Source organism: Emydura macquarii, unplaced genomic scaffold (assembly GCF_026122565.2).
Source record: "Emydura macquarii macquarii isolate MOO-44397 ecotype Brisbane River unplaced genomic scaffold, CSIRO-AGI_Emac_v2 contig_2988, whole genome shotgun sequence".
In the NCBI taxonomy this organism is placed as follows: domain Eukaryota; kingdom Metazoa; phylum Chordata; order Testudines; family Chelidae; genus Emydura; species Emydura macquarii.
This window is the reverse complement of record NW_027133125.1, coordinates 126,946-271,124: the sequence shown is the minus strand read 5'-3', so window position 1 is coordinate 271,124 and position 144,179 is coordinate 126,946. Positions and strand designations below refer to the sequence as shown.

The following is a 144,179-nucleotide window of genomic DNA, read 5'->3' as shown; positions in this document are numbered from 1 at the left end:
TAAGTCTGGTGGGGATGAAAAAGGGAAGAAAGTTCATGAATTCCTTTTAAATTTCCTCCTCCCTCTTTTATTTTTTAATTTCAAAATTCAGAATATCTTAACCTACTTGCTTTGTGCCAGGTCGAAAAGGAGAAGGGAAAGTTTGTCAACATTCTCTCCTCCTCTTTTAATTTCAAAATTTCATTGAAAATGATTTGCCATTCTAGTTGGATAGTTTTGACCAATGAATACATTTGTAGAAATCATGTTCTGCTTGCAGATGATCTGCAACAGGAGTTAACAGGGGGTCTCAAACTTTTTTGCTGGGACCCCCTTAAAAATACTTCAGGCTGTGATGACCCCCTCCTCCCCCGGAAAAGTGATGACCTCCCCACATGCCAGGCCACTTTTACTCCTGTGCTGCTGCTGGCGGCGGTGCTGCCTTCAAAGCTGAGCACCCGGCCAGCAGCCGCTGCTCTTCAGCCACCCAGCTCTGAAGGGCTCAGGCTGACAGCCAGAGCACCGGCATGCATGGGGGCTGCAGCTCGCGACCCCCCCCATAATAACCTCACAACCCCCTGAGGGGTCCCAGCCCACAGTTTGAGAATCCCTGAGTTAAATGAATCAGATCGTCTGCTCTGTGTAGGTTGATCTGCTTTTGTATTTTTATGAGTATCCAAACTTTTTCTAACCTCTGGAAAGGCTTGGACATAGCTGTGTGTAAGTCTTACCTAGTCTATATTCCAAAAAACAACCTACTTATTTACCAACTTGTTTCTATTGGCTGGTTTCCACCTCTCCCCTCCTAAATTAATTGTCTTTTATACAGTCTATCATGCTGTCCTTGTGGTCTGACAACTTTTTTTTTTCAGCCAGGGACTAGATTTCCATGCCAATTTATAATTCTACTTAATCCATTTTTTTTTTCTTTTCACTTTCACTTTTATTTCATCTTCTCAATTTCATCTGCCTTTGATTGCATGAAACAACCCAGTTTTAGCTTGGTGGAGTTTTATGGTTTTTAAAATTTTATCCCCCCCTCCCTATTATTATTATTGTGGTTCATTAAATTAAGCTCTACTTAAAATTCATCTCTCTTTCTCTCACCCTCACAGAGACAACTACTGAAAAGCAGCCTCCTGTGATATGTCTTTGCTGGCTGTTGAAGGTCAGTTTATAAAAGCTCCGTTGCTTTTCTCTGATTATTCAAAGTTGAACAATTCAAGGTGTATGGATTGTCTAATCCCCTCCACCCTTTCTTTTTTTGTTGTTGTTAATGATAAAGAGTTGGACGTGCTGTGTTGGGAGCTCTAATTATTTCTGATTCATGCAGTGGTATACCCATGTGCCATGGCAAAACACCCGTGTGTTCTGACAACTATGACATTTCTAGCTTCCCAGATTGTCATTAAAAAGGAAACTTTCATGCATAGGCGTCCAAAGAAATGTAGCAGAGGTTAAAAGGGATTTTCATGAAACAGAAAGCAAACACCATTAAAAGGTGTAATTTTTGCTCTTAAGAAACTATGCATATTTAAAAAGATGTCTTTGAACTCGCACCACCTAAGTAGAAAAACAAACAGCTTTTGGAGAGTTTGGGGATTATTTTACATGAGAATTTAATGTGTTTAAATGGAAATTAATATGGATGAGGGCATCTGAATAAATTCAATGTGTTCATCAGTTTTAGCTGCCAACGAGAGACAATCCTGCTGATTTGTGATAAAAACAGCATAGGGCAGTGATGAAAAGGAGCTTGTACCCAAGATGTTCCCTGATTGGCAGCTTATCACTCTTGAAGGCTCAGATGTCAAACACCACATGCTAATATCCAATAAGGAGCAATGCTTTGGTTTACATTCAAAGATGCCCCATTGGCTGCATTGTTGAAGAATAGCAGTGCAGCACTACAATAGTGCTACAGTTCGCGTGGGACCTCCTCATCAACCTCCTCCTAGCCCTGGCCAAAATGGCCATCTACAAGACCAGGGAGAGGAGGTTGGAAGGGGAGGCACTCTGCGACTGTGGGGCCTACTTCCGTTCTCTTGTGCAGTCACGCATCCAGGCAGAGTTCCTCTGGGCAGCATCCTCTGGCTCCCTTGACACCTTCCGGGGGCAGTGGGCGCTGTCCAGGGTTCTCTGCTTGGTGTCCCCTTCTGGTTCCCTTTGTTTAAACCTGTGATCCCCACATCCCTTCCTGGTTTTTTTTCATTAGTTGTCCTCCGTAATCAGTTGTATCCCAGGCTCAGTGACTCCTCCCCTTAGGCTTGCGCCCACCCACTTCCCAGGTTACAAATAGTACAGTTCGGCAGAAATCTGTCAGCAGAAAAGAGGAGAGGAAGGCAGGACTCTTCAGTTCTGTTCTGAGCTCTGCGACTCTCTCCTTTGATCCTACCATCTTGCTCAAGGAAACTAGCCGCAATATTTTACCTAAATCACATTTCATAAGGTTATTTAGACTGTAAGCTCTTTGGGGCAAGCATCATTTTTTTTTGTTCTCTGTTTGTACAGCACCTAGCACCAGGGGGCCTTGGTCCACGACTGGAGCTCCTAAATACTACTTTAATAAAAATAAGTGATGGGGATGATGATGATGATGATGCAAAAATAAATTATGTAAAAAGTAAATAAGGTGCAAAAACACCTGCAGATTTTAATGATTGTTTAAAGGGAGTTCCTAGCTGGTTCAAGGAGGAAGAATTCAGATCAAGTTGGGCGCAGGCGTGGTATTAATAGTGAAGTGTGTCATTACAGGAGGAGTTCATTCCAGAAGCCTCAAGTCGCAGCCAAGCAAACACCACACACAACTCAGTCTCAGTTTTACTTGGACAAAGACACTGGGCCAAATCCTCCTGCAGTGACACCTTGCAGCCCCAGTGACATCAGCAGGGTTGTGTCTGTATGAATGAAAGCAGCATTAGTTCCACTATCTTAAATGGCTTTCCACACTACAGGTGGCATTCATGGGCACCCTTGTGGGAAATCTCTGGAGGAAGGCCAGTGACCGAATGGGCCAAAGGTTGTGTCTGCACTGCAACGCAAGACCCACAGCACGGCTGTGGCTGGCGTGCGTCACCTGACTTGGGCTCACGGGGCTTGGGCTGTATGGCTATAAAACTGCAGTGTAAGTTCAGGCTGAGGCTGGAGCCCAGGCTCTGAGATCCCGCTGGGGGGGTGGGTTTCGGAGCCCAGGCTCCAGCCTGAGCCCAAACGTCTACACTGCAATTTTTATACCCCCCACAGCCCAAGCCCCGTGACCTCAAGTCAGCTGACCTGGGCCCTGAGACATGGGGCTGCAGGTTTTTTGTCACAGTGTGAATGTACCTAAAAAGACCAAACTCAGCTCTTCCCACCTCCTGGTGCAGTATGGAGGGAGCATCTATTGCCACTGCTGCTGTTGTAGCTGTTCTGGGGATAAATAGAGGATCTCAATCTCCAGGGCCTTCATCCGCCAGCAACACACTCACCCAGTAAGCGGCTACTAAAGGCAAGCCCGCTCTGCAATTTACTGTTGCAATTTCCCTGAAAGGATTGTGACGTTTCAAGTGCGTCTCTTTTTTTTTTCTTTCAACAGTTTGCCAAAGAAAAATATAAAACTCTATCCTCTTTCATAGATCACACAGGCTGAATTGGATCCACCAAAGCTGCTCTTAAAGGTTGCTATCCACATTTTACATCCTGCTTTCTTGTGCAGAGACTAAGATCAGCTCAGTTTCTTCCCAGTGTAATTTCAGCTGCAATTGCATCTGTGGCTGTTATACAAATGGGGAGCATCTCTTTGATTCTTGTCTGTTCCAGACACGCTTTGATGCAGACCAGAAATAAAATTCCTACTGAGAAAGATCACAGGAGTTCTTTTCATTATGGCAACTGCTCAGGTTTCCATGCTTTGGAAGAAGTTTGAATTTAAAACCTGCTTTGGATGCCTGATTTCAGGGGTTAGATTAAAACATGCTTTTTAAACTCATGATAAAAGAGGCTGAAATTACAGCCCTGGAAAATGAAGAGCTGCTGGTGCCCCAGAACACAAATGGCATGCCTATGGCCAGAGCAAGTTTCCCAGCTGCCATAGCATTCTGCCAATGCGCTTGAGCCTCCACTGGCTATCTGGAGTGCTTATTACCATGGTAGCATTATTGTCGTATCTAAGCACCTCACGGTCATTTAACATATTTATTCTCACATCCAGATGTGTAGGGAAGTGCCATTACCGCCATTGTACAGAAACAGAACTGGGGCACAGAGATGCTAAGAGACTTGCCCAAGGTCACACAGGAAATCTGTGGCAGAGCAAGGAATTGACTCCAGGCCTCCCAATTCCTGGGCTAGAATCCTAACCCCAGGCCATTCTCCTTCTGACTTGGAGGGCCCCTCTCGGTGAGAGAGTAGGTTTGTTCAGTTCTTGCAAACCTTGGCTTCTCTCCTGAGACTGCCAACAGTGGTGGTTGAGGTGTGGTGGGGGCTTTGCAATGTGGACACCTGTCCGCTAGCAGATGAACTGCAACCCACCAACTCAGTCAGATGATCTCTGACTGGAACTAAATGTCTCACTTAGGGATGATATTGTTGCGCCTTTTTTACCTGTGTCTAGTCAAATTTCAGGGCCCTGTGGGAGTAGAAATTGGTGATATTCAGTTATTTTTATACAGGTTTGTTTATTTTTAAAGATTGCACAAAGTTCTGTGCACCTGAATGAAGAGGCAGCCAAGAACACAAGGAGCAGTTTCTTAGCTTATATCCCCAATCTTCATTAGCCTTGAGACCTAAAAGCTTTCTCTAGCTTTTTCCAGGGTCACAGTGTGGTCACTGGATTCTGCTTGGGTTTTCTAGCTTTTTGCCTCTGTCTCTCTCTCTCTGGTTTTGTCTGTTTGCTGTTCTGCGTGCTTTTTCTTCCTCCAGCGTGCTTTTTTCCTCCTGCATGCTTTTTATTCCTCCAGTTTTTCCCCTCCATTCTTTTGTGTGGGCCCCTTACAGAATGGGGGAGGCAACCTAGTGACAGAGGATGTGGAGAAAGCTGAGGTACTCAATGCCTTTTTTGCCCCTGTCTTCACAGACAAGGTCAGCTCCCAGACTACTGCAGTGGGCAGCACAGAATGGGGAGGAGGTGAACATCCTGCAGTGCTGAAGGAACAGGTCCAGGACTATTTAGAAAGATTGGACATACACAAGTCCATGGGGCCAGATGCAATGCACCAGAGGGTGCTGAGGGAGTTGGCTGATGTGATTTCAGAGCCATTGGCTATTATCTTTGAAAGCTCGTGGCAACTGGGGGAGGTCCCTGATGATTGGAAAAAGGCAAATATAGTGCCCATCTTCAAGAAAGGGAGGAAAGAGGATCCAGGGAACTACAGACCAGTCAGCCTCACCTCAATCCCTGGAAAAATCATGGAGCAGGTCCTCAAGGAATCCATTTTAAGGCACTTGAAAGAGAGCAAGGTGATCAAGAACAGTCAACACGGATTCACCAAGGGCAAGACATGCCTGACCAACCTGATTGCCTTCTATGAAGATGTGACTGGTTCTGTGGATGTGTGGAAAGCGGTGGACGTGATATACCTTGACTTTAGCCAAGCTTTAGCAGTATTCTTTTCAGCAAGTTGAAGTATGGGTTGGATGAATGGACTATAAAATGGATAGAGAACTGGCTAGAGCATAGGGCTCAACGAGTAGTGATCAATGGCTCCATGTCTAGCTGGCAGCCGGTAACAAGCAGAGTGCCCCAGGGGTCGGTCCTGGGGCCGGTTTTGTTCAACAACTTCATTAATGATCTGGAGGATGGGGTAGATTGCACCCTCGGCAAGTTTGCAGATGACACTAAGCTGGGGGGAATGGTAGATACCCTGGAAGGGAGGGATAGGTACGGCGTAACCTAGACAAATTGGAGGATTGGGCCAAAAGAAATCTGATGAGGTTTAACAAGAACAAGTGCAGAGTCCTGCACTTAGGACAGAAGAATCCCATGCACAGCTATAGACTGGGGACCAACTGGCTAGGCAGCAGTTCTGCAGAAAAGGATCTGGGGGTAACAGTGGACAAGAAGCTGGATATGAGTCAGCAGTGTGCCCTGGTTGTCAAGAAGGCTAATAGCATATTGGGCTGCAGTAGTAGGAGCATTGCCAGCAGGACGCGGGAAGTGATCATTCCCCTCTATTCGGTATTGGTGAGGCTTCATTTGGAGTATTGTGTCCAGTTTTGGGCCCCCCACTACAAAAAGGATGTGGACAAGTTGGAGAGAGTCCAGCGGAGGGCAACAAAAATGATTAAGGGTCTGGAGCACAGGACTTATGAGGAGAGGCTGAAGGAACTAGGTTTGTTTAGTCTGCAAAAGAGAAGAATGAGGAGAGATTTTTAGCAGCCTTTAACTACCTGAAAGGGGATTCCAGGGAGGATGGGGCTAGGCTGTTCTCGGTGGTGGTAGATGACAGAACAAGGAGCAACGGTCTCAAGTTGCAATTGGGGAGGTCTAGGTTAGATATTAGGAAAAAGTGTTTCACTAGGAGGGTGGTGAAGCACTGGAATGGGTTACCTAGGGAGGTGGTGGAATCTCCATCTTTAGAGGTTTTTAAGCTGCGGCTTGACAAAGCCCTGGCTCGGATGATTTAGCTGAGGTTAGTCCTGCTTTGAGCAGAGGGTTGAACTTCCAGCTCTAATATTCTATGATTCCTGAGGGAGGGGTGTGTGTGTGTGTGTGTGTGTGTGTGTGTGTGTGTGTGTATAGAGGTTTATGGGCCAGGGCTGCTCAGGCTGTTGAGGGGAAGAGAAAGGTCCCACTGGTTGGAGGGTGGGGAGTGAGGGGGGCCGGCAACAGAGAGGGGAAGAAGAGGATCAGGCTTGTGGGGGAGGGCCATGGGCAGTGGCCATGTTTTCTGCAGCTCAGAGGTGGCAACCCAACGTGAGGAAGGCGGAAAACAAAAACCAATGACATATTGACAATTTTTAAATACCAATGCAGTTTGGGAACTGAAGCTTCCCTCACAGTATCACTGGCCCAATTTAAATTAGATTTGAAGCCTGTGCTGAACTCAGACTGGTTCTGGTCACACATCTTTTATACATAATTCTTTTGCTTTTCTTCATTTTCTCCTCAAATATCCCCAAGCGGCTTACACAAAAACATCCCTAGTTTTAGTTCAGATTTAACTGGTCTCCCAGCATTCTTCTGACCTTCCGCTTGTCCATTGTGTTGTCCTTACATGCGCATACTCAGAGGTTGGACCTAAAACAGTTTGAATAGTACCAGCACAATTAAAATAAAGTGAGTGTAATATAAACACTGAACATATGAATGGATCTCAGAACCCTTTTTTAAAGTCTTTGGAGCACTTTGGACTGACACTGATCATTCAATGCAAGAAAGAGATTTTTCAATTGCCACAGCTATACAGATAAATCCTGGCTTGTGCTTTGTAAAACAAGAAATAAAGCCGTCTGCATACCGTGACAATTTGCCACAGTTAAGAAACGTAGCTTCTCTAAATGCAGAGACGATGCACTTATTTGATTGGCATGAATAATTGGAAGGCCTGTCCCAGAAAACTAGGTGTACATGAGAAATCAAATTACCACAGGGAATGTGTTTATAAAGTGCACGCTTATACCAGCCAAGTGAATGTAGATGTTCAGCTACAAAAAAATGAATTTGAGCAAGCTACAAATCAGCTTTTTTTGTAGAGCAACTCAGGTGCATCCAGTATCTCATGAGACAAGGGTTGGTGTAAGGCAGTATATAGATGATGAAAGCAATTTTCGTAAGTTTTTTTAACTTGTTTTAACAAACGGACTCGACAAAGAAAATTAATCAGGGGTTGAAAAAGAAATGCCAGTATACCTCGCACAACATTATCAACGAACAAATTAAAGAATTGTACCATCTGGCATTTTTGAACCTGACAATGTTAAGCAGTGGAAGTATTTTTTCGTATTTATTAAAACAGGAGTGTAAGTGGGCATGAACAGCTGGTTTTTTGCTATATGCAGAGTTGATAATTATGAGCTCATAGAAAAGTTCATGCATTGTATGGTTGAGCAAAGATGGATGCAATGTCTCTACTGAATACAATTGAAGATGTATTGTTGTGAATTCGATTAGACCTCAAAATCATCTGTGACCAGATTTAGAATGGTGTAACTGTACAAGGAAAGACTTCTGATGGGCAACCCTGTTGAAGAAAGGAAAAAGTCATGTTGATTCATTGCTTAAATCACAGTCTCAACCTTGTTTTGTTAGAAGCACACTAGGAACAGTTCATGAAGTCCACAACATAATCCATGCCTCTGCAAAAAGGCTAACATATTTGAAACCATGCAAGCATCAGTCACATTAGACAGCCCTAAGTCATTAAAACCCTTGTTGCAAACATGGTGGACTACAGGAATACCAGAGCTACCAAATCAATGCTGGGCAATTATCAAGCAATCACTGACACACTGGATGCAGTTGTCACTGAAAGTGGTGATACCTAAGTAGTGAAAAAGCCCCAGGACTGATTTCTTTCATGGAAAAACACATACATTCTTTTTGATTGGAAGCTTGCTTTGGTATTTTTTCAGTTTGTAAGAAAGTAATTTGAGTATTGCAGTCAAAGACTGTATATGCCAAGACTTCCCTGACTTGCACTGCTACCCTTCTTAAATAATTTGCATTCAGACACGTGCTTTGCTGAACTTGATGCAGGAGCTGTGGATGCTTCAAAAAAATGCAGTTAACCTACCTTCACTGCCAAAATGGATTCGATAACTGCCAAGATTCATTGATGATGGAAGTGCACCATTTGTGTTTAAAACTCCCAAAGAATATTTTGGGAAACAGTTCTTTCAACTGCTTGCCATTTTAACATGTGAGCTGGATCCATGGTGTAATCAGCAAACTCTGAAATTACTTCACCAAACAGAATCTTGTAATTTCAGCAGCCAATCTTTGAAATTCCAAATTAAATCTGTACGTTATATGTACGTTGATTTTGACCCTCCGATATCCAGTGCAACTGCAGAATGAAGCTTTTCTGCAATTTGAAGAATAAAATCTTACCTCTGATCTACAAGAATTAACCATCTAGTGTTTCTTTATGTACACAAGGACATCACAGATATTTTGGATCTTCTTGAGATTGGCAGGTCATTTTGTGAAATTAGTGATACCAGGAAAGACATTTTGGCAAATGGGATTAATTAGCACTATTTCCTACCATGGGAGACTGAAAAAGACAAATTTGAACTGTTTGTTAATTCTATATAATTCCCATTAGTTCTACAAGTATAAGTTATTGAGCATTGAAGCTATGGAGAATTTTCCCACTTCTGAAAAGACCAAAGACTACATTGATTAAACAATGGAACTCCTAGATGTTCACATTACTGTAAGTTGCTTTTAATACTAATAGGCAAATGACAATGCATATCATGATGCAAAAAAATAGCCTATATTGATATAATAATGTTATATGGGTGTATTCTAGAATGTTTTCTCATGACAGATGTAAAATAAATAATTGGAAGTTATTTTACATTGTGGCTGTAACTAATACTGTAGCTTTGTGCAGTGATAAGGGATTATTTCCATGTGATAAGGCTGAAAGTGTTCAGGTTTTGTAAAATTCCCCTTTAAGCTAACAGCTCTGGTAAAACTGTTTAAATTGATCCCATGGAGACTTCTGGGCTTTCCTTCATTTTCTTTTTAATCACTTTTCCATAATGGCTATAGCAATAAAGATTTGAATACAGTTTTTAAAAAGCCACATGTTTCACCAATGCATATTCTTTACTGCTCTTTCAGCTTGTGTTCATTTTTGTGTGTCGTGTCTTATGTGGAATTAGCACTAAAATGTTTATAGCTTAAAGAACCAGACATGGAGTTGCTCAGTAGGTTTTCAGGATGTTTTGCTTGCTTCCCACCCCCACCTCCCGCCCTACTTTTGCAGTTCTTCCCATGTATTAACCTCATTTTCAGTATAACTTGATAGAGCTCATTTAAGCTTGCACTGAAGGAGTCTGGGCTGTGACTCACCAGGTTTTGAAAGGCTTCTTGGCTGCAGGTGTAATTTTAATTGCTCATGTCTTTAATTAGTGAGCATGTATCATCCAAGGGGCCAATTGCCTCTCAGCTCTTCTCAGCTCTTGTTCTCTTCCTGTACAGACAGCCTTAATGATAATAGATAAGTACATTCAGAGTGCTGTGTGCCATTCTGGAGCATTAATTAGCTGGTACTGCTGGTGCATGTGCCAGCAGAAAGTCCAGAGTGTTGGTTGGCTTTCAAATGACTTACGGGCTAGTCTACCCAGGATGTTACTGAGCGGCCAGCCAGGGGGTGAATCGACAGTACACTAGCTTGCCACACAGTACCATCCCATGTGGACACATAGAACACTTTGACACTGCTGTCTGAAAAGGGAGCAAACTAGTGTGCTGTCGATTCACCCCCTGGCTGGCCTGTGTAGACAAGCCTATAGTCTCAGTTTCCCTTTACTCTCTCCTAACCTCGCCAACATTGCTCCCAATCCTGCAGGAAGCTGGGCACCCTCAGCGCCAATTGAAGCTATTAATCCTTTCCATGAGGAAAGATGTCCATGTGATTAAGGTATAGGGTGGGGCTTGAGACCTGGATTCAATCCCTGGCTTTTCCCCAGACTGTGACCTGGGGCCAGTCATTTAATTTCTCTGTGCTTCAGTTCATCTCTGTAAAATAAGGAAAATAAAGTTTCCTTTGTCTGTCTTGTCTGTTTAGACAGTAAGTTATTTGGGAACAGGCCTGTCTCTTATTTCAGGTTTGTACAGTACTTAGCACAATGGGGTCTATAATGGCAAATTGTTCATCTTTCTCCTGTCCTACCAGAAATTCCTGAGCCGAACTAATCACATTACATTCTGTAGAGACCAAATCCTCTGAGGTGCTGAGAACACCTTGGATCCCATCAGAATAAGCTCCTGGTGAAGGTCCCAAACACTGCACTTTACATTGTTGCTTCTAACATACGTGGGATCCCTACGATAGAATTTTGTAGGGTATGGAGGTTATAGAGGAAAGCAAGGTAAAATAAAAACGCTGTTGACAGCTCTTCTGGAAAAGTTCTACTGAAGCAAATATGGATGAAACTAATAGGGCTTGATAGAAAGTAAATAGGGTTCTATAGACACTACTCTAAAAACCTGTGGAATATTGTTAAGAATAATCTGCTTCCTGTAGTATATTTAATCCAGCCTATAAAATTATGTTCCTGCTATAGGATTCTACAGAATGGGTTTATGATCCTTATTAACTGGCTGTTGCCCTCTGTTAAATTCTGTAAGCCCTCCTGGATGAGGACAGGAAATAACTTCTGCTTCAATACAGATTGAAGTTCCTCTTATAAAGAAGAAATTAGGCTTTCTGTTTCCCTTAAATTACAACTAGAATGTGACACAGACTACCTATGGATTTATGTAGGAATGTAAGGGAGTGAGGGGTTCCGGGCATCTTACCCCCTTAGACTCCTTTGAAAATGTGAGTTAAAAATACTTAGAATGATGTCACTGATTAGCGTCATCAGTCTCTGCAAAGAAGCCAAGAACTGAACAGGCCATGGAGACTGATGGAGAGCCCCCAGGAGACATGGGCATACTCTTTCCATGGTGGGATTGAAGCATATCAGTGGAGACAATGTGGGTAAACTTGCACTGCCTCCAGGGATGTTAGTAGCTCAGGTTACCTATACTCCTGATGTTGGTTGGATTTAATCTTTCCTTTATAGAAACTCTTGAGGCTTGAAATGGATTGAGGAGACAGACTTTTGAGTTCTGTGTAAACACCTTGCAGTAATCTAAAGGATTTCACTAATAACACTTAATCATCTGTAAACACCACCGAAAAGTCCTATCTTTGATTTCTATCAGGGATTTGTTAGAGGCTAATCTTTGTACCTGCATTTGCCTTTTCAATTTCTTGGTATTTTTGTTTGTTCTTTGTCTGAAATGTCAGAATGAGGTAAAAGAGAGATGCGGTCTTATACAGGCTAAAAAAAATGCAGTAAAAAGAACCTACCCTGTTTCTTTCCATTGAACATTTGGATATGTTAATTCCTGAGTATATTAGAAATGCACAATACACTGTGAGCTACAACAGGGATGGGTGTGGTTCTTTGTGACAGAAAGGATCTGCCCTGCTGATGTCTTCTATTGTTCAATCAAATTCTGGGCCCTGCATAATAAGACGTATTGTGGCATGTAGGCAATCCAGAGTCCTGCCCTGGGGCTGTGTTAAAGGCCACTGGGCTATGGTACTTATACCATTGCAAATTCCATACACATTCTCTCACCTGAGAAAGTCAGGGTCAGCATGGTGAATACTGAAAAGTCCTTTGAGCTGCAGAGACAAATCCCTTGAATAGGGATTGATGTGGTTTGTTTGACAGTCACTCAGGACATGGATGGGAAATCATGATGACACTTGTTCTTTTATGGGGAAGAACAAAATCATGACTCTTGCAATGTGCTGATTTACTATGGACTGTAATCAGCGGTGCTGGTCAGAGAGTGGTGTCTATTCCCTGGCCCTAGTCACGTCACATGGATTACAATTACAAAAGCAGGTGGCCTTGTGACACAGCCAGGATCTGTATCCACTGAAAGCGGAGGCTATTGTTAAACAGAAAGCTTAGCGGTTTATTGCTGCTGCTTCTGTAGATTGAATCCCTTAATACTGAAATTCAGACATGAGGAATTGGGCTTGGTTTCTATGAACAAGTTCTTCCACTGTTTTTTGTGTTTAGGACAGGTACCATGTGGATTGCCATCCCTCTGGGTTTTGTGGTTTTGGGGTTTTTTTTTTTTACGTTTGGGTGTGGAACATTTATTGAATACCCATTGATGGAGATCACTATGTACACAGAACAGCCACAGACGTTTACTTCTTGGTTTCAGGGAAGGCAGGACAAATCCATGCTGCTCAAAGGTGTCCCTGCAAGTCAGTCTCTTAGTGGCTTATGTAAGGATCTTAGTTCTTTTCCTGGAAATGTTTATCAGGGCATTGGCCTCGTTTGTCATTGTTTTATTAATTGTACTATGGTGGCACCTGAGATCTAGCTGAGATTGGGATGCCCTTGTGCCTGAATAGACTGAACTGAATAGAATTGATTGAAAAATGGGATTTCTGCCTCCTCAGCAAATTCTGATATTTCAACATTTGTTGTCATCCCAATTTGGGACAGAAAGTAAAAATGTTGAAACTTTTCCTGGAGTGAGACGGTTTGAAACATTTCAAATTGGAAATGTCAAAATGTTTCATTTCCTGTCGGTTCAACATTAATTGCGTCCATCTGAGCCACTACGGTGCCTCATGGGAATTATAGGTTAGGTCCCTCATCTCCCCATTCTTACCGATGGGTCAGACTCCTTGCCCAGACGCCATGTCCCATGATGCACTGTGGTAGCTCTGCCAAAGGGGAGATCACAGTGCATCATGGGAGATACAGTCAAGTCATAGTATGTTTATTTCCTTGATTGGGGTGAGCATAATGCTTAGAATAAAGTTTCCAGAACAAATACAAATGTTGAAATTTGCTTTCCCTTAAATATTCTGCAACCTTCTCATAAAATATGCTGCTTTGGAATGACATGAGACAGATGCTGACATGTCCTTATATGCACGACTACTGGAAGGTGCTCTGATATGGTGATGGGCACAGCTTAAGACCCAGAATACTACTGAATTCTACCAATAAATTCATTGACTAGAATAGTCAAGGAAAGTGAACACAAAACGGATGCTGTCACACTTGAAGGAAATTTATTTTAAAACTCAAACAAATATTTGCAGAGCATTTCCTGCAATATTTGTCTAGCTCCAGTCATCAAATGGATTCTTATCTTGTGAGTGGATTGACTGACTATGAGCTGAATAGAGGTCTTTTATCTTGTATCTTGTACTTCCTTTGTTTCTCTTTGTGTCTCAGGGTAAGAAAGATTTCGTAATATCACCCGTTATTTATTTATTGTATTTATTTATATGTCAGCAGGCGAGTGCAATTCTACAAGGATGATCCTCTTAAAGTCCCCCTACTTATTGAAGAGAATGTGCGTCAAAGTCAAGACCTGGCTCAGTGAAGCGCAGCTAGCTTTCAGGTTACAATTTGCCTGTCTAAGCAGCTCTTTTGTGCCCTCCATAATGCTCCACAAATGTCATGGTTGAAAACCATGACCTGAATAGCCAATTTCATCTCCAAGCAATTTCCTTCCCCAAGTAATAAGGTGACATTAATCTCTTGAGACACCCTTGGATCAGAGGCTACTGAGGAGTAGAGTTCTCAGCCTTCACAGCATGTCGATATTTACTTCTACAGCCTTGATGGAATAATGAAAATTTGTCACCCGACAACACTACTTCGGGGTCATGGAGTCCGAGCTGCAATGATAATAGCCAGTGACAAAAACAAAAACAGGGCCTACATAAATCAATGGCAGCATGTAAGTGCTCAGAACTTTTGAATATCAGGCCAGTTATTTAGGTGCCAAAGCAGGGATTTAGGGGCAGATTTTCCAAGGTATTTAGGCACCTAGAGGGTGCCTAGTGGGAAGCAAATTAGGTGCCTAACCTGTACCAGTGTAAATCTGGAGTAACTCCAATGACTTCTGGATTTACACCTGGGTGATGGAATCAGACTTCATGAATGGTCATCCTGGCACCATTTTATCCTGTCTTCTTTCTCTGAATCTCCTTTTATTCTCAGTCACTGTAGAGAAAATCTCATTGACTTCAGTGGGACCAGGATTTCACCCACTGCAAGTAAAATACATGGGGACTGATTCTCCACTGCCTGCATCTTTAGTCATTTACACCCATGGAAAATGGTTTACCAGCATCGTATGTTCACCTTGCACTGGTGTAAATGACTGAACAAGGTGCAAGACAGTGGAAATCAGGCCCATTTATTCTAATAGCTAGGAAAGGACCAGTATGGCTTGGTGCATGCAAGCTCTGAAGTGTCTGTAACGTCGGGGGATTTAGTTGTGAAAAGGAACTGTGGCTTGAAGGCATGAAACAGAATTAAAGGGAAGGGAAACATGAGACCAAAAGGTGGAGAAACAAACGAGGGAAAAGAATTGAAACAACTTGGTGGTCCATGGGAAAAAAAATAGGCAGGGACAAATGTACAAAGAGAACAGGAAAATGGGAAACATGGCAGGTGAAAGGATAGAAGAAGACAGAGGGGACATCTACACTGCAATTTAAAACATGCAGCTGGCCCATGCCAGCTGTCTTAGGCTTGCGGGGCGCGGCAGGAGAAATTCACTGAGGTTCAGGAAATGAGGCCTGGGAAAGAATGGTTCAAAGGAATAAAATCTCTTACTGCACCTCTACTGCACATTAAATTGTGGTAGCATTGGCTATTCCTTTCCTGTCTCATTGGAAAATACCACTGTCAGAAGACTTAGGTAGATCTCCACACAGCTGGTTCTAATTTACATCAGGACTTCAACTTTGGAGCCAAACAGTTCTGCAGTGGTAATACCAGCTAGCATTTAACATGTATACATTCTGTAACTAGAGCTTCCTCTTTGTACAAGCAAGATGGGTCCAATTTTTAAAGGTACTAAGATGCAGACAGGCAGCCAAATGGAATTTTTCAAAAGCACCTAGGTGCCTAACTCCCATTGAAATCAATGGGTGTTAGGAACTTTTGAAAATCACACTAGGTGCCCACCTGTGCCTTTAGGTGTCTAATATCCTTTTAAAATATAGTGCAAGATTCCTAGTCATTCTGTGCCAGAATAGATCTAATGTATGTTAGACTCTCAAGACTTCATCCAGGCGTTGCTTCACCATAGCACCCGCCCACTGGAGTCCTCTGGGGAGGATTGCAATGGGATACATAGGACCTCTACAAGCATAGGGTAGCCTGGTTCAACAGATGTATGAAGGAGGCTCCTCAGCCTCTTTCCTCTTCCCCACTTTCTGCCTCCCATATACATAGAAGTACTTCTGGATGTTCCACAGAAGCTAGGCTCTGCTGGCTGAGAGCAGATGGGAAGGTTCAGAGGAATATCCCACTGTGGAGATTTTTTTGGCATCAGTTAATAAACTGGACTTTGGTGGCTGAAGTCCTGGTTAGTTCCTTCTGTCCTCAGCTACTGGCAGAAGAATACAGAGCGGAAACCCATGTCTGGGTAGCATCAGATTTGATTAGCCTGCTAATTCTTTCATGGTGATCTTCTCAATCAGGGTGGAATTCATCTTTTGTGCTGAGGGGCCAGCATGAGGCCTGTGCACCATTTAAGTCCTAATCTGGCCTTGTTTTGAAAGTTTAAGTGGCACATGGGTCTTGTGCTGGCATTTGTCCATGGCTGAATTTCACTAGCAGTTTATGTTTTATACACAGGCCCTTCTTTATCACGTGCACCCATCTATTACATCTGGGAGTCAGGCTCCTTTGACAAGCCCAGCCTAGAACTGTATTCAGAAGAGTTATTTTATGCAACTCCTAGCACGATTTACTTTTTGTTGGTTGCCTTCTGAATTTATGTTAAACAATAAAATCCTACCTAAGTGATGAGGGGAGATTTTCCCTTGCAATGGAACAATGACATCTTCAGGAGTGTTAAAGACAATGTAATGTCTCTCAGACATCCAGCATAGAATACACATTTATAAAAACCTTTTAAATCAGCTGCTTTTCAACCAGTTCAATTAGAAAAAACACATAAACTAGAGAAGAGAACAGTCTGAACTATGTTTGCGAACTGCATTATTCTAATAACATAGAAACGCTAAGATAACAGAGAGCAAGGAAGGAACATACTCAGTCCAAAAAAACACTCAGTGGAATGTTAAGGATGAGATTTACAACCAAAACCCCAATGTGGGGATTCCTGGGAGTCATCACGCCCCAATCCTCCACCCAACAGCTCACAGTAGTTGGAACCAATGTACATGAAGCCCTACACGTAGCCCACCCCTTGCTCTCTGATTGGGAGAGCTCCAAGGCTCCTGATTGGGCCAGAGCCCCTATTTGAGCCAGAGGAGGCAACAGGAAGTTGTCTGTACAACTGGGCTTCATCCTGTAGTGGACTGCGTGTCTGCTGTTTACCTGTTCTTGCATTCTGGTATCCTGGATCAGCCTAATTCTTGGTAACCGACTCTTCAGCCCTGCTCTCTGATTTGGCTCTTGATTCTGGTCTCCTGGAGTTCCAGCCTGGCCTGATTCCTTGTGATTGGTCCCTGGACCCTCAGCTCACACCCCTGCGTGGACATATTGTACCTCTCCCCTCCCTGTCATCCTTATGTCTATGCTTCCCTTTCATATACATAGTACGTGGTTCTTCACTGCAAAGTCCCCACCATCAGATTGACTTCTCTGGATCAGCTGAGCGGTCAGTGAAGACCCGCTCGGTCGATCCAGAAATCGACGTATTAAGACCACCTTCTCAAGTGGCGTAGCGCTGCGTCGACAGGAACGCGGTTCCCGTCAGCGCAGTGCAGTGAAGACGGCGTGCAGAACAGAAGCAGAGAAGTCGATAGGAGTTATGTACGTTTTTTTGCGTAGCTTGCGTAACTCCGGTTGACTGCTGCCAAGTCTCGGAGGTAAGTGTAGACAAGCCCGTAGTGAACCATGCTTTCAAGATATTGTGTGAATTTGCATGCCTAACTTGTGCACACACATTACCGGGATTGCCCAATGAAAGTGCAACTGGTCATTTGAGCACCCAGCTGCATCTGCTGTTACAATTGTTGCCCAAAGAGATTAGCCATGAAATAGTGCCTTTTTTTTTTTTTTTTTTCATAATGTGTATTCAAATTTCTGAGTCTGTCCCACTGTTTGGGAAAACATTCTTGTGCAAGTTATTTTCAATTGGGATGAAAGTATTCTAGCAGATTAAACAGGTATAAAATCAAATGCTGAGAGGTTCCCTCTGTAGTTACTACTTTAGGAAAAGTCATCACTGGGATAAGATCAGAAAAATGAGAACATCTAGGCATATACTTGGTGGAGTTTCACTTGTTACTTACAGGGAATGAATACCTGAACATTGACTCTTATGATCGAGATTCTCTCGCCTTCTTTCTTAGAGCCTGGCTTTAACATATCCCTGTTGAGAATTAATAGACTTTTTTGTGCATTTGCATCATGCAGTTTATAATGTTGGAAACAGGATCCTGATGCCTTAATGAATATGCTGGTGGGGCTGAAAATGTGACCTAATTTGCCAGTGATGGAAAGAAGCCCAGTGAGTTGAGAAATGCACTGCACTGAATGAGCTTTGCCAAGTTCCCTGCATAGTTCCTTGATTCTGAAAGCAGGAACCCTCTGCACAATCCAACATAACCCCACTACATTCGTACGTATTGTACTATTTGCAAGATTAAAAACCTGAAAACGTCCTCTAATGGGAAACCATTGTGGAATGAAAAGTGATATACAAATGGAAGATATTAATAGTTGATGATTAGCAATACTAGTGGTGGATCCTATTAAAACTAAAATCACAGGCTGCACCAGTGCTGGTCTTCCTGTCCCTTTCTAATCTCCTGATGACATCTCCTCTTCCCCGAGGGCATCAGCAAAGCCTCAATGAGTGCCAAGATTGGGGGATCCTGTATCAGACAATGATGCAGCAAGAAAGGAAGGAGAGAGCAGAGAAACAAGCTTGCTGCATGTGTCTTTGGAGAGTAGTGTCTCTTGACTGGACATCTAAGGTTAAGATAAACCTCTGGGGTGAAACTCACTCCTGTGCAGAGGGACACTGCAGAGCCTTTGCACCATTTAAATCTCACTTGATCCCTGAGGTTCCTTTCATCCCCATCTCCGCTCTGTAGTGCCCCTGCCCAACAGGAAGTCATAACTTAGCTACAGGCCCAGGGAGAGCAAATCAGGTGCTGGCTGCGCTTTCATGGCTCCAGAAGGGATTGGGAAGGGGCCACGGGAAGTCAACAAGCCCAGGTCAGAGAGCGCAGCATTGGGTACACAAAAATTAGCAAGCCCCGCAGCTCAGCATGCTGCCCACAGGGCCCTTTCCACGTTCTGAGTGCGAGGTCTGGGGATTAATCAACTAGTATAATTATTAATTAAGGATGACCTTTTAAAAAATGCCTGAATTCCTTCTTGTTTTCACACGTGACATAGGTGCTTAGAAGCCATTGACTTTCAGTGAGATTTAAGCTCCTAAAGGATGGATTTTGTTTAAGGGCATTTACATGGCTAAAGATGCAGCCAGACACCCAATGCAATTTTCAAAAGTGCCTAGGCAAAGGCAAGTACCTTTGAAATGCTGGCCTTCAGGAGCCCCGATCACTCGGAAATGGGACTTAGGCTCCTAAATCATTTGACACTTTTGAAAATGTGACTCTAAGTCCTTTCTTTCTTAGGTTTTATCAGCTAAACTGAGTAATCCCAATATCCAAATGATCATTTTACGGCTTGGTCTACAAAACCAGACTAGTAGTTCCTTTGTCACTGGGTTTTTCTCTTGGCTTGAGAGAACATTGCAGGCCCCATTATCTCCCTGATGCATCAGTGAAGCAGTTGCATGTGCACACACCATGATGATGGAGAAAAAGCTGAAAGCGGCCAACGAAGATGACTGGAATTGGACGGGGAGACTGAATAAATGGGCAAGTGAGCAAGGAGCAGGGCATTTTGGAGACACACACGCCGCTGCGGCTGCGCTTTCATTTTTAGCATGCTAGCTCAATCAAAGCCAACATGTGTATGTCTACCTGATCTGGAAATGAGACCTACAAACTCCAAAGCAAACATACCCCGAGAAAGCCAAAGGGCCAGATAAATCAGCACAAGTCCACTGAAGACAGAGCACCTCTGCCAATACATCCCGCTGAAGATCTGCCCCAAGAGTGGCAAAAAGCTGGCGATCTCACCAAAAATGGAGCTTTAAGCTGGACTACACATAAAACAGATGAATAGAAAGTACAGAAGACGAGAGAAACTGGTAGCAATGTGTCCAGGGTGTTTGTACAACAGTGAGCTCTCACACCAGAAGTGAAGAACTTCCCTACAGCTGCTAGTCGGTTTAGGCTCCAATGCAGCATGCTGCAGACAGGTCTTTTGCTTCAGGGTTTGTCTTTGTTCCATAAATCTTTGGATTCAGCTTTGATTCCAGACTGTGAACTCCCTTGGAAAGCTTTCCTGGCCTTTGCCTGCTAACATCCCAGCTACCTCAGAAGTCGACTTTTGTCCCCTTCCCCTTGCAAGTGCTGTCTGTATGCAGACTGATAATGCTTAGAAGGATGTGTGTGCATACATTGCATGTAGTCCTGTAGAAGCTGTTGATATTGAACAAATGCAGAGCTAGCATATAGGTTAGCCAGTCCCTAAAGGATTAATACTATCCCAGCCTATAGCATGCTTGTCTCCATGTTCTCCCCTCAACTTTCTCTTATCTTGTCCCCTGACTCTCTCAGATGCTTTCCCACTACTCCTGCCCATCTATTCTGCTCACATTTCATCCTCCTTCTTCTGTAACTTTCCTACCCCCTGCTAAAGTTTGTCTGGACAGCTCAGGGCTCAGTCCCTGAAGGGAGAGGTGATTTTTTTAAAATCCAGATTCCATCTAATTTAAACCAGACTGCTTCTATCCAACCTGCAACTTGAATAAGCTTGAAGTTGAGGCATGTCCACATCAGGTGGCGCTAAACTCCAATAAATGCAAACTCAGTGATTACTGAGGTTGGCGTCTCTGTACTGTTTGCCTTATATGGCAGTGCTGACAGCTCATCTTAATGCAATGAATATATCCCTGTGGTGCTTGCAACCCTACTAAAGATCACTTAGCCAGCTCAGAGGCCTGCCAGTCTGTGCTTAACACACTGTAAAATAAATGTAGACACATTAAAGTGATAAACTTCCAGCCTGTTTATTTTTTGAACATCATGGCCAATATTATCAAACTTGAGAACCTGAAATTAGGCTCCTGGGCCGAGATGTTCTGAAGTGACTCGGCAATCTCAGTGCCTCAATTCTGGGTTACTCACCTTGAAACACATTAAAGGGGCTTATTTCTCAGTGGGTGCGTTCTCAGCCTTTCAGAAAATCAGGCCCTTTTTAAGTGACTGAAGTTGGACAACTCAAAAAATTACTAGAAATCACTCGTCATTTCTAAAAATCTTGGCCCTTGAGTGAGATTTGCAGCAGTGCTCAGCACATAGACTCTGCCATTTGGCCACTTCAGAGGTGTATAAATGGGAGTTGAACTCTTTGGAAAATCCAGCTCCAGCAGTGAGTGCAGAACACTTTTGCAAATTTGGCCCCTAAATAGAGATTTAGGAACTGGAATAAACGGCCTGGTTCTTTTTTTAACAGCACCTGCAACTCCCAGAAGCATTGGGATTATATATGGGTTGATATGAATTGTAGGTGTCTAACTTTGGTCAGTGAAACTTGAAAATCCTGACTGATAGCCTAATTCAACTATGCATAGCTGGGTAATGGGGCAAAGAACCTGGGTAAAATGCAAAAGGAACCTAGAGATGTATTTCTGAGAATGTAAAGTTCTGTGCATATTTTTCACTTCAGTATCCATGCTTGCTAGACTTTGGATTGGTTTGGATTCCATATGCCAGTTTTAATAACTAAACATCAAAAAAAAATTTACGAATGGAACCCTGGATTTAAAAGTACCCACCAATTTAGATGCATATCTGAAATTTCTTTACCCTGCAAAGCTGAGCTGGAAACCTAATGAGAATAAGCCTTTTCATGATCTTTTAGCCACTGCTGCTTCTGGGCTCTGCAGGAAATAATATAAGAATACAGTTTAGGCATGCATATATCGTTAACCTGTGGAACTCACTGCCAGCAGATATTATTTAGGCAAAGATCTATGACTAACCAAGATAGCTATTTATAAGGAATTGCTGCAAGACAAAAACCCATTAACTGCCTGAGGATGGAAGAAAGTTCTTCCATGCACATCTTGTTGCATAATTCTCCATTCTGCTTTTTATAACAGCTGAGGAGAACCAGTAGTGAAAAGAAAGGTTATGCTTATTTAACATCACTTACATGGGGGGGAGGGGAAGAGTAATTCACTCCAATGCAGGAATTACAGGGTGAAATTATATGGACTGGGTCATTCAGGTCAGGCTAGGTAATTAGAATGGCCCCTTCTGCTCTTAACATTTTTGAGCTAGGTTTAGCAACCCTTTTGCCTGGTGAGTGCTTCCTTCTAATTGTTCACCAATCTGACCAAGAGCCTCACAGCCTAGCCCCTGCACAACTATCATTAAAGAAGGACGATCCTATCTGAGCTCAGTTCTCGGCATGGTCTAAGCTGCATGCGGAGGGAAGGCAGGTTCTGATCTGCCGTGGATGGTGACGGAGGTTTAGGCCATGAAGAGAACGTTAGAAATGGAGCAGGGTAGAATGGCAGTCTCCCGCAGATGTCTACGGCTAGGCCTTAAAGCAAGCTGCTGAGTAATGAAAAATCACAGGGCGTCCAGATGAGAAGGATAACAGCACTGTAGTCCCTGCTTCTATTTCTTCAGGCAAGCTATGTTTGTGCAATTGGAAAGGCTATTCTTTTTTCTTCCAGAACAAAATTAAATCATTCAATGGGACCCCTGGAAAATAGTTTGAAGCTCAGTAAGCGAAGAGAATTCTGCTGATGTTTGAAGTGCATATTCCTTAGCACGGTTCCAATAAAACATGAAACTCATTCAATTCACCGAAATGTAATTTAAGCTTCAACACCCACCCACGCCCAGCCCAATTATCCCTAGTGTAACTCCATTGAAGGAATTAGTGTAACTGCACTACAGCTGGACCAGCCCATGACCAGGACTCCTACAATCTATGGTAATACAAATAATAGCCCCATTTTACAGATGGAGAACTGAGGTATAGTAGATTAAGAAGTCTTTGGATGAGCCACAAATTGAACCCATGTTTCCCAAGTCCCTATCCATTAACTACCAACCCATCCTCCCTGAACGTGCACAGTCCACCGCCTCGTTCTCCTCCTTCATATCCTGCGCCAAGTCTTTCATTTAGTCTTTGAAAGGGCGCAGCATGCACTTCTAACCCAGCTGCCCCCTGCACCTGCTTCCCCACCACTGTGCAGGGGTTAGCACCATTGACACAAGTAGCCTGGAACCGTCCTTCTACACAGGGGTGCAAGAGAAGACTCCTTCTGCCTGCGTCCCCTCATCCCCTCCCAACTGTGCTCTGACCTGAAGCCAGGCTCCCTGTGGTCCTTACATTTTAGTATCCCCGGGGCATGTTCGATCATGTTGTTCACTGTGCCAGAAGGGCCCTGCTACTGCCAGTCCCCTTCAACAATTATTTGTTTCTAACAAATGCATGGGTTTGGTTCAGCAGAGCGTGATGTGCTGCCTCTCTGTCTCAGCTCAGCCAGAAGCTGGGGGGAAAAGGAGTTAAACAGCAAAATACAAAGCTATGCATTTTAGCGTATGGTGAAGAAACACACTGTCTGTTTTATATTCTGGGAGCACAAAGTGCACGCAGTGTGACACGAATGCTGCGTAAATGTTTCATGAGCCAGGGTCTCAGTGGGCTTTATTCTTGCTATGCACATGCTGTAGTGACAGCGATGGTTCGAGTGCCTTGAAGATCTTCCCATGGAACCTTTCTGATAGCGAAGGTAGCCGTCAAGAGAACTCTGTCTTCCTCTCCCTTGGAGTTCGCAGGCATCTTTTAAACGACCCTCTGCCCGGATCTGGCCCTGCAGGCAAAAATCAGAGTGTTACTTTTAGAAGAATGCAAGATGTTCCCTATGGCTCAGACATAGTCCGGGGATATCCAGCTACCACCTCTCCTGCAGGATGGTAATGTCCTTTTCAGACCAAAACTCAGTGCTCTCCAGTGAAATTCAGCCTGGAGACCCTGCCTCGGTGGGCGTGCTGCAGGTATGTAGATGGGCAGACTATGCGCAGGGCTTGGCAACCGTTTGGAAGGGGGATGCCGAGTCTTCCCCGTGCTGTGGGCCCAGCGCCCTGGCTAGGGTGTTCGGTGGCGGCGGGGGGGTCTGCGAGCCCATTTCCTGCTCTCCCCCCCACTGTGGCAGTGGCGTACCTGGGGGGGCGGGCGCCGGCCAGGCCCTCCTCTGAGGAGCTGTCCCCCCGCTGACATCCCCGGCGGCCGCCCCTCTCCCAAGTGGGCCCAGCGGTGCCCTGCTGGCCAGAGCCACGCTGCTCCCGGCCCCGGGCAGGGCCACGCAGCAGCCGCTCTCCCCTTCCAGCCCCGACCCTCTCCCACGGGCCCAGCAGTGCCCTGGCCGAAGTCAGCACAAAGCAGGCTGGGACCAGGGGGCGGGGACTCCTGGCCAGTGCCAGTGGTGCACCGACCCGGCCCCTCAGCCTCCATTCTCCCAGCCCCACGCTGGGCACAGCTAGGGAGCAACAGGAACCCCGGGCACGCAGGGGCCAGGCAGCCTTCCTTGCCAGCTTTGCACCGGCTCCAGCCAGGACAGGGCAGCGCTGGGGCCACATGGAGAGGGGCGGGGCCGGAAAGGGGGAGCGGCCGCTGCACTGCTTGCCAGTCAAAAGCTGGCACACGGGCCACGGGTTGCCGACACCTGGACTGTGGGTTTGTTTACCCTGGAAATGCTACACTGGCAGGGCTGCAGCGCTTCGGTGTAGACACTTGCCATGGGTTCTCCCGCCAGTGTAGGTAATCCACCGCCCAAAGAGGCGGCAGTTGGATTGACAGAAGAATTCTTCCATTAACCCAGTGCTGTCTGCAGCGGGGGTTGGATCATTTGAACTACAGCACTCAGGGGGTGTGGGTTTTGTTCACCCCTGAGCAACGTAGCAGGGTTGACCTGTTTAATGTAGACCAGGCCTGTGACTTGCACTGTAAATGTCATTTTTGTGACATTAACAAACTAGTTCAGTGGCAGGTCTGAATCATCATCAGGCAGGCACATAGATGAGATCTATCCCATGCTCGCAAACACGTGAATGATTTAAAGGTTCTGTGCGGCAGACTGTTGTTTTCAGTAGCTTCATTGCAAACACATGGGCCTTACGTACAGCAGTGATTGCTCCTGAGAGTTCTCAACCCTTTGTTTTCCATCCAGACCTAAAGTGGCGGTTAGTACAGTTTGCAAACAAGATAATGGACGTGGACGGTTTGGTTTGCATGAGGCAAAGGGGAAGGGCCTTTGCTGTAGTGTTTCAGGTAGCATAAAGATCAAATACAGAGCATGATTTCATCTGAAGCCTCAGAGACGCACAGCAGAACAAAAGACACATCAAACCTCCTGAGGTTCCACATTTCAGTGGAAACACTCTTGTCATTCTGTTGGCTTACAATGGAGCTGGAAGGAATCAGTGCAAACTGTGCAGGTGAAGAGGAAGAATGTCAACGTTAATTATTTTTTTGTTGTGCTTGGGTGATGGAAGGGGTTATATAAATGGATAGTGGTAAGGATTATTAGAATGCTATGTATTTTAGGGCTAGGGTTTCAAAAGAGATCAGGATTAGGTTTTCAAGTGCTCAGAACCTATATCTAGGCCAGATTTTCAAAAGAGTTCAGCACCCAGTGTGCTTGGCTCTTCGGAAATCTGCCCCTTAACAATGAAGGCAATGGGAGCCTTTCCACTGACATCAATGAGAACTGAATCAAGCCCTTTTATAGCATCTTTTAACCATGGATCTGAATGAACTTTCATGCCCTATATTCCATTTAAGCCTCACAATGCTCCTCCAAGAGAGAAAAGTTGTTAGCATTAATGATAACAGCACACACAAAAGCGTGCTAGGCGCCTTGCAGAAAACAGTGAAAGACTGAGCCCAAAATAGCTTATAATCTAAAATTAAGATGCAGCATGACATACAGGTTTGGAGTGCAGAAAGACAAGGGTTATAATATATATATATTACTTAGACTGTAAGCTTTCCAGCACAGGAGCAACCCTTTCTGTTCTGTGTTTGTACAACGCCTACTACAATGGTGTCCTGGTCCATCTCTCCTAGGTGCTACTGGAATACTACTACTACTAATAATAATAATAATAAATTATAACACTGACTGTAACTAGCCTGTTTAGGCATATGAAACACATAGTGATTCTATGTAGAGAGAGAGAACTGCCTGCAATTTGTGAATGCCATTGTTAATCAAAAATGGCCTTTTTTCTAAATGAAAATTCAGTGGAAAACCTGTCCATTTTCTAAATGTGTTGTTGTCAATATCATGTTTTGCGGTTTCTCTTATCATTTGTTTCAATTTTTCCTTTTCTTTTTTCCAATTCCCCTATTTTCTTTCTTTTAATTCCCTAGTCAATTTAAAAAAAAACATTTTTTTTAAGTGCCTGGGGAAAAAAAAAAGAAAGGAACAGGGGAAAGGGACAAAGGGGGAGGAGGGAAAGAAAAATAGCAAAAAGTACATCAAAACTTTAATTAAAAATTAATTTATTTCAAAGTCTGCAAAATGAAAACAACTTCAAAATATCACCATTTTCCTATTAGATCATATACATAGAAGGAAAAGAAACTGTTCATTTTACAGGAAAACCAAGGCAGAGAAAGATTAAGTAACCTTCCCAAGAGCAACTAGATATGCAGTGATGGGGCCAGCATTCGACCCTAGCTCCTAGTACCCTACTCCATCCATTAGACTGTTTATTCTGTGACTCCAGAGACCATCTAATTCATTGCTCTTGGTATGTTGGAAAAAGATTTTAAGTGAGGATTGTTACTTTGCATTGATAAGAGACTTACACAGGATTTCAGTTAAGACAGTCTTTAACAGCGTTTATTTTGCAGAAGGTCAATTTTTAAGCCTACAAGTGGACAGTGGAAAAAGACTTTGAACAAAGGATTACAGACAGTTTTATATTTTATTGCTATTTAAATATTTATGATAAGACTATATATATATTTTTATAAGGGCTTAAATTTATTTTTTTATTTACTATTGGCTTATATTATTTTTATTTTTATTTATAAAGGTATATATTATTTATAAGGTGTTTTTGCTGATGCTTTATAGTTAGCGACATTTTATTTATTAAGGCTACATAGCTTGCTTAATTTGGCCGAGGCTTATTTCCTTCTGCATTTTTTTCCTTATGCATTCCAGCAAACTTTTTATGATTCTTGCACAGAGTGGAACGGCCTGGCCTGTCTTTAAAAACAAAGGGGCTAGCTAAAATGGAGTAACTGTGGTCAAGCAACTAAAAATCAGCTTACAGTATCAAGACAAACTCCCTTATCCACTATGATCCCAGGAAACAACTGAAATACCTTGGCAAGCACCAGGGTGTTATTACATGACTCTCCACGTAGTGTCCTCATTTGCTTGCTTTTCAACAAGTTGAAAAAAAAATGCATATTATGTTCGTTAGAGGCAACCCCTGAATATCCACCCAAATGTATAATCTCAGTCTCTGTTCTGTTCACCAAGGAACATGTATTCCTCCACTCCATCCATTTAACTCTTTGTTGAAGATACAGGATCTAAGGGTCTTAGGAGTTTAAGCTTATACTTGGGCTCTAATCATGGCCACATTGGTCCACCTATGTTCTGTAAATGGCACAATTGAGGCCTAAACACTCAATCCAACTCCTTCCAAAGCAAAGGGAGCCTTAACCTTGACCTTAACAAGAACCAAATCCAAGAATAAGATCCTGATCCAAAGCCCATTTAAAATCAGTGGAAAAACTCCCAATGACTTCAGTGGGTGTTGGATCAAGACCTTAGACAACAAGAAATGGAGCCTCCTCATAATCTAAATAAATATTTTAGTATCATATATATAATGCAAAATTTTACTGGACTCACGATAATAAGTTGAGCACATACTGTAGGCCCAGATTCTGTAAAACACTTTGCCATGTGCTTAGACACACCTCTCAGACAGGGTCCCCACACTGGGGGGGGGGGGGGGGAGGTAGACTTTACCGGGGCCCGGAGGGCCCGGGCCAGGCTGCAATCCCCATGGGTATGTGTGTGGGAGGGGGCCCATGCTACAAGTTTATACTGAGCCTGAAAAAATTATGCGTGGGCCCTGCTCTCAGATAGCATTTCTGTTGCTCCAGACACATCCTCATTATGTGATTTATTTTATTTTTCTAATTTATTTTTAAAACATTTTCACAAACACTGAAAATAATAAAAACAACCAGAATTCAACAGCTAAGTACAAATTTCCCTCGCCTCAACACTTTCTTCTCTTCAAACGGCTCAAGGAGAAGATAAATGATAAGCCTTTTTTTGTATGGACAGCTCCAGACAGATTTTTCAGCCAGTAATTCCTCACCAATGTTGGCAGTATAATCAGAGGATTAGCTCCCTCCATGTCTTTTTTTCAACCTTATTCCTTGTGGAAATCAAGGCCCTTGATTTATTTCAGGCTTATGTCCAATAGAGCAATATCTTGTACACGTGTATTTGATAACATTTTAAAGATATTTAAATCCAGTTTAACTTTATCTTGATCCTTTTGTCATGCTGGCTAGATTGGGAGGGGGGGGACAACACATTTATTATGTTATTTAACATCAATACGTAAGAATCATAATAATTCATGTGAGATATGCCGTGTCAGGTACTGTTAGAAAGGCTATAATGTGCTAAGTAAGATGATAATACTTATGTTCATGTGTTATATGTGTAATGGAAGTTATGGATATGTTTGATGTATCTGTATTTCAAATTGTGCTGTGTCTAGGCAACACCCCAGACAGGATGGCTGCAGCACTAGCCTGCTTAATGGCCCATTCAGGAAATTCACAGGTACGATGGGCCCAGGAGGAGAAGCCAGGGATATACCTGATGAGTCACCAGGACTTACTCGTGTGACTCTGGACTCCAACTTATTCCTGTAAAATTCCACAAGCAGCATGGCAAAGACCAAAGGACATAAAAAGCAGCTGTCCAAGATCCATTTTGTCTTTAGTCTGTCTTTGTCTTCAGTCTTCACCTACCTCTGGATCAACTCATCTACTACTGAACTGAAGCTGTGAAACAAAGGACTGAGACCCATCCAGGTACTGGATGTATACCAGAGGGACTATACAAGCCTGCAAACTCCACAATTCTTCTAGAAACCTGATATATATGGACTTTCCAATCATTTGTATGTATCTGATTGCTTTAATCCTTTAACATTTCTCTTATAGTTTGTTTCTTTATTTTTATAATACACCTTTAGTTTTAGTTACTAAAGGATTGGCTGGAAGCGTGGTATTCTGGGTAAGAACTAAACTGATATTGATCTGGTGCTGTGGCTGACCCTTTGGGGTCAGGAGAAACCTTTTTGGTAAAGAGCAGAGATTTTTAAATAACGGGTCTCTTTACTGGACCTAGTGGCTGATTGGGAGCCAGAGACTGAAATGCAGTAAAGGGAGCTGTGTGTATTTTTATTTTGGCTTCTTGATAACCAGTGTGGGGAATCAGAAGCACTGTTTGTGGCTGGTTGGGAAGTCTGACTTCAGTGTCACCCACCAGTATTGGGAGAATCTGCTCTCCTTTTACAGCCTGCCCTGACCTTGGCATTTTCAGGTGGCTACCCTAGGCACGGACGGGTCACACCTTTGCTAGATGATCTTAGTTGTTTTCTGTCTACTCTACTGAAGTTACAGATTTCTGAATCTTAGGGCATGTGGCACTGTGAGGTGTTCTCCCCCACCCCAGCACTGACGGGCTTAAGGCGGCCTAGAATAAGTCTCCTAACTTCACAGTTGCAGCTGAAGGGAAGCCCAGGGATTTATGAATACTAATTGCTGATGGAGCCCAGCTGGGGGAGAAGCTGGGTAAGGAATATAAAGAAAGGAAGTGTATGGCTGCAGTAGGTGAGTCTGCAGTCACTTGCTGGGAACAGTGAAGTAGGAAACCCAGGGGGAAGAGAATAAGCCCTAGAAGAGGGGTCAACCCCACATGAGCTGTGAAGAAAAAAAGAAAGCCTGAAAAGGCCGGGTAACATAAAGCCCAGGGAAACAGCAGCAAGGAAAGGAATTATGTATACCTTGGCTGCTGGTTATAGGCTCCCTGACTGGAACCCAGTGTGGCAGGAGGGCCTGGGTTCTCCTACCAGCTGCTGGGAAGTGGTGCAGGACTGTTTAGAGGTGCAATCTAGACAGCTGGTTCAGTGAGACTTTAATACCCCAGAAGGGGGGAAACCATGTAGTGATCTAGCCAGAGGGCTGAGATGTGAAAAGGGAGCACTATGAATCATAGAAAGGAAAGCCACAACAGCGACAGAGTGATCATCAGCATGGGACGCCATATGGATTGGAAGCTGCTATGCCATGCCTGGCCCGGAGGAGGTGCTCTTGTGGTGAGTGAGACCTATTAGAGGCTTTTTTTTTTTTTTTTTTTTGGCTAATTTGATAGCTGCTAACAAGCTACATGGCTGTATCTAGCAGACGCTCCTGGTACAATCATGAAAACTGAGTCTTGGGCTGGGGACAGAGACAGGACTGTGGAGGAAGGTGAAAGGCTCATAGAAGCTACTCCATCTCGGTAAGCTGGAGTGGCCATAAGGCAGTTCTCTTATTCTTCAAGCGTGTTCTGCAGTAGGAATAGGTGGGTTATTCCACCCTCCCCTATCCTGAAGAGATCCCTAGTAGCAAGTCAAGTTACTCAAGCTGGATACTGAGAGTAGGATTTGTGCTGAAGTACAAACTGACTGTACAACCCAAAATCTCCCCATGCTTTTCTCTAGCAGAAAAGATCTAACAACAAAACTGATTATATCTGCGACTCTTGTGTATAAGAATGTTGCTATTTTATAAATAAAGATTGCTTTTGATTTGATCTGAAATACAATGAATTGTGAGTCTGAATTATGCAATAGCTATTGTAATTCTTGAGAAAACCCAGCAAGGAATGATTTGTAACAGCTAATGCAGTCACTTCAAGAATCATTTTAATTTTGCACTTACAAAATGTTGCTCTTTCAGTGCTGATTGCAATAATTTTTTAATCAAGAAAACGGTGTGTAGAGATTTTACTCCTTGGGAGAAACAGTGAGGTTCATTCTGTGATTTTTAACTTGAAAAAAGGAATATTTTGGAACAAAATGTTAATGCTGGCAAAGCAAAGAGAAATGAACTTCTCATATAAAAGGCCAAAAGTATTTTTGGGGGGGAAAGGTAGAATGTGACTTTGAGCCCACTCCTAAAGCAGAGTGGTGCTTGTATTGCACCATCCCGGGAATACCTCTGGAAGGCACTGTGAGATAGATGCCCCTTTCAGGAACAATTAATTAACTCATAGATAATGCCAGATGGGACCATTCATTGTGATCATCAAGTCCAGTGGTTCTGAACCATGGGTATCCCTAGGTCTTCTAGGGAGTACATCAACTCTTCTAGATATTTGCCTAGTTTTACAACAGGTTATATAAAAAGCAGTAGTGAAGTAAGTACAAACTAAAATTTCATACAGACAATGACTTATTTATACTGTTCTATATGCTATACACTGAAATGTAAGTGCAATCTTGATATTCCAATTTTAGAATGGTAAAAATGAGAAAGTAAGCAATTTTTCAACAATAATGCGCTGTGACACTTTTTTGTCTTTTTATGTCTGATTTTTGTAAGCAAGTAGGTTTTAGTGAGGTGAAACTTGGAGTATGCAAGACAAAGACTCCTGAAAGGGGTATAGTAATCTGGAAAGGTTGAGAGTTACTAATCTAGTCACATTTCCTGCATAACACTGGCCACAGGACCTCCTTGATTTAATTCCTATATGAACTAGAGCATCTCTTTTAGAAAAATAGCCACTCTTGATTTAAAAGTTTCCAGTAATGGAGAATCTACACTGTCCTTAGTAAATTGTTCCAATATTTAATTACCCTCCTTGTGTAAAAATATCTGCATCTTATTTCTAGTCTCAATTTATCAAGCTTCAACTTCCACCCATTGGATCTTGATACATCTTTCTCTGCTAGACTGAAAGCCTTATATCGTTCAATTTCTGTTCCCCTTGTAGGTACTTAATTCATCATCTGCTTTTCCCTTGCTCTCCCTGTGCATGAGGTGGGAATAAGCTACCGATGACCTATGCCAGTAGCAATTTATGATCCAATCACCATACCAGCCAGCATGTAGGGAAGTTGAAGGCAGCTCCTCTCCACCCACCTTCTCCATAAGTTGCCGGCTTGCTCTTGTGTGCTTGAATCCAAGGTCTGAGTGACCTAGGGTACAAAGGAGGTTCTTACAGATTCCTTATTCTTCCGTGAGTGTGGAGTCCCTACTCACAGTCCAGCTCAAACAAACACAAAGTAAAGTATGTAGCGTCACATCTGGCCCCAGAGCGTGTAACCAACTCCCCTACAGAGAAAGTGGGAGATGCTAGATATGGAATTGACTTACTGATTACCTTTCCCAGTCCCCACTGTCATCACAGGTTATTCCCCACTACAGCTGGTTGTGAAACCTTTTTTTTTCCCCCCCATGACAGTTAATAAAAATGAAAATGTTTCTTCAAGTTTTCTGGGGAGGTTGTCAAAATCACAAGCCAAAACGTATAGATTTGTACTTTGCTGCTTAACTCCTTCTTCCCCCGGCTTCTGGCTGAACTGAGACAAAGAAGCAGCACATCACACTCCACTGAACCAAACACATGCATAGTATCATAGAAGAATAAGGATGGAAGGGACTTCAGGAGGCCATCTAGTCCCACCCCCTGCTCAAAGCAGGACCAACCCCAACAAAATCATCCCAGCCAGGGCTTTGGCAAGCCGAGCCTTGAAAACCTCTAAGGATGGAGATTCCACCACCTCCCTAGGTAACCCATTCCAGTGCTTCACCAGCCTCCTAATGAAAAAGTTTCTCCTAATATCCAACCTAGACCTTCCCCACCAGTCAATTATCCACTGGTCTGAATTATCAAGTTTTGAAATATAAGGCCAAGTATGTGCAATAGATGAGCCACACTCTGATGTCTGCTCTGATTTTACACTAATGTAAATCCCAGTAACTTCATTGGATCAGACCACATTTCCCTGAACTTCAGTAGTTACTCTGGATTTACAAAGGTGTAATTAGATGATCACTTGTCTTTCCCCCCCTCCCATGTAAACTCCTGTTAACTTCAGTTGGAGTTTTGCCTGACTAAGGATTCTGGCCCATTATCGTTACTGCAACAAAAGCCAATGAGAAATCACTATTTCAGGCTCATTACTAGCTGTTTCAGTGGCTTATTCTTAACACAACTACATAGCCATGATGGAGGACAATCCTATGAAAAGTTGCTAGGGACTGGTGTAGCCTTTGGGTGGCCTACAGTTTACTTCATTACTCTTCTCCAGTGCTGTTTAAACAAAAAAACAAGCTCCCATAGAAAAGCACCTGGAGAGCCAGAATTTAGTCACTGAGACTTTTCAGCAAGAATTCCACAGGGTCAACCTCCACACAATCCAGTCCAAAAGGAATTAACTTAATTCTTAAGTGCCAACTTTATAGAATCTTCTAATGAAGGAACATAATGAATAATAGTAATAACTACAACTTAATTTCTACAACATAACATGGCTACTTCATAATCCGCATACATTATCTTCAGAGTTATACATAAATAAAAATACAAATTAAATATAAACAGGTCAGTCCACACAGAAACACAGTGAAAAGAAACTGAGTTCCCAAAAATTGAGATTGAGTTCACCTGAGTCTCAGTCAGTCTTTGATTAGCAAATCTACATAGACTGAGTCAAAAGCAACATCTTCCCTCCACTTGCTTGTAGAAATCTTCAATTGGAATCCATACAGACTTTCCTCCTCCTCCTTCTGCTGAAATCACTGTGAGCTAGTCAGCTAACCAATTAACCAAATATTCAGTTAAATGTATAGATTAAAAAAAAATCCATCACAAGAAAATAGAAAACTGAGACTAGCAAAATATAAATGACTTCCCCATTATCACATTTAAAGAGAAAAGATGGTGCATCACACTAGTTGACACAATTTAACTAAAACAGTTTGGCTAAAAACAAACAGCATTCAAAGTATAGAATTAAAATGAAATATTTTTCCCTCCTAATTTTCCCTTTCTGTAATTAACACTGCCAGGCCTTCTCTGTTGGAGGGTTAAGAATATCACTAACCCAGTGCAAAATGCTTCAGTGTTACGGAAAAGAGCCTGCCTTCTGCTCCTGTGCTCGACTTCTCCCAGCCTACACAGTGCACTGCACATGGACTTCTGCAAAGCACCTAACCTGGCTACTCATCCTCATGAAGTCTACATCCAGCAACAGGGAACCTATTGAGCAGTTCCAAAATCACCACAACCAGTTCCACAAACTTCTGGGTGTGGAGCGCTAATTGTGCATCTGCCTAATAACAATGACCCAGACACAACTCATTCCTACCCATCTCCCAATAGATCTTTTAAAGAGATGCCTCTCTATTAGGCAGATGGGTTTCACTGGCAGATAAAGACGTTCAGAACTGATCCTGACAAACACAGGTTAGTAAATGCAAGAGGATTGTCTATAAAGGTAAAATATTTTGCCTTGTGTAGCTGCCCAAATCTGTAGGGCATGATCCACTCCCACTATCCCATATTTTCTGCACAAAGAGAAAGTGAAACTGACATATGTAATATAGCTATATATTCCTTCCCTTTTTAATGATGTCCAACTAGACCTGTAAATCCTCTATGGAAATTCCCAATACAAAGATGAAGCTAAAAAACATAAACCCCCTTGGAAACTTAGTTATCTATAGGGCCCTCCCAATTTCATGGCTGTGAAAAACAAGCCACGGACTGTGAAATTTGCCCTTACCCATGAAATCTGATCTCCCTTGTGCTTCTGGGAGTACCCCATCAGGGGCATCTGGCTGCTAGTCACAGCCAGGCTGGGGCGCTCCAGCAGCACAGGAGAGATCAGACTCCCCTTCCTGCTGCCTTCAGAGAAGTGAGGGTGGCAATCCCGCCACTTCCCCACAATGGGTTTGTGAGACCCCCTTCACCATGACCCCATTTTGGGTCAGGCCCCCCACAGTTACAACACCATACAATTTAAGCTGAAAACATGAAAATTTCAGATGCTGGGTTTCTAAGAACCTTTCCTGCAAGTGAAGCTTTTAAGAGTGCTGCTTCAGAGTTCAAAAGCAGGGCTAGAGATTTGAGAACAATGCTTTTCTATGCTCCCATAGCTGGTATTCACCCAGGCCTTTACAATCTCAGCCTTTGAGCCTGACTCCTGTGGATTTACAGTATGCATGTGTGAGCACTTGCACAGATTTCTACATGCAAATGTGGAGAGTTTAGGTATTTAATCTAAAAGCAAAGAAGCTTGTCCTTTTTGCCCTCACATCCAAGTCCCTTGTTAGTTTAATTGCTTGAGAGGGGAACAAACTCAGTTTTCCTTTCATATAACTCCCAAAAGGAGATTCCAATCTGTTTTTCTGTTTCACTTCTGACCTCCATTAGAAGATGACATTTATTTTCATATGTAGCCTTTTTTCCAATCACAGAATTAGGTGAGCAGCACCTACATTTCTTGAACCCCCTTCTTTAGCTGTTTGAATCACCATAGTTTTCAAACCTAATTTTTCAGTTCTCTACTTTCTTCCAATTTTATTTTCTCTTATTTTGGAGTCAATATTTACAATGCTAAACCCAGGAGTTGTCACCAGGATGGATCATTGGTTTCCTGAGATCCTGATTCTTCCATCTCCTATTGATCAATGGACCACCTCCTCCATCCAATCCCATAATGCACTTGGTCAAGTCTGCAATGCTGCATAAGAAACTCCAGCCTGATCCCACAGGTCTCCAATTTATGCCCTGAAGCATGACACTTGATTTCTCTTCCATCTTTTTGACATGGCTTATGAATCTGGCAAATGCTGTTTGTGCTCAGAAAATGACTGGTTTTGAACCTTCTAAATTATAGGAGTTTGATTTTGGAGGCCAAGGACTGAGTAGGGTTGGAGCCTGAATTACTGTCTCCTCTCTTAAGTCTTGTCTATACAACACTATTTTACCTAGAGTTCTTGATTGCCAGTTAGCTCAAGGTAGTTAATGTTTGTAAAAGCTAGCATGGACTCTCTCTACAAGAGACTTAACCATCAGAATGTTACTTTGCATGTAAACAGCCTTTTCCACCAAATGGATCCCAAAGTGTTTTATAGACTGAACCAAATTATAGTCCTGATCCCACAATGAGCTGTGGGTGAGCAAACCCGTGTATCTACATGGTGCTACAATGGCATCACATCAACACAAGGGTGCAGACCCTTGCAGAATTGGGTAGTTAATGAAGGGAATTTTAGTTAGGCAGGTCATTGACCAAACTGGAGTATGACCCGGGCTTTAGGACCAATACCTGCAGTCTTCTGGAAAGCTCAGTGAGATCCTTAGTGCCCACAAGTGCTGCAGATTTCAGGTTTATGAGCCATCCCGGGGAAGGATTTGTGAAAGAAATGGGGCAGCACCTTATCAGCATAGGTCACGAAGAAACCTGTCTTTAAAAGGCGGTTGATTTTCCCATAACTCCAGCTGTAACATGCGTTCTGAAAAAATGACAACAAACACTTTTTTAGACAATATGGTATTACCCTCTGGAATTCTCCAGATTCTGGGAGAGATGTCAGCTGGTGGGACAGGGTGAGTGTTTGCCCCTGAACTGTGCAAAAATCAAACATTAGCCTTCTGATAAGCAACAAAAAGTTGGCAAGATGCACCTAGAAAGGAGTCTGCTGGAGCGGCCCATCAGCCCCTGCAAGCGAGGCATAGCCCAGCCAAGAATTCCCAAAAGCTTCAAAATGCATTTTGCATAGTCTTCTTGAAGTGATACATTGCTACAGATTGAAGGACCGATTGTGCCTTGATTTAAATGTCAAAACTTGCTCTCTCCGGGCGCGAAATGCAACGCCAGAAAGTTAGAAGAATGTAGTGCTGCACGAGGCTCAAATCTTGGGTCGCTAGTAGTACCTCAAGAAGCTGCCTTGTTACCATGGCAATTTGCCACATCCAGGAGTAGGGGGACCATACGTCCTGTTTTGGCCCGTATTTTAAGCCCTGTCCTGGCCGTCCTGACTTTTGGGGGGGGCAAAATTGGGCATTTGTCCCGTTGGCTCTTGCCGGAAAAGTGCAGTGCGACCCCTAGCTAGGAGCGAAGAAACAAGCGGGGGGACGAGTGACCATTCCAGCCCCGACTGGAGAGCAGGCCTCAGGCAAGCGGCAATGCCAGCCCTGAGGAGGGAGGGCGGACAGGGCTCAGGCAAATGCCCTGAGGGCTCAGTTCAGCCCATGTGGTGTCCCATTTTCCTTTTGGGAAATATGGTCACTCTACCCAGGAGTCACCTTTTAGGGTGTTGCTGTGGTAACCACGGTTTGGTGAGGCCAGGGTAGGATTGTAAGAGTTAAGCCCAGACTGCAAGGGGCTTTCAGGGAGTGAGGAAAAGGGTCTGCGTCCTGCGCCTCCCTGGCCCCTTCCCCCACAGGTGTGCTCACAAGGAGCAACCACCCAGCCCGGGCCTGCCATGTGCCGGGCCTGCCGTGTGCTCTGGCCCTTATGCCAGCCCAGGCAGCTGCAGTGACAGCTCCAGCTCACAAGTCCACCTGCTGCTGCTTCACTATAAATAAGGTAAGCTTTTAATAGTCATTTCCACCCCCGTTCAGTGTATAGCTATCTTGTGATTTGTGCCTCACCTGTCAAACTCACGCGCTGCTACTGGAAGTCGGCATGTGATTTTTTTTTTCTTTTCTTTTTTTTTTTCTGAAAGATCTGAAAAAATGCAAGTTTTTTGACTAGTTAAAGACCATATCATTAAAATACACATCAGCTTAACTCTTGTTGGCACTTCAGTTTCTTTAGTGAATTAAGAGCTGGTGAAAGTTGCTAGACTGACAGCACCTGGGACTGCAGACCTCTACTGTTTATGGTAGGAATCACCAGGTGCTGCTGTTAGACATAGTCTTACGTGTTCCCTTACTTCACGTGCGAGCAGCATACAGTCGTTGAAGAAATTCTCGGTTTTGTGATGTGAATTTTCTGGGGAGCGGTTGCAAATAGCAAGGAAGTTTGCTGTCTGCCTTAATCTCTCTAAGGACGATCAATTCTTGAGGCTGAATTGCTTCTTGGCAACTGGGCATTGGTGTTTGGGTGGTGATTGCCTGCACATTGTTTGACTACCTTTGCTCAAGGACTGATTTACGGAGTGTAAATAAACAAGTGGCACTAAGGATATATCCAGACCCTGTGTCACTGATATCTCCTCTGATGGGAAAACTGATCTACAAGGCCCCAAGATCTGCTACAACTTGGCAGAGCAGCAAAATGATCTGCAGAGCAATTACAGCCCAAGTGGCAGCGGAGCAAATATCCCCACACTGTGCCCTGACCCTGTATCGCAGTGACTACCTTCAGGGTGAGTGTGGTGTTTCATCTTTATGACCCTTTGAATGGTAGGTCTGCACTCCAAGTGAAGGCATGACTGTAGCACAGATAGACATACCCATGCTAGTTTTAATTTAACTACCACAGGTAACAGTAGTAGTTTAGAAGCGGTGGCATGGGCTGTGCTCCAATAATCTGCTCCTTTTCTCATGCTCTTGGAAAAGAGACCAGCCTGAGTTTTCCCTATATGTAACTCTGAGACAGCAATCCTTACAAGAGACCTATTGTGAGGCTTGATTGCTAAATGTTTGTAAAACATTAAGAGATCAGTGGATGAGAAGTTTAAGGGCCAGATTCTTAATGGATATGAATCCATTGACTTCAATGAAGCTATACTGATTTGCACCAGATGAGAATCTGTCCTATTGTAATTGCAGCTACTGGCACTATAAATAACTCCTTTCACAGTAGGCCACCAGGGCCAGATTTGAATTAGGAACATCATGTTTGAAAGACTCCCTGTTCTGTAATTAATTCTGTGAGCCACACTGTACCCATTCCCAGAGCCCCTTAAATTTTTCTTACTTTTGGAATGATTGCCTCTTTACTGATGCCATAACATTATTCTCTAGCCCTTCATTTTAACCTTCCTTGAGGTTTTTATTTTAAAATTAAAATGTGAATTAGAAGTAGCAGAGTCAGGGGTGCTGTCATTCCTTATTAAATCTTTCCATTGCTTTATTAAATGTCCCTCAATGACAATAGTAGATAATATAATGATCCTGCTCTGATGCATATCAATGTGTACCAATGGTTTAAGGAGCTTTTATCTGTGTGTGTCTGGCCATTCCCTTTCTTGTGTGAAGGAAACACTAAGCATGTCTTTCCAGCTGACACAATGATTGGCGATTTATAAATGCGAATGAAGTGTGAGAGCCTGTGTAATCTAGTCTAGTCAGGACTCTTGGTTCTTCTCCTGTCACTGACCTTTAGTAAGCCACTTGTCCTCTCTGGGTACGTCTACACTGCAATAAAAGCCCAGCGGCATGGCTGTGGCTTTCTTGGGTCAGCTGACTTGGGCTTGCTGGCCTTGAGCTGAGGGGTTAAAAATTGCAGTGTAGATTTTTTTTGGGGGGGCCCTCAGGCTGGAGCCCAGGGTCTGAGACCAACCCCCTTGCAGGGATTCAGAGTCCAGGCTGCAGCCTAAGCCCAAGTGTCTACACTGCAATTCTTAGCCCCACAGCTTGATCCCCATGAACCTCTGAGCATCGGTGCTGCAGGTTTTTATTGCAGTGTAGACGCACCTTCGATGTCTTCACTGTCCCATCAATACACTGATTGTAGCAATAGTTACTTCCTCACAATCAAGACAAGATGGACAAAGGGTTGGAGGGAAGGGATGTAACATGCAAGAAGAGTGAACAATGGGCTGCAAATGGAACGGCAGTACTGCCTTTTTTGTGAGGGTGGTGGTTCTTTCTCCATTTCAATCTTTTGGATGGATGTTTTGTTGGCAGAGAATTGGCTAACCAGAAAGATTCATAGACTTTATGGTTAGAAGGGACTGTCTTGATCATCTCATCTGACCTCCTGCCCATTGCAGGCCCTGTAACCTCACCCACCCACTACTGTAATAGACCCTTGACAGCTGGTTGAGTTACTGAATTTTTCAAATCGTGATTTAAAGGCTTCAAGTTAGAGAGAATCCACCGTTTACACTTGTTTAAACTTGGAAGTGACGCATACCCCATGCTGCAGAGGAAGGAGGAAATAAAACATGGGCTCTATGCCAATTTGATCTGGGGGGAAATTCCTTCCTGACCCCCAAAACATTGTTCAGTTAGACCCTGAGCATGTGGGCAGGACCTACCAGCCAGACACCTGGGAAAGAACTCTCTAGAAAAACTCAGAACCTTCCCCTCCAGTATCCCCTCCCAGACATTCCCAACCCATAGAAACCCTAGCCCTAGGGCAGGAAGCCCTGCCCATAGGAAACCTAACCCTAGCTCCAACTGCCTTATCCAGAGGAACCCTAAACCTAGGTCAGGGAGCCGTACCCATCAGAGCCCTTGCTCCGAGAAAACTACCCATCAGAACACTCACTCTAGTTCAATGTACCATATCCATAAGTAACCTCGTCCATAAGTAACCTCACCCATAGCAACCCTAACCCAAGTGCCAAGTTCCCTACCCATGGGAACCCTAATCCTAGGTTGGGAGTCCTACCCATATGAGCCCTAACCCTAGCTTCATGTACCGTACCCTACCCATAGTAACATTCACCATAAGGCAGGGAGCACCACACATAGAAACCCTAACCGTAACTCCATGTACCATTCCCATAAATATCCTAACCCTAGCTACAATTAACCTACCCATAGGAATCCTCACTCTAGCTCCCCAGTACCCTACCCAGCAGACTTTTAACCACAGCTCAAAGCACTATATCCATAGGCGCCTGAAACCTAGGGTGCGGAGACCTATCTATAGAGAACCGAAACCTAGGGCGGGGAGCCCTATCCATAGGAACCCTCACCCTACTTCCATGTATCCTGCCTACATGAACCCTAACGCTAGGACAGGGAGCACTGCCTATAGGAACCCTCATCCTATCTCCAAATGCCCTACCCAAAGAAATCCTAACCCTAGGTCGGGGACCTGTATTACATAGGAACCCTAACTCTTGCTCTCTGTACTCTACCCATAGGAACTCTAACCCTAATTCCAAGTGCCCTACCCATAGGACCCCTAATCCTAGGGCATGGAGCCCTACAAAAAGACAAATGGAGCGAGAGGCAATATCGAAGAGAGAGGAAGTTAGAACATGGAGAGCGGGTGGCGGGAGGCTGAGTTAAGAGACAATGAAGAAGCAGAAGTGATAGTGTTGGAGCAAACACCCAATCAGCAAAAGGGAGTGAATGTCTAGAGTATTGCTTCTCTGAAAAGGAAATGGAAAACATTGACTTGTTTCTTCAAAAGACCAAAAACTCAAAACCCATATCTTTGGTTTTCAGGTGTTTAGTTTTCCAACTAAAATGTTAATGTTCACTGGAGGCTGGTTTAAAAAGCTGATAGAATCACTTCCCTTCATTTCTATAGAACAGTTCCAGAAGGGTAGCCGTCTTAGTCTGTATACAGCAAAAACAACGAGAGTTCTGTGGCACTTTAAAGACTAACAAATTTAATTTTTGTAGGCATAAGCTTTCGTGAGACTCAGCTCACTTCGTCAGATGCAGAGGTAGAATGATACAGTAAATAGTAAACATAGATATACAAGTGCATAGAGAACAATGGGGGAGGTGGATGAAAGGCGGGTACTTGAGGGCTAATGACAGTCATTGAGTAGGAGGTGAGAATGGGTGAGCAAAGCAATTACCTCTTGTAATTACCTCTATAGAACTGGACATGGGGAGGGACAGGATACTAGTTTCCACATATCTGGAGCGAGCTAAGGCCAGATGTTGCCATACTAATGCTGGCAAAGAGAGTTCTGTCTGTCTAAGGATCTGGGTCCTGTTGTATTAATCTAGGTAAAATATACAGGCCAAAGGTGATAACATAACCCAGTCACTGTTCAACACTAAATGATTTCAAAGAAGGTTGGGCTTTGGTATACAGAGACCTTAGTACTGTAAACACACAATTAAACATCATTTTAACCTTTTATTAAAGATGCGGAAAGGAAGGAAAAGCAGCTAAACCATTTGAAATATAAAGTACTAAGCCTTTCAGTTTAATAACATCCTTTGTTCCCTTTAGCTGGAGAGACACTTTCATACCGTCTTAGCTGGTATTAAAGATGGTAATAGCGATCCTCTTTGCGGAAAAGAGAAGTTAGTTCTAGCCATTTCCTAGAAGACAGAATAAGACGAACACCCACAAAAAAGGAGAGGAAAAGAACAGGAAAAGATAGAAACAGCTTCTGTCTCTGGTGGTGACTTTCCTTGCAACCTCAGGGCTGGAAAACGCAAGCATGGCATGTGGTCTTATCAGCTGCTCCATGACCTGGGAAACTTGTGCCAGCATCAGGCTGCTTAGAGCCTTGCTTTTGGCTGCCTCTCTGGTCACAGACTTACAGCAGTGTTGCAAAATATGCAGCCTTGGCTGGCTCAGCCAGACTCTTATTAGATAGAAGGAAAAAGGAGAGAGAGAAGAAATAAGGTACAGAAGGAAAAGGACACGAGAGACAGAGAGAGAGACAAAGTCTCACATCGCAGGTGGTGGTGGTTGGGATTTAGCTGGAGCTGGTGGAGGTGGCAATGTCATCTGGCTCCCTCTCTTTGGCCCAGCCTGGTCAGGTCAGGAAATATTTTAGGATTAGGCTAAAGAAGATCCAGGGTCCCAGGAGACAGTGCGGGTGGCACTCATGATGGTGAAGTTTGCTCCAAAAGTCTCTGTCTTTAAGGACCTAAAAAGGGAGTGATCAATGGAATAGCACGTCCCCTCATTATTTTGTCCAGTAATTAGGCCGTGTTTCCAACACACCAATTTTGGCTCCTTGATTTTTGTTCCCACACTTTTCTTGTTTACCAAGCATGATCGTCCCACAGTCCTTGAGTTATAGCAATAGTCCCTTGGTGTTTAGACTGTCAGTCTTTCTGTCTCACTTTTGCACCTTTTCCCACCATTTCTTGTTATAGGTTACTGGGACATCTTACGAACTTACACTCATTGAGCTCACCCCCAAAGTAAATTGAGGCCCAATTATTACAACAGCCCTAAATGTGCTTAAAGAGTAAAGGCTTGTGCAAAGAGCAGCAATGGGGACCAGCTGGGGCTTGCACGTGGTAAGGATCCATGGGAACCATGAAGCAGTTGCAAATGCTTCCTCCATCCCATAGGCTCACAGGGTGGGTGGCCCACTGGGCGTGGGGAGCTGCAGCTGGTAGGCTAGCCCAAAGACAGGGGGTTGGATATCCCCTCTCCATTCCACCCACCCTTCTCCTGCACACAGCCTGCTAGTTTGACCTTGGTGCCGGTAAAGTGAATTTCATGTGGAAAGAATCAGCCCTGACACTCATATAAAGGAGTGCTCCCTAATGCAACTTGCCCTTGCATGGAAATGTACATGCCTCTTAATTATGCCTGCCTCCTGTGCTCCAACAGGCATTTCCAAGCTCTGGATCCAACAGGTTCTGAATCACTTCTAGCCAGGGGCTGGCTGTGGAGAACCATCTGATCTATCTCTTCTTTTGTGCCTTATCCTCTGCCTGGGCCCTGCACAATCTGGCAGCATTTCATAATGCCCTCATCCCAGCTGCAGGGGCTCTCAAAGAGCTGTAGTACTTTAGAAGAGAAAACTTTCAGGGGACTGAATTTTAAGCTTCTTTCTCTGTATTTATCTGTAAGAGCCAGATAGAAGTTATTGCACAGATTCATATATTTTAAGCCAGAGGGGACCATTGTGACTATCTCCATTGACCTCCTCCAAAACACAGGCCATGGGGTTTCATCCAGTGATTATTTATAGCTCTGTTAGTGTATATAGCAGAATGCAATAGGCAAATGGTGCCAAGCAGATACCAGAGTCCCTGCCCCAAAGAAAGAAGGCTCTTGATGGACATTACAGTTGATCTATGAAGGTACTGCCCCTTAGTAAATGGTGGCGCCATCACGCTGCCCTGGGGAGATCATTCCTCAGAGCTCCCCAGTCTGCATATCATCTTCCCTTGGGAATCCCTCTCCACAATCAGTCCATTCCCTAACCTCAATAGGGTGAGTAACACTTAGGCAAGAGCATTCCTCTGTGCTCAGGGTTGCCCAGGAACCACAAATGCGACTGGCCTTTGTTTGGTGGGCTCAGGGGGGACGGTGAAGGCTCTTTGCAACCTAAGCCTCTTCGACACCCATGCAAGGGCCATTCACAATCCACTCATTTGGGTGGCTGCTCTGAAAGGCCATAAAGGCACGAGTAGATGAAGGAAGAAAAGGATGCATCAGCTGAGATGCTTGGATGGAGCACAGGGTACAATGTGTGCCTGCTGGTAGAAGGAGGCGGAGACAGAGCCAAGAGTGCTTCTAAAATGTAAAGCTGATCAAAAATAGGAAATTTCCCTTCCCTGAGAAATTCCGATACCTCTGCACGTCTTTTCAACCCAAATCGAGGCTGTGATGGGGTTTACCAAGCCCATGCTAAACCAGAGCAAGGCCAAAGCATCAATGGGCATGGGAAACCCCTTCTTCCCCCCCCCCCCCCCCCCCATGGCATGTGCCAGGTGAAGGACCCCCGTAGCCCAGGGGAAGGAATTACAGGCTCTGCCAAGAAGTGAGGCTGCTGCCTGGAGGTGCAAGAGGAATAGCTAGTGCTTTTTATGTAGTCTGTTGTAAAACTAGGCAAACATCTAGATGAGTTGACGTACCCCCTGGAAGACCTCCGCGTACTCCTGGTTGAGAACCCACTGCTCTAGAATGACCAAGCAGGAAAGAAACGTGGGGGCTCCTGCCTGACCACTAGGCCAGCTGGCCCTCAGATTGACCTACTACAGAGACAAAACATCAGAGAATGAAACCTTTTCATGGAGCAAAAACATCTGAAAAAATTTGGTTTGAAAACAGTGAAATGTTTCGTGCTGGATTATTCTGTGTCTGTCAGAGCCCACGCAGTGCCTCATGGGAGTTGTAGCTCCAGGTTTCGCATCTGTTCTCTCCTACGTGCCCTACTCCTGGCCAGACTGCATCTCCCATGATGCTTCAAGGTTTCTTCCTATGGTTGAGCAACACGGTGACTCTTTGAGCCACCACGTCATTTCAGGCAGAAGCAGAGAGTACTGTTGACCTGGAGTGGAAGCCCCTTTCTAAAGCAGTTCTTACAGCTCTAACCAATGTCATATTTTTCAGTGTTTTGGTAACTCCCTTAAAATGTTCTTCTTTTGGAATTTTTATGCAAAATAAACTGCTCCATCTTTAGTACCTTGGAATTGCACTGTAGGTAGGATGGGGGCAAGGGGGGGGGGTAATTGGCCAGGGGCACAGTGATTTAAAAGAGCTCGGGAGGATAGATACATATTCTCCATACTCCGATGCCCCCGCCACTCGCGTGCACTGCCCCTCCCCTGAGCCGAGCTTATTTATTATGCGCCCTGCAGATTCCCAGGCAGGCTGAGAAAGCGGAGTCTGCTACTCAGCTTCCTGGGGTCATCCGTAATCTCTCGGGGAGTCCAAGGGACTCAGGAAGCTGAGTAGCAGATACTGCCTCCTCAGCAGCCTGGGAACCTGTATGGCATATAATAAGTAAAAACTTCAGGCAGATGACTATTCGGACGTGAGCCCTCCCTTTCTAGGGAGGCCATTGACTGTTCTGCCGTGGGGCCTAGAATTGCTGTAACTAGACTAGTCTGTTTCACTTCCTGTTTCTAGTCCATGTCCCTTGTACTAGCCCAGTACCATTATGTCTGGATTGCCAAGGTAATCGGGAAATGTTTCCATGTAAGGAACCCTTTTTCATAACTTAAATATTTCTTGTGAGATGATGTAAAAATCCTATTTTAGCAGAAGTTCAATTTTGGACCTATTCTGCTTAGCAGTGTCCCTTCAAGTTTAAATCCGTGTTTTTTATCCATGAATATCTGTAAAAATGAACATTTCACTGATTGCAATGTCCCTGGTGGTGGTTGTAAATTCCTAAGAGGAAAACTAAGTGCCTCTTATGCTCAGAAATGTTAAATTCAGCTGGAGCTAATTCCTCAATAGTTAAGTGAATCAGTCATTAAGATTTCTGCATGGAAGCAGCACAACCACAGCGACCCTTGCAACAATGTATCACACAATCTCGCTCTTGGGCGAAATATATGCAGTCATCTTTAATCTGTTCCATCTCTCCACGTGCGGCTCATTGAACAGAGTATGAACAAACTGCCTGGAAAAGTCATCAATGGGCTTCATCTGGCATTATCTCCCTCTCTCTCTGGGTCATTGATTTCCTTATCTCCTTTGCCTTAAAACCCACATCGTACATAAATTCATGACTCTTTAACACTCCACGCTACATGTGGAACTGAAGCAGCTGCATTGTGCCTTCGGTGCTTAACGTTTGGGAGCTTTCAGCAACCGAAGTGTCCTTTATTGCTGCTCGCATGAAGACCTCCTGGATGCATCTCAGGTGTCTTTATTGCCTCAGCCCACTAAATAACAGCATTCACTGCAACATTTGTTTCACCATGAGAAAGAGGCTAGAACTGTTCTGCTTTTGAAATTAGGCACAATTCAAACTCCTTCCTACAATGACTCAATACACTGGAAAAAGGGCCTCAGATCTTTATGTACAACTATAGCATCTTACAAGACTACTACAGCTAAACTGTACCGGCCTATAATGGCCACCACCTCCCATCCACTTAGGGGTGCTTTCACACACGATGGAGTTAAGGCTACTCCAAGGCCTAGTCTTGTGATTGCTAAATAGGGGTTTGGAGAAGCCCAAGATACCCTGGCAGTTCAAATGAATATGGGGCGGGCTGAATCATGCAAGTCCTCTGTGCATGGAATTCATTATTTGAATAAGAATCCCAACCGCAAGGACTTCCAGGATCAGGCCTTCAAAGTGTGATTCTACTCTGAGAATTAAGTCTGTAAAAATTACATTGTGGGGTTTCCAGTGGAGGGCTCAGTAGCTCAACTCTTCTGTTGGTCAGCACTTACTCGCATTGACAGCCCCTGGTGATCACTGTATTGCTAGATTCTCTTCTATTTTATGTGTCAACAGACTTGTTTGCTAAGCTGCAAATGTATTGCCTTCAGTGGGTTTGCACAGCTGATCCTGCAGAAACTTTATTCCTAGTTACGAAGTGTGAGAAGGAAAGAGCCCAGCTTGACTTTCAGATCCCAGGTTGAGTTTGCAGGACTAGGGAGTTAGAAAAAGTATAATTACTTGTAAACTGAGCACATCTGATGTGGAAATCATTGTCAGACAATAACACCCCAGTTGTGCAACTGGTGAAGACTCACTGTGAAATTGTGACAGGGACTACTTGTGTAACTGCACCTGTGGTCCAGTCCAGCAATTCTCTCAAGTCCCCAGTCATCACCTGTCTCTGGGCAGAGATTTGTAGCCCACAGGGCTAGCTTTCCTTCATGATATTCACTGCCTTGCCTTCATGATATTCTGCTTTTATTTTAATCATCAATAATGCAAGGAATCTACAGGCCTGTATCCTGTAAGACATTAGCTTTAGCAGCTAGCATAAGGTTGAGGCCTATGGACCTTGGCACAGATAAATGATCTAATGGTCACCCCTCCATTTTGGGGAACTGGAAATAGTGTGAATGGGGAAGTTTGTCCATAACGACACTAACCAACCACAGAAACATGAGCTAACACCAAACCTTTGGAAACTTTTGGAAAGAACATCTCTGTCAATATCTGACCACAAGAGTGCCATGGCAAAGAACTCACCTATACGATACTAAGTTGAGATCATTAAGATACTCCCCTATCAGAGAAAGGCACCTCAACATTCGCAGAATGAGGAAATAAGGAAGAGGGGAAATATCCCGACTGAATATGCATTACACACAGTGGCATCAATGTAACACATTATAAAAGTTAAATCCCAGCCTGTGGGCAGTAGGGGGGAGAGATGTAGCCTTTGGAAGATGCCAGAATGATGGCCACAGTGATGAGAAGGAAGGTAATGGTGATGATAATAATAGCTAACATTTCAGGTTGTCCTGGCAAGTGTATATATGTGAGTATATAGATGTTCAGATCAATACCTTGTGTAGTCTCTCCATCTACCGTACTGAGATAGTTTATTAATACATTTAGCAAAGTCACACACTATTTCTGAATATAGAAGAGTTCATATAGTGTGAGTGTGGCAACCATGCACAGTGGGGTTCCCAACTACATAGTAATTTTTAATACAGGGTCTGATCTTGGGACAAGAGCCTGTCTACCCTCAATGTGATAACTGGCAATTCTTAAATAATTAATACATAATCTAGAGCTCAGGCTACAGACCCTTCTACCAGTCCTTTGTGGTCAGATGTTTTAAGGCTGCAGAGCCCCCTGCCATCCACTGGCTTGATGGGGAGATCACAATCTGCCTAAAGACCTGCCCCTGCATGTTGCTTTCTCTCAGAGCACAGTGACAGTGTTTTTACCAATGACCACATCTTCCAAGCTATCACATTTATTCATAGGGTGAAAGCATTAAAGAGAAAACCTATTAAAAACCAATAAACAAATTTAAATCCACTCTAAACGTATCGGACATCACTCATCGTCTATCTGGGATATTGGCCTGCCAGATTCCTCTTGTAACCCTCCCCCTTGGAGTAGAACAGAAACATACATAAAGCATGCATGGATGTAATACAGAGGTCCCCAGAGAGAACGTGTGGGGTTGCAATATCTGTCACAGTCCCATTGAGTTCTAGTGCCAGGTAAGATGAGTAGCTACATTCCCAGAGAACACAGCACAACTCAGAATCCTTTCTGGTCCTTATCTTCCAGCCACCTAGCCTGCAGCCATGCTTCTCATTCAGGCTCTGGTGGATGATGTACTGAGGTATGTAAACTAATGGGCAGTATCGAGAAGGTACATTTGAAAGGGAGTTATCCTATTTCACCTTTCTTGTAAAACAAGAAGGGGTATTCCTTGAAAGTGAAAGGAAGCATGGTCCCTTTTTTTAATTTTTCATACAAGACGCATCTGGGCCCAGCTTCATTGGGCTTGAAGTCCATAGAGGTGTCAATTTACACCAACTGATGTTCTGGCCCAGAATTCAATTTGTCCCATTTCCAGACTGGTTCAACTGAAATAGAAGATGGTGCCCTGGTCAGCACTGGGTGTCAGGAGTTAAGTACCATTCCTGGGTCTGTGTGACCTCAGTAAATTTGTATAATCGCTCTGTGCCTCACTTTCCCGATCTGTAAAATGGGGTTACACTAGCTACTTTACAAAGATCCTGTGAGCCTTAGTTTATTGTTTGTGAACCACAAAGAGACTGTCATGTGGAAGAGGCAATGGAAGGGCAAATCAACCTAAATCAGGATAATAATAGAGGCCCAAAAGAAATCCTTTGATTTCACTTTCGAGTCCCTGCTTACAGACTGCTTCCTCTTAAAATGAGAACACTGTGCTTCTTCTTAGTATCTCACTTCTGGAGAGTGAGATGTGCCCCATCTCTCCCTGCAGTGCATGAAGGAATATAGGCCAAAAGGGCAAACTGCTTCTCTATGACCATTGCATAAATTTGATATGTAAGTTAGTAGCCAAATCAGTCACATGGGCAGTTTCTTCTTTCCTTCTTGATCCGCTTAAAAGAATCCTCCTCGATCAGCTTGTCATAAAGTTCTTGTAAATGTTACAATCAGCCCATACCCCGTTATGAACAACAAATTCTATCTGATTTCTTTAGCAGTCCCATGTAAACTTCTATAGGCATATTCAGCTATATCTGAATACCACTAGGTGTCCTCTATTACTAACTAGCGCTCAGTGTCAGGCATTAAAGATAGGTCGGGGGGCTGTTTAAGCTGTCATTTTTATAGCCTGCCTGCACAGTTCCCATGCCATCTAAACAATGATTGTTCTTCGGTTCTATGAACGAAGGACCATTGTAAGCTGAAAGTTGAACTATTTTCACAGTGGCAATAGTTATAACTTCAGGAAAGCCCTTCCCCTGGCTTGGTTCAGCTCCAAAGCAATCAGGAGCTCCAAGTGTGATTGATTTCAGGGTCTCTAGTTCTCTCTCTCTGGTGCTCTCCTTTCTTTTTTTTTTTTTTCCTCCATTTAAAAAGGCTATTTACAAAACACCCATCACTTATGGAAAGCAGATCAGTTTTGGGGGTTGGTTTCCTGGTGCTATTCTGCAGACTTTGCTTTAAAACAAATGTAAGTAATATTGGGCTAGATTCCTCTCTGTGATACAGCTCCAATCAGCACAAGGCAGTATCTGTTTGGGCAGGGATGGGGCCATCGGAGAGTCAGTTACAGATCCCTGCTTCTGCATGGCCAAGGTCTGTATGCCAGTGGAAGACTGGCATAGCATAACACAGCCACATGCCCTCACCACCCCTGCCGCTCCCTCACCCACCTCTAGTACACACCCGATGCTGGCATGGGAGCCAGTTCTATGCTTTTAGGGAGTACTCCTCCATAAAGCGATCTGCAGCCAGAGCCCATCCCTTTGCGTTGTCTTAATGGAAAGAGAACACCACATACTGTATGTAAACAGCCCACCTAGCTCTGCCACATACCCCCCACATTGCACACTAGAGATGATCACAAATGCATGTGTCCACCCACGCACATGCGTGTGCTGACAGTTGCATGCTAAATTGGAATCATCTCTGCTAACACCCTTCAGGCAATAGGAATCTCACCTACAATTAGAAAATATTTCAGTCAACCGCAAACCTAACAAAGTCAATGGAACGCTGCTCACGCTTGATTATCTGGCTCGAAAAGGGTCTGTCCCTTTCCCGTAAAATGATGCCAGGCCAGATGTCGAAGTAAACCCCTGAATCAATAAGGTCAAATGGAGTATCACAGAGGAGTGAGAGGTGTCAGGGTTTGCCTCACTTGTTGTTTTAAAGTGATTTTCTTTTAACTTTGACTTATGCAACTCCTCAGTACCTGAATTCTGTTTTCTTAAGGAAAGACTCACCAGTTTGTGAGTGCAGGGTTGCTTGTGATTGCCAGCAGGTTATGCAGATGTCAGTTCTTGGACTAGAGCCACTAGACTTGGACTACCAACTCACATAGACCACTGACTAAACGTGACTTTAGGTCACTCACAATCTGGGCTAGATGTGAACTGGTGAACAATATGTCCAGCGTTCTGGGGGCCATTTCCAACCCCGAGCCATCTGCTCACACGTCAAGAAACTTACTGATACTGCATATATATGCAGTTTGTTGGTGACTGTGCTGACTGTATCCATATGTGGCCACCACAGATAGTTATAAGATCACCGTGTGTCCTTCAAAGGAGCACAAATGGCCCTCACAGTGGAACGATATCCTGTACAAGTAATGTATGCCTTTGGAATACAAAATCTGCTGGCCCCTCTCCCCGACCCAAGGCAGATCAGAGGGTTTATAGGCACTCTTTTTTTTCCAAAGTCAAATTCTGCCAAACTCTTTTCCAAAGTCAAAGTCCAGTGTTGGAGCAGGCTGGAAAGAAGCAAGGGGGGGACATTTTATGAAAATTTTAATCAAAAAATTGCAAATTTTGAAATTCAATTTTTTTTTCAAAAAGGAAGTTTCCTCCAAGTTTTGACCAGCTCTATTCAGTGTTCCACTACATAACCCTGATATACAGAGGACCAGTAGTGGGGATCTCTTCACTGATAAAGTGTCCTTTGTAGGTTCAGTTGAATAAAATATCTTTGGCTTTATTTCAGTGTGAATCAGTCTGATTCTGCACCACACTGAAGTGCACTGAAAAAGACATTACATTGTATAAGGACTCAACCCTGGGCGAAATTTACATTCCATTATTTAGCTAATAAGTCCCATGGATAATCTGCTGCTGCCCCAGATAGCAGCCAGAATTTAAATAAAAGCTGGATTGTTGTTTCTTATTTTGCCTGTTTACTTTTATTTTAGGTGAGTGATGTGAATCAAGAGAGGCATATGTACTGACTGGAACAATCACGGCTAAAGCCCAGGAGTCAGGAAATGTGAGTTCTCCCCCGTGCCTTTGTTTGACAAATTAAGACAATATTTTCATACTTGGGTGGCCTAAGGTTAGGCATCTAAATCCTTATGGAAGAGCATAAATCAAAGTGGCCTGGTTTTCCGAGGAAAGAGATGGCTGAGCAGTGAGTACTCAGCAACTCTGAACATCAGAACATTTTAGGTACCTAAACATGTATTTCACCCACATTTGAAAATGTTGGCTTTAACCTCTCTGTACCATATTTTCTCCATCTGTGGGAGGGGGATAATAATCCTTCCTTACCACACAGAGGCTTTGTGGGGCTGGATGTTGGCAGTGTGATTTGAGATCTTCAACTAATACCATTGTCAGCGTGGATTATATTTGTGTGCATGTGATTTGCAGGATCAGGGCTCAGACTGGGGTGCAAGAAGTATTTTTCAGTTAAAGAACTGAGCTGGGACTCTGGAGATCTGGGTTCATCTCGTTGCTCTGTCTCAGGCTTCCTTTGTGACTTTGGATAAATCCTTTAATTTCATTGTGCCTCAGTTCCCCATTTGTAAAATTGGAATAACAACACTTCATTTCTTCAACTCTTTGTCTGCCTAGATTGTAAGCATTTTGTGACGGGGGCTATCGGTTGCTGTGTGCATGTACAGACCTAGCACAGCGAAACCCCATCTTGGGTAGGTTTTCTAGGGTAATACATACAAATAATCTGTGTGTGGAGGGCATGTTGGGGGCATTAATTTTCTTAAGTCACTCTGTTTATGAACCTGAGAATTGCTTATTTGCTTCATAAAACATAAGGTAAATGGGCCCTGTGACAAAGTGAGAATTTTCTGAAATATTTTGATGAATCCTATGCATGCCTCAGTTTCCCTCCGCACCTTGCATTGTGAAAAATGTTTTAAGTCTCTTGCTAAAACAGCACAGTAGCCATGAGGTTGTGTGTCACCTGGCTCTCTGCTTGGAATGAATAGGGCCATTAAAGAACTAGGTGAAGCCAGCCCCTAATCAACAGAGGACCCAATAAGCCTCAAGGACTGAACAATCAACACTTACCAGCAGGAAATGCCAGCAGGAGACAGAGGAGGTCTGGAAGGAGGAGAGAGGAGGAGTCCATCACAGTTCAGCTGGCTCTTTATGGTACTGGTTCAGCCAAGCTGGACCACGGCTTGACTTCTGCCTCACTTTGCTGACCCAAGGACCTTCAGATTCTCTCTGCCGGGTGACTAATAAATGGTTATCTTGTTTGGAAAAGGCTGCCAGTGTCTCTGCAAATACCGAGAGCACTGCAGCCTGAAAGGCTACGATAACAGCCTCCCGCAGGAGTCTGGCTTGGCTGGATTCACTGCTAGGAGCCACAGAGAGAGACAGGGTTTGCTGGTGCCAAAGGCCGTCTTGGAGGCCACGAGCCTGCCCCTGCAGAACTGTGGGTCCGTAGGCCCTGGCACATTAAAGGGGTTACTCCAAGGAGACTGGTTAAAGGTTGTGCATAGACCAGAGTCTTGTAACTCAGTGACAGGTTCTGGCCTAGTTAAGCATGTGCCTAAAATCAAGTCACTGGCACTCCTCAACTGCTTAAAATTCGGTGCATGATTAAGTACCTTGCTGAACTTTGGCCCAAGATACTACAGTATTAAGGGCTGTATCAGAACCTGATCCTGCAAACCCTTATTCACGCAAGTCATCTTCCCTGATGCAACAAATCCCAGCATCTTTAGTAGGACCAGGCAAGTGAAAAGGACTACTCCGGGGAGATTACAGGACCCAGATCTCCACTTCCCATGAGTGCAGTAGGAGCTGATGCTGGAAGCACTCTGGGTGTAATGAGGAGGTGACACAACATGTTGATTTGATTTGATTTCTTGGCCCCAGACAAATAGGTGGGTCAGTGTCACCAAAGGTTAATATCCCAGCCACTCCTGATATATTAAATACAACTTCAGTGTCTCTGACCAACTTGGTCAGGTTTTTTTTTGGTTTGGGGTTTGTTTGTTTTTTAAATTCTACAAGTTCTTGCTCTGGGGAAGCAGCCTGATCTGTGGAGTCACTGTTTTATCCTGGAAATGCAGAGCACCTGCTGTGAATTCAGAGTGTCCCACTCTCAATAAATAACCATTTCTTTGACGTTGGACGAGACAGAAGAGTCTTAGGGCGAACCAAATCCATTTGCTCCATTCACCTGACAACACCAGTCAACGAGCCCGTGTAAACAGCTCGGGATTCTGGGCGACTAATGAACTGGTCTCACGCTCCAACAACGCTTTAAGGTCCCCCTGCCAGGTTCCCCGCCAGCCCACCTTAAATTCAACTCATTGGAGTACACGAGGCGGACTAGTCCATTTGTCAAAGGGAGGGTGCGCTGCTTTTTCTGATCCGGATCTAAAGAGCAAGGCTGCCCCTCGGGGCTCGATTAATGCCGGGGGGGGAAGGTTGGCGGTCTGAAGCACCCAGCACATTTCCCCAAAAGCCCCAGACAGCGGATATTTTGCCTGCCTACTTAGAAAGAAACTCCCCCCGCCTTCCCCCCTTGGAGCTGTTCTATTTTTAGCCGCAGCTCTTGCAATATAAAGAATGGCTGGGGTGTAAACCTGCCTGCAGAGAGCCAGCTGGGGCAATTGGAGTGGAAGGGAGGGCGGAGGGCTCCTCCTTCCTCGGGCACGGCTGGGTCTAGTGCAGAGACTGGGGATGCTGTAAGAGAGGGAGGAGGAGCAGCTGGATCCAGCCCAGGGCACTTTCCCTGGGACGGGACGGGACACGACTTGATCTGCCTGGGTGAGTGGCTCTTACACGGCGTGTAAACGCAATGTGGTCATGAGGAGTGTTGCACTTGAATCCCGGGAGCACTTTCGTTATTGCTGAGAGCCTGGACTGTCCTCGGATCTGGTGCAGGCTGAGCTGACAGCTGCGGCTTCACCTCGTGTTGGAAGGCGTGTGTCGCTTTCCTTGCGATGCTTCTCCCTGTAGGGTTGTGTGGAAGGGATGGAGCTCCCGTAATCCGTTCCCGTCTCGAGCCTGAAGGGCTGGGGGGGGTGTTTGAAATGTGTCACCAACAAACCTGCTGCTTGGAAGCCACAGAAGTTGAAGTTCCCCTTCCAGTTCCGTGCATGGGGGTTCAACTTTCTTTGTGAAAGGAGAAGTGAGCTGGTGTTTGATAGAACTGTTCAGATTACAGCTCTGTGGGGAGACGGAACATGACATGTTTCTCAACCCTATAAAGATGCCACTTTTCTTGTTAAGGTACCCAGTGCTTTCCCAGCTCAAACTTGGCTGTAGCGTCTGGCACGCTCCTTTATTTCCTGTCACTCATTGCAAGGCATGGTCACTATTGACACTTTCCCTTGATTCGGTATGAGCCAATTTTCATCGACTTTTTCATGGAGAGAGAGTCCCGGGCCATATCATGTTCTCTTTTTCGGTCCGTATCAGATAGAAATGACTTATCCACAGTAGTGATTTTGGAGGCAACAGCTTCAGGGATCATGTTCTCAGAAATATTTGCTACCTTCATTTTTCCATTAACATGATTACTATTATTTTTTTTATAGAAAGTATGTTTCTAGCAGGTCTGATTATCTATAATGGAAATTCAAAGATAGTGCCCCAAGTACAGGGAAACGGGGGGGGTGGGGGGGAGGAGGAGGAGAGAGAGATTCTTGGTGATAATGTGTACATTAAATACCTTCTGTTGTTAAGTATCTATCTCTCACAAGAGTGAACTGGTAGGTTCATGCTGAGATTTTTCAAAGCTGCCTAGGAGATTTGGATGCGTATTTATCATTAACTTCAATGGGACATAGGTGTCTAGATTTCTGAAATTCTCTGCTTCATTGTCTTGCATTAAGATAGTTTTGGACTACTGCATATTTTTGAAAGCTGACTGGCCCTTTCATTTTGTATTTTGGTTCTAAAGCCCAGAGTAATTTGCCAGATTTCTAAATGGGATCTGTAGGTACAGAAGTTTCTTTCTTAGAGTGAATGGAACATTTTTGTTATCAAAGATGATGCCACATATATTTAATAACACAACTAATTGGCTGTAACTCTTATTTGCATTGAGACAAAATACTAGACACCTTAGATGAAGCTGAAAACTCCCCTACTGCTCTAATATTAATCTGTGACCACTGGTGTTATGAATTAGTAATGATATTTTGTACTTCTTTCCATCCAGAGATCTCAAAGCGCTTTGCAAAAGTAGTAAATCCCCATTTTACAGACCGAGGAACTGAGGCACAGAGAAGTTAGTTGACTATCTCAAGGTGATTCAGGAAAAGTTAGTGTTATGATTAAAACCCAGGCTGGCTGATTCCCCATTCTGTGATCTAATCCGCAGCTCATGCCATGCAGCAGAATAAGTCTATGTAGTAGCAGTCAGTGTTACTCTGATCACTTTATATATACATTTCTAACTGTTCCAAGGTAAAAGATGGAAACTTTAGACTGTCAGCTTTTGGAAGCAGAGACTCTGTTTGTTCTATGTATAGAGTCTGTAGCAGTGCTTCCCAACCTGTTGTCTGGGAGCCAAAAGTGGCCTGCAGGGGCTTTCAAAGTGGCCCGCTGCTCCCCTCCCACTGGCTGCAGAAGGGAGATGCTACCTAAGGATCCAGGCAGAGCACATTGCCACAGGGCTACAAGACAGGTGCAGGCTCCTTGCTGCAGCCAATGGGATTGGAGATCAGCGCTCCCGTCCCCTGGCTGTAGCAGGGAGCACAGCAAAGCGCTCCGCCTGGGTCCCTAGGTGCTGGGATCCCTGCTGGAGCCAGAAGCAGGGGAGCATTGATCTTCCATCCCCCTGGCTGCAGAAGGGAGCCGCTGCCTAAGGATCCAGGTAGAGCTCGTGGGGCTACAGGATGCATGCGCTTTCCCTGCAGCAGCCCGGGGAACGGGAGAGCCTTCTCGCTGAACTCCTTCCATCTGGCTGGGGTGGGTGGGGGAGGTGGCCCATCAGGGTAGTAAAAGTTATATCTGTGGCCCTCAAGCCAAAAAGGTTGGGAACCGCTGGTCTGTAGCGTAATGAGACCCTGACTGAGGCCCCCAGGCACTGCTGCAATGCAACTAAATAACACTAATCCTGGAGCATTGCTGTGTGTAAAGTCAGTTGGCCAAAACTTTCAATTTTGATTCCCGAACGTTACGTCTGCAAGTATGAAAATCTTGGCCATTTGCTATACTGGGTCTCATCTTAGATTACAGTTTTAATGCCAGGCTTATTACAGCCTTTGCGGGACACCATCAACTGAAAAATCGTATTTGTCTGATCTGGAAAATATTGTTCATACAACGGCTACAAATAACAACTAATCCACCAATCTTGCGGTCCGATCTGGGCAGCTGAACATTTATATTTGCACCGACCTCCACTGAAGTCAGTGGGACCCAGCACAGGAGCAAGGATCTGTCCATACCAATCTGATTGCAGGATTGGGGCTTGAGATTGCAATAATCAGTTTTCGCCTGTTGTTGTTACATGCATGTGAAAGCACGCTCCCCCTCTGAGTTGCCTTGAACCTAAAATCCATTTTGCATGGGAGACACCATTGCAAAAGCAGACCTCCGTCAATTTCTTCCATGATGGAAAGGCTCTGGATGAAAAGACCCTTTTGCAGAGGAAATAAAAAAAAATACAATTTAAAAAAAAAAAATCTAACCTATGCTATTTAACTGGCTCCCTGCAAAAAGCCTGATTCCTTCCTCCATTACTCAGTTCCCAAAACCTAAAGTTGACTGTGTCCGATGGTGAGAAGATGGGAGTAAGTGGCGTGTTCAGCAATAGCTATTACTCATAACTCTTCCTTTAATTATTTGATTTTCTTCTTCCTTCGCTCCAGTGAATCCCACAAAATACCACGTGTAGCTTGGCTAGGCAAAGTGAGCTAAATTCATCTCTGGCGTGACTGCACGGAAGTCAGTGCTGCTACGGCAGGGATGGAGTTGGCCCAGCAATCTGTTTTCTGGAATGATGTGAAAGGCAGTTTGTATTTACTGGAACATTTGGTGGGGGTTTTCACAAGCTCAAGATTTTTACTGAAGAAATTAAAGAAACAAAGCTTTCCTTTTTCGTGGTTTTTTTTAAACGGGCTGAACCTAGCAAAAAAGAGGGGGGGGCGCAGAAACTGGAGCATCTGGCAGTGAAACCAAAGGATTTTTTTTCCCTCTTGGCATTGAAAAAGACACGTTGGCGTTTTGGGGATGGAAGGAATAGAGAGAGAGAGATGAAAGGCTTTTAAAAATAAAACCTGACGGAGAAGATGTGTTACTCTTCCAAACTGCCAAGGCTGCTGCCCCATACCTGAGTTAGTTCTCTAACTGGCACTGAAGCAATTGGTTCAAGGCCAAATGAATGTAGTGCAAATGAGTGCAGTGAATCATCATCATAACTGGCATCTTGTCCTAGATTCCCTTGCGCTTTCTGGCGCAAAACACAGAGGTGATCCTATACGCCAGAGACATCTTGCCACATGGTATTCTGGGGTGATCTGAGGAGCGATGGTCATGCCCAGAAGGATCTACACTCTGCCCTGCTCTGGTGATAATTCTGGTTGCACACTCCATTTGGGGGTCTTTGTGAGGAGGGTGAGGGAGTTTGTGGTGTTTGCTGTGTCTGTCCTTTTGCTTTCCTTTGCTTTCTTTTATTTTCCTGCATCCCTGTGGTGGGGGTCAGCCCAAGGCCCTAGGCATCCCTTAAACTCTCAAAATAGGGCCTTTGTATTGGACCTCCGCATACGGATGAATTTAATGCTAATTTAGGCAGGAAGTGGACCCAGGTCTCCTGTGTCATAATCCAGTGTTTAATGACAGGCCTAGTCATCCTTCTGAGACTGCCCCTCTTTTCTCAGGATGTGATATTCTGTGGACTTTACCAAGGTACTCTAATTGGTCCAGCCTGCTTGTCTAAGGTTGGTTTCACTGGTTCCTGCCATTGGGGAAAAAAAGGAGAGACTGCTGGACAGTCGGACCTCCTCTCCGATCTAGCTTGCTTTCTTGTACCCAAAGAACTGAGGAGGTAAGGGTGGGTAAAGCATTGCATTCTGACTCAGGAGACCTGGGTCCGCTTTCTGACCCTGCCACAGATTTCCATTGTGATTTGGCGAACTCATTTGATCTCTGTGTGCCTTAGTTTCCCAGCTTCTGCTTGCTCGATACATCTCTTTCTCTGTCTTGTCCATTTAGATTGTAGGAGGAAAGGATTATCTTTTCCTATGCATGCATGCAGCTGTGCTAGGGGCTGCACGTATACATAGGAAAAGATAATCCCTTCCTCCTACAATCTACATAATATAAATAATATTAATGAGGCCATAATAACAGTGAAATCAGACCGGTGTCTTCAGAAGCCACTCTGTAATGACAACGTGCATGGGGGGCAGTGGGAAATAGAATCTGATAAGGAATTCACTTTCGGGTCTGGGTATTATAAACAAGGCTGAGAAAGAAAAATGAGCTTACAAGTTATGGAAACATACCTTGAAAGTGGCCGTTTAAAAATCAAAGGTGTTATTCTTGGTGTCTAAGGCACTGAAAAGTTAATGATATATAAAGCACGGAGGATTTGGAGAATTCATACTAACTGAAAACAGAACTGGCACGAAATCAGCAGATGGGAGAAATGTAAGTCACTCATCTTAGAAGCGATGGCACTTGCTGCTATTGCAGTTGAAAACAAAGAAGATCTTGGTGGGGGAGAGAACGCAACCTTTGCTGCCGTTCTCGAATGTCACCGTCACAGACTGGTTGGAGAAAAACCCAGCTAAAGGGAAAATCCAAGACTGAGCAAGAAGCAGCCAACATCTCAGTGGGTCGATTCTGCTTGGCTACATTGATGTAAATCCAGAGTAACTCCATTGGCTTCAGCAACTTTTACAATACGCTTGGCTGTATAGATCTTTCCAAACAGAAGGGAGCAATAGCATCATACATTCCGAGGCCAGAGGGACTATTGTGATCAGCTAGTCTGACCTCTGCATAACATAGGCCAGAGAACTTCCCCAGAATAATTCCTGCTTGGTTTCAAGGTTTATGGCTCTCTGATTTAGCTGTTCTAGAATCAAATGAAGTGGTCACTACATATGAGCAAATATTGGGGAGGGAGTAATGTAGATGGGAAATCTTCATGGAGAGACGTCTGACTAGTTGTCCACTGCCAGCTGGTGATGAAATAACCGTGATGAGATGATGTGATCCAGTGAGATTACTGCTGAGGGAGCTGGCGGAAAGCTTGATTTCTAAATGGTTTACTGTCTTTTTATGATGATCTGGTTTCAGATGGACTGTGTGTAATTGTTTTTTTCCCGTGTGTGATGGCGAGCCAGGCGCATATGTATTGAGCTGGCAGCAGTTTCATTTGGGGAAGGATGGTTCAGGGGTTAGGGAACTAGCCTAGCATATGGGAGAGCTATGCTCAAATCCCTGCTCCATCAGACTTCCTGGGTGACCTTGGATAATTTACTTAAACCCGGATTTTTAAAGGTACTTAAATGTTGCCGCATTCAATGTTGCAACACTCAACTCTCATTTTCAGAAGGTTTAGGCACTTGACCAATCTAAATCCTCCGTGAACATGTACCATAGGTTCCTAAATCAGTTAGGCATTGCAACGCTGAGTGCAGCAACACCGAAATGTCACTTGGAGCTGGGGATGGAAATGATCTGACTCTAACTGGCCTGCAAGTTCAGCTTTTGCTCTTTAAATAAGAATGTTGGTGACCATCAAAACCCTGAAAGATCTGTTTTAAATTCTTTCCAAATAGTTGAGGTGTAATTTAATACAACATAATATGGTTTTTCATCATACAAGCTTTTTTATTGCTGCAGACTGTACATACATAGTATCTGTATGCAGCGGCTCACTTCCAGATATATTCATGTTGGTACTTCAGGTTAACATGGAGATGAGAACCTGAAAAACTCCCGGGGTTGGGGTTTTTTGATCGCTGGGACAAAGCGGGGGAACCAGGATTTTCACAACAATAGGAAACTGTCTTCTGCTGGATCACCGATAGCTCTTTCTGCAGCAGCCAGATGTTAATTAATGTTCTCCTTGCCAAATACAGACTAGACTCTGCTTAGTTTCTGAGACTAGACAAAAGCACAGCTGGGGTGTTTATGGATCCTCTGTCTCTGTGTTGGAATCTCTCTGACAAAGCTTGATGGACCAGATCCTCAGCTGGTGCAAACTGGTGTAGTTCCATTGATGTCAAAGGACATTAATGAGGGGAAAAATCAATAGAGCTACACTGATCTACACTGGGGATCTGACCGTTGTATGGCACCAACTACCTTTTATATTTCTTGGGTCCAATTCTAATCTGTTACACCAATGTAACACTAACTTCAGTGGTGTGACTCCTGATTTACTCCAACGGAAGTAGGAGGAGACTAGATCCCTTAGTTAAAACCCCACTTATCAGACTGCTGTTTCTTTATTTGTATTTCCATAGACTCTTATTTTAAAAAAATCTTGATTTGCTTAATTACTTTAAAGGAAAAAATATTAAAAAAGATACGCCTATATATCTGGGGATTTGGGCCCTAAGTCCATTTTGAAATGGGGAATCAGAATTTGAAGTCACTTGGACCCAGATTCTCAAAGGTATTTAGGTGCCTCTAACTCCTGTTGATTTCAGTGATACATTGATTTCAATTTTCCATTGACTTAAAACCCCGGGCCTTATGTACTTTTGGATGAGCTGAGCCTTACGTACTTCTGAAACCTTTTTACCAGATGATTTATTATGACTTAGTTTCTTTAAAGTTTCTATTCCAAGATAAGCCTGGGTGCCACTCTTTCCAGATACTGACTGAAAAGGATTGAAAATAGCAGACTTTTTAAAAACACAGAAGACAGCTATCATCGATAATCTTGCTAGACTGGTCTGAGAAGCAGGCAGCGTCCATTCTTCAGCTTGCTGAAACAGCTGCAGTGGAACTTGTTCATTGTTAATTATCCATAACCCTGACTGGAAGATGTATGGAAGCATTCTTAAGCTACTTAGAAAAGACAATTATCATGATGATTGATCTCTCGGCCAACATCGCAGACAGAGCTAAATGAAGCATTTCTCCAAAGAGAACCAGTGTTGTGGCTTCCCAGAGTTCGAAATTAGATCTATGTTTTAATAGTATTTTATGCAGTTATCGGTGGAAATCAATATACTTGCAACAGTCCCAAACAGTTAGTTTGGTAACCATGTTTTCATAGGTAAGACTTAAAAAAAAGAAATCAACCTTTGTAAGAAAATGAAATACTGATCTCTCTTGCGCTCTCTCTCTCAGGTACCTACTTGGTCTCCATTCCCATAGCGTCTGAGCACTTCACAATCTTTAATGTGTGTATCCCCGCAACACCCCTGTGAGGAAGAGTAGTGCAACTATCCTCACGTTTACAGCTGGGGAACTGAGACCGAGACACGAAGAGTTTGTCTACACTACGATTAAAAAGCCTGTGGCACCAAGTCTCAGAGGCTGGGTCACCCGGCTCAGGCTGCAGGGCTATAAAACAGCAGTACAGATGTTCAGGCTCGGGCTGGAGCCCAGGCTCTGAGACCCCGAATAGGAGACGTTCTGTGGCCTGCAACGTGTGAGAGGTCAGACTGGAGGATCACGACGGTCCCTTTGGCCTTACAGCTGAGCCTATGTAGCTGCTTATTCTTCTTGCAGCCTAGCAAAACTGTTTGTGTGTTTGGGATTTGAATTATTAAATAGCAGAACAGTTTCTGCCTATTCTCTCATTAACGTCCCTGCCGATCCATTTCCCCATCTTTAACTTATTTTACTTTCCTCATTTTAACATGGTGTGAGAGGTAGAATTTAAAATATTTTAGACCCACCCCAAGACTGTCTGCTCTTGAAGTCATGTCTATATAGCAGATTGTGGAGGACAGGGGTTTTGCCAGCTCAGATGTACCCCTAAGATATATCAGCATGGCCACAGTGGCGCACGGGATGTTTGAGGTTAGCTGCCCGAGTATAGCCCCATCCAAAATCCTAGGTACACGCTCAGGCAGCTAGACTGAGCCACTGCAGACACATTGCTATTTGTAGTGCATTAGCCGGAGCAAAGCTAGCACACGTGTGTCTGTCTGAGCTGGGAATTACACCTGCTGGCTGCCGTGTAGACATACACTTGATGAGAAGAGCAAAGCAGGCTCATTTTGTAGGGTGTCTCGAATACAAAACCGTGTCCCAATATGCTTTGCAGACTTGGAGGTAAATAAGAAAGGGAAAGAAACGTTAGGAGGCAAAAGCAAAGGAGAAAATATTTTGGATTTAAACTGGATGAAGGATCTGTTTCTTTATGACTTGGGAAGACCAATTCTTTCCACTGCAGAAATGACTGGGTGGAATTTTCTGGCATGTGTCATGCAGAAGGTCAGATAGGTGACCATAACGGTGCCTTCTGGCTTTTAAAATATATGAGCCAGAGAGATGAAGAATGACTGTTCCAGATGACATGAGCTTGGGGAGAGTTATGATGAGAGATGGAGAGCACAGATGAACAGTGGGAAGTGGAGAAGAGATGAGGTAGTCAGAGTAAGCGACCTTAGGACGGTCATTTAAAATCAAGTGTGGGGGGAGGAGGATGTATATGCGCAATAAATATGAAACAATACAACTTGAAAAAAATGTTCATGTTGACCAGGATCTTGAAATGAATGCGGAGCCATTGGAGTTGTTTGGGAGTTGGGGCTACAAGGTGTGACTATAATACTAAATAATAATACTTAGTTCTTATGTAATGCTTTTCATCAGTAGATCTCAAAGCCTTTACAAAGGAGATGAGGATCATTATCCCCATTTTATAGGGAAACTGTGGCACGGAACGGCTGACTTGTGCATAGGCTATCACCAGAGCGTGCACAAATTTATGAGACGTCTGATATGAAAGTCACCTTTTGCTACAGTTTAAAAAAAATACTTTCTGATAGCTGTGATTGAGACTATGGGAAGCTGGCTAATCGGATGAGTACGCATTATAGCAAATTATCCCTGGGTTACTGTGCACTAAACTCTGTCTAGAAGCCAATGAACTGAAAGGCTTTTTTCGTAGTTTAAATTTGCAGAAATTGGCACAGTGGGCGGAACTGGCTGAACTGTCATTTCTCCCCTTCCTTAAGACTGGGTATGTGCTGAATTCAGACAATGCTTACATGGGGTAAAAGGACATGGGTCCAAAAATGCTGAGGGTTGCAGCAGTTAAACTGAAACATGCTGTGACAGGAAATAATCCTGTCCCTTACCAGCCCAGATATTTATTTATTTATTTATTGGTTTAAAAAAGACAGCTGGAATCTGTACCATCTCTGTTATGCTTTTGTGCTTTTTAATAGAGAGAATTTTATAACCAGAAACGTGTCAAGACATTGTCAAACCAGCTTATGTTGTGTTACAACACACATGGCCAAGGTAAAATACAGCACTGTCTATAATTTGTTCTTTCAACCGATAAGATCTGGGCTGAGGCAGATCTTGTCTGTCCCTGAGACCTTGTCAAAACACACACACACACACACACACACACAAGTCTGTGGGTTGAGTGGGAGTCCATGCATGAGAGATTTTTGCAGTTCAGAAAAGAATGAAATTCTGAGTTCCATTGAATTCAGTATCAAAACTCTTGTTGACTTCAGGATTTAGCTCAGAAAGAATACAAAGCACAAGTAGGATCCTTACCTGGAGAGACCTCTTAGACCAAGTGATGGAAGCCAACATTTCACTGCAAAAATGTGTATCCCAGTGTGATAACTAATGCACATAAGCTGTCCTATTGTAAAATCCTAGTGGAGACAAGGGACCTTTTACTTTTTTCAATGGGATCGCTAAGTGAGGTCAACGCTGTACACGGGCCCATGGGTGTCCTTGCCTAATTTATCTCATAACAAAACTACAGATGCTTTATCGCCACTAGGATTTTTTGGCAGGACAGCTAATGTGTGTGTGAGCCTGTGGCAAACGCACCTTTATTTTTTATGCAGTGAGGACAAAGTCTAGATATGCTTCAATGAAAGATTCCACTGAGAAGTTCACATCAAGTACTTAACTCTTGAGAATCAAAGCAATGAAGCTTGTTTAGAAGAGGAAAACCAGCTTGTTGAGCAAGTGTGGTGCCTCAGAAGAAGGCATGGATCTGGGTGACTTTTGAAAGACTTTAATATTCTGGGATACCCATCTGCCTTTGATTCCTAGGATAAGAATGTGAGTAGGGCGTCAATGGGATTGGATTTTTTTTTTTTTTTTTTTTTTAAGATGTAGAATTCCTATTTTTGTTCTGTCCAGTTCTACTTTTCAATTCGACGCATTGATCAAATTGACTCTGCCAGTTGCTTCGGAAGCATCTCATGTCTTTGGTTAAATGAAGGTGAATCCCATGCAGCATTGCTGCAAGTTGTCTATATGGATAACATACTATGTATAGACTCCTCCAGTGATGCCACTGCCTTCCAAGGAAAGTAAATGTGGGAAGGAACAAATCAGGATGACTGTGTCTGTTCAGAGGGGTAAAGCAAACCATGCTCATATTGGTGCTTTAACTGCCAATCTTCCGACCTTTCTAAAAAGGTTCCTGTCACAGCTAATAAGGTCTCATTTTTTTCCTGTGTCAAACAGCATCTTTACTGTCCATGCAGAGTAGTCAGAACTTTGGCTTTTTTTAGATCTTGTGTGAGAGAGCTGCCCTCATGGTTACCTGCATGTAACTATGTAGCTACACTAGAAGGAAGAAGAATGGGGTCAGCTCTCACAGGACCTGAACTCTCACAGGAAATCTCTTTTTGCCAACCTGATGATTAAACTTGAGGCTTCCTCTCCAGTATGGGGCATCTGACATAGGCTGAGCACCTCTGAGACAAGCATCTGATACCGGAGAAGTTATTTTTGTAGTGCATTAAACTAATGAGAGAACAACAAGTTGGACTCACTTATGGGGCAAAAGCAGAAGAATTGGATTGTTCAGTATGAAAGGTGATTTGGGGCTGGGAGAACAAAGGGTGTTCTTCAGAGGAGAATTTTTTTGCTTGCAGCTTTAAGAAAATCTTTGCGCTGTGGTTATGTAAGCGATGCTGTTTGTAGCTCTGCTGCCGTTTCTAGACTCCCACGTGTTCTGGGTTGAATCTGGAATGTCAGTGCTTTAGGTGAGCACAAGAGACTTCATTGTGTTAAGAATAATTTATGCCCAAAGTAATTCATTGAGCGGAACTCTCTAAACTCACTTGCTGACTGTTAAAAAACATACTAAAAACCTGCCAAACCACCGAGTATAATGAAAATGTTAACAGAGGAATATAAAAACAAGTGGCAAATGTGGCAAATGACGTGAGCAGCTCTGAGGCTCGGGGTATGGATAGCATTAAGAGGAGTGGCGTGATGGTGACTTAGCGTTCCACTCTTGGTTGTTTTGTTTTCAGAATGTAGCTCATCACTGAAACTGTATCCCCTGCAAATCAGACCTATTGGGCCTATTTCTAAAGTGCATTCATCTTGGACTTCTGTCGTCTCTTGTCATGACACCCCAGTTTCATAATTGTCTGCAGTGTTACTGCTGCTGCTGTTGTTGTAGCCATGTTTGTCTCAGGATATTAGAGGGACAACAAGGTGGGCATAGTAATATCTGTTATTGGACCAACTTCTGTTGGTGAAAGAGACAAACTTTCAAGTTCTGTCTCCCCAGTTCCATAAGTCGTGGAAATAAAAAACTCAGAATATCCATTAGCAAAGCCTAGACAGTGGGAACTAATAAGACCATTCCAAACATATTGCAATCCCCAATTATTGACATTGGTTGTTAAGAAACAATCATTCAAACTAAGGAGAAACTGTCCACTCTGCTACACCGACTCCTGCATCTATACGTCTCTTCTTGCAGGTGCCACTAGGGTTGGTGTGCAAGGCAAGAGGGAAGACGTGAGTCATGTCTCTTCCACTCAGTTACTTAGTCATTTTTTGGCAGTTAAGCTGCAGTAGCATTAGCACCTGTTACATGGCTGAGCACCAAAGCATGGCCACCCCGTCAGCAGGCCCTGCTCAGTCTGGAAGGAAGCGCAAGGATGGAAGCTGGATGGTAGCAGTCATGCACATAGCAGAGACCACCTGCTGTTGGCAGGTGTTAGCCGGAGGCAGGAAAGATTGACTGCAGAGGTCCCAGATCTCTGCCAGGATTAGGTGCTGGGATTCTCTAGGGCAGTGGTCTCAATCTAGGGGCATGTTCTCCCTTAGGGGGGCATGGAGGAATGTTCAGGGGGCGTAGCAGGGCCCAGGACAGACCCCAAGGGAGTGCCCACAGCCCTGCCCCCAGGCAGGAACCTGGCCTTGGGTCCAGGCCCAGCCATGGCTCCACTCACAGCCCCAGTTACTGGCCCTGAGCATGGCCAGGCTGCAGCTCAGCTTCTGGCCCCCTGACCCACTTTCAGCAATAGCTTCGGACCCAACCACAGCCCCATTCCCAGCCTCAACTCCGGCCTCAGCATCCAGCCCCAGCTGTGGGCCCACTCCTGGCCCTGGCTCCCACCCGTGGCTCCCGAGCGGGTGCAGACAGATCACGTTACAGGTAAGGGAGGGGTGGCGCAACATAACAAGTTTGGGGACCACCGCTCTAGGGGAACATCTACACTGATGTGACATACAGTAACGAAGTTGAGCAAACGTCTAGAAAATAGAACTTGGAACTGTATACCACAGCAGTCAAGTGCCATGAAAACAGCCATGTACATACCCAGAAGAGGGGGAAACCACCATGTCCTAAAGTCAGTATTTTAATTCTAGATAGATTCTGCCTCACTTCAAACCCACTCACCAGTTGTGTGTTGGCAAAAGTTTAGGGACAGTTGTGTCCCCTGTTCAAGCTCTCCCACTTCTTAGCAGTGCAAAGGGGTTGTAAAAGAACTGAGAGGATCACCTTGGTTCAGGAGATCCGTAGGGTTGATGTAAGCAACCCTACACAACCCCTCCTTACAGCCCATGGTGTAGGGGGAGGAAAGGGAGCAGCATGGCACGTGGTGCTACAGGAAATCTAGGATGCTTCCAGCCGTGGGAAGTGTAAACAAAGTAGAGAGGGGGAGAGTGCAGAACAAGTCAGTGGGATTGTGCAAAAAGGGGTAGGGTGAAAAATTCTAAAGTAAGAGAGTGTGTGGGTGGGTGGGTGCTTGCACACACACACACAATCTCCCTTTAATAAAGACAGCAGCCTTCACTGTGGCTAGAAAATGTGTGGTGTTGAATCAGCCGTTAGAAAAAACACGTAGCGGGAGGCTGAAGGTTCTGGAACTAGTTTTGCAAACACCCCCCGCCCCTCACCCCCCCCCAAAAATCCAGCCGCCTCACAAAATCTTCAACTCCACACAGTTCACCCATCTCAAATATGAACTCCTCATCCGAGGGGGAAGCGAGTACTGTGTTGTGCAACTGCCATTAACTCATTGCAGCTGTAAAAAGAGAGTGCAAATTTGGCATGAAAAGGGCCATCACCACCCCCCCAAGCCATACAGCAGCAATTCTGCCGAGGTGTAAAAGGCATTTCAGTGCAGTTACATGCTGAGACCCTGTGGAGGAGAAGTACAAAGCCAAATGCACCATGAAGAGGCAAGGGGAGGGCATTTCAGGTAAAACAAGCATGTGCCTGTGCTGTGACTATCCATCCTGTGGTGTGAAACCTGCCCAAAGTGAATACGGATTCCAGTCAAGTCCCTCCTGAGCACTTACGCAACATCTGTGAGACCACACAGCAAAGGGCCACTGAGGAGCTGAACGATGGTAGGTAAACAATGCAGCCAAAGTCAAATCCAGCAGGTCCTGTCAAAGGTCACGTTACTAGGATCACCTCCACAGCTGTGTATGTAGCCGGGGGAAAGGAAGGCCGGGTTGGGGGATGTTGACAGCCCATCCTGGGAAGGTATCTATTGTTCTGGATAATAAACGTGCAATTTAAAAAGGAATAGTCTTTTTCCCCTCATTTTTGTAAAACCAGGTATATTTACACATCCCTCATTGGGAGCTGGGAATTCCCTACCCACAGCAGCTTAGTCACTTCTGTCTCTGCTCTTCCTCTCCCTGCCGCGCTGGCTCATGCCAGTTAGGTTCTTACACACACACATCCTTTGCCACAAGTACATGACCTTGGCTGTTGCCCTCTTATCGCTTAGTCACTGGCTTGCTTCTGTCACTGCCGGTTGCACCCTGCTGACTGCAAAAAGCTGGTTTGGATTTACACCCTCCCTGGATATAACTCAACCAGTCTCCCCCAGATTCACACCTGAGTCGCGTGACAGCCGCAGCGGGAAGGCCAACGGAGGCAAAAGCTTTGATGTTCTGCATGCCACTGCAAAAAAACGGAGGGTGAAATCCTGGCTCCATGGATGTTAATGGCAAAACTCCCGTTGACATGAGTGGGGCTAGGATTTAGTCCAGAGCCTTTAGGATGCGCTTAAGTATAACAGAGGCTCTTAGTTGTTTCTATGGGCTTTGAGAATTCTATAGATGTAAAATGGGGGGGATGCGAGGTCAGCATGAAAAGTGCACCTACAGCTGCACACGGGCAGTTGGCATGCACAGTGAATAGCCACTGTTACTCAGAATGGCACGTGTGTGCTGTTTTCAGGATTGACCTTGAACTTTTGGCCTGCAAAGACTTTTACTAGCACTCAAACTTCAGAAGGGCTAAAGTGATCTTACTTTTGGGTTTTGTTGAGTTTTTTGGGATCTGCACTGAATAATTCAATTTCTGCCCCAAAAAAGGTCTCATTTTACTAGCCCTAGTAGGGCTTATCGCTGTGTGCAATCTAAGGGCCTGATCGGAAGTCCAATGAAAAGACTCCCTTTAACTTCAAGTTGGTTTTGGATCAAGTCCTGAAGGAGCAAATATCTCTGCATGTTGTCAATGCCCCACTGCCTTGTGAGGTGAATAGACTCTCTCGTCTCTTCACATACGTCTTAGGTGGGTAAAGAGGGAGCTGAAGTGGAAACCAGGGATTTAGGGCACTATATAGCACTGCACCTCTGGCAGGGAAAAGCATATTTATGCAAAGCAACACCCGGCGGATCCATATGGGCAGAGTTTGTCACTGGGACCCATCTGAATCATGAGTCCCCACTCCATCCACTTCCATGGAAGGAGTGGGGAAGGGAAATTAAAACTCCAGCATCTACAGTATTCCTTGCAAGACCTTCTCATCCCCTCATCATCTCCATCTTGGTCATACCCAGCCCTCAGCTGTCAAACCCTTCCACTTCATCTTCCAGGTGTGTCAATTATAGAGGTCTTGCCTGAGATCTTCCCCATCAGTCTTTGCACAGGGGTCCACAGTCCTAGAGGCAGTGCTGGCTATTACTTTAGAGTCTCCTGGATTCATTTAGGAGACGAGATGAAGTAGCCATCGGGGTGGATTTGGGGAGTTTATTGGTGTGTCAGCAAGCTCTGATGTGGAAGAAGGAAGCTGCCCATTTCCCGGGATTGTACTAACAGGAAGGGCAGTCACTGGAATTCCAAGCCATTTCCTCCTGTGCAGATTTGTTCTTTCTATATCTCTGTATGGGCAGGGCAGGCGTACATCTCCCATATCTGATTTCTTTCTACAGCGTGTTTAGTTCAGCTTCAGTATTTCCATGATAACATAATACAAGCATCTCTGGCTTCAGTGGTAAAGAATTTAAGAGCAAAGCAGTGCTTTCGGTCATCCATTTACATCTGCGATAGGGCTTTTGGTCAGAAATAAATTAGTGAGAGAAGGGGTTTTTTTCCATGTTGTATCTAAATGCACCAGAGGTGAGGGAATTATGAGTAAGAGAGATCCATTTCCCTTAAACCTTGTCTGTTGTGACATGCAGGGAATTTTTCCTTCTATCTCTGACGCAGAGTTCAAAACTTCTAGCAGAAACAATCCCAAATAAGAAGTCATTTAGTTACAGCTAAGACCAAGTTTATGCTGAGACGGTGCTTGTTTAGTTTTCTGGTTAGCCCTCCAGTGCCATTAGCTTACATTTCTAGAAACCTGCTGGCTTTTATTTAATTATACAGATGAGCCAAAGCTGTGACTTAGTCGCCTAAAAAATGTGGGTACCTGTGTATAAAAATGTTGGCCTGTTTGTCCCCGAGTGTCTGGGAAGGTCTGTCTAGATTCTGAGAATTTCTTTCACGTTTTGAGAAGGGCATTACTATTTGCGGAAGAATTACAGCTCAAAAGAGAAAAGTGCTGAAGATGAAAGAAGCTGTGCTATGGGGAAGAGTTAATATCAGTTGACACTTGTCAATAAGATGATTGACACTTGCTGCCCTGCATTGTACATATGCCAGAAGACTGACTGACGGGTTACACTCTTTTGAATAAATATATATGAGCATTCAGGTCTGGTTTGGCCAAGAGAGCTGCAGCCGTTTGTTTACAATGTTTACAAGGTGCTGCCCTGGGAGCTCCAGCTGCCTATTGTCACTTAAGAATTTGCAGTGTAAAGAGGGAGACAGAGCGAGAAACGCCTACCCGAGTAATTTTCAGTGACGTGGGATTGGTTTGGGTTTTTTTATTATTTGTTCAGGCTATAATTTTGTGTTTCCTGAAATAACTACTAAGTGCTCATCAGGCAGCAGCTGTCTTTTGTGTGAATCTCAAGTGCATTACACCCCCGGTGAGTGTTCTCTTACAGTAAATCTGGGAGGTGGTGCGCTCTTTTGTTCATCCTGAGGCAGAAAAGTTTAACTGGCCCTGAAAGTGAGCGGAGCTCTGTCCCCAGAGCAGGATATAAAATTCTCAGCCCTGTATGAGGACACGAAAGGGCAGGCCATATCCTTAGGGAGCGAAAGGCCTGGGAGCTATGGTTCCATCCCAATAATTGTCTTTGAATCAAGCTGAAGGTTTTTAATCTGTTCAACTGTGGTTCTTTAGTGATGGGAGATAATTTTATCTTTAAAGCAGTCAATTGGTTCTTGGTAGGGAGACATTTAAATCAACAGAAGCCATGAGAGGCACATTCCAGTTCTGCTTCAGTCCCTGCTCTGAAAGGAAATGCCTTGAGTTCACCTGCCTGATCTTGCCAGGAACTGAGCTCCATCAAATCCCATGGAAGCCAATGGGAGTTTAGGGCATTCAGCACCTGACAGGATATTATAATAAGAAACCTATGAGTGTTACTCTTCATGCTGTTGCTGAAGGCCTTCAGAAGGAGTTTTTGTATCAGCTGCCTGCACCAGTAATCACTTCTATGCTAACTGCCTGAAAAAGATGTCTTAGACATCTATTCCTCTATTTGCATGTCTGACTTCTTGTTGGGGTACGTGTCCCAAGGCACTGGCTGAGCAGAAAACCCACAATACTACAGAAACTCAGTTCTCAGAGCCAGCTGTTAATTGCGTCAGTTTTGTAACTAGATGTTGGTGATTATTTCATGTGTATCTGGAAAGGAAAACAGACCCAAAAGGTTTAAACTGCCTAATCTTCACTGCCCTAAATTTCATGACATAGCTTCTCCTATGCTCAATAATCTGCACTAGCTCCCAGTTTCTTTCTGGGTATGATTCAAGGTGTTGGTTGTAATCTATAAAGACCCAAATATCTGAGTCCCTGGATCTCCTCCCTTGGTGTATCAGGTGATGACTGTGACCCGTCCGTGCCTAGGGTAGCCACCTGAAAATGCCACGGTCAGGGCAGGCTGCAAAAGGAGAGCAGATTCTCCTGGCACTGGTAGGTGACACTGAAGTCAGGCTTCCCAACCAGCCACAAACTGTGCTTCTGATTTCCCTCAAACTGGTTATCAGGAAGCCAGTACACTAATACACACAGCCCCCTTTACTGCATTTCAATCTCTGGCTCCCAATCCGACACTGGGTCTAGTAAAGAGACCAGTTATTTAAACTCTATGCTCTTTACTAAAAAGGTTCCCTCTGACCCCAAGGGGTCAGCCACAGTACCAGATCAATATAAGTTTGGATCTTACCCAAAATACCACGCTGCCAGCCAATCCTTTAGTAACTAAAACTAAAGGTTTATTATACAAAGAAAGAAACAAACCATAAGAGAAATGTTAAAGGATTAAAACGATCCGATACATACAAATGATTTGAAAGTCCATATATATCAGGTTTCTGGGAGAATTGTGGAGTTGCAGGCTTGTAAAGTTCCTCTGGTATACATCCAGTACCTGGATGGGTCTCAGTCCTTTGTCTCACAGCTTCAGTTCAGTTGCAGATGAATTGATCCAGGGGTAGGTTGGTACAAGCTGAACAGGACTGTAGACTGGTGACTGAAGACAAAATGGATTCCCCAGGCCTGCCTTATATACCTTCTGGCCCTGGCCGTGCTGTTTGTGGAGTTTTACAGGAATCAAAATGGAGTCCAGAGTCACATGGGCAAGTCCTGGTGACTCATCAGGTATATCTCTGGCTTCTCCCTCCTGGACTCCTTGCACCTGGGAATGTCTTAATGGGCCATTAAGCAGGCTATTGTTCTGCGGCCATCCTGTCTGGAGTGTTACCCAGCCAGCACAATTTGAAATACAGATATATGTAAGACGGAAGTTATGGATATAGTTGATATAACACATGAACATAAACATCATCATCTTACTTAGCACTTTATAGCCTTTCTAACAGTACCTGACATGGCATATCCCACGTGGATTATTATGATTTTGACATACTGATGTCAAACCATATAACAAATGCCCTCCCCCACATCCAACCAGTGTGACACCCCCAGCACGAGATCGGTGTAGAAGGGAATAATCAGAGCTCTTGAATACACCTTAAGGGCCCCCCTTATCCAGCCAGCATGACAATGACTACTACTTCTGAAGTGCTTCAGCTAACCGCATAGAACAGGAGATGAGGAGCTAGATGCAAAAACATCCCAGACTTTGGAATTTACTTTCTCCTTGGTATAACGCAGCCCGAATTCTGGCTTTGGGAACAGGCTGCAAACCTTGCCGGTTAGGGTTCTGGTGAAGGGTTGGGTTAAGGAGTTGGTATGAGTGAGCTGTAGGCAGGGGAAGAGTTATTAGTCATGATGGCTGGAGGAGTTGGCAGGAGTTTGCTATTGATACTGGTCCAACTTGGAGCTGGGGAGGAATGTCTCTTTATTGAAATTTTATCTGTTCACCAAAAGCATGTGACAGCAGCTTTCTACAAATCAAAGCAAGTCAATAGTAAATAAATTCCTTGGCCACAGGCAGCTCAATCTTGATTCCTATATAAACACATTAAGATTTACATATAGTTCACAGCTATAAATAAACCCAACTCAAACACCCTGCTACTGCTCAAGCAATAAGTTCCCTAAAGTGGGTGTAGTGTCAGTGAGAAGCTGAAGGAAATAAGTGAGCTGGTTGGACACCATGGAGACGAGCTGCAGTTTTCTCAAGGTTTCATAACTGGATTGAGCAATTCCAACATCGTGTGTTGCCATGGATCCTGTAAATCATTGTCATGCAAGGCTTCTCCGTCAAGAAGTCTGGATCTTTAATTGCAGTAACTTTCACAGCAAGACGAGGAGCTTGGTTTTTATCTCGTTCATCTTGATGTAGCAATGTTGATTGAGACTCCACCTCTGCAAGACCAGAATCCGAGCCAAGGTATACAAGTTTTATTGACGTTAACACAGCAAGTGTCTTGGTCAAAGTCTCAGTTAGTGTTAACGGTAGTAGCTCCGTTGAATCCAGTGGCGCTATGAGTTAAACCAGCTGAGGATCTGAGCCACTTGCGCCTAGGTTAGGTTTCACAGTAATAATAGGAGTTGTACACCGTATCTGTCTTCTAGCATTGTCCTACTGGGGTTTGGTGACAAGCTGTCAGAGTGTGAGTCTGTTTAATCATCTCTCCTTTTTTTATTTTTCTTTCAGCTTATCTACAGTTTTTCTTCTGTGCTTAGACATCTTCATGGACAGTTGCACCGCTGCATCACTTTAGTGAAGATGCCACTACATCGACAGGATAGTTTCTCCCGTCGGTGTAGTTAATCCACCTCCCCGAGAAGCGGTAGCTATGTTGATGGGAGAAGCTGTCCCGTCAACATAGTGCCGTCTACAGGGAGGGATAGGTCGGTTTAACTACGTTGCTCAGGGGGGTGGATTTTTCACACCACTGAGTGATGTAGTTTTACCAAAATAGGTCTGTTATGTAGACCTAGCCTTATTTTAATGGGACATTTCAGTCTTTCACCCACCCGTCATCCCCAAGTAGATAAACTAACTTCTATGCAGTTCACTTTGTACATATGTCTCAAATAAGTCCTTAAACTGAGGTCCTTGTTGTGCATGGACTTCAGAGACTCCATGACACTGTTATAAGCTGATTCTGTTATAAGCTGGTTCTTCTCGCCAGAAGTGGCTGCATTTCTGAGGTGGCATATTCATAGAAGGCCATATAGATCAGCATCCCTCCATTGACTTAAACAGAGCTATGCAGATGCATTTAATTCCCTCAAGCAGGCAGCTTAGGAGTTGGAGCAGTTTTAAGGATGGCAGCTGTTGCACATTCGGCAGCTGACTGAAGAGACAAGCTGCTTCCATGTAGCCGTGGCATCTGCAAAGCCCTTGTTTAAGTGATCACATATAGACTTTTTTACTGGGCAATGGCCCACAAAGAGTTTTGTCGGTTGTGATCTCAGTGGAATGGATGTGCAATGAGGAACGTTCTGTCCACATGACAGATAGGGTGTTTAGCTCAGACTTTAATGGAAGGTGTGCTTGTTTAGAAGCTGGGCTTTCCTGTTGAACTTCTGTGTTTACACTGTAAGAAAATCATTAGAAATATTTAAGTAATTCTGCTGCCTTTCAGGTCCATTTTCAGCCACACTGGGCTGATATCATTTAAAAGATTTCTATTGCTGTTTGTTCGCTCTGAACAAACTAATTTAATGTATGATTTTCAATTCAGTTTTCTGAAACTTCTTCATAACTTGGATGGAGATAGCATAATTGACAAGCTGGGGTTGCCCCTACCCCAAGGTGTGTCTCAAGCCTCTTCCCTGTTGCTTGCTGCTTGGAGTGGCTTCTTCCTTTTCCTCCCATGGATGGGATCCTGGGTTATTTTTTTTTTGTGATGCCTGGTGCCTCCACCTAAGATGATTGCTTATGCACAAGGGCTGTTCTTTCTTGAGAAAGTGAATAATGCTACTAACTGACAAGGAGGATAAAATCCAGAACATGCAAAAGCATACAGCTCAAACCCTCGCAAAAGAAACAGCACAGCCCAGCATAACAATATTGCAAGAAGGGACTTGATGGGAAACAGGAAAATAGGATCTGGGGAGGGAAAAGGTTACGGGTAACTAATAATTTGTTGGTGTTTAGACTTTAACAAATTTTCCACCTCCCAACACTCTGAACTCTTCCCAGCAGCCTCCCTGGCAAATGGCATGCTGGGATTGAGTGGGGAGATGATTGCTGCAGCGTGGTGAACATTGGCCAGCGCAAACCAACAAGTGTTTCCTTGCAGTATCTTCGTCCCTGGGTCGGGGCAGGGTTCTCTCCTGGCTCCCTGGTCTGGAGTCCTGTGGAGATCTCGGCTGGCTCTCAGTAGCTAGCACTGGTCGGATCTTTGCTATTCTGGATGCTCATCTCTGCAGGGTTGGAACTGCCTGGCCTGTGCACTAGATCCCACACAGTGCCAAGACTCCCTTGGTCGGGAGAGGGAATTAATCAGACACTCCCTGCATTGTTCTGCTTCTGCCTGAGCTCCCAAAAACTCAAAACTAGCCTCTGTCTCTGAGTCAGGCCGTCCCCTGCTACTGAGCGGCTGGGCAGCCCTGGCTTATCCTTGGCCCAGCAAACTGTTCTCCATCTCACCCCACGCAGAAAGCTCTCTTGGGCTCAGTAGGAGTTTCTTCCGTGCCTGCCACTGACTCCGTGCATGCTGGGGAATGGGGTCTGAGGGCTATGGTAGCCATTACTGCTGTCGTCCCTTGGGTAGGTCCCCTTTGAAGCTCACTCCACAGTTACAGGAGATGGCCAACTCCAATTGGAGGTTTACACTAGTAATCTGTAGACATCAGTGTTGTCAGTTCCTCACTGGTTCTTTTAATGTGCACAAGGGCTATCATCGAAATTTACAGTGTGGGCTAATTATTAGCATTGTACTTTGGTAACTGTTTCGTGGGAGTTAAATTTGGGGTCTCCAAGAGAAAAATTTAAAGGGCTTAGTATTGAAAACCCACTGAAAATATTCCTTCTGAGAAATAGCTTGTGGTTTATGGTGAGGTCAGCAAGCTGAGTATGTTCTTTCACATCTGTGGACTGTTTGAAAACCAAGCTGTCACTCATTTGGTAGCAAACAGCTTATCCAGAAACATTGAAGAGGACTAATATCTGCATTTGCTATGAAGCACCTGGAAAAGAGGTGAAATCCTGGCCCCATTGAAGCCAATGGGAGTTTTGTAATTTACTTCAATGGGGCCATGTTTTCACCCAAAGTCTTTGCCCTTTGGGGCATACAAGGAAAGGGTTTAGCTGACTTTTATGGGATTGCACTGGTGCAAAGGAAAGGAGGATTTGACCTGCAATGTGCGAAAGCAAGTGATCATATTTACATGCTTAGTTGACTCCAAACCTTTAGCCAAGCCCATCAGTCATGTACATGATGATCTTGTGGTTAAGGCACTGGACCGAGACCCAGGAGATAAGGGTTTGTGTGTGCCCTAGGCAAGTCACTTAGTCTTTTTGGTTCCCATCTGTAAATTGGGGCTAATACTGCCCTACCTTGCAGGAATGCTGTGTGGATAAATTCACTAAGTTTCTGTGACATGCTCAGAATCACTTGTCCTTTTACCCTGGAGTCCTTGTAGTCAGTGTCCCATTCCTATGGAAACAACCCTGCGATATTTCTCCTCCTCTTACACGTGACGGCTTGCTCTTGAAAGAAAACATAAATTGAACTTTCAGTGAACTCAGTTCCAGGAGTATAAGGAGAGATTTCCAGTGTGTGATTCTGATGGAGTTCAAGGAATTCAGCCCCTTACAAGACCTGAGTCTGAATTTGTATAACCTGAATTTATTTCCTCATTTGCAGAAGTACTACAGGCTCAGGTCATTCTCTGTGGTGTATATTGTATGGGGGAAAAAATCCCCATTTGGAAAATCCCATCTCAAGATTTAGCAGTGACTGTAATTGGGAATGAAGTATCTAAACTTGAGTGCCACTTCTCAACAGTTCAATCTCAGTGTGATGATCAGAGGAGAGGAATGAGAACTGAATTCTGTAAAGTATGGATGCATGTTCCCTCATGTTAACAAAAAAACTACACGTCACAGCACAGTGAATCTTTTTGGTTGCATTGTCCTCATGCTTTCTAAGCACATAATTGCTGCTATACTTTGATTATAACTCTCTGGTCAGTGTCCTGCACTCTACAACACATGGAGTGCAAGGAGCTGGGAAATATGCCACTGAAAAACTAAATAAAATCTCTCTCTAGCTGGGAGAAGGAGGGATGAGTGAGCGACTGGTAAAGAGTAGGATCTAGTGCTTGGAGCAGAGGATGGAGAGAAGGGACTCCCACGTCTCATTCTGTGCTGTGCCTCTGATTCATGGTTCAAAGGCCGTCTGACAGAAGCTGCACTGAGCTTGTCTCCAGTGGAAGCCACTGTTGGCATTTCATAGAAACCAGTGGAACCAGAGACTTTCTGACCCATCTCCTGTATTCGACTGCTGAACATGCTGTGCATTCTGACACACCAGTCATTTGCACACTCTTTTTCCTTTTGTGCAATCAGCAAAGGATTCGGGAGCTGCCTGTTACTGATTGACACACCATGCAAAATATTTCCTCTTGCTCAGATCAGATGTGCAATGAGGGTCAATCTCTGAGGCCCTTGCTCTGCGTTCGCTCACTCAGCTAAATCTCCAACAGAAGGCAGTGGGAGTTTTGCATAAGCAAGGACAGAATGAAAACTGAGTAAGGTTGCTGAGATTTGGCCCTGAGTAAGTAGAAGCTGGAATGTGTCATTAAAGTACATCCCTGAGTGGTGAGCAGTGCACAAATCTCTCCTTCCCAGTGGAGAGCTCTGGAGAACACTGTACCACAGGGAAGCTCAGCACCTAATGGTATCTGTCCCTCCCATCTCCGAGGGAATGCAGCAGCTGTTCCACTCCATAACTTGTGCTCTCATCTAATGCCAGGCAACCCTGCTAGAACTAGCACTAGCTAGGGACTGGTCTGCACTGGCGACATAGGTCGACGTAAAGTCACTTTCGTCGACCTACGTACATCTGCGTCTACACTGGCACCCCTGTTAATTTGAATTAAGTCGCCTTGAAAATTGACTTAATAAGACCACCTCTGCAAGTGGCGTAAATTCAATATAGTGTCAGTGTAGACACAACTTCACTTAAATTGAATTTATTGGCCTCCGGGAGGTATCCCACAATGCCCAGTTTTGACCGTTCTGGACAGTCATACTGTGCTGCTCTGTGGTCACGCTACCCGGAAATGTCCCCTCCCCTCAAGCCCCGGGAAGATTTGAATTTTCATTTCCTGTGCAGCCAGCGTGGAGAGAGCTTTGTCGCTGGACTCCGCATGGCTACTGCAAAGCCCAAACGCCCTCCAGCATGGAGTCGACCAGAGGTCTTAGATCTCATCGGTCTGTGGGGCGAGGAGTCCATTGTGACTCAGCTCAGAGCCAGCAAAATGAATCTGGACATTTATGGGAAGATATCTCAGGGCATGCTGGAGAAGGGACACAAGAGGGACACTCAGCAGTGCTGCGTGAAGATCAAGGACCTGCGTTAGTCATATCAGAAAGCCAGGGAAGCTAACAGCCGCTCTGGCTCCTCGCCCAAAACATGCCGCTTCTATGATGAGGTGCATGCAATTTTCGGTGGCAATCCCACCACTGTGCCGCTAGGTCACAGTCCATGGACAGTGATGAGGACTCTGTGGACGTGGAGGAGGAGGAAGCTGAGGAGAGCAGGGTGCATGAGAGCATGAGAGACACATTCCTGACCCCAGAGCAGTCCAGCAGCACACAGGACAGCACTAATGATCCCGGGGAAGGCACATCTGGTGAGGTTTTTTTTCCTCTTCTTAGCAGTTCTGTCCTTTTACATTGGTTGGGGTGGGGGGGCCCGAAGGGGATTTCAAGCGTTTCGGTGACTGTACTGGGGGGTTACCCAGGGAACAGTTTGTTTATGTGATGAGAAATGCTACATTTCTCATCAGTTGATATCTCACGGAACCTTTCACATAGGTAATCTGTTATCCTTCGCAAAAGTTTTCAGGGGAGGACTGCCTTGTTCCTCCCTCCACGGTAGGATACTTTGCGGCAATGAAGGAAGCCCGCATCGTGGCGGAACACGGCTGGTACCCCGCTGCGTCCAGCAAATCTGTGTTTTAAGCAGAGTATTCCCCGCCCCCCCCCCCCCCCATGCTCTCCGCAGTTCCTCTCTGTAAGAGTTTAAAATACCAGCAGAGACACCCTCCCCTCCCCCCCAACGCTGTCCTCAGATCCTCTCTGTAAGGGCACAGCAAGCAGACCCTTCTGGGCTGTCAGGAATGGGATGAGGCTCTGTGTTTGCCCTGTGCACTGCATCGGGATTACTGTCTACATTGTTGCAGTTGTATCATTTTCTTCACTATGCTAACTGTGGCTACCTTGTTGTTTTGGGGTGGTTTTTCTTCATTCTGTAGACACCTCGGCCTTGGCCCCACCCTCGATAAATGCTGTGGAAAGACTATCATAGACAGGAAAAAAACCAAGAGATGGCATATTTTGCGAGCTCATGAACGCCTAAGGAGCCGCAGAGACATAGCTAAGAGCATGATGTCTCACCTTGTCCCAGAACATGGACATGGATAGAGAGACTCGCAGAGAAATGATGGAGCATGATCGCAGCGCCACGCAGGCGATGCGGCAAATCATGTGGGATCAGGCAGACATGCTGCGGAGGCTCGTGGAGCTTCAGGAGGAGCGGAGGAAGGACAAAGTCACGCTGCAGCCCCTCCATAATGCTCCTCGATCGAGGGCTTTGATGCCTGCCCCCAGCCGGTCTCTGAGTCGATTGGCCAGGCTGCAGTACATGTTCACCTCCACCCCCGTGGAGGCGAGCAGAAAGCAGCGGCGGCCCCTCTGACAGCTGGCCAGCAAGCTACCATCCTACTCCTTGAGACAGTGAATGAACACTTCCCCGCCCCCCTCCCATGACTTGAATGTTAATAAATAAACATTTGCATCATTTCAACACGTTTCTTTATTAAATCATACCTGCCAAATCCCTCCAGAACAAGATATTTGGCGGATATCGATGGGTGGGGTGGGGTTTCACCAAAGGCAAACAACATACAGGAACAGAAATCAGTCCTGCATCTCATTGCAGAACCTGGTTTTCAAAACTTCCCTAATGCAAAGCGCTCCGTGGTTAGCTCTCAGCGAATTGCTGGCATCTGGCTGCTCATAATTGGTGGCCAGTCTTTGTCTCCACAGCCCAATCCTGGGGGAACCTCTCCCCCTTCGCTTCACACACATTATGAAGAACACAGCACGCAGATATCACTGACCGGAAGTTCTTCTCACTCATGTCCAGCCTAGTGAGGAGTCTCCTCCATCTACCCTTTAAACACCCAAAGGCACATTCTACAACCATTCTGCAATTGCTCAACCTCTTATTAAAACACTCCTTGTCACTGTCAAGGTGGCCGGTGTAGGGCTTCATTAGCCAAGGGAGCAAGGGGTAAGCAGGATCCCCTCGGATCACTATGGGCATTTCCACACCCCCAATTTGAATTTTTTGGTCTGGGAAAAAAGCGCACGCCTGCATCTTACAGAACAGCCCCGAATTACGAAATACACGCGCATCATGCACCTTCCCAGACCACCCCACTCTGTTGTCTGTGAAACGACCCCTGTAATCCACAAGCCCCTGCAGGACCATGGAAAAGTACCCCTTGCGATTTATGTACTTGGTTGCTAGGTGGGCAGGCGCTAAGATAGGGATGTGCGTCCCATCAGTGCCCTCCCCCCCACAGTTTGGGAAGCCCATCGTGGCAAACCCCTCCACTACGTCCTGCACATTTCCCAGAGTCACTATCCTTCGTAGCAGAAGTCTGTTGATGGCCCTGTATAGTTGAATCACAGCGGTGCCCACTGTAGATTTACCGACTCCGAATTGATTCCCAACTGAGTGGTAACAGTTGGGGGTTGCCAGCTTCCACGGAGCGATTGCAACTCCATTCTCCACCGTCGGAGCTTCTCTCAAGCGAGTGTTCACACGCTTCAGGGACAGGGCCAGCTCCAAGCAAAGTTCCAGGAAAGTTGTCTTTTGCATACGAAAATTTTGCAGCCACTGATCATCATCCCACAGCTGCATAATAATGCGGTCCCACCAGTCTGTGCTTGTTTCCCGGGACCAAAACTGGTGCTCCATGGACTGCAGATGATGTGTTACAGCCTGCAGCAATCGGGAATTGTTCTGCTTGATGGTTTGTAGCAGGGCAGGCCTCGGTGGCATCGCAGTTGTGTGTGCTTCGGCTTCTTGCTCTACTTCGAAAATACTTGATGATAAGCCGCGATGTATTTGTAACGCTCACAATAATACTGCAGAGTTGAGCTGGCTCCATGTCTCTGCAGCAATGGCGATCACAGGGAGTTAAAAAACGGCGCGAAAATACTTTTTCTGTTTGTTTGGGAGGGGAAAAAGAGAGGAGGAAGCAGCGCTGCATCCTGGGACGATGACACTCGTCCCAACAGCCACCACGGCTAGTTGCACTGTGGGATAGCTACCCACATTGCACTGCTTTGCAATTCGCATTAAGAGTGCTCAGTGTAAACACAGGAGACCTGTACAAACAGCGTAGTGTATGCATGCTGCTGCGACTTCTAAAAATCAGCTGCTGAAAGTTGACTTAAAGTAAGTCGACTTCACTCGGCAGTGTTAACAAGGCCTAGAAGTGGGCTTGCCAAAGTCTATGTAGCCTCTAGAAAGCTGCTGCTGCCTTGTGTTGTGGCAGCTGTGCTGGTATGTAGCCTTCTTCATGGAAGTTCTTGCATATTACACCTCTGGGGAGAGCACAATCGCTCTCTTGCATTTGATGCTGTTTCTGTGGGATTTTAGAAGTACACAGGGCTGGGACACATACGTGCGTGCACGCACACGCATTCATTCTCTGCAGAAGGCAGGCTTATAAAAGCTTGGGAAGTGAAGTCAGCATCCTGAGGCACTGCAGCGTGGTGCACTCCCTACAGATAAGGAAACTGAAGCCCAGAGCGTTTAAGGGCCTGACTTTCGGGGTGTGCATGCAGAAATGCTCACCTAATTTTTTGTAAGGAGTGGCTGCAATTGCATATGCCCGTTAGATGCACAGTTGGCTGTTTTTGCACAGAGACCTGATATGCATGCACAGCTGAGGGAAAATGAGCACAAATGTGGTGTATAATTGCACACAGAAAGCTTTTAAAACTTCCCTGTGTGACATCCCCAAGGTCACAGGATTTATGTGCACAAGGTGGGGTATGGAAAGCAGATCTCCTCACTCTCACTGCTTTTGTCTTAACTGTTATGTTCACGCCATTCACACAGAGAGTTAAAAGCAAACCATAAATACTCTTCCTGGAAGGTTGCAACATAACACGACTTTATTTCTTAGAATCCGGAAGAAATCTAACACACAACAACCAAATACAGTGAGAGACATAGCAGGCAGACAGGCACACCTTAGCCCACATTGTGCCCAATTGGCTCTTTTGCTGGCCGGGCACTGAAGCCCTTTCCTTCAGAGCCCCCCCCGCCGGCGCACAGGGGCAGGAAACCCTTTAAAATTGAAGGCAATAGCCTTTCTGCCAGTGATCTCCAGCCCTGTGTTGCTGCCCTGGATTCTTCTGTGCTAAATGACGTAGCGAGAGAGGACAAGACTGCTCAGTGCATTTTCATATGTGAGCTGAAGGAGGATTTGAACTCTAACCTGCTGCATCGTCCGTCACGCCCTATTAGGAGTGTTTGCCTGGCACTTAGCAGTCAAGGCCCAAACTGTAACAGTCTCTTAAATATCTGGTGAATATAATATGGTACGGTCACAGAATTGCTGGGCTCAGGATTCCTAATGGGTTACGGTCACTGGTTCAAGTGCAACAAAAGTTGATAGTGACTGAAGAATCATTTGTAACTTGACAGCTGTTTTGACCTGTGGACAGATGATTTCATTGTCTCAGGCTAGTTCCTAGTGGAGAGGGAGCTGCACCACAAAGCTCCGTACCCACATTTGGCACTAATTGGCAGACTCTGTAGAAAGGGAAAAGATCAAATAAACCATGGAAATGTGGCCACCTTCCCTCCTGTAGCAGTGGTCCATCTAGGTCAAGATTGAGACGTGCTGGTGTGGGGAGGAATGGGGGGGAAGAGTTTGCATCGTCACAATGCTCTGCCGGTCCTGTAGCGAAAAGAAGGACTTTGTCCTTGCACTAAAATCCAAATAAGAGCCCAGATTGCGAGTGGCTTCTTGGCAACCAATGGGGATGACCAAGCGTCACCCTCATATTTTCCATAGCCCCTTGGGGCGGCCACTTACAAATAGCAGTCCCTGGGCGCTCTGGAGTACAGAAACTGCTCCTTCCTGCTCTTCTTCTCCAGGATGCTGGAAAGGGAGCAGCGAGGATGCAAGGTCATGGCCCTTCTTTTCCCTCAACCAGCTAAGAGTTAAGTTAATGCACCCCAATGGAAGGAGTCCCAGCCCTGGCTCCTCATGCACTGAGTCAGGGTTGAGAAATCGGTGTCCGGGTAGCCGTCTTGTTATTGCTAATAAGTGGTCTGAGTCAATCTCTCTTTCTTTCTCTTCCAGGTCTGACGCACTGGAAACATGGCTACAAGTGCTGTTCCAAGTGAAAACCTGCCCACCTATAAACTGGTGGTGGTGGGGGATGGTGGTGTGGGGAAAAGCGCTCTCACCATTCAGTTCTTCCAGAAGATTTTTGTGCCCGACTATGACCCAACCATTGAAGATTCCTACCTGAAACACACAGAAATAGATGGCCAGTGGGCAATTCTTGATGGTAAGTCACCTACTTGCGCTCTGCTCTGTCCATTCTGATGGTACAAAAGCATATCTGTGTACTGATATTTTCTATATTTTGTTGGGTTTACATGCATCGTCTACTCAGTTAGAGGCTGTTTGTAATTATAGTGCAAACCGTCTTGTGGGCTATTTGTACATGCTAGGCAATTGGCCTCTTGTGACAATATTAACTTTACGTATATTAAGCTACAGTACTATGCTGTCTCATTTCATGCAGGTTCATAAAAACCTATGCATCACCAGGGAAGTTTATATGGGGGATGCATTATGTTTAATGGCCCTATTTATGTGCCACATCGATTCCTGTACAAATCATTTTGCATATAGTTGAATTTTTTCGTTGCAATGCCCTGATGGGCAACCTTTCTCCCTGCCATGGCCCCCAGGCATTCCTGATCAGCTGTTATAATCAGCGCTTGGGAAAGTCTCTTGCCTCAGGTGTGGGTGAGTGTGAAGCTTGCCCTGGCAAGTGCAGGGACCTGACATATGAACATAAACTGAGCTACACCCGAGTCATTCATATTTTATAGGGCCCAGTGTTAAGCAGTCATTGCTCTTAAATATTATTGAGATTAAATCAATTCTCTGGATGATGTCCTGCCTAAGCATAGTATGCTGTAGTGATAAATGGTAGTGAGGACTGAAATTAAAATCAATATCCACTGCAGAAGATTTTATCCTCCAATGATTAAAGAACTGTGGTACGAATTGCATCCCATCATATGAGGGACTTGTTTCTGTGATGGGTTACATTTTAAGTCCACCTTCTAATATACCAGTAAGATTCCTGACTGCTGTGTGGTGGTGCTTGTAATGGAGGGAAGATCATTTGTGCTTCCGTTTTTGTTCATGGGGGAATGGGGAAATAAACTGAACTGGTTGAAACTGCAACATTGTGGTTTATTATAAGGAAAATAGATTGACCAGATCTCTAAGGGAAAGTGATCACTGTCAGAAATCAAACTCTCTGGATGGTTTTATTTGCAACATGTAATATAAAATATTTAATGCATATGTATATGTGGATACCTCAGAAAGTAGGTGGTGTGTGTGATACATGTACTTGGATAATATAAAATGTCACACAAACCATAGTCAAGCACCAGCTAAAGAAATTCATTTACCCCCAACCTTTCAATGCAGTCACTAAAAAATAACAAAATCAACATGACAATGGTATTGGTCCATTACTAGATGGAAATGGTAGAATTATCGATAATAATGCAGAAAAGTCAGAAGTGTTCAATAAATATTTCTATACATATTTGGGGGAAAACAGAAGATGTAGTCATTTCATATGATGAGGATAACACTTTTTCCAGTCCACTAATATCTCAGGAGGATATTAAACGGGGGCTACTAAACACAGACATTTTTAAATCAGCAGGTCCAGATACCTGGTATCCAAGAGTTTTAAAAGAGCTGGCCGAGGAACTCACTGACCATTAATGTTGATTTTCAATAAGTCCTGGAACACTGGGGAAGTTCCAGAAGACTGGAAAACAGCTAGTGCTGTGCCAAATTTTAAAGAGGATAAATGGGATGACCCACATAATTATAGGCCTGTCAGTCTCAGGCAAGATAATGGAGCAGCTGATATGGAACTCGATTTAATGAAGCATTAAAGGAGGGTAATGTAATTAATGCCATGTATTATGAAAAATAGATCCTGTCAAACTAACTTGATATCTTTTTTTCAATGAGATTACAAGTTGGGTTGATAAAAGTAATAATGTTGATGTAATACTCTTAGACTTCTGTTAGGAGTTTGACGTGGTATTGCATTACATTTTGATTAAAAAGCTAGAGTAATACAAAACTAACATAGCACACAGCCAACTTTTAATCCATTTAATAACTGATTCAGATTTCAAAATGTAACTGTAAATAAGGAATTATCAGGTGTGTTACTAGTGGGATCCCACAGGGACTGATTCTTGCCCCACACTGTTTAATATGTTTATCAATGTCCTGGAAGAAAACATAAAATCATCACTGATAACATCACAGATAACCTAAAAATTGGGCGATGGTAAATAATGAAGCAGGCCTATCTCAGATACAGAACACTCTGGATCTCTCTCTTGGTTAGCTGGGTTAATTAGTTGATTAGCTGGGTCACCTTTGGTTAGCTGGGTGCAAATACAATGCATGTTTTAATACAGCTAAATGTAAGTGTATACATCTAGGATCAAAGAATGCAGGCCATACTTACAGAATAGGGGATTCCATCCTGGGAACCTGGAAAAGATTTGGGGTTCATGGCAGACAATCTGCTGAACATGAGCTCCAAATGCAAGATTGTGGCCAAAAGGATAATGCAATCCTGGGATGCATAAACAGGGAAAATTTTGAGGAGTAGAGAGATTATTTCACCTCAGTATTAGCACTGATGTGACCTCTGCTGGATTACTTTGCAGTCCACAGTTCAAGAAGGATGTTGATAAATTGGAGAGGTTCAGAGAAGAGCCATAAGAATGATTAAAGGACTAGAAAACCTGCCTTATGGTGATAGACTCAAGGAGCTCAATCCATTTCGTGTAACAGAGAAAGTTAAGGGGTGCTTTGTGAGTACCTACATGGAGAACAAATATTTAATAATGGACTCTTCAGTCTAGCGGAGAAAGATATAAAATGATACGCTGCTTGAAAGTTGAAGCTAGATAAATTCAGACTGGAAACAAGGTATACATTTTTAACAGTGAGGGTAATTGACCCCTGGAACACTTGATCGAGATTCATGGTGGATTCTCCATCACTGGCCGATTTTAATTCAAGATTGAATGTTTTCCTGAAAGATCTGCTGTAGGAATTATTTTGGGTTAGTTCTATGTCCTGTGTTAGATAGAAGGTCGGACTAGATCATCACAGTGGTCCCTTCTGACCTTGGAATCTAAATCTATGAACCATTAAGATATACGCAACCGCACCAACAACAAATCACATGTATAAACACCCGCATAGACTCCTGAGTTCCAATATTGTGCACCGGTCCCAATGCACATGTCCAATGCCTCACAAACACAATCAAACCAAAACCTTAACTTTAGCTTGGGATGCTATTTCTTTTTATGGTAGTGCTCGAGATGTTCTGGGGCTTTGGGCATGTGAAGTTTAGCATTTTTGGCAACTCTCATTTTTTAACTACAGCCAGGCAAAAATTAAGACGGAGGGGAAGGAAAAATCTTCAAAAATGTTAATTTTTTTTTTTTTTTTTTGGGGGGGGGAATCAAAATTATTTTACTGAGAAGTCAGTTGCATACGAAGGGGTTATGGTTACCTTTTAGTGGAAAAAAGCAGTGCGTAAAGTATTTTAAAGGAAGGCTATAAATCTTGCTTTAAGGCCTCAATCCTGAAAACATGTACGTGCTTAACTTTAAGCATATTAGTCGATCACTTGTGCTTAACTGTAAGCAAGTCTGCGTGTTTGCAGGGCATAAATATGTATTGTGGTGTTTTTTGCACTGAAGCAGTGTGAGCTTTAGTTAAAAAATAATTGTTAACTCCAGTATTACACAAGATAAAAACCAGATCCTGCTGAAAACTGTAAGCTGCCACTGTTGATCTGCCTCCCCAGTCCAGAACCCGGCCCTCTAAAACGACAAGTGCCCTTTACTCTGCTGCCACGCCATGCATTCTTACATCATCATAACAGCTGCTCCGTACTAGGGCTGGTCAAAAAACATGTTCTGTTTTCAGCAAAAAAAACCCAAACATTCCAGTTTTCACAAATGGAAGCTTTTCTCACAGAATTCTGTTTAATTAAAAAGACATTTTTCACCCCCAAAAAAGAGGCTTTGAATACAATTTTTGACTAGTTGTTCTCTACACATCTCAACACATCCTGAACTTCAGTCAGCCAGACCTTGGAACTGCATTCTATGAATCCCACTTGGCTTTCGAATCCTCATGTCACTGCTGTCCTGCTGCCTCAAAGGTAAAACTGCAGCAGCCTCTGTGTCTTTCCCTTTATTCATCGAGCATTAGAAAACTCGCTATTTGCCACGTAGGCCACTTCTTGGGGAAGAAAAGGACATTCTTGTTTAAAACTGTATGTGGCCCTTGCTATCCACCTTGGGAGAACAAAAGGTGTCTCTTACATGTTTCCTTTGACTGTTCCTTAGGGGCCTGCTGTCTTTCCATTGACTTCTCTGGGCTTTGATCAGGTTCTAGTATCATGGAACACCGGAAATCCTTAGACAGCTGCTGGTGTGCTAGCTACCTACTTTACTGCTTTAACCATTCATGCTAAGGTCAGGAAGAAGCATGACAAAAGTGTAAAGATGCATGACACTAACCTTCAGACTCCTCTGTCTTCCTTTAACTACACTTCATTTGCAGTTAAATCTTTACTGGGTGATTTTTCACCCAGGGTTTATAAAAAGGATTGGGACTGGCTGTGGAGAATGTGATTGCCAGGTGAGACATACGATGAGGGGGCTTCATGAGCATCTAGTGATGCAGAAGTAAATATAACACAAAAGCTGGAATGGGTTGGCATTTGACAACTTTGTTCCAAAAACATAGTCCGCCTTGTTTGGAGTTCCCCCTCAAAGCCTCTATACTACCATCCATTAGCTGTAATAACGTCCCAACAGCACTGTAAAATGCTTTGTGCTAACCAGCTTGTGTGTTTTCTCTTAAAGTGAGACCTACACTCGCCCTCACTGTGTAACACAGAAGCTGGCAACGTGATGGAACATTTTTTAATTGAGTTGTGTAATTTCATTTCTCTGCCCTTTTTTTCTCACTTGCATTTAAATGCAATTTGATTTTATTTCATTTTTCAGGTCTTGGAGTCACACCAAGGGTCTGACCCATCTATGAGGGATTTGATCTCTGAGCTTGGTCAGGTCATTTACTCTCTGTGTCTGTTTTCCTAATTATAAAGAGGGGACAATAATATTTCCTTTCCTCACAGAGGTGTTATGAGACTTATTGCTAAGGAAGCACCTTAAGAGGATTGTATGCAAGGTGCTACTAAAAAAGTGCAAAAAATAATTAATGTTCCTAACCAATCCAGCTTGCAAGACTGTCCCTGCAGCGTTTGGGGCACATTGCAGATGAATACTATAGAGTGCTTTTATTAAATAAGGGACGTGCACCTAAAGGCAAGTGCTAACTGTGAATTATAGGATGCTGTCTCCTTAGGGACATTTTATGAAAGCAGACTCCGTTGTCTGTGCACTAAGCTATTTTCATTATTTCCTGCTGTCCTCATTGAGGTCACAATGGACATATCATACTGGGTTAGATGTAGGCAGACACACACACACACACACACACACACACACACAATGTACAGACACATGTTGCAGGTCAGAATTTAATAGCTCCCAGAGTTAAGCTAATTTGGTTAGTTGTATCTTTAATTGAGCTTCAATCACCAATTTCATATCCCTCTTTCTGTACACAGGCTGAATTAATAAATAGTAAGCAACAGAGGATTTATTTTTGTGTGACTGTTTTAAATGCCAATCTGTAATTATTATTCTGCACATGAAGCCATGATGGAATGCTTTCGCAAGGCTAAAATTCCCAGGGGCTCATAAATCACACCCAGATAAATGGGGGAGTCGAAAACAGCCTCTAAAATATGTTTCACTACAAGATGAAGATTTGGTTGGCCCATTGCTGGACCTAACTTGTCATGATTGACCTGTCTGCACCCGTTGTATGTTCCTTGGGCCAGATTCTCAACTGTTGTAAATCAGCATAGCTGCAATGACTTTGCGTCTATTCTGAATTCTACCAGCTGAGAATCCAATCCTCTGTAAAATTCCAGACTGGGGTTGGGAGGGGAAGTTGGTAACTGTTGTCCTTTGTGTGCAGAAGCTACTCAATACCTTTTTTCCTGAGCATTACTGTTACACACACGTGTGTGTGTCTGTTACTAAAGGCCCACGTAAACTCGAATTCTGTGCTAGGTCTCCTGGTTGCTAAACCAGTTAGTGAAAGTGACCTATTCCCTGGGGGCCAGCGCATGGTGATACCTGCATTCGCCAATGCTTTGTGCAGTCTAGTTTTAAGTGCTTCGCGTTTTGGGACTCCTCGGTTAGTAGGTTATTCCATTCTCCCTAGCAGCGCTCACTGGAGGGAAGATTTTTCCTAATATTCAGTTTGTTTTTCTTTTGAGCTCTCATGCCTTTGCTTCTAGTTATAATACCTTTGTGCATGCTACCCTGGGGCCTGACCCAAACCCATCAAGTCAATAGAAAGACTCCAATAGACTTGGATCAGGCCCTACATAATACGTAATTCCTCTCCATCCTGCGTGTTCACACCCTTGAAATAACTGCAGACAGTTATCCTGCTCCCAAATGTGTGCATCCTTGCTCATGAGATCTCTCTCTCTCCTGCTTTGCATTTCTCACTGTGAGGCAGGATGTCGCTGCTTGTCCTAAGATCTCTTGGATTTGACTGTCTGCTTTTTCCCAAAAAGAAGCTTGGGAATTGTCTGACCAGAAGGTGAGGGATCAGGGGTGTTTTTAGGCTTCTTCAGTCTTGCCTGGTGGTGGTGGTGGTTTTTTAATCTGGTAGTTTCACTGAATGAACTAAATTTCAGCTTAAGCTTCTTCTTTTATTACTTGGGGTTTATGACCTTCTAAGAGGCTTATTTTATTTTTGTCTTTCTGCCAGGAAAATGTCAATGTTGCAACATGGAGAACTCAAGGCTTTGAATTCTTGCCTATTTGTCAAAGAAAAGGCCCTTTTTAACTAATTGGATCTTTACTCTGTTTGTTGAAATGGAGGCCGTTCTTTAGAGATCTTCTCTGTCTTCGTAAAGGCTCTTTTTTCCCCCCAAAGAAAGGGCAAAAATTCAAGTACTTGTGTTTTCCATGTTACGACATCTGTGTGTTTAGTTAGAGCACAATGGAGGGGCTCATAAAGACCAAAGTATTTCCTCATTGCATGGCTTTCCCCTGCAGAAGACTATCACATGATGAGAGCAAGATGGGAGCAGCAAAAAGCTGACTAGGCCAGAAGCAAATCCGTAGTGAAAACTGGTACAGTGTGCTAGTTTTCACTAGAGACAGGCCCAAGATGTGAAGTTAAGATATTACACACACACACACACACACATCCCTCTAGGCTGTTCAGATCTGGTTGTCGGGGTCAGATCCAACTTTAGTTTACACCAAAGAAGGAACATTTAATATTATTCACTGTAAGTGTCACAGTCCGCTCTGCATGTATTTACCACATCTTTACCCCAGATATATTAATGGGACGTATGCATGGGGATGCGCTCCAAAAAGCTCAGCCAAGTCTGTGTTCTCTGGCTAATGGACCAAATGGTGGATTCAACATATTTCCCTCCATTCAGGCCTAGATTCACTGGGCTAAATTCATCCCTAATGTAACTCAACTGAAGGCCATGGACTGCTCCAGGGATGAACGTGTGTGTATCTGGCAGTTGCTGCAGCCGAGGGTTAAACCCAGCACCCTGTGTGATTCAAAAGGCTCTGCCAGAAGGATAGCTACCAGCTGAGCTCGTAGAAGGGAGCCATACAAGCTTAGGAGTGGAACCACCCATTTGCTTGACCCAGAGCCTGCAAAGACTGACGCATGCACAGAGCTTCACTCATGCAAGTAGTTGTACTGAAGTCAATGGGGCTACTCAGGTAAGTCAAGGTAAGTACATGCCTCAGTCTTTGCAGGCCAGGATCAGGGCTCAAGACTATTCCACAGCTGATGTGTGATTGCTTTCTCCAGTGGGGCTTCCATCACCTTCACCTTCACTGTGGGGCTTCCATCACCTTCCTTCACCTTCACTGGTGTGTCACTATTGAGTAACCTCTTCTCACTATTCACCCTAAAGTTTCCTTTACTTAATATACCCCCTTATTTCCGCATTTACCAAGCCTGTGTGAACTGGACTGAGTTTCTCAGCAGGAAGTTCTTTCTTGGATATCTTAGGGTCCTTGAGTCAGAATTCAGTTCTCAGTAGATGGGGTGGGGGAAATCCACTGCCTCCTGCTGCCCAGATCAATACTGAGAGTCCAGTGTCAGCAATCTGTGTTGCCAAATGAAAGAAATTCTTAATTGCAGATTTAAAGAGTAAAAGAAGAGAAGAAATCCTGTCATCTATGTATTTCTGCTTCTTATTTCTATCCAGGCTGACCTCCTGATACACTGATGCTGGGAATTGGAGAAGAACCTAATGGAATTCAGTACTCAATTTCCATTGAATTCCTAAATCCCTTAGGCTCATCTGAAAACCCCAGCTTAAGCAAACTGTTGTCTGGCCCCTTACTCGGAGAATAGTACTATTGATCTCCAGATGTGCCTCATTAACTTCAATGAGGATTCTTGAATGAATAAGGCACTGGATGTGAATAAGAGTTGCAGGCCTGAGTCCTTTGCCTCTAAACAAAGTATGTTGTTAATCAGCTGGGGGGAAAAAGTACAGTCACACTTTAATGGATCAGTCAAGTATCTTGTGCCTGAAACCTAAGAGCAGAGATTTCTAACGGTAAGGTCCACGCCTGCACACTTCCTCCGCTTGTACTCCGTAATGAGTGTAAAAGCAGAGGCGCGGATCAGCGCCTCTCCACTTCCTTTTTACTACCACAGGGCCTGAGTCAGAATCTTCCCTCTCCGAAGCAATCTTCATATCACTTCTCTTCAGCATCTGTAAATATAGGTAGATGTAGTTTTACTATTGTTAGTGTTTTGAGTGTTTTTATAATCTAGTTAGATTCTTCACTGCCTTGGGGAGCTTCTCCCCATGGAGAAGGACTATGCCCCGAGTGCTGGGGTTTAAGGACTCCTTCTCCATCCGCAACTAATGCCCGCACTGCCTTTACTGCAGTTAGGCAGGTGCCCATCATAGCCAAGTGCAGCATTTGTTACTCCTTCCTTCTCTGAACCCATCAGGGGCAAGAGTTTCATCTGTGGAAACACTTCATGGAAAGTGGATCCAGTCTGGGGAGACCCCCCCTGTACAATGGCCTCTGAGTACAAGTTCTGGAGCAGAGTCCAAAACTGCTGAGCCTAAAGAATCATTGCCTCAGGCCACTTACAAAAGTAAGAGGTATTGTCATGGGCATAAGGACAGATCCCAGGGGGAAGAAACTATACTTAATACTCCCGGGAGAGAGAGCTTCCTGAGTGTAAAAGACTTTCTGATCTTCAAAAAAGTGCTCTATAATTGCTACTTGTTGTTAATAAGATCTGCTACTTCAGCTGTTCCTATTAGGGGACCCATCAATGTCAGAAGAAAGACCTAAGAAAGGGTAAAAACAACGAAAGTCCTGTAGCACTTTAAAGACCAACAAATTTAATTTCTGCAGGCATAAGCTTTCGTGGGCTGCAACCCACTTCGTCAGATGCAAGAAATAGAAATCAGAGGGGGTATATATATATACACATCCAAGGGTAAGGAACAACTGTATACAGACTAACACAGCTACCCCTCTGGAACTAAGAAAGGGTGTAAATTATAGCAAGTACCCATATGCTCTTGATATGTCATCTTTCCCACTTTACGTGGCACTGAACACTCTAAAGGAGTCTGCTAGAAATTAAACCAGGACTCTAGCCAGTCGCTTACACTTACAGACCCTTAACTATTCACACAATTGAAGATGAACCATCATCACTTTCTGTTTTATAAAGTTTCATTGTGCCCAGGCTCGGGTTACTGACATATATTCCATGCATTTGCACAGGGACCTCATCTCAGCGAGGGTCCCAACCATCAGTTTTGGGTGGGTGGCACTGCAAGAGGCCGCACCTGAGCAGTGATGTGACCGTGTGCCCCAGGTCATAACACCACTTACTCAAATTTGGCCCGAGAGGTGGCTGGGCCAAATATGAGTGAGTGGTGTTACAACCTGGTGCATGGGGCCACAACGCTGCTCAGATTTGGTCTAGCTGCCCCTTCTGTCATGAGATGGGCCAAATTTGAGTAAAGATGGAGGATGCCCCAATTTCCATAGTGGGCAGGGCCCCAAATTGCTTTAATCTGGCCCCAGTTGTGCCAGCTGCTGTTTTACAATTGAAACGCTCACTCGCCTTTCCATGAACACTCTGACCAAAAAGCCTATGAATAGAAGCTGCTGACCCGGCCCCTCTGTCGATATTTGTTATGATGCGGTGACAAAGGTCCAAGTGAGGTAGGAGGGGCAGGAGCCCGGTCCCATGATGTCAGAGTCTGGTATTCCATGCAGCCCCAAGGGAGTAGTAACTGGAGACAGTGATGCTTACTGATTGCACATCTAACGAGGAAGGGGAGAGCTCCAGAGGGGGGCAGTTTGTAGAAATGTTTACATGGAAGACAGCAGGGAAAATATTTCTCTAACAAAATTAGTCTGCAGTACGATGTGCAACAGAGAGACACACGCAAAAGACCTCCCTGCCTGAACTTACTCTGTAAGTCGTGCAAAAGACAGACGACTGAGGGCATAGCAAACACCAGCAGGGCTGAAGAATCCTGCAGGGAAAACCACAGGATGAGGAAAGCCTTCAGTCTGAGGTTACAGATTGAAGCCACAGGCTGTTTTGGAGGGAGGGCCAGACTGCAGGGAGAGCCCTCCAGCGGGATTTTAGCTGACTCAGCCAGAATTCGCCACTGGACTCTAAGGGAGGGAGTGCATTGGAGGGTGGCTCCAAGGTACAGATTGTCCCTATCCCGCCAGAGATATTGGCTGATGTCACATTCTCTTTGTGGTGCCTGCCTCCGCACCATGTCCAACTGTAGCTGGTCATTGTTCATGAGCACCAGGAATGTACAGAGGGATGAAGTTTCTCACACTCTTCCTCCCCATCCCCATTCTCTTGGTTCTGTCCCATGTATGCACTCCAGCCCACGGCACAGAAGTTGACCCGCCGTAAAGCAGCCCAGGTTTTGTCATACTGTAACTTGCACTAAAGAATTAGCCTGCACGGGAACCGTTTCCAAGGTTCCCTTTGCTTCCAGACTTCTAGAGGCGTGGGAGAATAACATGTTGTCTAAAGGTTACCCACTCAGTCCAGCAAGCCTTTGTTATCCATTTACTAGTGCTATTCCTTACGTGAATCAGAATGAGTCCTTCAGTTTCAGGGGTTGGGACACTTTTCCTTAATATAAAGGCCTAACACCCAGAGGCAGATAGCATGTACACTACTGCACGTGATATGTTTAGCATGCTGGCGTAGCTGGCTACCCGTGCTGACTCTGCAGCTAGCGCCAGGATTGAAGCAGCTCCAGGGTGCTAATCCTCTAGAAACCAAGGCAGCCGCAACAGCTGTCGCAAACAAGGAGTGCTTTATTAGGGTCACAAACCTGCCCGACAAGAAAAGCTGTGTCAAGCAACCTCAGCCTAATCAGTAGATTGCTTGTGTCCCTATGCCTCCTTTCCTGGTGCATGTGAGGGCAGCAAATGCTGGCAGACAATGTGTCTTTAGTTGCCGCAGCTCTCAGCTTTACTTTTCTAACCCAGTATCTTCCCTACTCATTTGAATAGCCAACATCCCACTCTGCGTTGCCATTTCTGCTTGGAGGATCCCATTTAACTGCTACCCCTCGGCTTCTTCACATGCTCACTGACTTGTAAGGTCACCATTTTGGGGCATTCCTGCTGGCTACAGAAGTGAACCCCGGGCATGCAGATTTGGCTGGCTGAACCTGTAGGGATGCATCAGTTGCCAGACTGGCTCAGAGCTGAGGTCCAGTAGGCTGCCTCTGAGAGTGGCCAACACCAGATGCATCAGAGGAAGGTGTAAGAATCCCACAGATGGCCAATGTGAGATAACTTGCCCGCCTCATCCTGATCTCTGATAGTTTGTGCTTCCGGGCGCAAGCCAATCTCTAAGTTTTAACATCCCTTTTGAAATGTTTGTTACTTATAACTCTGGACATTCTTAATAAATGTCCATCTCTTTTGGAATCCTATTAAGTCCTTGACCTCAATCACTTCCTGTATCCCTTCCCATGTCTTCCTTCCGTCCTTGTTCCTCTGCTCACATGGGTATGATTGGCAAACTAAGACTCCAGCACTGGTAATAAAACATTAAGGATCTCCAGCATTTCAGTGTGAAACAGGTAATGTAGAATGACTGAAGGGCAAGACAGGTCCACTCTCATGACTCTGTTCCCTCTGCAATCTGAGGGTAAATCGATTGTATGAGATACAGCCATAGTTCACATTGGGTAGGGCAAGAACTTAGGGTTTAGTTTGCAATAAGAGAGATTTAAGTTAGATATTACGAAAAACTTTCTAACTATGCAGATGGTTAAATACTAGATCAGGTTACCTAGAGAGGCTGTGGAATCCCCATCACTAGGGGTTTTTAAGAACTGGCTAGACAAACACCATCAGGGATGATCTAAGTATACGTAATCCTGCCTCAGCATAGGGGCATAAACTAGATGACCTCTCGAGGTTCCTTCTACCCCTACATTTGTACCCCCTTTCAGATCCCTGCTTACTGCGCTAAAGTAAAATGAAATAGTCCCAAGGTCCTTCTTAATATGCCCTCATAGGATATCTTTTTTTCCCCCTCCAACCCAAAACCTGGTGAATGATTTAACCCTGTGACCAAAAATTGCCACTCCCCTTACGTATATATGTGCAATATTTATCCAGAATACAAATGTAGTTTCCTCCTGATCTGGCCCCTAATATAGCATACCGGGACCCCTCACAGCTATGCAGGGTGGTAAGACTGAATGAATTAGAGGCAGTAAAAGGAGACTAACCCATTAGAGCCAGCATAGACTTGGAGTGCAGCAGTCGCTGCCCATCTTGGTTGCTACTGTGATAGTAGCATGCTGGAGGACATGGTGTAGGTGTCAGATTGCTAAGCACTGTCACTGACAGATGCAAGACATAAGCACACCTACAGAAGTATGCCTAGGCTGCAGACTAAACCTCTTACAGGGAGGTCACTTATAACTTTACTGTCTTTTCTAGCCATCTAGTGGCTTTAGGATGATATATTTAGGAGTGACTCTGCGGCTCTCCTCCTTCAGCTGGGAGCAAAGAACTGCAAAATAATGTTGGTCTCGGATAAGGAATGTAAACAAAAAGAATTATTCCAGTGTGTGTCCCAGCTGCACCTGGATAGCTGGTTTATGGAACAGCAGTGTCCTCTGAACTGGTGTCTACCTACCCTCCTAGACATGGGCTTTCCTATGTAGGGAGCAGCAAGGGCTGCGACGTGGGAAGGTTGAGGATTAAAATACGTTAGCCATGACCAGGCAGAGTGCTGATGCACCAAATTAGTATCCTGCTTCTGGCACTGACCAGTGCTTGATGCTCTGGAGGAAGGTGGAAACCATCTAGTCCTGTGCTGGGGTGGTAGATGTAGGGAAGGAGATGGTACAGTGAAGGTTGGATAGCAATGGCACAATGGAGATTTGATAGCACTTCTCACTGTACTCGCTTGTGTGGCTAGGAATGTTCTGTGATCACAAATCAATACTGACACCTGATTTGACCACGGAAGCAAAGTGGTAGCCTTGGATGGCACCTATTGTATCCTGACAGATGATCGTCCCAGTGAAAGTGGAAATGTGGAGGAATATGCAATGTAGTGATGGCAGTACCAGCAGAACGACTAACAATCTTCTCCCCCTCCTCTCTTTATTAGTTCTAGACACTGCGGGGCAAGAGGAGTTCAGCGCTATGCGGGAGCAATACATGCGGACAGGGGACGGGTTCCTCATCGTCTTTTCAGTCACAGACAAAGCCAGCTTTGAACACGTGGATAGGTTCCACCAGCTGATTCTCCGAGTCAAAGACAGGTGAGTGCACTGGAGGGAAGAGCTCTCTTAACTCGAATGCCTGCTGCTTTGGCAGAAATATGATCCAGCAGGTAGAGCACTGCACTGGGACTCAGGAGATCTGGGTTCTAATCCTGGCTCTGCCACCGGCCTGCTGGGTGACCTTGAGCAAGTCACTTCTTCCTCTCTGTACCTCAGTTTCCAGATCTTTAAAATGGGGGTAAAGTCACTTACCCTCCTTTGTCAAGTGCTTTGAGATATATAGAAGGAAAGCTCTGAGAGCTGGGTGGTATTGTTAAATGAACAACATCTCTGTGTTCCATGGGCAGCTGGTGAACCACCCATGTGGGGAGGCTAGCCTCTGGCCCCGCCCCTTCTGCCTGAAGCTACGCCCCTTCTCCCATCACAGCTCAGCCGGCTGGGGCGAGCCCTCAGAGTCAGTGCTGGAGCCCAAAGCGTCCCAGTGCCAGGCAGCCTGAGCACTCCCAGAGCCGCTGCCCCAACCCACCCTTGCCCCATGTTGGCCGGCCCCTGCCCCTAGCGCTGCCCTGCCCCAGCCCATCCTCCCCACAGCCCCTACTGCTGGAGTGCTGCGATGCCCCACCCCCAGAGCGCCAGCCCCAACAACCCTAAATCCCTCTGGCTGGGTCCGCTTCAGCAGAGAGGCAGCCAGCCAAGAGACTGCTACCGATGTCAGACCCACGCCAGTGGGATGCAGCAGGAGGGGGTGGAGTGTGGGCAGGGGCACGCCTGGCTCTCAGGGAAGGCTAAGCCTTCCTTAGCCTTACATACCCGGTGCCCATGCTGTGTTCTTACATTTAAGTGTCTGGGAATTAATGGTTGATGGGAGATTTATATAGGGGTGGATAATCCAATCCTCTAACATTTTGTGAGTAAAAGAGATAGGGGAATATTAGAGCTCCAACCCTGTGATAAGCCAATACTTCAGAAAGATCAAAGAGGAAGCTCAGGGGTCTTTTTATCTTGTTAATAATTCACTCTTCTCCATTCCAGCACATGTGTTTTTTCCATTTTTCCTGGGTGGAATGTGAATCTAGATCATGCATCCCTTCAGCTTTAAAACATCTAATTTTTCCATTCATAATTTTTTTTAATCAAGGGAAACCTCAGGAGAAGCTGCCTGAGGATTCAGTCCTTGTTGCTATCTTCTTTTCAGTTCTGAATAATTCCCCTAAAAGAGGGGTGGACTCAGATCATGGAAGGTTCACTGCTGGAATGCTTTTCCATTGAAGTGCCCTAAACAAAGTCCACAAGAGTGGGAAATGAAGAAAAAGCTACCCTTTTACTGCATCTAGGGTAACATAAATGGCCATCCTTTTATTTGCCACGTAGATACAGAAGTAGGATTTTCTCCATATATACCACATTCTCTTAAATTCCAAGCCTAAGCTTGATCGAGAGTGGGGGCTTTGTAAATTGAGAGAGAATGAGACAATATTCAATAACCTATCATGAAAAAACATGAGTTTTATCTAATTAAATTCAATGTAAATAAGTCACCCTTTTGATTCTGGTATGAAAATTTCTTCCCCTCCTTTAGCAATGTTGGAAACACGAACACAACAGCTAGTGCATGAGAACTGGGAAGTGAAATTGAATAGAAAGAAAAATGTTCTCCTTTCCCAGCCCAACCTGAGTGAAGTGCATAAAGTAAACAAACAGTTCAAATGATAAAAAGTAAATTTAGCTTATTTAAAAACTGGAATCATTTTTAAAAGCTCAGGCTCTATTAGCAGGATGGGTAAAGAGTTTTTCATACTAGCTGGCACTGAATTCTGCACTGAGTTCAGTAGCTACTCCAGTTTTACACCAGTGTAACAGAACAGAATTTGGCTGTGTTTTCATCTTAACAATCATATGTCCACTTAAGCATTTATTTTTGTAGATTTGAAATCGAAACTAGTTGTGGTTTTCCTCTTTGGAAGAGCTGTTTAAAAGACAGTGCTTTTTTATTACATTTAACTACTGTAAAGTCAACAGCTGTATTTGCCTTGTTCAAATTGCAATCATACAACTCACTACAGGGAACAATGTCCAGAGGTTTATTTCGGAATTGAACAAGGCGAATTACATACTGTCCAAATTTAGTCTGTTTCTACCACTGTGCCGCGAACTAGCGAAGAATGGACCATTGAAAAAAGCAAAGCATTTACCCTAGAGTAGTCATAGAATCAAGATATATTATTGCTCAGGCATTTAATTAAATTCATATTATTATAATTAACTGTGAGAGTAAATTAAAATTCAAGGAGCTGTATACAGTGTCTCTTAGCCACAGTTTAAAGCAGTATGCCAGAGAAAAGACTAAGTCCTTCTTTGTCTCAGTGAAAAAAAGAGGTTGAAAATTCATGTGAACTTAAAGTAAATGCAGTCAAAAGTTTTATGCAAATAAGTAAGGCTGGCTACTTGTCGTGGCAAATATTATGGCTCCTGTCATTGCAAAAAATATAGAAATCATAATTCGAGAAGGTTTTTTAGAAAGTAAAGGAGAAAATCCCGGCACGTGATATTTTTATTAAGTTTTTTCCTAAAGAAATAGTTAGGGAAAATCAATTGTTTTACAATAAAATAGTAAAAACCATTTCATCATATTTAGCAGGTTCTAATCTAGTTAAAACCCATTCAACACTTGCTCCACTGGACATACATAGGGCCAGGTGGGTAAAAATTCATGGGAGAATCTTGCTCTGTGGAATACTGTACTAGCATTAGTGACAGATCATGATTATATTGGGGGGTGGGACTTAAAAGACACACAGCCAAATGCTCGGTTGGTGTAAACTGGCATAGTTCCATTGACTTCAGTGGATCTATGCTGATTTATACTAGGTCAGGATTTAGCCCAGTTTGTCATAGAAGCCATGGACATAACAAATCTACAGCTTTAGTTAATTGTCGGTAGACTGTTACATGGAGTATAGAATCATAGAAGATAAGGGTTGGAAGGGACCTCAGGAGATCATCTATTCAAACCCCCTGCTCAAAGCAGGACCGACCCTGACTAAATCATCCTTAAATCAACAAATCATACCTCTTTTCACTCACAAGTCCATTTGTAACAAATGTAATCTAAAAGTCTAAATCACTGGATTTGGACTCTAAGAAATTCTCAGGCAGCGTTTTTCATCGATACTAATTAAAGTTAAGATTCTGTCATGGGTATTTTTAGTAAAAGTCAGGGACGAACAGAAATTCACTAAACTCCATGACCTGTCCCTGACTTTTACTAAAAATACCCTGGCAGAGGGAGGACAAACAGAGCATTGCCAGGGCTTGCAACTGTTCCCGCCGCAGTCTGCTGCTACTTCAGCCCCAGGAGGGCTGGCCCAACCCCAGCCACTGCTCCACGGCCCAGGGCCTGGTCGCTTCTCCAGCCCTGCCCCAGAAGAAGTCGTGGATGTCCCGGAAAGTCATGGAATCCGTGACCTCCATGACACAATCTTTAATAATAATCAAAATATACAGATAGATAAAGAAAGTAAGTGTTTTTTTCCATAGGTTTGTGCGTGTACAGTGAAATTGACATTTACCAACATTTACTGATTAAAAATCTAATCCTCTCCGAGCCTAATTATAATGAAGCTGCTAAAAGCCTATTTACTGTATCTTTCTAGCTGAAAATGCTAGATGGTGGTAGCATTTTAAAAGGAAGCTTACACTGAACACTTTATATTGAAAGTCTCCTAATATTGCTTTCTTCCAGAGAGTCTTTTCCAATGATATTGGTGGCCAACAAAGTTGATCTAATGCATTTGCGGAAAATCACTAGGGAACAAGGAAGAGAAATGGCAACTAAACATAATGTAAGTTTGTGGGTGTTTCTTTATTTGCACGTTGTTTTGGCAATTGCACTGCTTTTAAGTTCCATTACAGGCATTCAGAATGGGACTCATTCTGCATTTGGAATTAAATTAGGTGCCTTCTCTTATAATTAAACATCTGCAATTACATATTCAAATAAAATGCAGTATAGAGAGAGGTTACTTCCAGTAGGGCCAATACATTGCTGAAACAGTACCAGCTCTATACACCATACTTTAGCAGAGCTATTACGATCATAAAGTCATTAGAGAGACAAAGTGGGTAAGGTGATATCTTTTATTGGACCAACTTCTGTGGGTGAGAGAGACAAACTTTTGAGCCACACAGAGCTCTTCTTCAGGTCTGGGAAAGGAACCACTCAGTCTCGAAAACTTGTCTCTCTCACCAACAGAAATTGGTCCAGTAAAAGAGATTACCTCACCCACCTTCCTTCTCTAATATCCTGGGACTCACAGGGCTACAACTACACTGTGTATGTGATCATAAAGTTATGTAATGCAAGTTATTTGCAGTTGAGTGGAATGAGCATGTAAGATGGACAGACGACACTCTTCAAATGAAAATGCAGAAGAGGTAGTTAGCTACACAGGACCTGATTCTGATCTCAGGGTATGTCTACACTACGGAGTGAAGTTGATTGATTTTAAATCAACTTTCACTCACCGAATTTTAGAAGTAGCAGGAGCATGATCACACCACACTCATTGCGTCAGGATATTGCATCCCCACTAGTTGCGCTTGGGTCGACAAAGCAGTGCAGTGTGGGTAACTATCCCACAGTGCAACTAGACACAGAGGCTTTTGGGAAGGTTGTCATCCTTTCATGATTCAACGTACTCCCTCCCTCTTCCTTCTTCTCCCAAACAAATGGACAAATGCTTTTTCGTGCCGTTTTTCTAAACCCTTCAGTCTGTGCCGCACGCACGCCATTGCCAGAGGGGCACGGAGCCTGCTCAGCTCTGCACTATCATTGTGGGCGTCACAAACACCTCATGACTTATCCTGCAATACTTTCAAGGCTGAGACAGGAGCCACAGGGCAGAAAATTGTAATGTTACTGAGGCCGCCCTGCTACAAGCAGAGAGAACAAAACAATTCCTGTTTGCTGTAGGCTGTCATACACCATCTTCAGGCAGTGGAGCACCGGTTCTGGTCTCAGGAAACAACACTGACTGGTGGGACCACATCGTTATGAAGGTGCGGGATGATGATCAGTGGCTGCAGAACTTTCGTGTGCGAAAGGCCACATTCCTTGAACTTTGCGCACAGCTGTCCCCAGCCCTGAAGCGCATGAATACTCGCTTGAGACCTGTTCTGACAGTGGAGAAGCAAGTGGCCATCGCTCTGTGGAAGCTGGCAACCCCTGACTGCTACTGGTCAGCTGGGAATCAATTCAGAGTTGGTAAATCCACCGTGGGAACTGCTGTGATGAAAGTGTGCCAAGTCATTAATAGACTTCTGCTACGAAGGGTAGTGACTTTGGGAAACATGCAGGACATAGTGGATGGGTTTGCCCCAATGGGGTTCCCAAACTGGGGAGGAGGGAAGGGTAATAGATAGCACGCACATCCCTATCTTAGTACCAGACCACCGTGCCACAGAGTACATAAACTGAAAGGGATACTTCTCAATGGTGTTGCAGGCCCTTGTGGATCACAGGGGACATTTCACTGACATCAGTGTGGGGTAGTCTGGAAAGGTGCATGACTCGTGCATCTTTAGGAACTCAGGTCTGTTCAAAAAGATGCAGGCAGGCACATTCTTCCCTGACCAAAAAATAAATATTGGGGATGTTGAAAGCCAATAGTGATCCTTGGAGATCCTGCCTACCCTTTGCTCCCCTGGCTAATGAAGGCACTTGGACAGCGAGAAGGAGCATTTCAATAATAGGCTCAGTAAGTGCAGAATGGTGGTGGAATGTCCATTTGGCTGCTTAAAGGCAAGATGGTGCTGCTTGCTCACTAGTTAGACATCAGTGAACACAGCACCTCAACTGTTATCTCTGCCTGGTATGTGCTCCATAATGTTTGTGAAACAAAGGTGAAAAGTTCTCCCAAGGTTGGGTCGTGGAGGCTGATAGGCTGGCCGCTAATTTTGAGCTGCCAGATTCCAATGCTACGCTAAGAGCCAACTGCGGAGCGCTGCACCTCAGGGAAGCATTGAAAACCCGTTTTTGGAATGAACCGCAGTAATGTATGTCTGTCAGTTCTGTGCCTTCCATTCCCATCCCCCATCCTCACACCATTGGCGTCCTCCCCTTCTTTCCCCGCCGGCAATCCCCAAGCTCTCCATGAACAAAGAGAAATGTTTTTTAAAGCAGTAAAGTTTTATTGGTGATCAGTTATGGGGGCAGGAGGGAGGAAAGGAAGATAATTTAACATTCTCATAAGGCTGCTTGGGGAGCCAGTGCAAAGTGTGAATGTGCAAACAGCAAATCATGCACATTCCTAGGTCTTAAAAGGGGTGTTGTCTCTTTCCGCTCGCCTCCACCGGCATGGAATGCACCAGGTACTGCACCCTGCTCAACCTCCTCCTAGAATGCTTGAGGGTGGGGGCTGGGAAACAGCTTGTTGGCTGAGCATTTTGCAGGGGCTGCAGAGGCAGTCTGTCCTGCTGCTGCTCTTCCTGGAGCTCTACCAGACACCTCAGTATGTCAGACTGATCCCTCATAATATGCAACATCTTTTGTTGTGTTGCACGTGCCTGCTCCTATGCTGATTTTCTGTGTTCCATGTTTAGTTTTCCTGGCAAGGACATCCTCCAGGCTCTGAGCTCTGTGTCAGCAGCTGTGGAGGAATTCATTAGTTCATTAAACATGTCATCCCAAGGTTTTTTTTCTGCTTCCTAATTTGGGAAAGGCACTCTGCGGGAGTGGAAGACGAGGTAAAGGCCAAGGTGTCCACTGTAAGGCAAGCAAAGCACAAAGTTGCCATTGTTAGCTGACCCCATGGAGTAAAAGAAATGTTACAATGTAAAAAGAACTCCCTTACATATTCACAAGGCAAAGCCAGACCCGCATACCAATCTGTACTTCTTGCACGGGTTGGAGTGCCATTCCAGACATGGTAAGTAAGGGCCCTTGCATCCATAACAGGGAAGTTTGTATAACACTAATTTCCCTAATCCACACATAATCAAGGAAAAGGATAATTGGGCTTTACCATCCCAAAGACCGGTTTGGGAGGAGTTGATCAAAAAGGGATTGGAAGAGGGTGTGGTTGAAGGTGTCGCTGGAGGAAAAAAAAGAGGGCACCAGTTCCCGGACCCATAACACCCAGGCCAACAATATCATGGCTAGGAATTGTCTGTGTAGGGGCCCAGGGACACCATCCACATCAGGGGAATAAGACGCAGTGACTATATTGGTCGGGTAAACTTGCACCATCTTCCCTAGGTGACCATGTGTGATATCAGTCTCCTAAGGGTAACATGGGCGGAAAGGGAAGATTTCCTGCAAGCATTGGGGTACAGGCCTGGCCCTTATGTTGCTATGTGTGTTCTGCAAATATGCCTGCTTATTTAATAGCGGAGTGGTGGGGAAAAGTGTCCTACCATGGTGGAAAAAATAAGGCTGCCCTCCTCAGAAACCTTCTGCAAAGTATTGCAGAGTACCTACATGAAAGTTTCCTGGAGATATCCACGGAGGATTCTTGGAGCATCCCTCTGCATATAAATAGTCTATTTAGGGAGGTAACGCTCTGCTGAAGTTTATTAACCCCCAGGAAGCCCATCCCCACAGAAACACAAACTTCTTTTTCCCCAGAAATAAGAAGCTGGACTGGGACATGACCACAGAAATGTGGTTTGTTATACATACTCACCAGATGTGCCTTCCCTGGCATCTCAGTCTGTAATGCTGTCCTGTTCCCGCCTGTGCTGCCCTGGGGTAACAAACAGGTCCTGGCTCTCTGGTAGAATGGATACCCCGCTCTCCTGCCCCCTGTTCTCCTAATCCTCCTCCTCCTCATCCACAGAGTCCTCCTCATTCATCCTGGACTGGGATTCTTCGGAGGTATCAATGCTCATTGTGGCACAGTAGTGGGGTCACCACCGAGAATCGCATGCAGCTCCTTATAAAAGTGGCACGTCTTCGGTGACGCACCAGAACGACTGTTTGCCTCCCTAGTTTTCTGATATGTCTGCCTCAGCTCTTTGATTTTAACACTGCACTGCTGCATGCCCCTATTGTGGCCCTTCTCCACCATACCATGCAATATCTTCTCGTAAATATCTAAATTTCTTTTGCTGGCTCAGAGCTGAGCCAGAACAGACTTTTCACCCCACAGGCTGATGAGATCCAAGACCTCAGGTCGACTCCAGGCTGGAGCACATTTGGGGCATGCAGTTGCCATGAGCAGTCAGCTACCAAACTCTCTCCATGCTGACCAAACAAGAAATGGGAAATCAAAATTTCCCGGGGCTTGAGGAGAGGAGCTATTTCCTGTTTACATGGCCATGGTGCAGCAAAGTGCGAATGTCCAGAGCGGTCACAACAGAGCATTATGGGATACCTCCCAGAGGCCAATGATGTTGATTTATGTTGTGCTCTGCCTACACTGACGCTCATTTGAACCATAGAATTTGACTTCATCACTATGCCACTCGCGGAGGTGATTGTATTAAGTCAAATTTTACTGCAATTTAGGTTGGCAGAACTGACATGCCAGTGGAGACAACCACATTACGTCGACCATCATTGTCAGTGTAGACCAGGCCTCAGACTGTTGTCAATCAGGAGTAAGTCCATTAACGATAACGGAATTACATGAGTGTAAAATCCATATACATCAGAACCAATATGTCAGTTCCCTATTATCCATACTATAGTTTGGCTCCAGAAATGGCTCCCAAGTAAGATTATAATCACCATTATATGAGGTTAATCACTTCTAAATGCCCACAATCATGGGGAAGACTTAATGGAACTTGCTGCATCCTAATGGCCTTTTAAAGATAACATAATGTGAATTATTCAGGGTATATATACTCCCACCCCCGTAAAGAAGCTTTTGTGTTGTGCTCAATTTCAGCGGCTTGGAAGATGCTGTATGTGCAAATGCAGAATTTGCATAAGCAGTACCAAAGCCAGGTTTATAAATATGTCTCTTTGCTGGGTATGTACGCTACAAGTGACCACAAAAGTTCATTTGGCTGGCAATAGAAAATGACCTTCTCTATTACCTGAATAGATGTTTTTCAAAGTCTGGAAGATAATTGTAGAAATTGGCATTCAAGGATCTTAAAACGCAGTGTAGCAAGCAAGGAATTTTTGGTGGGTTTTAGTCATTCAACTATCTTCAGCAAATGTCTGGCAGGCATGTAAAATAGTTTGTCTTTAGTTGTGTGTCTTCATATCCTCAAATACAGCTCAGGGAAAAAGAACATCTGTCCTAATAAACTCTGCACTTACTCCCCCCAAATCAGGAACTTTATTCTTCCACCTGTTTTGTATGTTGCACACATTATAGGATGGGGTGATCCTTGGTAAGCATTTGGTGACCTTTCTGCAGAGTTAACCTTGATGTCATGGCAACATTTCACTTATTTGCCTTTCTCCAGGCAGTTTCATTTGGATATAATCTTCACTTCGTTCCCCAAACTCCAGTGTAGCACAGCTATACGTTGTTACACAGAGGCTACATTTCACCCTTTGGTCATTTCAATGGTGAGTGAAGTTATCTTTATGTAGAAGGTGAAATCTTGGTTCCATTGAAACCAATGGCAAACTCCCAGTGACTTCACTGGGGCCAGGAGTTCACCCATAGTGTTTTAGATCAATTCGTTAGCTGAGGGCTTTGGGATATCTCAAGATGAATGAAGCTGTACTGGATGAGAACACACTTATTAAACAGTCTCTTGCTCTAAGAAACTACCTGAAAGTCATTATAAGACAACCTTCATTTTGCATCCAATCTTTCTATTTCCTTGGGTTGTCACTTTAGATACATTCATTGTCCACATGTAAGATGTTACTAGTATTTATTATGCTGGGCTTTTGTCTTTCAGATCCCATACATAGAAACTAGTGCCAAGGACCCACCTCTGAATGTTGACAAAGCCTTCCATGATCTTGTTAGAGTAATCAGGTGAGCCATAAAACATTTTACTCAGCCATCTATTAACCTCATTGACAGGCGGTTCCTGAGTCATCATAACACACGAACCCAAGAGCCTGCTTTTGTATTTATTAGGACTTCTTGTTCCATACCCACACACAGCTATCAAAACGTAATTATGCTTTAAAGTATAAAATCTTCATTGTCCGTGCTAAACATTTTCAGATCTAACTGTGCACATAAAAAATAATTTCCAATATACTTGATTCATCTACAATGCATTCAAACACTACTTTAGGGTACATATACACTGACGGCGGCAAAGTCGCTGCCATCAGATCGACCTATCTGGATCGATTGAGCGGTCAGTGAAGACCCGCTCAATTGATCCAGAAGTTGACGCTGTTAATCCACCCCCTCAAGTGGTGTAGCACTGCGTTGACGGTAACACGGTTCCCGTCACTGCAGTGCAATGAAGACAATGCGCAGAAAGAAAGCACAGCAGTCGATGGGAGTTACACAAGCTACTCTGCGTAGCTTGCATAACTCCCGTCGACTGCCACCGAATCGCCGGGTAAGTGTAGACCAAGTATTAGTGATGAACAATACAATGCAGTATTGACATACAAAAACTGTGGGCCAGATCCTCAGCTAATGTAAATCAGCATAATGCCATTGAAGTCCATGGAGTTATACCAATTTACACTAACTGTGTATCTGGTCTTATACTGTATTCCTGAAACTCAGACAGAACACCAGTGCAAAGTACAAATCCACAAAAATCAGAAAATAAAATGTGAAACTGTATATCTACATACATCACCTTCTCCCACAGACACTCTCAAACATGCTCTCCATTTCCCCTAGCCAGTCTTCCACAGACATCCTGTGTCACATCCAGATAGTGGCCTTCAACTACCTAAAAGGGAGTTCCAGGGAGGATGCAGCTAGGCTGTTCTCAGTGATGGCAGATGACAGAACTAGGAGCAATAGTCTCAAAGTTGCAGTGAGGGAAGTCTAAGTTGGATATTAGGAAAAACTTTTTCACTAGTAGGTGGTGAAGTATTGGAATGGGTTACCTAGGGAGGTGGTGGAATCTCCATCCTTAGAAGTTTTTAAGGCCTAGCTTGAAAAACCCCTGGCTGGGATGATTTAGTTGGGGTTGGTCCTGCTTTGAACAGGTGGTTGGACTAGATGACCTCCTGAGGTCCCTTCCACCCCTAAACTTCTATGAGTCTATGATCCTTGATGCCAGTAATCTTTTGAGTTGTGGCTTGCACCTGTCTTTGAAAATTTGCTCATGGTTTTTCCAGATGCCCTTCTTGTTTAGAGGCTTACAAACATTTGATTTCCATAACTCCACTACAGGTTTCACCCAGTTTCAGATGTGGACTTCAAAAATATAACTGCTAAAACTTTCTCTGTGTTGGAAGTAATATACAGTAGAACCTTGTTTAACCAAGCCTCTATTATCCAGCTCTCTGTATTAACCAAACCACCAGCCACCTGGGGCCAGCCCCGGGCAACTGGACTTCAGGCTATAAGCCCCAGGCAGCTGGGGCTCCCGCTGTCAGTGCAACAGCGGGAACTCCACCGCCCAGGGCTGATAGCCAGAGCCCTGCTGCCCGTTCTCCGATTATTGGTTACCCGACTGGCCCTGGTCCCAGTTAAATTGGCTTATTGGGATGCCACTGTATTTACTACAGAGCACTTCTTATAGGGCAGTACTCCAAAGAACTTTAGACAGTGGACTCAATAATATTGTTACACTGATGAAAATCTGCAACAGTGCTGCCAGAATTGCACCCTCATAAATCTGCAATGATTGCAAGCAGCATTTAGTCCTGTATATGACCTAATCTAGTGGAATCTCACACCAGAAGTCCTTAGTCGTGTACATCATTGGTTTCAGTTGACCTCAGTGAGGGCTGTAATTTAAAAATACAGTATTAGTCTGTGTATATAAAAATCCCCATCACTGAACTACAGCCACCTTTGTTGTGGCACGGAGCAGGGGTTTTTTGTGTGTTTCTTTCTGTTTAACAGCGCACGTGAGTGTCACACAGCAGCTTTTTAAGTAGAGGAGGTGAATAACCCAACTGAAACTTGAGGGAGAATTTTCGGTAGGCAGAATTTAATCACTAAAAGACAAAAACTCTAGGATTTTTAGCAAGAATACACCTATTCTGAGATAAGTGCAGTGGGATCTTGAACTGTCATGAGTGGTCAATGCCCCAGTTTCGCTTATAGTCCAAAACATGATGCAGATAACAGCATCTGGCACCTGCTGGGCAAAATTACTGGAGAGGCAGTTAAACTATTGTATTGTGCAGAAGAATCTTAAAGCTAGTTCCATCTTACTTTTGCTTGCTGACTTTTTGATTCAGTGTAAGTCTGTGAATGAGGATGGCACTGTGTGGATTTCCATTGCACTGTCATTTCGATTGCAATGTCTGGTTGTTCTCTTGTTGCCAAAACTTGAAGGCATTGGCTATTTTCTAATCTGAAGATGACATTTCACTTTTTTTACCCACTAAGTAGAGAAACGTAAGCTGATTTCTATGAGAAACGCTGTGATCTAGGGGATAAGCCATGGGTCTTCCACCTTGGAGAGTAGGGCTTCATTTTCAGCCTTGCCACAAACTTCCTCCATGGCCTTTGACAAATCCGTTACACACTCTGGGTGAAATCCTGGCCTGCACAGACATTAATGGGATTTTTTCATCTCTGTTCTCCAGTTGCTCAATCTAAAATATTGGACCTGTGCATGTTTTCCCCCTCCAACACTGATAACTTCTGGAAAAGATTGGGTCTCTGTCTTCTTTTTATAACACCAGTTGTGCCACTTGCAGAATCTTTAAAGGCCTCAGGCTTGAATGCTGGAGTTTTTTTCCACTTCAGTGACCTGTATTGCTGCAAACAGACTTCTTCTAATAACTAATGGTATCAGATGAAGCTATAGTTTTTCCTTCTGAGGTGGAAGAAATGGCTTCCCCAGCAATGAAACTTGTTTGGCATTTATACACAGTGCCTCTCTGTTAGTGTTTATCTTACCATAGCTTCGAATCAGCATCCATCAAAAGCAGATGGTACTACCCACTCTTCCAAAATCATCTCATGCTGGCAGATGGAGGGTGTGGGTGGAAAATTATTGGAGGGTTACAGATACAAGTTGGAAACATGCCAGGATGTTTCTGAACTATTCAGTACCTTGTAGCTAGTGGGCTGGGCATTAGTATTTATTACACTGAAGTCTTGTCACTATCTGGTGCAATTGTGAAAAATTACTACAAAATTGGTATGGTGGGGCTCCCAGTTTCTTGTTGCTCAGTGACTCCAGGTCAAACGCTTTCAGTTAACAAATTAAATTTAAAAATATATATTCTGTATGTGCCAGCCCTCGGGCCTTCCAGTCACGTCTGGGTTCTTTCTTTCTTGTGCATCATTAGTTGTTATAAAGGTTTCACCAGCCAAATTAGACACCTGGGCAACCTTGTTGCCTTCAGTACTTAAAAAAGCTTGTGCATTCATTCAATCGGAGAACAGAAATGATGCCATGTGACTTAGCTGGCCAATCAAAACTAACTAAATTTTGTTCAACTGTTTTGAGAAGTCTGTTGAAAGACAATCACGGATTATCCACTATCGGGGAGAGGATATAATCAGCTGTTAAATTTTTTTGTCACAACTTGTTAGCTCAGGTGTAGTCAGCAAAATGCAATTTAAAATTTCCTAATACCCAGCACCTATCTCCAGATTGCTTCACAAACATAAGGGGTAGCTCTTGACAGGACCAGAGACGTGAGTTATACTCTGATGGATTCCATGGCAACTGTCAGCCAATGGTTGTGCTCCTTCTAAGTGGAGCTGCAGTGGGTTGATTCCCAATTTTTCTTACAAGTGCTGGGATTGGCTGGAAGGGGCCTGAAGCAGTCCATAAAGAGGCACTGCTGTGTGGTACCAGCATCTAACTGGTAGGTGGATCTATCAGGATCTTCCTGATCTGCCCTCCATTCTGCTGTAAATTTGCCCTTTAACTACACTAGTCCTTTTCCACTGTAACACATGGCAGGGGATAATTCTCTGTCTCTGGGATTGTCTTCCAGAAATCAGCTTTGTACAATGCTGCTCCGTGTTCGTGAAAGTGGCATGTTTTTTTGGTTTTTTTGGTTTTTTTTAAATATCAAACCCAAACTATGGTAATGTTACCTTGCTTCCTAATGATACCTCTAACCAGTAGATTTGGGTCTGGTCAGTTCTCTAAAGAGTTAACTGTCTGGCAAAAGCTCACTAAACATGTCTTTCAAAATTTTATCTCAGTGGAATGTGGTTGGGGTGAGGAGAAGAAGTCAAGGACCAATCACTTATCTGTAGCTATGCAGTGCTGGCAATCCCATGCATTCCAAAATCATGAATCAGGCCCCACACATCATAAGATTGGCTTTTTCCCCCCTTTCTTTCTTTCTTTCTTTCTTTCTTTGTCTCTTTCTAGTCTGTGAGCTCTCAAGGGTCATGTTTTTATGCTTTTCTCTGCAACCATAAGGGCTAGTCACATATTTTTTTAAAGAAATCAAAGCTAAGATTCTCACATAAGTACAGGACTCTAGGAGCTGGGGCTTTAAGAAAAACACCAACTATCTCAAGACTCATGATCAAATTGCAAGAGTTGACAAGTTTGTCCTGAACACTTTCTGTTCGGTGCTCAGTACATCACATAAGCCGAGGAGGTGGTTTTAGGGCTATCCCCAACACACACCTTGATTACTCCTGAGACTATGGTTGGACCATTCTGAGTTGCCAAGGACACACAGCCAGTCTGTGGAATCAAACCCGAGTCTTCTGACTCCTACCTAGTCCAGTGTTTAACTACTTAGCCTTCCTTTCTCCTGTTTATTCTGCAACTCTGGGCCAGATTTTCAGCTGATGTAAACTAGTGTAGCTCCACTGAAATTAGTGTGACTCCCATTAGTGTTAAGGGGAAACTATATGAATGGAAACTATATGCCCATTTACACCAGCTGAGGATGTGGCTCTGTGTTTAGAAGCCAACCCCCTTTTCTGTTTGATGTGACTCCGGATAGTTTGTTACCTACAAAATTTTGGAAGCCCTCAGTGACACAGAGGTGTAAATCAAATGGAATTGTAGTAGCATTAAAGATATTGCTCATCCAACACTACCAGAAGGAGCTACTGAGTGAAGTGATTGATTGAAGGCTGCAGTGGCATACTTGGAATCCCAACTGTGCATTTCTGATTGCTTTGATGTCATGCTGCCTGGAGTGTCCTCCTAGGGGCTGGTTTCTGGTGAGGACCCAGAGCAGTTTCTCCTTCTGAACCACTCAGCATTTTACCTGGATTGGAAAATGTTTTATTCATCAGTGCAGGGCAGAACCCATTTGAATAGCAGGTTTTTAAAAACCAACACTAATTGACTCCAAATCAATTCATTTGGCCTGTGGGAAATTCCAGCCAGACATAAAGCTTCAACAGTTCTCCCCTGATTTTGTTTCCTGTAGCCCCGTCTTCAGCCCTCTGTTTCCCCAGTGTCGGAGTAGGCTGTAGTGCAGCATGACAGAACATTAGGGGTAACCATATTTACCAGATGACGTGGCCCAGCCTGCAGTGAGGGGCAGAGGGAAGGATTGTATTTTAACCAGGACACACAGCGGTATCTTGCCCTCTCACTTCAGACGTTATCACTCCTATTAGCTATCCATTGTGCATGCACCTCCCCCCTACCCCTTGAAAACCGGGATGCAAATCTGGCTAGCCACTTATGGTGGTAGATCATCTCTCATCTGGTGGGGGCAGGGTGAGTGGAGGTCACGCTCCCTCTAGCAGAAGGAGTAAGAACAGCAATCTGCTCTGAAATGTGGCTCTGCAGTCCACTGCCATGGCAACGTAACCCTAGCCCCCTTTCGCTGCTGTTAACCTTTCTGTAGCCACAGTACTTCCCTTCCTTTTCCCTAGCAGCTGCAGCAGAGGTTTCCCCTCCCCCCCATCCCCGATGGATGACTATTCTTCACTCCTAACTTCATTAACTTCTGCTCCTCGACTCTAATGGGGCAGCTGGCCGTGAGATGGTGACTTATCACTATTAGCCAATACCAGTAGGGCCTACAGCAGGTTAGGTGCTGCTCATGCACCCATGAAGACACCATCCCTGTCTCAAAGAACTAGCAATCTAAGAAACATGGTGTGTGAGAGAGAGACCTTTGGTCTGAGGCCCAGGAAAAACAGTTTGTGTCTGAACTGTAATCTCTTTCTCTCGCTATGTGGTAGTGTAAGCAGTAGCTGTGCTGGGACGTTGGCTCTTTGAACAGCACAAACATTGAAACTCTCACCGACAGAGTCATGCTCCTTTGTTCTTTCTTTACTTTTGGGCCCCGTGTCTCCTTGTGCTCGAGGGAAGGTGAGAGGTTGACCTGTTGTAGGGGTCAGAGAGTGGGGATAGCCATTTCAACCCAGAGGTCTCTTCTGACTGATTCCTAGAGATTCTCTAGAGATACGTGTCTATCTACCCCTCGCCTAAACAGTATTGGTGGTTCACTGGTTTTCTTTCCTCCAAACAGGCAACAGATCCCAGAGAAAAGCCAGAAGAAGAAGAAAAAGACCAAATGGCGCGGAGACCGAGCGACCGGCTCCCACAAACTGCAGTGTGTGATTTTGTGACACGGGGGCTCTGGGCGTCCCCACGTGAACTAATGTTGAACTAAAAAGCACTAGCGAGACACACTGTACTGCCTAACTGCACCGTAACGCTTCTAACAGTGAACCTTACACACAGGAACTTGACGGGGGGGGGTTGGACTCGCTGACATACTTGAACAGCGGCCAAACTGCCAGAGCTTGGCCCGGTTTGTGCACGGTGCAGAGTGGATTGCAAGTGTGACAATGAGGAGGGAGTATCCAGGACCAGGACTCCCGAAGGTCAACAATCCCCAGCTCCTGGGTGTTTATTTAAAAAAAGTGTGCAGGGGAGGGGGTGGTAAACTGTCGGTTTTATCTGCAAACATTTCTCCATGTGACCCATTTCTAACAGCCGTGAATGACCCTTTGTGTGATACAGTCTGTTGCGTGTGTATGTGTGGGGGCAGGGGGAAGGGGTTTTTTTGTTTTGTTTTTGCTCAGCGAGCACCGGTTTGGAAAGAAAACCGGCTGGGGTTAGTTTCTTTTGCACTGAACTCTCTCCTAGGCAGATGCCAAAACGCAACCCCATCTGAGAGTGCATAGATTTGAAGAAAGAAAATGAATTCCAGCTGCTCTCAGCACTCCAGACATTGTGTCAGACCCTGGAGGGCAGCCAGCTCATAGTCCATAAACTCCAGCATAGAAAGAAAGGGGGGGGGCGGAGGGGGAGCAGTTACCCTCTTGAGGAGGTTTTGTTTCTGTTTTGTATTTTGGGGGCATGTCTGATGCGAAAGGCATTTTGTGAACCTCAAAATATTTAAATTAAAGTAATTTACAGATGGAAGGAACGGACTTGGGGTTTTTTAAGACAAATCCGTACTGATTTATTTAGGAGAACAGACATGAGGTGCTGCATTCCTTCTTCCATGTGTATGTAAAGCAGTGCTTGGATTCTAAGCAGCTCCTTCTTTCTGTTGCCTTTCCCTGCAAAACCGATAACTACCCAATACTGAGCTGGCTGATTGGTTTGTTCTCACCATTCAAGTTCTCAGTTCAAAGGGATTGGCTCCATTTACTTATTATTTTCCTTCCCCCACATTAGCTTAGATCCTGCTACTAGCGACACCCTTCAGGAGTTTTGGTGTTGACTCAGTTGGGATTTGTCCCTTCGTGACTTTAGTAAGCCATCGATAGCATGGCGGTGAAAGATGTCTGTCCCTCAGAGCAGGCGCAGGAATGCAAGCTGCCTTCCACCACCTCACAAGTGTGTTTACCTCTGTCTCAAGAGCCCACCATTCAGGTTGAGGGGGGAATTAAATATCCATTCAGTCCTTGACCTCTGACTGCTAATTGTGGTGGTGTTTTTTTAAAAGAATGGACAGTCGTCCACTAGACTGAGACCAGCAACTCATTCAATGTGGGCTGCTAAGCACCTGTAAGCGTAACAATGTTCACCTGTCATCAGCCCAGGCTGGATTCAGTCCTATTCAAATATGCTTTCTTTGGCATGACAAGCTCTGAAAGTATTACCAAAGTGTAAAAGCCAAAAACCCTGGGGATCTGAAAGCCATAGATACTGGTATGAAACATCAAGGATGTGCCCGTGATGGGACTCCACAAACTTGCCTATTTGCATTTGTCATTGTCTATTTCATGATTTGGGACCAGGCTGTTTAATAGCACATCTTTGCACAATTCTCCTTGCCATAAGCAAGTTAACTTTTTTGGACAGGTGAGTAAAACTAATGAAAAATCCTCCCAGATTGCACTCCCCTGCTTCATGCTAGTAGATTTTGTGCCTTGGCTGGTAATTGTCCAAGGTTGTTTTGCCAGGCTGAATAGTATAATGCTATCTCAGCTGTCTTTTTCCTTCCTCCTAGATTGGAGATGTCGTTTTTCTTAATTGTGTTTTCATGAAAAATGTTTATTTCCAAAAGCATGAGGAAATGTTTCTCCTGGACCCCCATATTTTAGACAGTGGAGTAAAAAGGGCCAAGTGAAACTTCAGTGGAGCTATCGCAGTATACACCAGCTGAGAATCTGGCCCAAAATTATCTGGCTTCTGTCATATGGGTTTCTCGGTGGCTGAGCTGTGGTGGCCTGGTAGCCTAAGGATGAAATCCTGGTTCTGTTGATGTTAACAGGAGTTTTGCTATTGATTTAAATGGGATCAGAATTTATGCCTTGCCTACCATTGTCACAGAGAAGTGAATGGCTCGGTATCAATTAATCTGCAAGCTACCCAGTCCACCATCTATGAGGACTCTAAGATGTAGAAAGGCTAGAGTTGACCCTCTTCCATTCCTGCTGGAATCCCTTTCTACTCTGATTTACTAGCTAGTTTTAAAATCAAACATGTTAACATCTGATCACATGAGAGCCCTTCTACAAAGGGCACAGCACTTGCTGTCCCCAGCACTATCCTGTTTAAAAATAATCTGGGTTTTATGTCCCGTTTCTAGGGGAATTTGTTGTGATTTACTTATTTATTTTAATCCAAACTTCTGGGAATATTTGCCTGAAGATCGCTGTATCTTGAGTCACATAGAGTCTGAAGGTATGTCTATACTGACAGCAGCAAAGTCGCCACCGCCAGATCGATCAGGAAGTTGACTAAATAAAACCACCCCTTCAAGCCGTGTAGCGCTGCGTTGATGGACACACGGTTCCTGTCCGTGCAGTGCAGTGAAGACGGCGTGCGGAAGGGAAGCACAGCACTCTACATAGCTTGCATAACTCCCGTCGACTGCCACCAAATCTCCAGGTAAGTGTAGACTAGGGCATAGTCTTGAAGGTCAGAAGGGACCATTATGATCATCTACTGCCACTGTTCATTGTGTATGTGAAATTATAATACACTGATTTTGAAATGTCATAATCATTTCTTCAGCAAACAGCAGATAGCACAGAAGATTGTAAGGTGGGAAAGAAGCAGGAACAGATGAACTCCAATTAAGTACAAGAGTAGTAAAAAATGGGGACAATGAACACTGATTAACAGAGTTGAGCTATTTATTTCTAAATAAAAGTGATTGCTTCCTAGTAGGAGTCACATGTCTAAGGCTATGTCTACACTTACAGTGCTGTGTACAGTACATACACTGCCCACACCCTTGCACTGGGATAAACAGAAGTGTAGATGGTGGGGCGCTGGTTAGGTGAGTAAAGATACTCCAGAACCTTAGGGTATGTACCTTACATAGCTTTCTACACGTCCAACCAGTGCCTCCCTGGGACGGGTCCTACGAGCCCTACCCTGGCCTAGACAGGGTTAATAATGCACGGCAGGCTGAGGAAGCTATACCCCGCCACTTCTGCTGGTGGGCATACTCAACCTGGGAGCAAGGTATAAAAAGAAGCAATCCAACTCAGTCTGGACTGGATGCTGAAGAGGGAGGATGCAGACCACCAACTCTCTCCAGGGAGCTGCTGCAGACTCCGACCCCAGATCTGAGGCACCCTGAGCCCCAGGCAGATTCCAGACTGGCGGACGACACTGAGAAGGGATGGAGGCATCAGGAGCGGCACTGCCTGAGGACCCTGAAGGCCCCGGAGAATCATGGATCATCACCACAGGAGACAGGGTAGGAATTAGTGCAGGGGACTTGAATGGCTCAATGGGGGAAGAATTGGGGAACTGGCCAGCGTGTTTTGGGAGGGTCCCCCCGCCACTGACAGGGCCCTGGGCTGGGGCTCGGAGGAACAGGGCAGGCCCAAGCCCCCTACCCCAGGCACCACACGCCCCTAGGCCACATTATCCCACTGAGAGGGTCATTTTATTGACTCCAGCTACCAGGCCAAACTGCCCTGACTGAAAGGGTCGCTTTATTGACTCCGGCTACTAGGCCACGCTGTCCTGACTGAGAGGGCCACTGTATTGACTCTGGCCATTGGGCTGTACTGCCACAGTTGATAGGGTCACTAACAGGAAACTTAATCCGTGGCTGCTCAGCTTTTCCCCACCTTCACAGCATATGCAACCCGAAATCTGTGACAGTGTCACCACCCTCCCATGTCTACACAGCTATTTTTAGCAATGTAGTGTCACTGCTGGAGCCTTTCCCTGCCACATGTAGCTACACACCACAGTGTGGACGCAGCTTGGTTTTCAATGTGGCTTGTAGCTACACATACCCTACACATTGGCGTCAGTGTAGACAAGGGCTAATATGCCATGAGTTGTGTTTAAAACAAAAAAAAAGGCATCCAGTTGCTCAGAGTAGAGGTAATGGGTTATGCCTATTGCCTCTCAGTTTATCACTTCAGATGCAGCTCAGGTCTGTTGTTATAATGAATTCATGTGCTACACCCACAACTACATGTGACACACATACACATGGAAAGCTGGGTCTAGAACCATGCCTTGCAAAAACACGGGTTTCTGCCTCGTAAGCTCCAGACAGACTCCCTTAACAAGTAGTAGTAGTTATCTTATTCACTCTGTGGACCATCCCCTGGAGGGTGACTTCTGTCACTCATACACACAATGCTCGTACATTATCTAGGGGCCAAAAAAAGATGCCATTTGCTGACGGCTCAGTGGTGCATGTGCAAATGAGTTTGCTGGGCTCCATCCAGGTTCTAATCAACAGATGTTCATACCTCAAAGATAATCCTTACAACGAGCCTTGAAAGAATGAGCAGAGAGGCCAAGGATGGAATGGATAAGGGAGATGAGCTGCTGTTTCACTATTAGAGGTGGCCAGTCTAGGTCCATGTTTAGGCATGGTACCAAGACCGTGTAATAGAAGCTTGTACTGTCACTGCTTGTGCAGCTGTGTCCTTCTAGGGGAGAATGCACCATGCTCCAGGGCTGTCAAACTGGCAACTTTCAAAGTAATACATCCACATGAGCAATTCTGAATTAAAAGGAAAACTGTGTGTGAGCAACGTCATCCCCATCCCACCCACGGCCTCATGTCTGCAAAGGGCTAAACCACATGGATCCCTGAGCATGATCAGGGTCATAACATGCAATAAAATACATGGACCTATCCAAGCAAATTTACAACCATTGTAAGGCTTCTCCACGACTGGATGACTGCCTCCATCCTGAGCAGTGGCTCGACCTCTGAGCCCTTTGCCATCCGAAGTGGCATAAAGCAAGGTTGTGTGCTGGCACCCACGCTCTTCTCCATTTTCCTAGCAGCTATGACAACGCTAATCCGAGACCATCTACCACAAGGCATTGGCATCCAATATCAGACTGAGGGCAACCTCTTCAACCTCTTTTGCCTCTGGGCCAGAATTAAGTAATATCGGCAAAAAACAACTGAACTCCAGTACGCAGATGATTGTGCATGCTGTCGTTGCACACACAAAGGAGGATCTACAAACAGCCCTCAACTGCTTCTCAGAAGCTTATAAAAGCCTAGGGTTAAACTTGAATATCGGTAAAACAAAAGTTCTCCACCAGCCTGCTCCCAGTCAATCATCAGACCCAGCCAGGAAGATCTAGATTGACAGAGAGGAACTGGAAAATGAAGAACACTTTGCCTGTCTTGGCAGCCATCCCTCACAGAGGGCAAACAATAGATGTCGAGATTCAACACAGAATCCGCTGTGCCAGCCTTGCCTTTGGCAGACTGTCTTGTCGGGTGTTCAGTAACGACAACATCAGAACACACACTAGACTTAGTTCATAAAGCGATGCTAATTCCAAGTCTTGTCTACAGCTGTGAGACTTGGGTGACTACAGAAAGCACCTGAAAAACCTGGAATGCCAGCACCTTTTCTGGAAGATCCTCAACATAAAGTGGGAGGATCGCCGCACTAATGCTAGTGTCCTCACAGAGACCAACATCTTCAGTTCTGAGGCCCTGATTATCCAGCATCAGCTGAAGTGGAGTGGGCACTGTGTGCACATGTCTGATGCACACTTACCAAAGCAATTGCTGTACGCCCAACTCATCAAAGGAGAAAGGAAATGGGGAAGCCAAAAGAAACTCTTCAAAGATACACTCAAGACAAACATCAAGAAATGTGGCATTGACACCGCACACCGGGAGCTCAAGATAAGGCTAACTGGTGAAGACTTGCCAGAAAAGGAATGGCCATTTTTGAGGAAAATTGCCCGGCCTGGGTCAGAGAAAAATGACAGAAAAGAAAGGATAGACAACTGTCATACAGCAATCATGGCCCTACCCTGCAACGTCTGCCAATGAATCTGGGGCTCAAGGATCAGACGCCTCAGTCACCAAAGGACTCATATAAAATAAAACCTGTGAAGGAACTCATCCTTGACCCCGAGGGATTAACGATGGCGATGGGCAAAAGCAGGAGGAGGAAACTTTGTTAGTGGGGTTTTGTCCTGCAAAACCAAATCCAAAGCTGGTTTGGATCCTACTCTTTCCAGACTGCAAAGCTTGAACTTGAGGGATGGTTACCTGTTTCTGGTTTTGGTCCACCTCTTCTGCAAATACAGCCTCAGTAAAGCCACTCCAGTTAAAAGGCGTTTCTTAGGCCAGTACTGGACACAGGGTTCATTAATATGCAGCCGTTGCACCACAGCGGCGCCCTATTGACTTCAAAAATCACAGCCAGGAATTCTGAAGTAAAGTGGTGCGCATCCGTAACCTGAGTGTCCTCACAGCTGTAGCAGTGCTGGTGTCTTAGCTCTGGGAACCCGCTGAAAGGTCCGGGCATTTGCTTAGGGTGCAGCATGATCCTTTCTGTGCACTTCATCATAAAGTCTGTGGTTTGAATAACAGTGCTTGAGAGGCAAACCAACAAAAAGCCAGGAAATTCAAAGTGAAGGCTGCTCGACCAGCCTCTTCTTACACCATTGTGGCAGGTGACCAAATCACAATGGTGAGAGTTAGGGGCTGAATGTGACCTTTCCCTTTTCGGTGAGCTTCCTGCTTCTGGGAATGTTGGTTTTGTAACCTCATAAGAGCTTAAGCCAATTTTCGTACTGAATGTCCCACAGAATTTTATTCCCGCATTTTGCTCCTGCTGTGTTGTGCTGCGGTCTACCATTTTCCACATCAGACTTGTGGCCAGTAGGTTTTGTGCTCTGATTCACAGACGTCTGGTAATATCTCCAAGCCCACTGTCTGCAGGCATATTTATGAGGAGGTTGTTGGGTAGGTGGAGGGAAGGGGAAAAGAGAGGGAAATGGGATAAATTAGAAAAGAGAAGTGTGTGACGAGGAAAGAGAGAGAGGTTGGGGGAGAAAATAGGAAATGTTAGGCTGGGATGGGATATATCAACTCCGCCCTGGTGAAGCAAGTGTTAAAGAGCAGTTTTTGGTCCAAGAGACCACGCTCTCTCATCCCTGCTCCCAGTGGAGGGAGGATTCCAAAGGGAACAGCTCAGTCTGGGCTTCACGGAGGAGAAGAGAGATTGCATACTGCAGCATTCTGCCAGGAAACAGCCGGGATCCCAAGCAACCAGGGTCGAGCCTCCTAGCTTCACTGCAGGAAGCCAGCCCACCATGGGAACGAAAAGGGATGACTTGCTGGTGCCAGCAGAGGAGCTGCCAAGATGCAGCAGAAGGGACATGAGAGGGACCCCACAGCCAACCTTGGAGTCGCTGAGACGAGGGTAGGAAGCGACCAAGGGAACACGCTTGGAGTATTGAGATCTGACCCCTGTGTCAGGGTGCCTTGTTTTTGAAGGATATTGCTGCTAGGCGAAGCAGCCCCTTTGACCCTCGCCAGTAGGAATTACGCCCCAGAGTATCACCATTAGGCCATGCTGCTGGCCTGGTGCGCCCAGCCAACCCCTGACAAAGGGGTAAATGGAGAACACAATGGAAGAAGACAGTCCTTAAAGGGGAGGAGAAAGAGAAAATGGACACGGAAACCGACGCGGGGAAAGATACATTACGATTCATTGGGAGATGGTGGGGGAGGCTAAATGGAGCGAAGCCCGGAAATGAAGGAAGGTCTCCCAAAAGCATGTGAACTCTAGTAAGTTACACAGTAAAGAGGTGGCGTTTAGATACTTGACTGACAATATGAAGGCACTGAAGAGGGGTGTGGCTTTGGGGGCCTGGTAACACAGATATTTTTTCAGCCTCATTTGTGATCTGTAGTCTGGGGGCCAACTGGTGTCTGGGAAATTTTCCAAACCTTGATAATAGTTTGCAGAGAGAGTCTTCAATCTAAGGATCTCAAAGCACTTTACTGGCATTCATGAACCAATCCTTACAACTCTCCTGTGAAGGTGGGTCAGTGTTGAAAACCTTATTTCATAGCCTGGGGAAATGTCTTGTGGGGATATAAAATAAACACTTAAAGAAACACGAGCTTGGAAGACACAAAATCTGATCCCCTTAAAAAAAATGTAAAGCTGATAGAATCTCTTATTTGTTTTGACCCCTAGAACAAATATTTCAATAGTGCTTCTTCCATTTAAAAAAAAATCAGCATCAGAATTCCCAGCCCTGAAGAACAACCCTAGAATAACAAATTAGTATGCATCACCCATGCAGGCTAAACAATTTGGAAGAGGAAACAGCTGGGTTTATTTCAAGTTTCTGAGGGGCTTATTCCAGAGAAAATAACTTTTTTTTTAAAACGACGACAAATCTTTTGGCAATGTTGTCCTAAGGCAACACAAACAAATGATCAAATAGGGCTGAAATAGGGCCTGTGCCTGCAAGACAAAACTATTAATTTCAGCTGGACTTCCAGGATTGGGGACATAGGATTTTCAGGATCAAGCACTTAACTTCTACTCTTCCCTGGTTGCTCAAAGTGGGCCTCAGCACGTACCAGATTTAGCCCTGTGCCAGCTGTAGGGCTGTTGCAAGGACAAAGAGGGAGCTATGTGTGCCTCCCCTATTTTGCTGCTTCTGGAAGCCAAAATGCAAACTAGAGCAGCCTTGGGACTGCCCTAAATTGTGCTTGTCACAGCCATATTCTCTCTGGGGCTTGCAGCACTAGAGACTCACCAGGGTGCAAGTCTATTCCAGCCCTGGCTCGTTCCTTCGCCAATTTGCCCTTCCCTGCAGAGGCAATGCTGAGCTGATGCTGGGAGCGCACTGTGTTGGGGATTTCACTGTGGGGTAGCCATGCAGTCACAGCAGAGGGGTGAATTACCCCCTTGACTTCTGCAATGCAGGCTTGCGCCCGCTGTGACTACTCCTGAAAGTCACACTGTGATGATTTCTTTAGGGCTGTATTATAGTCTTCCAATCTGCCCCGAGTAAAGGGGGAGCACGGAGCTGCACTGCCCCAGGAGCAAACGGGACCATCACAATTCAGTCTCTGCTTCCTCCATGGAGGATTATGGCCGTGGTGAAGCCTGATGCCAGTTCTGTGCCAGATCAGCTGCACTGGCCAGTACGGCATGTGGGGGTGGGCTCATCACATGCACGGGAGGGGTGTCAGGGTCCAACAGTGGCTGCTGTCACCCCCCTTCCACCAGTACACACAGGCCCATCGATGGGGAGGGGTTGGGTAAATGGGACAATTGCCCAGGGGCCTGGCAATTTAAAAGGGCCCAGGATTCTTTGGCCCACGGCCCCGCCCACACTCCACCCTTGCTACACCCCAGGCCCCACCCAGCCCCGCTACTCCTTTCTCCCCTCCCCTCCTCCCCCTCTTGGCCTCCCCATCATTCCTTGCCGCTTGCGACCCTCCTCTTCTCCCTCGCTCACCCCTCACCACCGCTGCTGGTCGCATCTCTCCTCCACCCACTCAGCCCCCCCTGGCTGTCGCTCCCCACATGGGGGAAGGTGGAGTATGGAAGCGAGGAGGGGGACCAAGCAGGAGGAGGGACGCGGTGGCGAGCAGGGGTGGACTATGAGCAGGGCCTCGGGCAGAAGAGGTGGGACGGGACTATTCTGCCCTGCGGCCCAGAATTGCTGTCAGTGGGTCTCGGTACACACTGCAACCCATGATGCCAGTAGAAAGTGCAGGGGGGGGTGGAAGGGCTCTTTAAGCGCTTTTGATGCCTGAGTGAGTTCACAGCAAGGGTCATGGCTGGAGCTGATTGAAAAATGGCAACTATTTTCTGTCCCCCTCCCCCCAAAAAGGCTGAATGTAAACTAAATAAGTTTCAGGATTTGAAACTTTTCATGGAATTTTCTGATTTTTTCGGCATTTGAATTAAAAAAAAGTTCAGTTTCAGAGGTGTTTCTTTCTTCGCTTTATACAAACTCCTTTGACCAGATCAATTCTTGGTCTGGTTCTTAATTCGTCATCTAAATCTTTGAAAGCTACTTATATTTATACTCAAGGAGGGCAGTATAAAGCAGCACTGTTGAAAATGCCTGAGATTTCTATTCTGACATGAATCTGCAGTACGGCTGATTGGAAAATGTTTATTTGAAGGTCTATTTTATGAGGGGGAGCACACAGAGGTGAGTATTAAAACGAAGAATTATGCAGAAATAAAAACGGAAGTAGAATGCAAAAAAGCGAGAGACAAAGTGGCTTCTAATGACCATTCACATACATATGGAAACAAAGTCCTACCAAACACCACCCGTTCCTCCGAAGGCTCCCAGTAAAACAAGGTTACCTCGTATCAAGACATATATATTGGACCAAGTACAGACAGTGACTGGTGCCTGTGAAGAAGGATAGTACAGATGTTTTCTTTATTCGTTAGAGGCCTCATGCAAAGCCCACTGACAGCAGTGGGACCCTTTCTATTGCCTTTGGATCAGGCCATAAGTTACTCTATTGTAAGGATGGCCCGTACTTGATTGAAGCAGACGCTGCTAAGAGAAACATAAAATTATACTGTAAAAGTCAAGCTCAGATAAATGTTTTATTTAGTCGCGTTAACCTAAAACAGTATCTTCTGTGCTTTTAGCAGATGTCCAGATGGATTATTATTAAGCGCTGGTGCATTGTGTTAATTAAATCGGATTCCATAATTAATTCTTTTTGTGAGGCACCAGGCATGCATTGGTGACCTACATAGCCTTGCTCTTCTCTGAACAGCCTCTCAGACTGATGAAACATATCCCCCGGGATTGTGGCAGGAAGGCAGTGGGAGTTACACTTTGCCTCTGAGCTACACGGTGTGACATGAGACAGCCTGGATTTCTTGCCCTAGAGAACATGGCTTGCCCATCAGCCTGTCTCATGCACTGGCACCAAGAAGATCTTTCACAAGCAGTCCTGCATTCCATTAAGAATAACTGCCTAAGGGGAGGCTTTATAAAGCGACACTAAATTGCTTGGATCAAGGGGATAATCTATCTGACCCTCTACCTTCATAAAACCAGCATATACACACAAACAGTTCAACATACACGCGTTTGTGCTTCAGAGGCTTAGGATATATCATTTAAAACATAATCCATAATGCACAACACATACACACACCCCTAGAGTTCGCAGGCTCAGACCTGACTTAATAGCATATTAGAAGACGCATAAGAATGAGTTATTCTCTGCACTCATTGAAATGATGAACAGGGACATACAGTATCATGTACACTGAAGGGGGGCTCGCCATTAGCATTTATATTTTTTTAAAGCACAAAAGCGCCTGGAGTGCTTTTTTATGAGATTGCACAGGCTGGTGGCTTGAGGTTAAATGCAAACTACAGTGCACTGCTGGGGACATTAGCAAATTGCAGTCCCATAAAGATCTTGTGACAGTGTACGTTACAGTAATCCATTTCCACGGCAAAGAATGGCTGCGCCAGCGTTCGATCATGCCAGCATGTGATAATTGCCTGAATGATAATTGTATCATTAGTCTCTTGTCACTGTGAGTCTTATGCTCTGCAAGAGAAAAGATGCTTTTATTGCTCATTTCAAAGAAGTCTCTCAGTCTCTCCTGACTCGCATTGTCTGTTCAGGGTAACTGGGATGCTGTATTCTGCACTTACATTACTCCTTGCTTCGTCGTTATTTATTCACTAGAGCTAGACAGAACAGTTCCCCGCCTCCCCGCCCAAGAGGGAAAAGTGAATTTTTGTCAAAAAGCCAAAACACAAAAACTCAATATTTTTTCTCAAAAAACTGCCAATAAAAGAATTAAAATAAAATTTGAGTTTGGGCACAAAAAAATCATTTTGGGGGGGGGGGGGGTTTTTGAGGTTTTCTGGCCAAAAAAAACCCCAAACAACTTCTGATGAAAAACACTTTCCACAAAAAAATTTAATTTAACCAATAACCCAATTTTCTAGTCAATACTAGTTTTGATTAATTTTTTTTCACCCGTTAATTCATTCACTGAAAAGGACATGCAATACTAGGAAGAACCCAAAAGTTCACCATAACTATGATCCTCTCATCTAACCATGGCTTTTATTTGGCAATTTAGAGTTAAGCATAATATCCCTCTAAAGCATCCAACTGGTACACCGTAACAAACACAGGAGAGAATTTATTCCTGGCTTCAGCAGGTGATAAATATATACCCTTATACATGTGAAATAATCAAACTTGTGAATGTTAATCTACCTGTTTTGAATTAAAATGCCATTCCTCTTTGTCTGTGCTTTTTGAGTCTTACTAAACCATGTGCTTCTAGGACTATCTTTTTGTTCTGTGTTTGTACAACCACTAGCAAAATGAGCGCCTGGCCCTTGATGTGGGTTCCTGGGTGTTAACACTGTAGAACTAAATTACAATAATAATGTCCTGCCGCAGTGAGTTATCAATGACCCACCAATATAACTTTGGTTGCATTTTTCCCGTGAAAGACCAAATAGACATGCATTCACTCTCTACACAGTCAACCTGGTGATCTTTTTGTTTGCCAAGGACTCAGGTATGTGCTGTGAGTTCCCTTTGCCAGCAGGTGTGGGAATGCTGTAGGCTAACATGCTACATGCCAGCTTGTACATATACAGCCTGAGCTTCAAGATACACCCATCACTCTGTACACAACAGACTGTCACTGGGAGAGATTATTTTTCTTTTGACTGCATAGGTAACTGCTTTCCCCACCGTCTCTCCTACCCATGCACCCCACTCATCCATTACCAAACTGTCCCTTCATATCATTCCACCACTGTTGAGGAGAAAGCCTTCACCTGCCTTTCATCAACTCTGTCTCTCTTTAAATATCGTTTTAAAGATATTATTTGACACTGAAGTATTTTGGAATCGTGTTTGCATGAAAACACTTCTGCAAAATAAAGTTGTACTGTAGTGCGGGTCTTATACAAAGCTGAGTAGAGCCGATGAGAGTCTTTCCATCCATTTCAACAGGCTTTGGATCAGGTCTTATTGTATGTATGTGTTTTATAAAGGTTCAGCAAGCTTGGTGACTGAAGGGAGTTTACACACACACGCGCGCGTGCGCGCTGGGTGGTGAGTAGATAATGTAAAGTTTAACTGAAGCAATTTCTTTCCATCTTTCAGCTGATGGCCTGAAACCACAGTGGAAGAAGTGTTAGAATTAGGCAATTCTATCTAACTGGAAACCCCATTATGACTGGCATGCAACTGCCCTATGGAAGAGGCCATTTTTCATGGGAAAGAGAAGCTGAAACACCCCATTTCTGAAATGATAGAAAATCATATGTCAATGGTATGGAGAACAATTATCCCTCTCTCCTTTTAGGGTACTCATAAGGCATTTATTAATGGCTAGATTGCTATTCTCCTTTACCCATTTCCATTTTTCTTCTGCTGTTCCATCATCTTCATCTTCAAACACTTGGTATCTATTTGCCAGCACAGTTCTAAACTCTTGTTGTGTTGTCATCTGTTTTAGCCTGATGATGCCATGAGGTGGACATTTCTTTTGTTCATGTCTTATTTTTATTCTCTATTTAGCTACCCACTAATGTGTGGTTTGTTTCCACATCTTCCTTGTTCCTACTATGTATATCTTCTAAATCTTTTCACTAAAATTTGTGAGAGGTGCTGGGATTCAGGAAGAAACATCACAACAAATGGCTATTTGAGGATACAAATAGCAAAAAATAGAAAAAAGATGCAAAATTAAACTGAAAATCAAGCAAGAGAGAACACAGACACCACGACCCCAGGAGGAATATCCCAGAAAGAAGGAGGACAAAAAGAACGCTAGGAAAGGAAAACGAGATTTTACAGACAAAATGGTGAGAGATGCACAGACTGCTTCAGCACAAAATGATGGAAAGATGCCATACGACATCATTAGACAGTTGTCAGGAAGAAAAACAGATACCAACTGACCAGCTCAAGACAATGAGGGCAATTTAACAATGAAGACGTCAGAACAATTAAATAAATGGAAGCAGTACTTTAGTGAACTACTGAACAGCAAGGCATTGGCCAGTCCCACAGACATAGAGGAAGGAGATGATCTGGACGTCTAACTAAGATCTATCACTATCATAAAAGTAGAGAAGGCTGTCAATTGGTTAAAAAGTGGAAAGGCAACAGGGCCAGATAACATTTCAATGGAGATTTTTAAGGCAGACTTGAAGAACACATTAGACCTTTGGATAGGCCTCCTACAAAAGTTACGGAAGAAAACAAATACAAAATGAGTGGGGAAAGGGTCATATAGTGAAGCTGCCAAAGAAAGGAGGCTTCAGTCAATGTAAAAAAATAAAGAGGCCTCCAATTCCTGTCTATCCCAAGTAAGGTATTTACACGTATTATTCCAGACAGACTAAAGAAAGTGGTAGATTTAAAGTTATGACAAGAACAGGTAGGGTTCAGACAGGAGAATTTATGTGTACATCAAATAATAACCCTATGCAGCATCACAGAACTGTTGATCAAATGGCAGTCACTGCTTTATATGAATTTTATAGATTTCCAAAAAGCCTTTGACACAATGGATAGACCAGTTTTGTGGAAGATGCTACACTACTATGGAATCCCTCAGAAATTTGTGAACTTCATTCAGAGCTTCTGTGAAAGTATGACATGCCAAAGAATACATAATAGCAAACTGACTAAGACATTTGAGGTTACAATGGGAATCAGAGAAGGAATCATGTCTTAAGTCACCCATGATCTTTTTCCTTGTAGTGGATTGGGTAATGAAAGACTACAGAACAGTCAAGGTCATACAATGGACTTTCACACAGAAGTTAGAGGACCTTGACTTTGCAGATGACCTCAACTTACTATCCCATACCCATGGAGACATGCAAGCCAAAACAAATATTTTCCAGGACTATGCACAATTAATAGGGTTGAAAATCAACACCTACTAAACTACAACCATGAGAATCAACAACAAGAAGAAACACCAATAACACTTGCTGGGACTGACAGAGAAGAGGCCCAATATTTCACATTTTGTGGCATATTTTAAGTGCAAAAGGTGGAACCAGACAGACATTAAAACCAAAATAGTGAAAGCCAAACATGCCTTTGGAATTCTAAATCCGAGCTGGAGAAACCAAAATCTTGTCTTCCAAATTAAACTCTGACTATTTACCATTGTAAAGTTGGTCTTACAATAGGGTGCTGAAACTTGGAGACTTATTAAGGCCTTACTATCTAAACTCTAAGTTTTCATAAACAGCTGCCTTAGACAAATTCTTAATATCAGATGGCCAGAAAAAAAATCAGAAACTAAGGCCTCTGGAGAAGGATGAAACAGAAACTGAAAGAACAAGGAATTACAGAATAAAAATGGAGATGGCTAGATTGTACATGGAAGAAAGAGCCAAATGACATAACAATACAGGCATTGGACTGGAACTCCCAGACTAAGAGGTGACAAGGTAGACCAAGGATAACATGGGAACACACAACTGAAGCAAAACTGAAAGCTATCAAAATGCTATGGGAGGAAGATAATACTGCAGAAGGAGACCAGCAAAGATGGAAGGCATTGGTAAAGGTCCTGTGTTCCACATGCAATAAAGAGGCATAAAAGAGATTCCTATTGATGGGCCCAAATCAAAACCCCAAGTCTGAACAACCAAAATTTGAACTCATATCTTGATCTGACTTTTGCAAGTGGCCCCTGTATTTATAATGGACTGAATCAAAACCATGAATCTGGACAGCCCTGAACTTTGTGGCTTTACCACAACAGCGATTCACACGAGATACTCTTCTTTGTCCAGGAAGGAAAACCAGCTTGTGAACAGAACAGAATGCTCCATGGGAACAGCCAGCTCTCTGCATTTCCTTAGCCGTAAATTAACTCATTCACACACTATCTTGCTCCAAGCAGCTAAAGTGTGGCTTGGAAAATGTGTTGTCAATTATAACGACAATGCATTGAAGCTGACTTACAACAGAGAATGGCTGCTTTATAGTAGCCGGCTGTCACCCATCTTGGTTGTAGGAGAACATTGTCTCTGTGTGTGTGGGTGTCCTTGAGCTTACAGCTTTTAAAATAAAAACTTCATTCTAGTTCCCCAGAGCTCTTTAATGAATTGCCACATACAGAAGTGCCTTTAAATGAAACCTGCAAGGATTAGCTACATCCTCATATAAACTCAGCTCACTAGATAAAAGAGGAGGAGCATGGACACCCTTAAAAAGTTACAATGGCGGGAATGGTTCTGCCAGTTCCCATGTTAATACAAAGGGAATATCTGTAAAATGGGTAGATTCTTTCAACCTGGTGAAGATTTTAAGGGTGCTTGATGTATCTATACCCGCCTATTTAGATATCATTAAAAATGAACACATTTCAAAACATTTCTTTTTCAGAAATGCCAATCACTATTCCACTACCTTCATAACTGGGCATGGTGCACAAGTCCCCCGCAGGGAAAGCTGCCATTTGATTGATATTTCTTAGCAAATGGCCTAATGTGAGGTTAGAATTTTAAAGTTGTAATTGTGCATACTACTACCGTGATCCTCATGCATGGTTTACTGCCAGGGCTGGAAACCTGCGCAAAAACAGATGATGGGTAGTGATTCCTTCCTGTCAGTCTCAGAGGGAGGCCACTCCGCCGTGCTACAGGGCCATACATGTTTATAGGCCCACCTAAAAAGATACAAAACACTGTACATTGGAACCTCATGTTTTCACTCACTCTCACTCTCCCCGCTTTCCAAGATACTTATCTTAGGGGGCTCGATTTTTGTTTGTAACTGATGTGCACGTGAAGCTATAATGGAAAGGCTTGGGCGACACTCCTTTGTAGTGTTGGGAGATTATAGCTTTTAAAGTGGCACTTCTTTGTAATCCCGTCAGTTGCTTTTCGAGCAACAAGGAGATGGAGAAGAAACTAATTTTCCCACTTCAAAAAATTCTTTCCACACTTTTATTTATTTATTTGTTTTTGAACAGGGATATAGCAAGAACAGCTGACAACTGAAACTTGGCCTGGGCACAGCCCTCATTTGAGACCAGTGCTTTTGCTTTGTATAAAAATTCTTGCTTTGCTTTAACAAAGCTGCTAAGAATCTAAGTCAAGATGATCCGTTGCCTCTTTGTAATGTTGCAAAACACTCAGCTAGCACAGGGAGCTCGCTTGAATAAAGATTTAGGCCCTGATCCCACATCTAGCTCTTTACAAGCAGATCACTGCAGGCACACAAAGACACACGGAAAACACTGTGGGTACAGGGTTGGCCTTTGGGAGCTAACTGAAGGATCAGGGTCTAAATATAAGTTCACAGAACACACAGTATTTAATGGGCTTGCTAGATTTGCTTTATTCTGTGTCTGGTTCCAGCTGGCTGACCAAACCAAGAGCTTCACAATGTCCTCTCCATATTCTCTGTCTGGTAAGCTTAGCTCTTAAAGGCACAGCCTGGGAGACCACAGAAACATCTTCAGCCTTGCTCCTTGTCACTCCATTACACCTGTGAAAAGCAGGTGTAAAATGCTACCAGTCTGACCTGGTGGTATTTTAGGCAAAGATCCTCAAAAGTATTGAGGCTCCTAATTTCTAGAATTGGGGCTTTATACTCTCTTTCCCCAGGTCTATATAACTACACAAGAGGCAAGACAGTTGTCTTCAGTGTGAGTTTGTGTTATGGAGTGTACAAACCCCACGCTGGGCAATACAAGTTAATGAAATATTCTTCCTACTTAAGAAGAAAAGCCGGGAACCACCCTGCTTGCTTCCTGCGAGGAGCCTTGCTCACTTCGTTTGCTTGTTTAAGTTACAGTTTGAATGTGGCTGAGGGAAGCTGTGAGTCAACCAAGTTTGCCTGGGCCCAGCTCTGCTCTCCTTATGCTTGGAGCTACGCAACGCAGTTACGCAGCCGGTCTGGTTTGGGGGTGGAAGTGGGCGGCTCTAACTCTCCTGACACTCTTGACTTCAGCTCTGAGCCACACGTGCAACCCCTTGCTGTGCACAGAGGCACTAGGCTCTGCAACTTACTTATAATAAGCTCCTGGTGGAAGCTGTTGTTCCTGTAAACACCAAGCGCTGTTAGCTGGATTCTTCAGTAACATAGTTTGTGAACTAATTAAATACTAAGAATGTTGTTTTGAAGGTAGCCAAAGACTGTGAAGGAATGAAAGATATTGTCCGAAAGCACAAACAATTTTTCTGTGGTCAAACTGTAGGTCAGACATGCTTGAAACAGGCTTAAAGATCCAGTGGCTGAGAAAAGAGGCATCAACGGCAGACATGTCGCCATAGCAAGCAGCCTGTGGAAACAGTTTAATGCCCAGCTCTTACACAATACTTTTCATCCATAGATCACAAAGGGCTTTACACGAAGGCAGCAAGTGTCCTTATCCCCATTTAACAGCTGGGGAAACTGAGGCAAAGGAAGATTAAAGTGTCTGCTCAAGGTCAGGCAAAGGAAGATTAAAGTGTCTGCCCAAAGTCACCCAGTAAATCAGTGGCAGAGAACCCAGGTATCCTAAGTTGTAGTCCAGTGCGCTATCCGCTAGACAGCACTGCCTTCCTTTTAATAATAAAGAAAAAAACTGTAAGTCCTATCCTCAATGAAGCTACTGGTTTACAGAGGGTTTGGCTCAACTTATTTAAGTGCAATTTAAGGCATTAATAGCTCTGGCTAGGCACTCTCTAGTCCTACAATACCCTCCCTGACTCCATTCCAGCTCAGGAATCTCCTCTCCAGTTACCTTTCTCGCACCTTCGTTCCAAACTCTCAGATTTAATGTCTGAAAGGCATTAACAGAGATGCATAAAACAATACATGCTCATCGTCCTCTTTCAAGTTGTGACCCTGGTCTTCCTAGCTCATCTTATGCTGCTTGGGGTCAGCCTTTCCTGTGCTCACTGACTCTATATGCTCAGTGATACATAACCTCCATTTGTGTCCAGGACACCTGGAACCTGCCTCCATCGGTACAGTGGCCTGGCTTCCAAGGGATCAGATTTTGGTGTAAAAGAGGAGACTCCATGTGGTCTCTCCTCGATGGCATAGCTAGAATGCGGGCCTGATGTTCAGAAACACTGAACCCACACAGCATCAGCTGAAGTCAATGAGGACGGCAGGTTCTCTGCACCTCTGAAGATCAAGCCCTATATGCAGGATTCCAGTCAAACTCTGCCCATTTCAAGAGTAAGAGCTGCTTTCTATCTCTTCACCACCCCGACACCTCAGTAACCTTCTGTTTCACTGCGAGTGATTAACTCAGTTCAGCATCGCCCAGGCCCTTTCTTCTGAATGTTAAGGCCCATCAAAAATGCAGAAGATCTTTGCTAAGTCTGTCTTTCAGGACTTTCCTGCCCTTCTTCCTGTCCAGCCACATGTGCTGACCAGAGTCACTGCTCCTTGCATCCCATTTTGGAGGGATGGGGTGGGGCAGGGTGAGAAGAAGCCAGGGTTAAAATTATAGTTGAATTTTAGAAGCAGACACTTAACCCACTCTAAAGAGCAGCCTGCAGAAATGGACCTTCCAGTGCTCTCCCACCAACAAACCTCCACTGCAGGAGGGAGCTGATCTAAAAGGTCTCTTCCATCTTTATTCTACCTGAAAGGGAGGAAGGGGTGCGTAGTGTAATTAAGCTCCACTAGACTGCTAGGATGTCATGATTTTTGGCCTCCTGTATGTCAGGTGGTTGGCACACTGCCTGGTCTGTTGGTTGCTTTGACTCAAGGATCCTGCTTTCTGCGGACTTGCCTTGCTCGATGGGTACAGCACTTCTTCCAGATTAGGGTGGATATTATTAGCTCGGTAGTGTGGGAGAAACTGACATGGCAGCTGCCTGCACTGTGCCATTTATGGTGCTAAACAAAGAGCTCTTCCGTTTCAGAGGCTGCCAGGCTGTCAATATTCAGGAGACAAATGATTGCCCACTCTTCCCCCCCCCCCCCCCTGCTTCTTCTCAAAAGAATACATTACTCCAATTAAAATGTACAAAAGCCCAATTTTTCCTCTAGTGCCTGGACACTTAAAAGAGACGCCTGTCGTGAACAGACAGGCGCGGCTTGAAGAGTTTTTATGACCGCAGAAGTGAGTTAATCTCCCATAACTGCCTAAATGGTTCCATGCCATTAGAGTTCAGATGAATGGTCTCAGCACAGCAAGTAGACAAAGGGCATGCGCTAGTCCGCAGTAAATGAAGTGAGCAGGATCAAAGGGTGACTCTTTTGGAGGGGGTCATCCTGCTGCCGTTGACGTCAGTGGAAGGATCGTGCCCCTAAGTAAACAAATCTGGGTCCAAAACTAACCCAATTAAGCATGAACAGGCTTTTGTTTGATCTATTCAAAATATTTTCTTTGTCTTCACTTTCCCTGCCCATCTCTACAGTGTTAAAGCGTCATTAAAAACAAAATGGAATCCTTTGGCCAGAGGCTCTCCACGTGCTGCCTCGTCTTCAGCTGATGTGAAGCACTGAGAGCTGCATGTGCTCAGCACCTTTGAAAACGGGCCACTTGTGTCACAGGTCAGGACTAACTGCATCGTATCCCTCGCTATGGGCCAGCGAGAACCTCCACTTTTGGGCTTCCGACTCCCAGCCATCACCACGCTCGGGCGGAGACCTGCGTCTTTCTCCCTCTTAATCGGGTTTTCCCAGGTTGCACAGTTCCTTCTCTACAATGAGTTCCCCAGCAAATCAGACTGCCTAAGAAGGCCTGCTTTGCTTTCTCCTCAGAGGCTATAAACAGCAAAATTGCCCATAGATATAAATGATCACAAATCTCCTTCTAAGCAAGCACATTTATTCTTAAGGTGAAAGCATTCCAGACTAAACATATTAAAAACAATAAGAGAACCTACATGCCTGCTAAAAGCTTACCAGCTCCAACAAGGGCTCTTGCAGGTGGTCAGGCCTTCAAACCCCCCTAACGCGTTTTTCATAAACTCATAAGACCTTTTGCTCAGAACAAGAACACCCCTACATCTGAGAGTCACTGCTTTATACAGCCTGGGTCTTTGATCGGTGGAGACAGCAAACAGAGAATCAGCCAGACAATGGTTCTCGCCTCAGGGCATAGTTTCAAAAGGTTGGGTCTGGAGGAGGGAATTTACATTCCCCTCCCTCCAGGTATTTCCTAGGAAACCCACAGCTTTGCTCATCCAGAAAGTGCCTTCTTGACTGGCGCATTCTATAAAGTAGTCCTTTGACATGCGTACACTTCCCAGGATTTACATTGGCCATGTCTCTCCCCAGAGAAGTTACAAAGAATCCCACAATAATACACAAACTTTGCCTTTATAATACAATGGATTCCAAAGCTATTTAAACTTAATTCAATAAGGCCTCCTAAAGATATTGCTGGAAATTGCTGTACCTGTCACAGCCTGTACTTAGGTTTCTGAATATCAATGTAGAAGTCTAAGTCAGGTTTCCAGGTATGAAAAAATTGTGCCAAATCTCCTTGCCTGATAATTTCCTCAGCTTCTCCACTGAGACTGTCAACAAAAGGGCCATAATTCTCTCAAGACTCTCCCCTCTTTGAATTGCTATGGGAGATCTTTGCATGTTTGATAATAATTCTGCTAGGCTGGATGTGAAACTTCGGCAACCCACAGGAAGAGGTGCAATCGAGACTTTTGTATGTATTACTTCACTGCTGCAGTATAAAGTGGCGAATGCGGTGCTGTGTGCTGCACATGGGACAGGAAGCAGAGAATATCGCATCCAAGACAGCAGTGAGAAATGTAAGTAGGTGGAATGTAATAACTGAAGTTGGCATTTGGCCAAAACAGTGAGTGGGGTAAAAATCACTTCACTCTTGAGTAAAGAGCATGAGATCTTTAATGAGCACCAGGGATCAGGATGTTGGTACTGGCTAAAGCTGACCAAAAAAATGTATTACAAATTTATCTGCCAGATTTGTCCTCTCGTTGTAAATAACGATTTCAAAAGGCTTTCTTTACACTGTGGATGTATTGCTGAGAGTTTTTAAGGGTATCTGATGTTTGAACTGTGTTGATTGGCTCTGATTGATTAGAAGTCATGTGGTATTTTTTTTTCCCCAGTTTCTGGTTTGGGTGAGTGCGCCAGCACTTCCAATACAAAAACTCACCTGCGCAAATCTAAAACTTACGACAAATATACAGCTGCTTGCCTTGGAAATGTGTTGGCTGTGAACATTCAGGCTAATGAAACACGATGAGCACAAGAATCACAGAAAGAAAGTGAACACAAGCATCACAACTGTATGGCAGAACTGAATTCCATTTAAGGAGTTGTGCCAATCCTGTAGCGCAATTCCTATTCCCAGTTACCACAAAGGAACAATGGATCTTTTGCATCACCAACATACCCTTTCTCACAGCAAGCTGAGTTATTACAATCTCACCCTGGTGTCTCTACATAAACTCTGTTCTCAGGAACAATAAACTAAATTAAAGCTTACTCCTTTCAAGTGTCTGTGGTGAATGACCCATATCATTGCATGCATGAGGCTGCGCATTGTGGTTTCTCACTTCAGCAACAGCGTTTGCACCAGCTGCCGCCCTGCCTCCCATCTCTAGGTGGATGGCAAGTAGCATTGTTCTCGATCCTTGCACACCCTCTTTCCACGTTTTGCATTCTGCCTCCTCGCAACAATGATGCTGCGTGGTGAAGCGGCATATGTGAGATTTCAGAGCAGCTCTGTGGCCAGCTGGGAGCTGACATATGGTGGGTTTGAAGTTGAACTACTTCCAGAAAAACCCAAACCTACGGCAAGTTTAATCTCTTTTTATGCCTGCATCAGTAAAGTGAGGCGTGGCTCACTAATAGGTAAAAGGGGAAAGAAAATACATGAAAATGACCAAGTAACGCAGAGATGGGGACCCCGGAGCAAAATCCCAGATGCAAAATTTGGCTGAGCAAATCCCTAATTTACAGTCCCACCTTCTCTCCTAAATGCCCAGACTCATCTCTCTATTTCATAGGTGTAGCAGCTCCAATGAAAGATACAAAGCAGCAGTGCTTAATTTTTAATGAAAGAGGAGCCGGGGCGCAAGCAATTAGGTACCAGGACTCATGCAATTTTTTTACATTCAGACCGGACGCGATAAGCCTAGAGGTGCCGGGGGCTATGAACTGCCAAGCCTAGACGTGCTGGCAAGCGCTGGCACAAATTAAGCACTGCAAATCAGAGAAGCTTCTCTTTAGGACCTGTCACTGAGAATTCATGCACATCTATTACATTTCTCTTCTTCACCTGATGATTGCTTGAAAGGAGGCCGATAGTACAGTGGTTAAAGAAGGAGCCTGGAAGTGGGAGACCTTAGTCCTGCATCCTGAATTTACCACCACCTCCCTATGTGAACTCAGGTGAGTTGTTACATAGCTCTGTGCCTCGGTTTCTCAGCTATCCAAAAACCTAAGTACAGGTTTTTACCTGTACAGTACATAGATACAGCAATTTCTGGCAATATCTTTAGGAGATCTTGTTGAATTAAGTTTAAATAGCTTTGGAATCTGTAAAATGGGACTACTAAGGCAATCAGTATGAGATGGAAGTGTGTACTATTAATAGTTTACAGTCATGCTTAAGTTAAGGGAATCCAAACTATGGTTCAGGATGTAAACTGAATACCCTAAGCCAGGAAAGACTATGGGGCCCTTTGACATAACACTGCATAGTTTTCAGGTGCATTGTGGGTAGTTCTGCTTTCTTCTGAAACGTATGGTCTAGTCCCTGCCAGAAATAAGCTAGCTAGCGCTGATGACAGTGGCCTCGTCCATTAGGACAAACTCTGCTTACGTGCCATTGCTCTTTTTTTCCTTTGCTAAGGTTACTCAGCATCCGTGTTCACTGATGAGTTCTGTGACAGAGTGTACAGGTCATTCAGTGCCCCTGCAGGGCATCCCACAGCCCTTTCGCATCTGAGCAGAGGCCCCCAGCTGATCTCTCCCGAGCCACAGGGCAGCATAGAGTTTTTAGCCAAATCCCAACAGGAGGTTGCAGAGCCCCCGTGGGATTTCCTGTAGGAGTCACTCTGGTGCAGCTGTGCTTCATTAGGCTGGGACATGTGAATAAGGGTTGACTTGCCTGATCCAAGCATCTTGTGCATTGTGTTTAGTGCTACCTGCCTGTGAACTCTCTGTCCAGGTCTGCAGCCTTCCATGTCCAGGTCCTGTGATAGGCGCTCCAGCACTATAAACAGAGACACACCCCAGCCTAGGTGGCACTGAAATTCAGCACTTGAAACTCAGTAAGTTTTCTGGGCAAAAAAAACAGCCATTTTCTACAACCAGAGAGAGAAAAGCAAAACGGGAGACATGTCAAACCACCCTGCGAGGGTGCATGGAAATTCTGGGTCAGAGCCTCAAAAGGATTGATTTCAATGGAAGACAGGAGCCTAAATACCTTTGAGGATCTGGGCCTTTGCCATGAGCCTTGCCCAGGTTTATTAAAGATCCCTTTGATCAGCAGTGTATTAGCCTAGAACACAGCTCCTGAGTAGGGGAGGCAAATATTATTATGGAGGCAGAGAGACACAATCGTGCTCTCACAAGAAGAGCATCAACTACCACTGAAATCCCATGGGCTGCTTTTGCCCTTCAATGCTATTAAGATAATGGCATCATCATTTAATCTTACTTACCCTTTTCTCACTCTTCTCTCTCTCACACACCCACCCCTATATTCCAGTAGCACCTATTGATTAATTCCACTATGACCGTCTCCTTTCCTGCATTGCATTTCCATAATCAACACAGGAGATACCGGCTGTGGAGTAATGCACATACAGAGCCCAAGGTTTTGAGCAGTGACTGTTGGTCAAATTGATACTGTTTTTAATTAAAGGAGAAGAATGCAAGCTCTTTAGAGAAGGGATTCTGTCCCGGATACTCCACTGCCTTCTCCCTTGTGCAGTCACATTTGTGCAACGTGCGTGTGCTGTAAGACACTGCCATGCCATCCTGTTAGCACAATTAAAGCAGCTGCCATTCCACTCACACCCACTTTGTACAGGTGTAAATTAGTGTAGGCGGTGCAAAGCTGTGGGGAATCAGGCCCTGCTTTTTAAAACACCCAATGCAGTTTGGATGCTACCTAATAGATATGAGCACATTCTATTGCTAATCTACACTAAAGGACACCAACCGTTTGCATGTGAGCACAGAAATGGTTGTTGTGGGGGGGCAGAGGTTTGGAGAAGCAAAACCCACCCCTGTGCAGGCAGGTGAGAATGCAACAAGCATCCATCAGGGCTGCTAGGTTCTTGTTCAGTAGAATTATGTTGCCATTAACTAAGATTCAGTGGAAGCTGCTTAACAACAAGCATCCACATGGCTGGCTTCTTAGCACATTCACACTGCTGCAGCTTTTGTCTTTGCCTTGCTCTCGCTTTCCAGTATTTTTACAGATATTTATTTCCTGCCTTAATTTCTAGGGCGGGATTATAGTGAAGAGACTATAATGCTAAGGGCAAATCTCACCCCTCCTCCACTACTTGCTGAGCTGCTGCCCTTCATTAATGCAGATCTGCCCTGCCTGCCACAGTCATTTTAACCCATTGAATGCCAAGATCTCCTAGATTGCTGGCCAAAAAAATGCTATGGGGTATCATCAAACAATTACAACCCATACTCGAGGGGGACCATACACTGAAAGACATCTCTCCCAAATCCTGTCTCCTGGCCTTCAGACAACCTCCAAAGCTCATCATCAGAAGCCAGTTCCGCACACACCAGGACACACCAACTCAAGGCGGCACCAGACCCTGCCAGAACAACAGATGCAAAACCTGCAGCCATATCTCCACAGCTACGATGATCAATATCCCTCACAATACACCTTTCAAGATCCATGGGTCCTACACATGCCTATCACAACATGTGATGTACTTCAGCCAGTGTGCTAAATGCCCCAGTAACAACTATGTGGATGAGAGGAGACTGCACTCTTGACAGAACTCACACAGAAAGCTGATAAAAGGTAAAAACACCACGTCACCTGTGGGTGAATACTTTTCACAAAGCGATCACTCCATAGCTGACCTCTCAGTCCTCATCCTCACAGGAAATCTGCACAACACCTTCAAAAAATAAGCGTGAGAACTTCAATGCATCACTCTGACAGAAACTAAAAATCATGGAATGACTAGAGATACTGGATTTATGGCTTAGTACAACAATCTGTAACCCACTTACCCCCATTTTTGGCCTATGACTGTAGAGGTGTTGACTAACCACTTCACCTTGTATGGACTCTTACTATGTGTGGTGAGTACTTACGCTAAACAATCTGCTCCACTTTGTATTTAGCTTTGACACTCTGAGTACCTTTCCCAGACTTGAAGAGGAGCTCTGTGTAAACTCGAAAGCTTGTCTCTTTCCCCAATAGAAGTTGGTCCAATGAAAGATTTTACCTCACCCACCTTGTCTCTGAAGGATTCCAAGTCAATTCTCCAACAGTGATTGATTTCAGTTCCAATATCTTGCAACTTCTAAGATATTAGGCCTTTAGAGTCACAATATTATCCTAGAATCATAAAGTTATAAGGAACCACAAGGGTAATCTAGTGTTGCCCCCTGCCAAGATGCAAGATTTGTTGTATCTGTACCATTCAAGGCTATCCAGCCTCTTTGAAAACCTCCAGTGAAGGAGCTTCCACAACCTCCCTAGACAGTCTGTTCCATTGTCCTACTGTTCTTACAGTTATGAAGTTTTTCCTGAGACTTAATCTAAATCTGCTATGCTGTCATTTAAACCCATTGCCTCTCGGCCTGCCCTATCATGTACAGAAAAACTATTTCACCCAATTTTTAGCAGTTTCTAAAAATATTAGTTACATTTCTCTCCCTCAAAGAACATTCTACTGGCCACATTCTGTTGTCTGCTACCCTGTTGTAAATCCAGAGTACCTCTACTCAGCTCAGTGGTAATTTAACTAACATAACAGAGGGTAGACGTTAGCCCAGGGTAAGTAAGGCACCAGGCAGAGGGACCCCAAAAAACAAATACTATTAAAGGACTCCCCAAATTCTCTCAAATATTTTTCCTGTAGCCTGTTTGTAAAGGAGCTTGGAGCAATAGGAGCCATATAAGTATAAGCAACTAGCTAAATACAGGATTTATGATGGGGTTGGAGTGCTATGAAGGCTTCATTGGAACTCTTTTGAAATAACGTGCAAGTCACCCATTGATTCATCATCTGGGAGTATGCTGATAAAAGCTGATCATGATCTCTACAGATCTGCAATCAAGGGTTAATTTTATCTTCTTTAACTTGGTAGCAACACAGCAGTAGATCATTTACTTAAAAAAGAAAAGTAACAGTGTAACTAGACCTCTTCCTACTCCAGTCCTCGCTCCCACCTGAAATAGAAGAAGGATGGTGCATCAGGGGCACACTGGGTATTTGGAAGACCTGGATGCAATTCCCTGTTGTCACAGGCTTCCTTTGTGACTGACCTCGGACAATGGTTTTGCCTTGATTCAATGGACATTAGGAGCCTAAATACCTTTGAGGATTGATGAGTCGCTCTGTGCCTCAGTTTCCCATCTGTATAATGGGGATAATAGCACTGCCCTGCCTCACAAGAGGGTTGTGAACATAAATACAGTAAAGACTGTGAGGTGCTCAGATACCCCAATAATAGAGATCCATGTAAGTTCCCAAGCTAGCTAATACACCCTTTGCTTCCCCCACCCCAATATATTTAGATCCCTGTCACAGCAGAAAGCTATAAACACTATCTTGTTTCCATCTTAGGTCCATGCTTTGACCAATAAGCATTCTAAATAGTGCCTCTAAAATATATGCACATCCTCTAACCTGTATAAGCCACATTGACACATCTGCATCAGGTAGGTGTCTATGCAGATAAGCACTTAAACATCCACTCTATGGACAAACGTGCGCTTTGCAGGGACTGTGAATGCATATGCATTTGAAAGGCAGGCTTTAGGCCCCCGCATGTCAGAATTTGACACCTGATGTATTACTTAGCTCTATTTTGTAAATTGCCTTTGTGTTAGCATCTGGTAGCACGATGAAAGCAGAATTTCACTTACCTAATCTACATAGGAAACCCAGTAACTTTCAGTACAGCTTCATCATCTTATTCTATTTCTCAGCAAAGATTTCATATCAGTTAGATGTCATGGAGGGCCTCCTATTACTAGGGTTTCATTACTCTTGCTAAACATGCTACACCACCTCTATTAGCATACTGTGGTGTACTATTAAAGGCAGTGAAACCTAAACTATGTTTTTAAAATGGTAAATGTTGTGATTCATTGTCCTTAAGTTGGCTCTTGTGTGTCACATCATGGCTGATCCCGCTTCCATCTAAGTTCGGGCCTGTCTCCTACTTTGTAAAGGCACTAATTCTTCTGAAATAAATAGATTTTTTTTTATTCCAGATTAGCGTGTCCACATGGGGAGCTATTCTGTGTTCTCTATTCTGGTCAATTGCCCCATGTAGACAAGCCCATAGTGGTGGGGGAATACCAGGACTTAAATGGAAACAGATGTCGGCCCGTAATAACTTGATAAATCACAATGAATCTCCCAGTAAATGAGCTGCAATCTGCTACCTACTTTACTTACTTCTTACTGAATATTAATATATGGTGTGATTAAATTTCTTTAACTTAGACTAAAGCTGATCTATGGAGCTGGTTGAAAAGTCTTGGAATTCTGAAATTTTGAAAGAGGGAGAGGAAAGTTTTAACACTTTTCATGACCCATATTTCATTGTTTTCAATCTGCTCAACTGATTTTAATTTCTTCTTCTTCCTCATGTATTCTCTTTGGCCCTGTATGTCACTCCCAGTAAGCAATTTGCAAGAGCACGTTATAGCTATATTGCCATGCTGCTGCCAGCAGAGGCATTGTATTCTCTATGACTTTCATATTTTCTTCTCCTCAAATATCATACTCTGCTGTCATCCACTGGTCAACCCTTTAAATCATTTCAAATGCAAAATGGCCATCTGCAATTCTTCAGTCACTCCCTAG

General features: G+C 44.4%; 1 protein-coding gene and 1 long non-coding RNA gene across 2 annotated transcripts; both read left to right on the top strand.

The window, feature by feature from the left end:
* The first annotated feature begins 29,775 nt into the window (after positions 1 to 29,775).
* LOC137167780 (uncharacterized) lies at positions 29,776 to 53,294 on the top strand. Its single transcript, XR_010924191.1, has 3 exons — positions 29,776 to 30,203; positions 51,782 to 51,855; positions 52,817 to 53,294. It is a non-coding gene; the product is annotated as an uncharacterized lncRNA (long non-coding RNA).
* A 1,144-nt stretch (positions 53,295 to 54,438) lies between these two features.
* MRAS (muscle RAS oncogene homolog) lies at positions 54,439 to 116,382 on the top strand. Its single transcript, XM_067570060.1, has 6 exons — positions 54,439 to 54,614; positions 84,575 to 84,785; positions 98,387 to 98,540; positions 102,244 to 102,343; positions 108,369 to 108,448; positions 114,991 to 116,382. Exons 2-6 carry the CDS (start codon positions 84,593 to 84,595, stop codon positions 115,088 to 115,090), a joined length of 627 nt encoding a protein of 208 aa, XP_067426161.1. The 5' UTR covers positions 54,439 to 54,614; positions 84,575 to 84,592; the 3' UTR covers positions 115,091 to 116,382.
* Positions 116,383 to 144,179: the final 27,797 nt, after the last annotated feature.

Coding starts and splice junctions, on each gene's coding strand:
- MRAS (XM_067570060.1), top strand. CDS start 84,593: ATGGCTACAAGTGCTGTTCCAAGTGAAAACCTGCCCACCTATAAACTG. Junction 98,541..102,243: donor ATTCTCCGAGTCAAAGACAG/GTGAGTGCACTG, acceptor GCTTTCTTCCAG/AGAGTCTTTTCCAATGATAT. Junction 102,344..108,368: donor AAATGGCAACTAAACATAAT/GTAAGTTTGTGG, acceptor TTTGTCTTTCAG/ATCCCATACATAGAAACTAG.